The sequence below is a fragment of the Oncorhynchus masou genome, chromosome 2 (assembly GCF_036934945.1).
Source record: "Oncorhynchus masou masou isolate Uvic2021 chromosome 2, UVic_Omas_1.1, whole genome shotgun sequence".
Classification (NCBI taxonomy): domain Eukaryota; kingdom Metazoa; phylum Chordata; class Actinopteri; order Salmoniformes; family Salmonidae; genus Oncorhynchus; species Oncorhynchus masou.
This window is the reverse complement of record NC_088213.1, coordinates 43,596,566-43,703,803: the sequence shown is the minus strand read 5'-3', so window position 1 is coordinate 43,703,803 and position 107,238 is coordinate 43,596,566. Positions and strand designations below refer to the sequence as shown.

General features: G+C 41.2%; 3 protein-coding genes across 28 annotated transcripts; 1 reads left to right on the top strand and 2 right to left on the bottom strand.

The window, feature by feature from the left end:
- Nucleotides 1-1,286: 1,286 nt before the first annotated feature.
- On the bottom strand, nucleotides 1,287-51,191 carry LOC135505424 (CUGBP Elav-like family member 1). 26 transcript variants are annotated; one of them, XM_064924571.1, is made up of 16 exons: nucleotides 50,348-51,191; nucleotides 48,808-48,852; nucleotides 30,993-31,115; nucleotides 24,890-25,077; nucleotides 22,452-22,534; nucleotides 20,461-20,509; nucleotides 20,162-20,296; nucleotides 19,563-19,642; nucleotides 18,075-18,236; nucleotides 10,205-10,283; nucleotides 9,216-9,386; nucleotides 8,847-8,960; nucleotides 8,535-8,735; nucleotides 7,241-7,384; nucleotides 6,967-7,140; nucleotides 1,287-3,619 (listed from the first exon to the last, which is right to left on the bottom strand). In XM_064924571.1, the coding sequence occupies exons 3-15, from the start codon at nucleotides 31,094-31,096 to the stop codon at nucleotides 7,013-7,015; spliced, it is 1,638 nt and encodes a 545-aa protein (XP_064780643.1). In that variant the 5' UTR covers nucleotides 31,097-31,115; nucleotides 48,808-48,852; nucleotides 50,348-51,191; the 3' UTR covers nucleotides 1,287-3,619; nucleotides 6,967-7,012. The 26 variants fall into 26 exon arrangements, with proteins under 26 accessions (XP_064780643.1, XP_064780645.1, XP_064780673.1 ...); XM_064924573.1 differs by having other exon boundaries at nucleotides 8,847-8,963; nucleotides 10,214-10,283; XM_064924601.1 differs by having other exon boundaries at nucleotides 8,847-8,963; nucleotides 9,264-9,386; nucleotides 10,214-10,283.
- Nucleotides 51,192-54,257: 3,066 nt separating this feature from the next.
- Nucleotides 54,258-60,604, top strand: LOC135505408 (NADH dehydrogenase [ubiquinone] iron-sulfur protein 3, mitochondrial-like). Its single transcript, XM_064924569.1, has 7 exons — nucleotides 54,258-54,362; nucleotides 57,868-57,924; nucleotides 58,175-58,272; nucleotides 58,623-58,772; nucleotides 58,988-59,113; nucleotides 59,875-59,994; nucleotides 60,319-60,604. The coding sequence occupies exons 1-7, from the start codon at nucleotides 54,308-54,310 to the stop codon at nucleotides 60,478-60,480; spliced, it is 768 nt and encodes a 255-aa protein (XP_064780641.1). The 5' UTR covers nucleotides 54,258-54,307; the 3' UTR covers nucleotides 60,481-60,604.
- A 1,603-nt stretch (nucleotides 60,605-62,207) lies between these two features.
- LOC135505392 (complement C1q tumor necrosis factor-related protein 4-like) lies at nucleotides 62,208-73,911 on the bottom strand. The gene is made up of 2 exons (XM_064924568.1): nucleotides 73,818-73,911; nucleotides 62,208-64,352 (listed from the first exon to the last, which is right to left on the bottom strand). Exon 2 carries the CDS (start codon nucleotides 64,345-64,347, stop codon nucleotides 63,259-63,261), a length of 1,089 nt encoding a protein of 362 aa, XP_064780640.1. The 5' UTR covers nucleotides 64,348-64,352; nucleotides 73,818-73,911; the 3' UTR covers nucleotides 62,208-63,258.
- Nucleotides 73,912-107,238: the final 33,327 nt, after the last annotated feature.

The window sequence follows — 107,238 nt, the reverse complement described above, 5'->3', positions numbered from 1 at the left end:
GAGATATCAGCTGATGTACGAAGGGCTATATAAATACATTTGATTTGATTTAAAACCCCAAGGTATAACAAGGGTAAGGCCTTCATCCTCACATACCCCTTCAATTCGAACCCTGTTTTTAACCATAAGATATCTCCACAGAAATGTATAGCCTAAGGATTGCATGGTGACAGTGATTGTGCTTGTTAATCCGGTAAACTGGGAAGTGGGGGAAAAACGAGGTCAAATCATGACACTGATTTTCAGGTCAAAGAGATGCCAGAGTTTCTGAAATGGAATTCCGAGTTGGATGACCATTCCAAAAAAAATATCCCAGTCCGAGCTCGTTTTAGTTCAATTTCCCAGTTGTTTTGAACAGACTGAAGTCGGAGATTGCAGAGTTCTGAATTTTATTTAGACCAAGCTACCTCTTATTTCTGAATAGGGCTACCTCCAACAAAGAAGCCCTTGTGTCCGTACTGACTTGTCTACACAGTAATGGTGGCTGGCTGCGATATCAACTACCAAAATAATTTTTGTATTGAGGCGGTATGCCCATTTCAGAAATCATGCACATTTATAAGGCATTTATGGTGAGATCTTTAAACTTAACAGACACTTAAACTAACGTGACGCGTAACACACGTAGACATTACTGCGTTCATGGTAAGATGTGTCAGTTTGCTTTGAACTGTGACGTGTTACACAACGTGAACACGTCTACATGACGTGTCACAACGCGAACACTAAGTCTATATGTTATGTACGTGTCACGTGATGGGAACACGTTGGCAGTTTGCCGCTTTAGAAAATAATCTTGTCTTCTTTGACGTCCATGTTAATTCATGGTGGTATTTTATGGCACTAGGAAGACATTAGGTGACTCCATGAGAGGTGGCAGTAGCTTCACGATACTTAATTTCAGCCCTTATCACCCGCCATAGTCAAGCCTTGCGTGCCAGGCCTCTCTAGGTTGTCCAATGGTAATCATAATGGAGGCTATTCTCATGCCACGTAGGGCCGTCAGACACCCAGCAGGTGAACGGGCCTACCTTAGGCCTAAATTGAAAAGGTTTCCTGCTTTTACAAATTGCAGTAAATAAAGATACCAGCAGGTGTCCCCATCTAAAGAATTTAGCTACACTTGCAGTTGAGGCATGACAGGCTCTCAGAGATGTCAGCTGTGTACCATACCATGAAATGTACTTTGATGCAAGCAAAAATAAATTTACCTTTTCTAGTTGACTCACATATTTCAACACATTATGCCTTAATATTTCCTTTTGAAAAAAAGGGCAAATGGACAATTTTTATATGAATTTTTTAAACATTTTAATTGTACATAAACAAACCAACCAAATAGGGATCACAATTTTGGCTCACAAAACGACTGCTTATTGAGTGTGCACTTAGCTTCACGCCTGTGGAGACAAGTGTTATCCTTAAATCAAAAACATTTCAAAGACAATATCGAACTGAAATTATTTAAAAAAGCAACTGTTTTGGCCATCTAATAAATTCAGCAATGTCTATGTCTCACAGCAAAATCACAACATTGTAAAACAAAACAAAAATATACAGAAAGAAAAGTCAATTGAATTCAACGAAAGGCGACTTCACAGAATTGCATTCTTATCAATATTACAGCTGTACAGACTAAGGTTTGGTCATGTGGCAACTAAGCTCTACATGTTTCAACTTTTGAATTTCAATATCACATTGTGAAATATAATAACTTTGTTCTAGTAGAAAAGGAAACCGTAGAAACCAAAAGTTAAATAGAAAATCAGTCACTTTGTACCAATAATAATGCAAAAAATATCCAACAGGTTTATTTTCTAGGATCACATTTAAACTCAGACCTAGCAGCTGACAAATCTGGAAATACAATCTGTCACATAATATTAAAATTAAATGAGCCCAGTCAATCCAAATGAGTCTGTATTTTCTCTGCAGGTCAATTCATTTAAGGAGATTCCATCCAACACATTTTTTGTTGAACAACAGGAGATCAATAACCCAGAGAAGTGGTTTTAAATGGTGAAAATAAAGGGTAGTTCTTGAGTACAGAACATGTGACAGTTCTATAACGTAGTTAGAGGTTCCATTTCTAAAACCCAATCCTAGTTTGAGTAGAGGGCCCTGATGTTAAACAGGGATGGAGCCATGTTAACTACTGCAAAGACAATGGTTTGTATACATGTGGACCACTGAAATGATGACAGTAGTAGGGATTCATAAGTAAAGCCCAAGAAAAGCAAATTGATGACATTAATGCACAACGACACACATTTAACATGCCTAAAGTTATCCGGCAAACTCAGGTCAGATAAAACATCACTTCACATGCTACACACTGTGCCAATGCAATACAACTATATTAACGACAAATGTATGCTAATAAAAACTGCTCTGTGGGAGTAAAATACAAAGTTTCAGGAACTGTATGAAAAGGTAGTGTTTAGCCTTTATTATGAGACAAACACTCCCAACCCAACATAATTAATCCCAAAGTTGAAACAAATAAGCCTTTAAGGGCACATGCTTTATAACCTGGTTATCTAGTTTAGGGAATACTTGTACTACAGAAAAATCTAAATAATTCCAACACCTAACTTCACCTCAAGTCCTAATATAAAATAGGGGTCTTTAAAAATCAGTCTAAACACACGAAAACCTACGAGGTACAACCCACCACATCAACGTTGAAAAAGAAACCAACCCATACTTTTGTTGCCCAGATCTTAACTTCAAAAGGGCAACGTGTAAGAGATAAATGTGACCACCAGCATCACTTGGCACTAGTTTATTCCTAACTTTTTTTAAATTCTATTAAAGTCAATCACATTTTGCTGAGGATTTCAGTGAAGTTACAAAAAAAAGTGCATGCTAAATATATATAACTGAAAAGAAACTCAATTCTGCTCATTTTGTATATTTTATTATTCAGACTAAGGAGGATTTCCACACAAAAGGAAATGAAAACATTATGTGCCTGTGATGACTTCACACACTGAAAGACAAAAACGGTGATTCAAGTGTATATCGTTGTCACTCATTAGACACTCCCCAAAAATTACCCTCATACCAACTAACCTAACACAAAATTACAAAGTCATCCCCAGAATATGACCAGACATCCTAAAAAAAGCTTAGAACTTACAAGAGAAATAACACCCACACGCAAAAGTAGTTTCTATAAATTGATTGGTTGCTTTCAGACACAAAACAAAAATGTAGTGTGGGGGGCGCTAGGAAGACTGCTCAAAACATATAGGGAAAAATAAACGAGTTTACTATGAAGGCAAAATAAATTACAAAAAAAATAAAGTAAAAAAAAAAAGACCTGGAAAAATCTAGTGGTTATGCCAGTAAGTTCTCGAAAAAATAGATTATCTTTTTTGCTTGTAACAACTAATGTAGCTTTATACATTTATTTTCTTGGCAGTCTTTCTAGCGCACCCTATTGGCAGCACAAAGGACAAAAGAGAAACAGAACAAACAAAAACATTCTCCAATAAACGCCAAAAAGGTGAACATTTCAAGCGCCATAGAAGTGGAGGACAACGAACTGGACGATGAACTTTTGACGTCACATCAACATGCTAGGCAAACGATGAACAAACGGGCACGAAGATATCTAGAATAAAACAAAACAGGGAGACAAACTTAGGTTAAAGCAACAACGGAAAAAGGAGAGGGAAGAAAAAAGAAAATCATAAATGATTATCTTTGCATGGGGAGGGGAAGGGGTCACTACCAGATACAAAATCTAAACACAGAACATTTAATGTGAGACAGAAGATGCGAAAAGGACAGAGGGGGAACACAAGCAACATGTGAACAGAGAATTGAGGTGAGAACTTACAGGACACAACAACACCGAGACACCACACTGACTGCCTACTACTGTACAGTCAACATTTGTGACTTAGTATTACGTTTGAGGACTTTTAATACAGTAGTCAAAAATATAAAGAAAATATATAAACGATCAGTAATACTTTAATTTCAGGATATAATCCTCCCAAGGGGTTTAGCACCATCTGTCCCAATGTGCTTTAAAAAAAAATGTCCTTACTGATTGTACAAATAGCCATTTTTCACTTGTAATGATAGTCACCTGGGTTGTGAGCCAGCAATATTAGATTAATTGTGCTTTGCTATAATGATCTATGAGAGCTGATTGTCAACTAATCTCAGTCAACATTTCTCTTGATTGTGTGCTTAATCTGTTCATAATTCCATCATATGCAATGCAACTAAGTTACATCCACAGCAAATGAGCTTTTCTCGAGGAGCACAATACAAAACTGAGTGAAGTACAGTATCTGTACTTTAAGTGGCAAGGAGGTAACTTTCTTTTTAAATAAAAAGGCAGTTTGTCAATACAATACAGAAAGGTTAAGTAAAGACAGCGCAAACAAACTGAAGACAATTTATAAAACAAATGAGTAAAAAAGTTTACGCTATAAAACTTTAAGACACCATTAGTCTGTTTCACGTTATAAACAAAATAGCTTATCTGTGAGTGTTTGGCATCTTCTCATGTTCTCTCTACCATAATCTGCTGCTGTTCTTAAGAATTCCACTTCTGTACGCTTACGCAAAATGATGCCTTTCATACAAAGCAAAAGTATGAGATGTACAGCAAAGTTTACAGCGATGGTTAAGTTCATGTACAACAACTATGTGCCCCCCCATCAGTTGAGATTCAGTCTTTGGACTTACTTTAAATGGCAGCAAATACCCTGGACTTAACCTTGCAGTAACCCTGCTTAAGCCTATTTTCTCAGTTGGTATTGTTATTCACATGGAAATGATAGTTAAATAGGCACATATCTAGGTTGAACTCAAGTAAAATATTGATTTTCCCTATAATATATTCCATTCTTAAAATGCAAGGGGACAACAGTTTCAAAATCTTTAGCAGCTGGCAAATCCTACTCACTGACCATACAAAATTGTCACTTGTTGCACATTAACAATAAACACTTGAATAGGGCTACACAGGTCAGTAGTTTAACCCTCCCATATTTAAATGTAGTAACCAACGTCACATTAGTATTCTACAAAAAAAAAAAAAAGTTAAATTGAAACAATCATTTCAATTCAGAGAAATAATTTAGGCAATAAATAGTTCCCGACACTTGGGAGAAGTATAAAACCTTTATAAAAATAGAAAAGGGCATAATAGTTTTGTAATATACATCTGGACAATTGCTTCTTTCCATTTCTATAAAAACACTAAGTTAATAGAAGTCTAAGGGATTACTGTGTTTGTTGTAGTGATTAACATTTATTTAACGTCGCCAATCATGAAATGCTAGAGTTTTTAGTTAATAATAAATACATGCACTGGAATAAAAATCTGCAGGGATGTCAGTATTTTGAGGGAGTAGTCTCATCTAACCAGCTCTGAGAGGTAGAGCAGACTACTTGAACTGCGGATGATGAATAATTCCAAAACATTTTGTTTAAAGAGAGAAAAAATAAAATACAAATCAATTATAATATCTAATTAGAGCATTGTTTTGCATCGGTAATTAGTAGAGCTGATTGGATAATGTAGGATGAATCTGACAAATGTTAACTTCGAAAAGTCCCAATGTTGCTCTTTTCCAGGACACTCGATTGCTGCAAGCCCACAATGCCAAGTGATATTCCATTTAGTGTTAGGAGGACTGATGTTCTACTTGAATTGACAGCTAAAAACAGAAAGGAAATAGATTGAATGTAAATATTCTAAATGGGGCGGAAGGCTCTTTTGAAGTTAAAGATCATGGGTGAGTAGAGACTAAGTTATTGCCGCTACTGAAGTCACCGTTCCTCACTTAAAAGAAGACATGTGAAGGGCAGCATTAGACAGAAGGTCAAATTTACACATCTGACAGGTGGGGAATAAAATTACTCAAGCCAGATGACACCTTTAACGGCTGTGTTCATTAAAACTTAAAGTAGGACCCAATTATTCCTCCCTTCACACACATTCAGCACAGTATTTGTTAACGACGCAGGATCCCATACGCTCTCTGATATTCAATTGAAAAAAAGGGTGAAATATTTCAGATAAACTACACGACATCCCTGAAGCAAGGGTGTGGCGTTGTGACATTGTCCTGAGACCAATCAAGAGGTTGGCAAGTTAAATATCTCACAAAACCATTCAAGGCAATACTGCTGACGTCTTACAAATCAATTCATTCAGTTGTAAAAAACTATATTTTGCTCCAAAATATGTTGAGAACAGAAATTCAAGCTTCTTCTAGTTTAATAAATAAACAAACAAACAAAAAAAATGAGTAAAAGCCTACTGTATGCAATGTATTCCTGGTACAGCATCACATAGACTTTTCAGGCAACTTATAAATAAACTTTTTTTTTTTAAATGGCTCATCTGCTGGAGTGAACTCAGATCTTGCGTACATAATTGATAATTGCAGTTGGCAAACAGCTATTGTTCTCTTGCCATTATCCGGTGCATGCTCTGTCCACCCTCATTTCAAAAAGGCAGTTCTCTGGAAAGCTCTGCATGACGCATCAGAGCGTTTAAGAACGCAACCATGGAGATGGTTTCGTTATGATGGGATTAAATTTGGAGTGGGGTCAGGTGGCATGATTAGGTGGTGGTGGGAGCAGGGGTGAAAATCAAGGGGATATTTTGGCAACTGGCTGTCATTGTGCAACATCATTATGACTCAACTTTTACACAGCAAACTAATGACACCTTAACTTAAAATGAACAAATACAATTACGTTTAAAAAAGAAAAATTCAAAAAACAAAACAGAACGCAAGTATCCAGTTTCAGTTGAGCAACATCCTTTTGCATGTTGCTTTTGTTTTCTGCTTGTTTGTTAATACAGAGAATAAAAAGGAGTGAACCCAGCAAAGTGGTAATCTTGTAATGCGCAAAGGGAGAGGGAAGAATGAGGCGAGGGTAGGGGTTTGCAGCAGGGTTTTAGTTTCTTATTCACACTCCACTTACCAGAAGGAAAAAAAAATCCTAACCAAGTCCAATTGAGAGAAAGCATTCAATATGGCTTGCTGTCATTTTTGGATCTCTTCAGCTGCACCTTTAGTCGCTTCATGCCAATTTGGAAACCGTTCATCGACTGAATGGCGGCCTGGGATGAGACTGGATTGTCGTAACTCACAAAGCCTGTAAGAGAATCCAGATAAGTTTTTTTAAATCCTTGCCTTCATAATAAGAACACACTATATAGACCGTGATGTGCTGTTTTCCCCATCCACCAGCATACCAAAACACTTGCTGAGGTTGGTCTGCTTGTCAATGAACACCTTAGCGGAAATAACGTTGCCAAAGGGCATGAACATCTGGAGCAGATCCTGGTCTCCAAACTCCTGGGGGAGGTGGTAGATGAACAAGTTGGCTCCCTCAGGGCCTTAAGAGAGCAGAGCAGGAAATCATGTATTACAAAGTCTGACACAACAAGATGGTAATGAATACAACTAAGCCAGAGGCAACCATTTTGTTTTTGACAGACTAACAGCATTTCAAAATGTTATCTGAGGAGCCTTCTGATACGGATTCATGCTAATTTTAACATGACATTTCCTACAACAAGTACTGTCAGTGGCGGTTCTAGCTTGTATGGCTCCCTGGGCGAACACCCCCCACCCCGCCCCCCATTTATGTTGATTTTGCACTCAAGCATCAATACATTACCCATCCCGGTCAACCAAGAGTCAAGACTAAACCAATTCACCTTGGTGGTGTACAGACTGGTTTAATATTATTCTTAACCATAAAACATTTACTATATATATATATACAGTATTATGAATGAATTGTGGTTTATTTGGTTGCATTTCGTAGTGTGACTGATTTTACTAATTGCATTACTACTGTACAAAGTTAGAGGTGTGCTATTTGATAGATCCCCCCAGCCCCCTACCTCAGGGTTCCAGTGGGGAGCCCTGAGGTCAACCTACCCCCGCCCCATCTCATACTTCTGAGTGAGAGACCTTCCCAGGCAGTAGCCTGCCTAGCTCAGACTAGAATCAGGGCGCCCACTCCAACAAGGTTAATTGACCCACAGCACCACACAGGGACATGATATCATTGTCGTGACGTGCAAATGAGTGATAGAAAACTGATCGCGGAAATGTCACCATTCTGATTTTTTTTTGTGCGGGCGCCCCGTGCCGACCACGGCAAGATGCCTCCCTGGGCGGCTGCCCATGTCGCCTATACCTAAATCCGCCACCGAGTACTGTGAAAACATTTCAGAGTGTTGCAATTAAATCTTACCCGTGCTCCGACTGTCGCTTGCTGTTGCAGCATATTTAAAACAAGACAGAACCCTCAGCAGGTGACAACACATTTTCACCAATCCCACACTAAGGTCACATCAAAAATGATGTAATCTATAACTAAGCTCTTAATATCCCTTGCACTAGTACTACAATCAAACGTCAATCACAGCGTAGCACGTGATCGCTGTATCGCAGTCATTTCAGTTAACACAAATCTCCCCACCCCCACACCCCCAGTCATACCCCTTTATGCCCCATCTCGAACCCCCTACTTGCCTTCCTTCTGGCTTCCTGCAGCACTGACACTCTGTTGGGAGAGCAGGCTCTGGTTGTAGAGGCTGGGGAGGGCAGCAGCAGCGTACTGCTGGATCCCAGAGTAGGCCTGGGTAAGGGCCTCCATGGTGCTACTGGTTCCGTTCGACAGGCCCCCGCTGCCTAGACCGCCGTTCAGGGCTGCCATCCCTAGACACAGGAGCTCTGTTACAAGATTAGGGCTAGAATACTTTGTATATGTATCATGCACTCTTCAAATTTAAGGTAATAGATGTGGTAAATTATCGAATACAAATATGTTTTGAGTCTGCTAACCTGCAAGTGAGCCCATGTTGAGGCCGGCTCCAGCCCCTGCGGCCAAAGACTGCAGCGCCCCTAAGGAGGCCATGGGGTTCATTGAGTTGTTGTTACAGGAGGTAGGTGACGATCCTGCTGTAGAGATGAGTCAACCCCAAAACATTTAATCAAATGGAGGAAAATGCCACCATTTGACTCCGCTAGTAGGACTTAAGTCTTAATTCACAGACCAGGGAACATAAAGCAGAGACTAGGGATGGGAAGGCAACAGGAGGAAAGGTTAATGAAACACAACCAACAGTGTTCACAGAGGCGAGTCAGTGGAATAAGGTTAAAGATACATACAGGTGAGGGGGGGGGGGGTGAGAGATAAAAAGCCAGACCAACCCTTGTAGGCGTCCCATGATGAGTGTGCCTGCTGTCCAGTACTCGTACCTGAGCTGGTGAGCACGTTGAGGGGACTGCTAGAGGTGGTGAGAGCGCTGCTGCCCGTGGGCGTGGCCTGTGTGGCGCTGGCCGCTGCTGCCAGGGCAGCCAGGTTCTGCATGGCATTCAGCCCTGAGACACACGCATAATCTGCACTTAATACGGGCCATGGAACCTAGATCTCGCTTAGGTCAATATATAGGTTACACTGAGTCATGCAATCACTTTTTGCTTTATAACATGTGAAGCTTAAAGCAGAGACTTGCAGGTACCTTTCCAACACAATCTGAAATGTGTGAGATGGGAGGCAAAAGTAGAAACTTAACAGCCCATTCAATAAACACAACTAGGGCACTGGCCAAAAACACACAGAAAGCAGATAAAATGCAGTGATATGTGGGGTAAATCAAGAAGATGGATAATGAGCTGACTTTGGTAACGAGGTAAACAGTTCAAATCAATTCAGATTAAGTTTCAATATGAATTTAAAGCAGGCTTTGTAATATCTTGAACAATTGTAGCTTGCCCCATGACATACCCTGTGGTTATCATATTGGAATGAAAACATTAATTACTCAGTTCTTGCTATGATGAATTCGGTAAGTAGCCACTCGCTGCAGCAGACACACTGCTAGAAACCAGATTTTTTAAAACACCAGTTTGTGTGTTAGTGTTAACGTCTGGAGATTCCTAGTGGCAGCGCGTTTCAGCTCAAAATTCAATTCATAAATGAGGAGCAGGTTTTGAACACGGTCCCTCACCACTGCTTGACAAACACAGCACACTTGGGAGTTCAGGCATGCAGAGAATGACGCACGCAGCAGAATCAATAACGCACATCTTCACCAGGCACACCACAGGTGGCAGTTGGATGGGGGAGGAAAACACATTTAGCGTGCAGGTGTAAGAATGGAAAGGGGGGAAGAGAGGTGGGAAATGTCTGTTTTTACCTGACATACCAGACATGGGATGAAGGTTGTTGAGGGCATTCCCAGAGGTGGCAGACTGCTGGAGGAGCTGTAAATAAAGCTAGACATTACACCAAAACAGAGAACACAAAACGGGTCAGGACTGCATCCGGGACTGTGCTTTCAGGAAAGAAATAGCAGAGAGAGAAAAAAAGGTAATGTGGGTTGAGTAGGACTGAGGAAGGGTAAAAGGACAGGAAAGAATAGAGGTGTAAATGTTGGTGATAAAGAGAGGGGAAGAGTCAGAGAAAATCCAGAAAAAACATGACGCTGGGAAACACAGTGGGATGAAATGAGAGTTAAGAGGATTTAAATGGAAGGCAAGACAACGAAGAAAAGGAAGAAGTTGGAAGATTTTCACAGCGCACCCATGGAGCAGCACTAACATCGTAGAAAGCTCTGCCGTTTATATTGGACTGGCCACATAATTGGAGGTTCAGGAGATCCACTCCCCATTTAGAATTAAAGAAGCCAATTGAAAACTTCAATTGAGACTAGATGGCCATTTCACATAGATAATTGGAAACAATGAAAATATAAATCTCTGACAGCAAACCAAACAGAAGCAAGGTGGGTGGGAGCTGGCTGGATGCAGAAAATGCACAACTCATACTGAAGAAACAGATCATGTGCCTACTCCCTAAGGTCAAGGAGAATACTTACGAGGCAAAACTCAAAATGTTCAATCAAAAGGAAACCTCATGCCAAATCAAGTCTAATAACAAATTGACAATAAGGCAGTCAATGCTCTAGAGCAGGGGTGTCAAATCACGTTATGTCACATGCTTTGTAAATGAATTAAAAGTGGAATGCTAACTCAGTTCACAATAATGGAGGGATAAAAATAGAGATAATAGACAAGCAACACAAGGAATAAATACACAATGAGTAACTATAATTATTTCGCTATATACACGGTGTACAAGTACCGAGTCGATGTGCAGGGGTACGAGGCAGATATGTAAACATTAGGTAGGGATAAAGTGACTAGGCAACAGGATATATAATAAACAGTAGCAGCATGTGAGTCCAAAAGAGTTCATGCAAAAGCGGGTCAACGCAGATAGTTAAACCGGAAGAGTCATTCAAAAGCATAAAGTGATTTGATAAGAGCTTTGATCGAAAATGCAAGCCTGATGGAACCTGAGCCTGATGAGCCATACTTTAAATACATTTTATGAGCCCCACATAAAAAGACACATTTTTTAATCCCAAAACCAAAAAAAGCACAAATGATTGTGACATTAGCCAATACATATTACGCACGACAGAAAAACATAAAAGCCCATAGATGTAGCTAGCTACAATGAATTTGGAATGTATTCAGACTGCTTCCCTTTTTCCTCATTTTGTTACGTTACAGCCTTATTCTAAAATGAATTAAAACAAAATGTTTTTCCTCAATCAATAAATAGCCCATAACGACAAAGCGAAGACAGGTGCATTCATAAGGGCCTTCGTCAGGGAGGTGACCAAGAACCCGATGGTCACTGACAGAGCTCCAGAGTTCCACTGCATTTCCAAATGCATTGCAAGTGTGTATTATTTGTATTTCATAGTTTTGAAGTCTTCACTATTATACAATGTAGAAAATAGTTTTAAAAAATAGCAAAATAAAGAAAAACCCTGGAATGAGTAGGTGTTCCAACTTTTGACAGAGAGAGATCGAACTAGTCAAAAGTTGGAACACCTACTCATTCCAGGGTTTTTCTTTATTTTTGACTATTTTTTAAAACTATTTTCTACATTGTAGAATAGTGAAGACATCAAAACTATGAAACAACACATACGGAATCATGTCGTAACCAAAAGTGTTAAAATCAAAATATATTTTATATTTGAGACTCTTCAAAGTAGCTGCCCTTAGCCTTGACAACTTTGCACACTCCTGGCATTCTCTCAACCAGCTTCATGAGGTAGTCACCGGGAATGCATTTCAATTAACAGGTTTGTCTTAAGTTAATTTGTGGAATTTCTTTCCTTCTTCTGATTGAGCCAATCAGTTGTGTTGTGACAAGGTAGGGGGGGGTGGTACACAGACGATTGCCCTATTCGGTAAAATACCAAGTCCATATTATTGCAAGAACAGCTCAAATAAGCAATGAGAAACAGTCCATCGTTACTTTAAAACATGGTCAGTCAATGTGGAAAATTTCAAGAACTTTCAAAGTTTCTTCAAGTGCATGATGAAACTGGCTCTCATGATGACCACAACACGAAAGAAAGACCCAGAGTTACCTCTGCTGCAGAGGTCATAAGATTTAACTGCACCTCAGACTGGGGCCCAAATAAAAGAGTTCAAGCAATGGACATCAACATCAACTGTTCAGGGGAGAATGTGTGAATCAAGCCTTCATGGTCAAATTGCTGCAAAGAAACCACAACTAAAGGACACCAATAAGAAGAAGAGACTTGTTTGGGCCAAGAAACACGAGCAATGGACATTAGACGGTCGGATGAGTCCAAATGAGATTTTTGGTTCCAACAGCCATGTCTTTGAGACACAGAGTAGGTGAACGGATGATCTCCACATGTGGTTCCCACCGGAAAGCATGGTGAAGGTGTGATGGTGCTTTGCTGGTGACAAAGCACCATCACAAGGCACACTTAACCAGCATGGCTATCACAGCATTCCGCAACGATATGCCATCCCATCTGGTTTGCGCTTAGTGGGACTGTCATTTTTTTTCAACAGGACAATGACCCAACACACCTCCAGGCTGTGTTAGGGCTATTTGACCAAGAAGGAGAGTGATGGAGTGCTACATCAGATGACATGACCTCCACAATCACTCGACCTCAAACCAATTGAGATGTTTTGGACCAGTGAAGGAAAAGCAGCCAACAAGTCATCAGCATATGTGGGAACTCCTTCAAGACTATTGGAAAAGAATTCCAGGTGAAGTTGGTTGAGAGAATGCCAAGAGTGTGCAACGCTGTCATCAAGGCACTACATGATTCCATGTGTGTTATTTCATAGTTTTGATGTCTTCACTATTATTCTACAATGTAGAAAATAGTAAAAATAAAGAAACCCCGGAATGAGTAGGTGTCCAAACTTTTGACTGGTACTGTGTGTGAGATCACATGATTATCTATTTTGAATGGAATTGATAGGCAACAATTGATGAGAGAGGGAAAGACCTCACGCGCATGCTCTAATTCAAGATTGGTCACTATGGCGCCAAAGGACATGGCCACCGTTTTACGATCCCGTAACCAATTGTGCTATTGTATATGTTTTTTCGCGTTACTTGTAACTTCTTTTGTACATAATGTTTCTGCCACCGTGTCTTATGACCAAACATAACTTCTTGATATCAGGGCAGTGATTACTCCCCTCGTACTAGAGGAATTCTTCAACCAGTCGGACGGGAAGGATTCACTCCAGATTCACAATCAATCAAAATAAAATAGACGAACTATGAGCATGTATATCCTACCAACGGGACATTAAAAACTGAGTCGTGGCTGAACGAAGTTATGATTAACATACAGGTGGCGGGTTTTAAGATTTTTCAGCAGGATAGAACAGCGGCCTCTGGTAAGACAAGGGGTGGAGGCCTATGCATATTTGTAAACAACAGCTGGTGCACGAAATCTAAGGAAAGATATTGTCTGTGAGTGTCACAGAACTATTGCTACAGGCGAAACCAAGATGAAATTTCATTCAGGAAATGCCCCAGATATTGAATGCGCTGTGTTCCAATGTCTCCTTATACGGCTGTGAATGCGCCAGGAATGAGCCTACACTGTCGTTTCCCCAAGGTGTCTGCAGCATTGTGACGTATTTGTAGGCATATCATTGGAAGATTGACCATAGACTACCAGGTGTCCGCTTGGTGTCCTCCGTCGAAATTATTGCGCAATCTCCAGCTGCATCCACTTTTACATTTGGTTCAGAGGAGAAAGGCAACTGCCACGAATTATTTATCATCGAATAGATATGTGAAAAACACCTTGAGGATTGATTCTAAACAACATTTGTCATGTTTCTGTCGAGTTTGGCATTGTAATGACTTAATTTGTCTGTTTTTTTCTTAGCCAACGTGAACAAAACGGAGCGATTTCTCCTACACAAAATCTTTTTGGAAAAACTGAACATTTGCTATCTAACTGAGAGTCTCCTCATTGAAAACATCCGAAATTCTTCAAAGGTAAATGATTTGATTGCTTTTCTTGTTTTTGTGAAAATGTTGCCTGCTGAATGCTAGGCTTAATACTATGCTAGCTATCAATACTCTTACACAAATGCTTGTGTAGCTATGTTGAAAAGCATATTCTGAAAATCTGAGATGACAGTGTTGTTAACAAAAGGCTAAGCTTGTGAGCCAATATATTTATTTAATTTGCAATTTTCATGAATAGTTAACGTTGCGTTATGCTAATGAGCTTGAGGCTATGATTACGCTCCCGGATACGGGATTGCTCAACGCTAGAGGTTAAATAGTTCACACACACACAGCGGTCTAAGGCACTGCATCTCAGTGCAAGAGGAGTCACTACAGAACCTGGTTCGAAACCAGGCTGTATCACATCCGGCCGTGATTGGGAGTCCCATAGGGGGCCACACAATTGGCCCAGCGTCGTCCGGGTTTGGCTCTTATTGTAAATAAGAATTTGTTCTTAACTGACTTGCCTAGTTAAACAAAGGTTACACACGCACACCAAAAAGTCATTTGGTTGGCATGTAAGTATGTCCCCACTACCAATAAAACACAATCAAAACATATCTCTTTCACTTACTTGCTGTGCGGTTTCGTTGTTCATTTCTTCAGTCGTTTAATTCTCAACCAATAATGTAATGCATACATTTTTTAGGTAGTTACACATTGATTACACTATCACTCGTATTTCATGTCGCAACGATTCATCGATACATATGCTATGATGCTGGTAAAGTTCTCGCTCACCTAAAATCAAATCAAATTTTATTTGTCACATACACATGGTTAGCAGATGTTAATGCGAGTGTAGCGACTTTATGACTACAGTGCTAGTCATAAAAAAAAGCTAGCTAGCTCATGGATGCAAACAATGTTCTTCCCCAATAACATAGCAAAACGACAATCTGTTTGAGTAGCTATATAGTTAGCTAGCTAACTATATAACTAGGTGTCATCTAAAATACGCCTAATTTATAAGACAGTTCTTATTTGATTAATGGTGGTCGTAACCACCTATGTGAAGCTAGCCACAATAAGGATCCGGCACAAGTGGAATTTGCGGTTAGCCTTCAAAATAAAACTGTCATTGACAGTGATACAAATTAATAAAAAAAGTAGAATGTGATAATTGAATAGATCATGCTAAACGAGGTTGAAATGTTATAAAAATCAAAAGACAAAATGTTAATTTGACCAAGATCTGTAGAAATCACACTGGATGTATTATACTTTAGAATTGCATTGGGGGCATACTTATTCCACTGTACAGCCTTACCTATGGATTGTGGGTCAATGACATGGGGCAACAGTCTACTCAGTGACACCCTGAGAACATTCGTGTCGTAGCTCTTATTGCAGGACTCTGAAACAACTGAATTGAGCCAAATTTGTCAATCTTTGTGTATTGAACACTATTCCGGAGGAAAAACAATACTGCGTGGATGTTTGAGTCTGATAACTCTGAGGACGTTGGTAAAAAAATATATTGGGTATTGAGTAGACTGATACCCCATTTCAATGATCCCCTCCTTAGTTAAAGCTGTACAGTGCGATATGAATGTCAATACACAATAGGCTGACTGGGGAGGTGATTTCACACAGTCATTGACCCGCAATAAGAGTTACAACGCTAATATTTGCACAAACTCTTCAGTTGTGTTCTGTAGGTGTCATCTAGTAGACTAATACCCCATTTCATTGCTTCACATTCCAACCTTGTTTAACATGATCTAGTCTAAATATGGCACGATTCCACCAATTGTAAACTTCTGCATCACTTTCAGAGGTACTTAAAAAAAAAATGTTTACACCCTTTTCTCCCCAATTTCATGGTATCCAATTGTTAGTTGTTACTATCTTGTCTCATCGCTACAATGCTTGGGAGAGACGAACGTTGAAAGCCATGCGTCTTCCGAAACACAACCCAACCAAGCCACACTGCTTCTTTAACAGCGCGCATCCAACCCGGAAGCCAGCCGCACCAATGTGTCGGAGGAAACACTCTGCACCTGGCGACCCAGTTAGCGTGCACTGCGCCCGGCCCGCCACAGGAGTTGCTGGTGTGCGATGAGACAAGGATATCCCTACTGGCCAAGCCCTCCCTAAACCGGACGACGCTGGGCCAATTGTGCGTCGCCCCATGGACCTCCCGGTCGCGGCCGGCTGCGATAGAGCCTGGGCGCGAACCCAGAGTCTCTGGTGGCACAGCAATGCAGTGCCCTAGACCACTGCACCACCCAGGAGGCCCGAGGTACTTTTATTTTGAAGGCAAACCGCAAATTCCACTATTGCGCCGAATCCTTATTGTTTCACAACATAACCCTGTCAAGCCTCACTAGCCAGATGAAGCTCGCTGGCTGCTTATAACGTTAGCTTTGGGCAACAGGGTTAAGTAGCTGGCTAGCCATTTATTTTCATTAACTAAAGTTCAATTTCAATAAGCGAACAACAATACTTACTCAGAAGAATTCCTGAATCATTGCTAAGAATAATGAAAATGACTGCAGTTTCTTATGGTCATTGTTTTCAGGCTGGTTGCATTGGTGCTAGCTAGGTACCAAGCGAAAGCTAGCTACCCCAGAAGTTGGGGTCGAACAACTGATGCTTTATTACGATTGTATTATAATAGTTTGGTCCATAGCATAGTTTGTGAATTGTGTTTACAGACTTATGTACAGCTTTGACAGTGCAACTGATCGTAGTGGTGTTGTGTGCATGTGCAAATTCAGAACACACAACATTCTATAATAGAACAGTGTTATTTGACATGTAAAATTAAAAACGCTTATTTTAATAATATTTTGACACTCAAAGACCCAAACGCTTTTCCATAGTATGTCGTGAAGCTAATAGCAGTGACGCTATTACTGTGTAACTCCAGTAGGGCAACAGGTGTACGTACCGGTGCTCGACCAGTTAGCGAAAGCCAACATCACCCACGACAGAGAACGGTTGATTGTCAAGGGCAATGAATTCCATTATCTTGGCGTTAATGGATTTCGCCTTTGAGTTGTCTCCTGAAATGTTCTTACTCTTTCAAATGACAGCTGGACTTGTTGACTGCTCAATCCACACAGCAGACATTGTGGGCTAGGTTAAGAACGCTGTGTTGCAACTGTAGCGCAACATTTTACGTGGCGTCATTATGTTATGTACCTACGTTATAGAGGTATGCACGTCAGCTTTGACATCGGTTTTGCACAGGCGTTAAACTAGACGTTGGGCCGATTCCGATATGTTCACCAATATATCGTGCATCCCTACTTTTAAATCATTAAAACCAAATCGAAACTGTGTGGAAATTATAATGGACCTACATTCAATTTTGACGCCGTTTAAATATTTAAATCCCTCCGGACCTGTATTTAGACCGAATGCGGCTCCCAGGGCAAAATTTGTTTGACACCCCTGATATAGAGACTAAATCAGTCTGCCAAACAGCAGTGCATTTTAATGTGTCCCAGTAACCCTCATCTTTCGACAACAAACCTGAGATTGTAACCAATTGCAACCCAAACCTTAATTTGCTTGCAAACACAAACAAGCTAAGCTTTGTCCTGAATACCTACCTCCGAAAATATGAACCTAAAAATGTCTAAACTGGAACATTAACAAGGGCTTGAAGCCAAGCCACTGGCCATTCCAAAGCTCTGCTGGGGATGACGCCGGAGGTGGTGGTCACTTACTGCCAGATACTGTGGTCCAAGAGAGTTGAGCCCGGTCAGATTCCCCCACATTGAGGCAGTGTTGAGCTGTTGCATCTGCTGCTGAAGCTGCTGGGTGATGCGCTTTTGCTCCTTGTCCTTCTGCGTGTCAGCAAACTTCACTACGATGGGAGACGAGCAGCCCTAAAAAGTCAGGAAAGACAGCAAATAGTGTCATTTCATATAGATATTCCTCTAGCACAATAACAGCCATTTCAAAATGGCATTAATTGAGTAATGGGCCAGACAATCATATAAGGCAGAGGGAAAAAAAGCAGGTTATCATGTTATACTGAACAAAAATATAAAAAATATCAACATGCAACAATTTCAAAGATTTGACTGAGTTACAGCTCATATTAGGAAATCAGACAATTGAAATAAATAAATTAGGCCCTAATCTGTGGATTTCACATGACTTGGAATACAGACATGCATCTGTTGGTCACAGATACCTAAAAAAAAAAAAAAATATAAAGTAGGGGCGTCGATCAGAAATCCAATAAATCCAATAAGTATCTGGGATTTGCCTCATGTAGCGCGACACATCTCCTTTGCATATACTTGATCAGGCTGTTGATTGTGGCCTGTGGAATGTTGTTATATATTGGATATTGGTGGGAAGACGCTGTTGTACACGTCGATCCAGAGCATCCGAAACATACTCAATGTGTAGGACATGTTTCATGAGTATGAGGCCATGGAAGAACTGGGACATTTTCAGCTTCCAGGAAATGTGTCCAAATCCTTGTGACACGGGGCCGTGCATTATTATTCTGAAACATGAGGCGATGGCAGCGGATGAATGGCACGACAATGGGCATCAGGATCTCGTCACGGTATCTCTGTGCATTCAAATTGCCATTGATAAAATGCAATTGTGTTTATGGTCCATAGCTAATGCCTGCACATACCATCACCCCACCTCCACCATGGGGCAATCTGGTCACAACGTTGACATCAGCAAACCGCTTGCCCACACTACACCGTACACGTGGTTTGCGGTTGTGAGGCCGGTTGGCCGTACTGTCAGATTCTCTAAAACTATGTTGGAGGAGGTTTATGGTAGAGAAATGAACATTCAATTATCTGGCAACAGATGTTGGACATTCCTGCAGTCAGCATGCCAATTTCACACTCCCTCAAAACTAAAAGACATCTGTGGAATTGTGTTGTGTGACAAAATTGCACATTTTAGAGTGGCCTTTATTGTCCCTAGTACAAGGAGCACCTGTGTAATGATCATGATGTTTAATCAGCTTCTTGATAACCATCCACCGGACAGGTGTGGCATATCTTGGCAAAGGAGAAATGCCAACTTTTGAGAAATAAGCTTTATGTGCATATGGAACGTTCCTGGAATCTTTTAATTCAGCTCATGAAACATGTGACCAACATGTTCCATTTATATTTTTGTTCAGTGTAGATTCTGTTTCTGAAGAACGGGAGATGTGCAGGTTCAACGCTTACCTCCATAGTTTGTGATTGGTGCATGGATTTGATTGTTGACTGTGCCATCTGTCTTGCTGTAAAAGTTATAAACGCACAACCTGCAGAAGGGGAACAACTCGTAAATGGTTGACATACACGGTCCTGACTCCTGACAGCATTTAGAAACAGATAATGGAAAGCATACAGCGCAGATTGCAGCATGCTATGGAGTCTGGTAAGTTCTTGTTTTAGTTAAAAAGCCCTCCAAACAACACACTTGGAACAGTGTCTAACAGATATTTGGATCATAAATAACTAGAATTTAAGTCAATATGCTACATCTAGAAGTGATGACCTTGAGATTGGTACATTTTCTGTGAGAGGATTTGTATGGAAGATATGTGGGATTTGTACACAAGAGGACAAATGAGAGTAATGACTTTTCACCCATCTGTATGCAACTATTTTAGAGTGAGTGTGTGGGAGTGTACGTACCGCATGTAGAGAGATTAATGTCAAAACAATGACTAGTCCTCATAGTATAACTGGTAGAGTAAATGTGTATGTGTGTTTGGGTGCATCTTGTTGAAGGTGTGTGTGTGACGGTGAGGATGAAAGGTGAACTGAATCTGCCTCACCACGGCTCAGTCCATCCGGCCCACGTAGTATTCTACATTCCTCGATCTGTCCGTACGGTGAGAACATAAGTCTGATGTCATTCTCATTACACTTTTTTGATATCATTCCTATGAACAACTTCCTGTCTTCAACCGCTGAAAGAGAATGAAGACAAGGTTGTTTAAACAAACATTGAGTAACTGCATTAGAGACTACATACAACAACATCAGCTTCTAAGAGGTAAGGCTTCAATATGAAAACAAAATGACCATACCATCCACCAGGCTCCACTGCTTGCAGAGATGTAGCTATACTCACCATTATTCTTCTCACTGTCAGCTGGCTTCATCTGAATGGGGTGATGCATCTGTTGAGGAAAGACATTGAATTTAAAGGAAGAAGCGCTGACGGATATTGCCCTGATAGGTATAAATTAGAGGTCGACCGATTAAATCGGAATAGCCGATTAATTAGGGCTGATTTCAGGTTTTCATAACATTCGGAAATCGGTATTTTTGGGCGCGGATTTGACGTTTTTTATACCTTTATTTAACTAGGCAAGTCAGCTAAGAACACATTCATACTTTCAATGACGGCCTCATCACTAGTTAACTACACATGGTTGATGATATTACTAGATATTATCTACCGTGTCCTGCGATGCACATAATCTGACTGAGCATACAAGTATCTAAGTATCTGACTGAGCAGTGGTAGGCAGAAGCAGGCACGTAAACATTCATTCAAACAGCACTTTCATGCGTTTTGCCAGCAGCTCTTCGTTGTGCGTCAAGCATTGCGCTGTTTATGGCTTCAAGCCTATCAACTCCCGAGATGAGGCTGGTGTAACCGAAGTGAAATAGCTAGCTAGTTAGCGCGCGCTAATAGCGTTTCAAACATCACTCGCTCTGAGCCTTCTAGTAGTTGTTCCCCTTGCTCTGCATGGGTAACGCTGCTTCGATGGTGGCTGTTGTCGTTGTGTTGCTGGTTCGAGCCTAGGGAGGAGCGAGGAGAGGGACGGAAGCTATACTGTTACACTGGCAATACTAGAGTGCCTATAAGAACATCCGATAGTCAAAGGTTAATGAAATACAAATGGTATAGAGGGAAATAGTCCTATAATTCTTTTAATAACTACAACCTAAAACTTCTTACCTGGGAATATTGAGGACTTATGTTAAAAACCACCAGCTTTCATGTGTTCTCATGTTCTGAGCAAGGAACTGAAACGTTAACTTTCTTACATAGCACATATTGCAATTATACTTCAACACTTTTTTACATTATTTAAACCAAATTGAACATGTTTCATTATTTACTTGAGGCTAAATTGATTTTATTGATGTATTATATTAAGTTAAAATAAGTGTTCATTCAGTATTGTTGCAATTGTCATTATTACACAATAAAAAAAAATCACCCCAAAAAACAAAAATTTGTCCGGTTAATCGGTATCGGCGTCGAAAAATCATAAATCGGTCGACCTCTAGTATAAATGGATGTGCGTTTGGCATCCCTAGGGCCCTATAAAATCTGCGATGTGGAGAATACAGAAGGAATCAATACATTAAAACGGAATTCAACAACATTTAAATGTATTAAACTTCGTAGGGAATAAACTAAATGTATGGAACATTATTTCAATTTGCCCAGGTTTATCTTAAGACATGAACAGAATGCATCAGTGATGGGTATTTCCTGCAACTTTAAGAGGCAAAGAGAATTCCCCCTGACTGCATGTCTGGTGCACGCGTCTACAACTTTGTGTAGCCGTTAATTATTTTCTTTAGCATCATTGTTATGGTAGATGGAAAGGCTTTCCAAAAACCTTCTCAATTAACAGTTTATTACAAAAATAGCCTATGCTTACCTGGCAGAATGAGATCATTATTGGCATCAATCCAGTATTTGTTTTGCAAACTATCAAACTATGTGCTCTACAAAAAAACCTCTTGCTTGGTGCCACTGAAATTAAAGGGTAAGTATCTAAATCTAAATAAAATGTTTTTAAAAAATCAAGCTCAAAAGCAGTCTTTTGATGTGGTTTAACCATTGTTGTGGACTTAAAGCATCCCATTTAGTTGTTTCCTATTTAAACAAGTGTGATAAAAGAAACGGAAACCTGGAAAAACAAAACGGAGAAATCGGAATTTGGGGAAAAACTACTAAACAGGAAAAATATACAGATTTTAATAGGGTCCTATAGGGTCCTACATATCTAGAGATAAAAGCTGTTGTTCTATTACAACCTGGCAAGCTTCCCAATATGATTTATGGAGGAAGTAAACATTTCTACCAAACCTACTCACCCCTGGGAGAATTTTCATGTTGTGAAGAGCATTTTGTGCTTCCAATGCAGATTTGCGAGTGTAATATGTTATGAAACAACAACCTGTTTGGGGATATAGACAGTTGTTAGACAAAGTAAATGTTACTCTAAAGAACATGTTCTGTACATGTGCTAGTTCACGCACACATCTCTTCACGTTACTCTCCCTCTTCTGAACCATTCCTATCAACCGATTTTATTGACATGATGCAGGCAAGACTACATCCGAGTCTCATATTTCTGAACAGCTGATATAAAAACTTGCAATTTGAACCAACATTCCAAAAATATATATTTTGTAGGCCAATTTAAGATGTAGGCTACAACCTTCTCGGTCGGTTGTAACTAAGGATATTGCAGTAGCACAAGTAGGGTGCAGTCTACACATTGCATTGGAGAAAAAACAAATCAAATCTGTGTTTTAAACACAAATAACCTGCTTTAATCTGTTAACTGAAAAAGAAAAACACTATTTTGACTGCCCATCCTCCTGCAACTCAGTCAATGTTTTCAATGATGATGAAAAAAAATACCATTACATCGCTTGTGATTCCTGCTACTCTGCGGCAGCGGAGGGAGTAGTACAGTAGAGAATCCTGCAAATACGCAGAAGCTTCCGTTGTTTAGCTATCGGGAACAGGATCCCAGAGAATTCAGCAACACAGCATATAGTGCCTTGCGAAAGTATTCGGCCCCCTTGAAATTTGCGGCCTTTTGCCGCATTTCAGGCTTCAAACAAAGATATAAAACTGTATTTTTTTGTGAAGAATCAACAACAAGTGGGACACAATCATGAAGTGGAACGACATTTATTGGATATTTCAAACTTTTTTAACAAATCAAAAACTGAAAAATTGGGCGTGCAAAATTATTCAGCCCCCTTAAGTTAATACTTTGTAGCGCCACCTTTTGCTGCGATTACAGCTGTAAGTCGCTTGGGGTATGTCTCTATCAGTTTTGCACATCGAGAGACTGAAATTTTTTCCCATTCCTCCTTGCAAAACAGCTCGAGCTCAGTGAGGTTGGATGGAGAGCATTTGTGAACAGCAGTTTTCAGTTCTTTCCACAGATTCTCGATTGGATTCAGGTCTGGACTTTGACTTGGCCATTCTAACACCTGGATATGTTTATTTTTGAACCATTCCATTGTAGATTTTGCTTTATGTTTTGGATCATTGCCTTGTTGGAAGACAAATCTCCGTCCCAGTCTCAGGTCTTTTGCAGACTCCATCAGGTTCTCTTCCAGAATGGTCCTGTATTTGGCTCCATCCATCTTCCCATCAATTTTAACCATCTTCCCTGTCCCTGCTGAAGAAAAGCAGGCCCAAACCATGATGCTGCCACCACCATGTTTGACAGTGGGTATGGTGTGTTCTTGGTGATAAGCTGTGTTGCTTTTACACCAAACATAACGTTTTGCATTGTTGCCAAAAAGTTCAATTTTGGTTTCATCTGACCAGAGCACTTTCTTCCACATGTTTGGTGTGTCTCCCAGGTGGCTTGTGGCAAACTTTAAACAACACTTTTTATGGATATCTTTAAGAAATGGATATCTTTAAGAAATGGCTTTCTTCTTGCCACTCTTCCATAAAGGCCAGATTTGTGCAATATAGGACTGATTGTTGTCCTATGGACAGTCTCCCACCTCAGCTGTAGATCTCTGCAGTTCCTCCAGAGTGATCATGGGCCTCTTGGCTGCATCTCTGATCAGTCTTCTCCTTGTATAAGCTGAAAGTTTAGAGGGACGGCCAGGTCTTGGTAGATTTGCGGTGGTCTGATACTCCTTCCATTTCAATATTATCGCTTGCACAGTGCTCCTTGGGATGTTTAAAGCTTGGGAAATCTTTTTGTATCCAAATCCGGCTTTAAACTTCTTCACAACAGTATCTCGGACCTGCCTGGTGTGTTCCTTGTTCTTCATGATGCGCTCTGCGCTTTTAACGGACCTCTGAGACTATCACAGTGCAAGTGCATTTATACGGAGACTTGATTACACACAGGTGGATTGTATTTATCATCATTAGTCATTTAGGTCAACATTGGATTATTCAAAGATCCTCACTTAACTTCTGGAGAGAGTTTGCTGCACTGAAAGTAAAGGGGCTGAATAATTTTGCACGCCCATTTTTTCAGTTTTTGATTTGTTAAAAAAGTTTGAAATATCCAATAAATGTCGTTCCACTTCATGATTGTGTCCCACTTGTTGTTGATTCTTCACAAAAAAATACAGTTTTATATCTTTATGTTTGAAGCCTGAAATGCGGCAAAAGGTCGCAAAGTTCAAGGGGGCCGAATACTTTCGCAAGGCACTAATATATATATATATATATAAATAAATAAAAGGCAGGGAACTCTGTATAGGGTGAGGGGAGAGTGTAATGGACACCTCTGGTGAAGAACTCAAGACAGCACTGTCACCTTTGCTTTGGGGGGGGTTTTGACTCCTGTCACGCAAGACATTGATTTCGTAGACGGCGCCGTAAGGCTCAAAAAGCTCCCGCAGCTGTTCCTCTGCCCAGGACCGTGGGATCTGGCCAACGAACATCTTGATAGCATCGATGTCGGGCTGGTCCGGGTGGTCCAGGGTCCCGTTCATCTTCTTCGCCCTGAGAGTGAAAGGTAACAGTTGCTATAATATGGCTACATGATGTTAACTTGGGCAAAGAAGCAACATTTATGAGCAGTCTTCCCCAGTGACACATTAAATATGTCCCTGCTAGAAATAACATATTTGCATAATCGACTAAGCAGCTGGAAGCTTCACAAAATTACATATTCAGAGCAAAGGCTGTTTTGCAGAAATGTACAATCAAGTCTAGACTATTTCAGTAGCACTGCATAACTTGTAGTCAAGTAATGTTGTTATTAAGTGTCAGTTGAAAGAGGTGCCATCTGAGGAAACGTTCTAACATGCATACAAAAACATAGAGCACCAAATGCATACTGCCAGCAGAGAATTGACCTATGCAACTAAGACCAATAGCTCTAAAGAGAATGATCTTGAAAGTGAAGTTTGTTTTGGGAGATCTGATCATTCATAACCAAAAAATTATTCATCTCATGCAATATTGAAGAACGCACAGAACAAAACAAGAAAATACTAGTCTATATCAAGTCCATTCTTGTCAAATTCAAAATGTGTATGAATTAATATAAAACGCCATTTAAATATCATTTGAATGTGCAAGCACAAAACTAGGTTTTCGATTGACAAACACCTATTGTACCTCCATATCGTCAGAGTAGTCCAATCAAGACTGTCTTAACATGCTGACCAGATCGCACGCGAGCATGCAGTATCGTATGCATGTTGATTTCATCCCCACAAACAAGACGCGATCAGGACACGCAGGTTGAAATATCAAAAACTCTGAACCAACTATATGAATTTGGAGACAGGTCAAAAAGCATTAAACATTTATGCCAATTTAAATAACTAGCTTGCTGTTGCTAGCTCATTTGTCCTGGGATATAAACATTGGGTTGTTATTTTAACTGAAATGCACAAGGTCCTCTACTCCGACAATTAATCATTTCTAACTTGTTAATAATTTATTCTAGTTAGTTTTTGCTACCATGTGTGTTTTAGCTTGCGTGAGCCTGCTAAGTGTTAACTCAACTGTTTCCGTACATGTTTCATATTAAAACATTTATCTGACAAAGGAGTTGTTTAATCTAACTGCTTAAGTGTCTTTTTTTCACAATTAAAAATAATAATATTTACAGGAAATTGCCACGGGCACTATCTGATGTGTGGAGACATTTCACTGCAGCTAATATAGAAGGACAAAATGTGTACATTTGCAAATACAGTGCCAAACCATGTGTGAAGAATGCAACAAAGATGCAGAATCATCTGGCCAAGTGCATAAAGTTTCCTCAGTGCTCACAACAAGCAACCTCTGACAAAAGTCCCTCTACTTCTATCCAAGGTGAAAATGCTACATCAGACACCTTATCGATAGCAACAGCTCATGGTCCTCCTGGAATCATTAGTTGTTTTTTACTCAATGGAGGAACGTAGTCAGAGAAATGCTGATGAATGTCTTGCTCGAGCTGTGTATGTAACTCGTTCACCTCTGATGCTCACAAGGCAATTTGTATTGGAAGAGATTTCTGAATGTTCTTTGCCCAACATACACCCCTCCAACCAGACATGCTTTATCTACTCATTTGTAGGATGCAGAGTTCAACAGACTTCAAGTGAAGGTCAAGCAAATCCCAGAGAAAGCAGACCTTCGTGCAATCATCTCTGATGGGTGGTTGAATGTTCATGGGCAAGGAATAATTAACATCTCCACCCCTCAAACACACCGTTAATTCCCATGGAGAGTTTCCACCTCTGAATATTCCCCAAAATGTGCAACCCTATATAGCAACATACAAAAGCTTTTTCAGATTACTGGTTAAATCGATAATTTGATGTGAAAACTAAATTGGATGAGTGGAACATTTCTTTTGATCTTTTTGGTGGCATAACTATAGATTAATGGGAAAAAGAGATGGCAATAATACCCAGGCATGCAGATTTGGAGGACTCTGTCACCAAGGAAGAGTTTAACATCCTTCTCCGACAGTTTTAAGGAAATGCACGAAATGGGAAGGAGGGAGCAGTACAGCATAAGTAGTGGGTTTAACAGGTTTCTAAAACACCCACCCATCAGTCGCAGCTGGTGCCTTATGAAGGATACTGATTTTACCACCTCGAATCATGTATTTATTTGGGCAAGATCAAACAGTTCAGGCGGCATGGAAAATATATCACAAACAGCCACCCTTCCATCACCGATAAGGACATTGCCCAGCTCCAAAACTCCCAGGCTCTGAAACACGGTACACCAAGGGGTCTGGTTTAGAAAGTGTGGTTCAACCTCCAGTTACATCTGGGTCGAAGAGGAAGAGAGGGGAACAGACAACTAAAGCCCAAAACTAAAGCCCATAAAAACAGACGAGAACGGTCTAAGCCAAGGTATGTTGTTTATAGCCCGTTTGTAATATTTCTAAGTTGCACTCGTTATTAGGCTACTGGAAAACAATATTATAACATATTCTGTCAGATACACCACTCTCGCATAGAACGATGTCACAAAGAATCATCTGGGCTCAAAAGGAGACACCCGTGCCAATAAATCTACAAACACCGGCTTCTCGGGCATTAATCAAAATAATGTTTTTAATTAAATTATGTCTATCATTATTTGAACGTTGGTAACACGTTGTATAAAAGTGATAACGCCCTCGAAGCCAGTGTTTGTTGGATATAGTGTCACGGTTTGCCGGCCAAAATATATTGTCTCGGGCCTAACACCCATGCCAATATAGCCAACAAACATGGGCTTCTCGGGCATTATCACTTAAATGGGTACAGCCCAACCTTAAGCTCTAACCCTTAGCTCAAACCTGCTTTAGTTTCAAACATATGACAACAACTGTTAGTAGCCTATTAATTCACATTAACCCACTCTAAAGCACTAATGTGTACATTACATCTAAGCTAAAATGTTTATATCTTTAAGTAAAAACAAGATCAACAAATAATAAGCAGCAACCTTCCCTAACGATTTCCCTGTAGAGAAATTGACAGATTGCCATGGTTATGACATAGGTTAGACCACAAAATACACAGTCTACAGCATGCATAAACTTCAGTCAAGCATACTTGTTTTAAAGCCTCTGACATGTACAATAACTACTGATTGTAAGTCTATCTGGATAAAAGCGGCCGCAAAATTATAAAAATGTAACTGCACTGCATACGGAATACAGATTATGAACCATTACGGGGGGAGGGCACTTGGGGGAGTATGCACCTGTTGAAAACTCGCTGCTCTTCTACCGTTTTCGCCTCCAACACCTACATATCAAATTTAAAAGCACCAAGTTTTGGACTGGAACATTATGGCAAGCACAACAAAAAAAAGTCACATGCCGGGACCAAACTACTGATCAAGAAATTGAGTATCAGTCTATACAGCTGAAAATACACGGCTGAATACGAGGTTTAAGAAACTACACCTCGAATCCATTTCTGAAAAGCACTTTAAAAACATATTCTGTACAAGCCATAAGCTTATTAACTCATTGCTAAAGTAAATAAGAAACTACTCACACAGGACTAGAATTCAAAGAGCAATGGTCCACCATCATCTCAGGCAAAAAATCCAGCTTAAAAGAGCCCATGTTTTTGGCTATGTTCCCTTTGCCAAAGAAAAAGAAAAACAAACTTGATCACACTTTTTCAAGTCGATACACTGCAAACCACTAGAGCCTTCTCAAACTTTTCAGCCGGAGGCTGCTGTGGAAAAACTATGGCGAAACCACAGAGGCTGATTAAAAACTAAGAGAAGTAACAAAATGGTAAAGAACCAACAACTTCAATTAAATCGCACAATGGTGAAACGTTGAACCAGAGTATAACACAAAACAAATCCTCACTGTCCAACAATCTGGGTCTAGAATAACAGAAGAGTAGGCAGGCCACTAAAAGCTGTGGCCCCAGGTCCCACAAATAAAGTGCTGATGGGCTAGGGCTTTTTGTGAGCATTTCTCTTAGACAAGCAGAACTGGGTGCAGCGTCAGATAAATAGAGCGTCAGATTGAGGCTGATAAGGGTGAGTGACTGTCCACAATGAATGGGGAACTGGAGTGAGCTGGTAATCCCTGCACTAATATGAGGCTGGGGAGACAATCAGGTTCCGGCACTGGGACACGGTCACCCTGTTGTTCTGCGTAGTTGGGGGGTGGGGGCTGGGCCATATGACATTGGTCGCATTAACTCCCACCCTAACCACCTGACCTTAGAAAAGCTACAGGTATGGCAGCGAACACAAACAAGGAGGGGGACCTGTGTAAACAACCTGGCCAGTGGATGGCTCAATAAACTTTCTTTTGTTGCGCAATCACACCAACCGGAGTGGTTTCAAAACCACTATTACGATTTATTACGCCCTACTTAAATTATAGCAAACACTGCTTTCAAGCTTTCGTGACCATTTCTATACAATGTCAAGTTACATGCTGGGTCAATTAGGAATACAAAATGCCAGCCAGTACAAAATGCTGGGTACTCCACCGAAATTCACAGTGGGTCCGAGACACTGTGGCTTGTGGGCCTCTGCAGGTCTCGCACCCACTGTGAAATCTGGTGGATAATCTAGTGGTGCTTCAGCAAGGCTAGAAAAGGGCAGATGTGTCTTTGTGAAGGACACATGGATAAAGCCATGTACAAGGTTGTCCTGGAAGAAAACTTGCTTCCTTCTGCTCTGACAACGTTCCCCAACTCTGAGGATTGGTTTTCCCAGCAGGACAATGCTCCATGCCACAGAGCCAGGTCAATCAAGGTGTGGATGGAGGACCACCAGATCAAGATCCTGTCATAGCCAGCCCAATCTCCAGACCTGAACCCCATTGAAAACCTCTGGAATGTGATCAAGAGGAAGATGGTCACAAACCATCAAACAATGTGCTTGAACAATCTGCTTGAATTTATGCATCAGGTGTGGCATAAAGCCACCCAACATCAATGTGAAAGACTGGTGGAAGAGCATGCCAAGACGCATGAAAGCTGTGTTTGAAAATCAGGGTTATTCCACCAAATATTGATATTGATCTGAACTCTCCATAAGTTAAAACATTAGTATTATGTTGCTTAAAAAGGAATATGAACTAATTTTCTTTGCATTATTCGAGGTCTGACAACACTGCATCTTTTGTTATTTTGACCAGTTGTCATTTTATGCAAATAAATGCTCTAAATTACTCTTTTTATTTGGAATTTGGGAGAAATGTTGTCAGTAATTTATAGTATAAAAACAAACATTTTCATTTTACCAAAACGCATACCTATAAATAGTACAGAGCTGCGTTATACAGTTGAAGTCGGAAGTTTACATACTTACAAAGCTCCCAGTATCTTCTCGCATTATAAAGTGTTCTAGCCTTTATGGACGTTGTTTTGCCAACTGTAATTAACAGTTTCAACATGCAGTGTCACATTATTCAAGTGTATTAACTTCTGTGCAGCATGAGTTTGGAGCTAACATGATGCAGTCCAGATCCCAGTACAGGCTAACAATCAGTAAGTGGAGCAGGCACAGTGCGGTGCCTCGTACTATAAGGGGGACATTGACTGTGCCGATAGAATTGATCCGAGAGACATTTGACAAGTACCAAAACAAACATTTCAGTACCAAACAGTTTCATTTTCTAGTATTGAACATTTTCAACATCCCGTGCAACACTACTGTCTACATTATAGAATAACAGATGCAGGAGTCATTTTCCAAAATGTCGAAACATCCTAAGGCTTTTAACCTTTAGAATCTTGATACACTACCATGCTTCACATGCACCTCTTAACCACTACTTGTAGGCCCAACTAGTATCTACTACTGTAGTTCCTGTCCTCTACTGCATTTCAGCACCAGAATTAGCCCTTGTGTGGCATGTCGACCCAAAGCATACAAGTGTAGGCAGAAGGTCCACTGATGGGGAAAAAGCAAGGGAGAGAAAGAGTTCTTACCCCCCCATGGTGGGCACCTCCAGGGCAGTTTGGGGAAGCTCACATTGTGGCTGCCCATGCTGCTCCGTGGACAGGTACAAGCCCTCAGCGTCGATACTATCCATCCAGTGCCTTTCACAACCACTACAGAAACACACCAAACAGGACAGGACAAACATGACACCCATGTAGTCAAAAGAAAAACAGACAGTGGATGGAAATGACTTACAGTGGGCGGAGACCAAGACATCCAGAGTTTGGCCGAGGAAAAAGTGTAACATGCACGTGGAAGACATGAGAGAAATCGAAATGTACATGACAAATTAGACACACAAGAATGATATAACAAATAAATTACAAGCACTGCACATTGTCGTTCTTTCTGGATGCAAACAAGGGTAGGGAACCTAGAGAACGTTACATGGAGTGCACAGCTACTAGAGCAGAGTGATTTGCCTTATTGCGTTGAGGATATGAAATGAGTGGACCTAAAAATACTGCCAGCTCCTTGGCCTACATAAAAAAAATACTTCTGAATTATTTGCACAACTCACTCAAGGGATGTGAGAAGCTAGGTCAATGTGTTGTTATCTAAGAACAAGGCATTTGGTTTGATTAAAACTACCCTAGGGTGTTAAGGTGAAAACTGCTTTCTGACAAGAAATACACTGACATTTACACTTATACAATTGGCTAGCTGTGTTGAACGGCCCCAAGATTCGAGACTGTTTACATGGTAGATGTCCATAGCTACTCCATCATGCCAAAGAGTGTTTAAAGACAATTGTAACAGTATTGCTTCTGTTCTTCTCCTCGCCAGTCACCCTCGAAGCATTGTTACCCATCACGGCACAAAAGCCGCAGCCCTTGCTGAGCAAGGGAAACAACTACTTCAAGGTCTCAGAGCAAGTGAGATCACCAATTGAAACGTTATTAGCGAGCATCCCGCTAACTAGCGAGACATTTCACATCGGTTACACATACTCCAGTAATTTGGCGATCAGTATTATTTTTTTAAACCTCCCGCTTCAGGCTGGATGTGTCAATGTGTTTATACATGTATAAACTATGAGCAGAATTACTGTCATACCTCAATTAGCCACAAATTCCCTCGTTTGAAAGCAAATATTTTCTGGAAGCTGTGCAGTGCCATTTTCTCTACATTTCCTCCCACGTGTGCCAGCCCCCTAGCAATTAGAGTTCAGGCCAATGAGCTTCAACCCCGTGACTGGGAGACCCATGAGGCGGTGCACAATCGGCCCAGCATGGTCCGGGTTAGGGCAGGGTTTGGCCGCCCTGGATTTCCTTGTCCCATCGCGCTCTAGTGGCTCAGGCATCTGCAAGCTGACTTCGGTCACCAGCTGGAAGGTGTTTCATCTGACACATTGGTGCGGCTGGCTTCCGGGTTAAGCGAGCAGTGTCAAGAAGCACTGCGGACTGGCAGGGTATTTTTCGGAGGATGCATGGCTCTCGAACTTCGCCTCTCAAGTCTGTAGGGTAATTGCAGCGACGGGACAAAACCTTAACTACCAATTGGATATCACAAAATTGGGGAAGAAAATGGGTAAAAGTACAACAAACAAGTTCATTTCACTTCATTACAGTACAACGGTTTGATTTGTTTGATCGTAGCTAGCCAGCTACATAGCCGTCTTTGTATCTAAGACAATTGTGTAGTCTAGAGCGATTTTCTAGGTTAGCTGGCCAGCTATTGTCGTTCTTCTAACGTAGCTAGCCAGCTAGCCCCCGAATAGCAGCACTGTAGTAACTATTACAGTACAACGGTTTGTTTTGTTTGATCGTAGCTAGCTAGCTACATAGCCGTCTTTGTATCTAAGTCAATTGTTTAGCCTAGAGCGATTTTCTAGGTTAGCTACATCGCAGCCACTACCAGCTAGCCTACTCCAGCAGTACTGTATCATTTCAATCATTTTAGTCAATAAGATTCTTGCTACGTAGCTTAACTTTCTGAACATTCGAGACGTGTAGTCCACTTGTCATTCCAATCTCCTTTGCATTAGCGTAGCCTCTTCTGTACCCTGTCAACTATGTGTCTATCTATCCCTGTTCTCTCCTCTCTGCACAGACCATACAAACGCTCCACACCGCGTGGCCGCGGCCACCCTAATCTGGTGGTCCCAGCGCGCACGACCCACGTGGAGTTCCTGGTCTCCGGTAGCCTCTGGAACTGCCGATCTGCGGCCAACAAGGCAGAGTTCATCTCAGCCTATGCCTCCCTCCAGTCCCTCGACTTCCTGGCACTGACGGAAACATGGATCACCACAGATAACACTGCTACTCCTACTGCTCTCTCTTCGTCCGCCCACGTGTTCTCGCACACCCCGAGAGCTTCTGGTCAGCGGGGTGGTGGCACCGGGATCCTCATCTCTTCCAAGTGGTCATTCTCTCTCTCTCCCCTTACCCATCTATCTATCGCCTCCTTTGAATTCCATGCTGTCACAGTTACCAGCCCTTTCAAGCTTAACATCCTTATCATTTATCGCCCTCCAGGTTCCCTCGGAGAGTTCATCAATGAGCTTGATGCCTTGATAAGCTCCTTTCCTGAGGACGGCTCACCTCTCACAGTCCTGGGCGACTTTAACCTCCCCACGTCTACCTTTGACTCATTCCTCTCTGCCTCCTTCTTTCCACTCCTCTCCTCTTTTGACCTCACCCTCTCACCTTCCCCCTACTCACAAGGCAGGCAATATGCTCGACCTCATCTTTACTAGATGCTGTTCTTCCACTAACCTCATTGCAACTCCCCTCCAAGTCTCCGACCACTACCTTGTATCCTTTTCCCTCTCGCTCTCATCCAACACTTCCCACACTGCCCCTACTCGGATGGTATCGCGCCGTCCCAACCTTCGCTCTCTCTCCCCCGCTACTCTCTCCTCTTCCATCCTATCATCTCTTCCCTCTGCTCATACCTTCTCCAACCTTTCTCCTGAGTCTGCCTCCTCAACCCTCCTCTCTTCCCTTTCTGCATCCTTTGACTCTCTATGTCCCCTATCCTCCAGGCCGGCTCGGTCCTCCCCTCCCGCTCCGTGGCTCGATGACTCATTGCGAGCTCACAGAACAGAGCTCCGGGCAGCCGAGCGGAAATGGAGGAAAACTCGCCTCCCTGCGGACCTGGCATCCTTTCACTCCCTCCTCTCTACACTTTCCTCCTCTGTCTCTGCTGCTAAAGCCACTTTCTACCACTCTAAATTCCAAGCATCTGCCTCTAACCCTAGGAAGCTCTTTGCCACCTTCTCCTCCCTCCTGAATCCTCCTCCCCCTCCCCCCTCCTCCCTCTCTGCAGATGACTTCGTCAACCATTTTGAAAAGAAGGTCGACGACATCCGATCCTCGTTTGCTAAGTCAAACGACACCGCTGGTTCTGCTCACACTGCCCTACCCTGTGCTCTGACCTCTTTCTCCCCTCTCTCTCCAGATGAAATCTCGCTTCTTGTGACGGCCGGCCGCCCAACAACCTGCCCGCTTGACCCTATCCCCTCCTCTCTTCTCCAGACCATTTCCGGGGACCTTCTCCCTTACCTCACCTCGCTCATCAACTCATCCCTGACCGCTGGCTACGTCCCTTCCGTCTTCAAGAGAGCGAGAGTTGCACCCCTTCTGAAAAAACCTACACTCGATCCCTCCGATGTCAACAACTACAGACCAGTATCCCTTCTTTCTTTTCTCTCCAAAACTCTTGAACGTGCCGTCCTTGGCCAGCTCTCCCACTATCTCTCTCAGAATGACCTTCTTGATCCAAATCAGTCAGGTTTCAAGACTAGTCATTCAACTGAGACTGCTCTTCTCTGTATCACGGAGGCGCTCCGCACTGCTAAAGCTAACTCTCCTCTGCTCTCATCCTTCTAGACCTATCGGCTGCCTTCGATACTGTGAACCATCAGATCCTCCTCTCCACCCTCTCCGAGTTGGGCATCTCCGGCGCGGCCCACGCTTGGATTGCGTCCTACCTGACAGGTCGCTCCTACCAGGTGGCGTGGCGAGAATCTGTCTCCTCGCCACGCGCTCTCACCGCTGGTGTCCCCCAGGGCTCTGTTCTAGGCCCTCTCCTATTCTCGCTATACACCAAGTCACTTGGCTCTGTCATAACCTCACATGGTCTCTCCTATCATTGCTATGCAGACGACACACAATTAATCTTCTCCTTTCCCCCTTCTGATGACCAGGTGGCGAATCGCATCTCTGGCAGACATATCAGTGTGGATGACGGATCACCACCTCAAGCTGAACCTCGGCAAGACGGAGATGCTCTTCCTCCCGGGGAAGGACTGCCCGTTCCATGATCTCGCCATCACGGTTGACAACTCCATTGTGTCCTCCTCCCAGAGCGCTAAGAACCTTGGCGTGATCCTGGACAACACCCTGTCGTTCTCAACCAACATCATGGCGGTGGCCCGTTCCTGTAGGTTCATGCTCTACAACATCCGCAGAGTACGACCCTGCCTCACACAGGAAGCGGCGCAGGTCCTAATCCAGGCACTTGTCATCTCCCGTCTGGATTACTGCAACTCGCTGTTGGCTGGGCTCCCTGCCTGTGCCATTAAACCCCTACAACTCATCCAGAACGCCGCAGCCCGTCTGGTGTTCAACCTTCCCAAGTTCTCTCACGTCACCCCGCTCCTCCGCTCTCTCCACTGGCTTCCAGTTGAAGCTCGCATCCGCTACAAGACCATGGTGCTTGCCTACGGAGCTGTGAGGGGAACGGCACCGCAGTACCTCCAGGCTCTGATCAGGCCCTACACCCAAGCAAGGGCACTGCGTTCATCCACCTCTGGCCTGCTCACCTCCCTACCATTGAGGAAGTACAGTTCCCGCTCAGCCCAGTCAAAACTGTTCGCTGCTCTGGCCCCCCAATGGTGGAACAAACTCCCTCACGACGCCAGGACAGCGGAGTCAATCACCACCTTCCGGAGACACCTGAAACCCCACCTCTTCAAGGAATACCTAGGATAAGATAAGTAATCCTTCTCACCACCCCCCCTTAATGATTTAGATGCACTATTGTAAAGTGGCTGTTCCACTGGATGTCAGAAGGTGAATTCACCAATTTGTAAGTCGCTCTGGATAAGAGCGTCTGCTAAATGACTTAAATGTAAATGTAAATGTAATACCTTTAAAGGTTAGGATTACTTTTCATAAATAAATAATGAATACTAGGATAGTCTTTTTTTATTATAAACATAAATAGGAGAGAAAACAACTCCACTACAAATTGTGCAGATCTTCAATGACTCAAGTGAAAATGACATTTGATAACAGGGAAACAATCATAGGCCTCTAATCTCAGACAAGCATGTGTTCACTTTGCTGTCAACTGTTGTACCCCAGCAACACACATAATTGGCGAGAAATGCCTTATCCTTTCACATGGCCAATTAATTTTCTGAACCAAGCAATGCACCAATCCTGAGCTAGGGTAGATTTGTTCACTGAGTACTATTAATTATTGATCGGTTCTCAGTACAGCCATGCAATGAGTCCTAACTGTAAAATCTCTACTGCCTGGCTTGATTGGTGTTAGTGGACAAAGCACCCAAAGGGTTTACAGCAGGAGTCTTCAACTAGATTCAGCCACAGGTTGGGGAAAATTATAAATAATTTGTACTCTGCAAATTGATGCAAGAAGCCTGAACAGATATTGCGCACAAGACAAAAACAATTTCAAACCTTGATTACATTGGTACATGATCATGTCCCCGAGTGGGAATAGATTTCCTAAATGAAAATAATTTTGAGGTGAATTCCTAGTGAGTTTAGTCTCATTTCCAAAAACTATAATAACATTTTTAAATGTGGTCCGCAGTCCCCCAGTTGATGATCCCTGGTTAACAGGTACACATGTTAGCAAGCCTGGCATTTATCCAGTAGTGCTGAGCGAATAGTGTTTATTTAAAAAAAGAAAATCTTTAAAATCGGATCATTTCAGTTTGATTTTTTACTTTAAAAAAATAAATAAATATCAAGGTTTCTAATTTTGGTTTCGCACATTTTTTTGGGGACATTAAATGCATCAAAACAATTAAGAAAAAGACCCATGTTGGTAGTGACTGCCCATTATTCCTTATCACTTATTTACCATCATTTATTCACGTTACTTTAATAAAATGTTTCAGTTGTGTATAAACAAAAACATAACGCAACATGCAAGAATTTCTATGATTTTACTGAGGTAGAGTTCATAACGAATTCAGTCAATTGAAATTAATCTATGAATTTCACATGACTGGGCAGGGGCGCAGCCATGGGTGGGCCTGGGAGGACACAGGCCCACCCACTTGGAAGACTTGCCCAATCACTGGAGAGCAAGGCCCAGCCAAACAGAATGAGTTTGTCCACAAAAGGGCTTAATTACAGACAGAAATACTCAGTTTCATCAGCTGTCTGGGTGGCTGGTCTCAGATGATCCCGTAGGTAAAGAAGGGTGTGTAGGTCCTGGGCTGGCGTGGTTACACGTGGTCTACGTTTATGAGGTCGGTTGGACCTACTGCCAAATTATCTAAAACGATGTTGGAAGTGTCTTATGGTAGAGAAATGAACATGACATTATCTGACAACAGCTCTGGTGGACATTCCTGCAGTCAGCATGCCAACTGCACACTCCCTCAAAACTTGATACATCTGTGGCATTGTGTTGTGTGACAAAACTGCCTTTTATTGTCCCCAGTACAAGGTGCACCAGTGTAATGATCATGTGTAATCAGCTTCTTGACATGCCACTCCTGTCAGGTGGATGGATTTTCTTGGCAAAGGAGAAATGCTCACTAACGAGGCAGTAAACAAACTTGTGCACAAATTGAGAAAAATAAGCTAAACATGGTACCAACACTTCACATGCTGCGTTTATATTTTTGTTCAGCATACATGTTTATTTGATGACTTGGAATGAAATAATAAAGACATCTTCTCTATTTTTATTTTATTTATTTCACCTTTATTTAACCAGGTAGGCTAGTTGAGAACAAGTTCTCATTTGCAACTGCGACCTGGCCAAGATAAAGCATTTACCAATAGACAGCTGTAGCGATCGGTTAGCTGCTCAGATAGAACATGTTTGAAGTTGGTGAGGGAGATAAAAGTCTCCAACTTCAGGGATTTTTGCAATTTGTTCCAGTCACAGGCAGCAGAGTACTGGAACGAAAGGCGGCCAAATGAGGTATTGGCTTTAGGGATGATCAGTGAGATACACCTGCTGGAGCGCGTGCTACGGATGGGTGTTGCCACCGTGACCAGTGAACTGAGATAAGGCGGAGCTTTACCTAGCATGGACTTGTAGATGACCTGGAGCCAGTGGGTCTGGCGACGAATATGTAGCGAGGGCCAGCCGACTATTGAGCTAAGGCTTATGCTGTCTGACAAAAATCACTATTTTAGTAGTTCTAAAAATTAAAGTCATACTTTAATGACTGCTGAATAACAACTATCAATCACTTAGATCGGTACCCCCTGTATAAACCTCGTTATTGTCATTTTATTGTGTCTTAATTTTTACTTTATTTTGTAAATATTGTCTTAACTTTTATTTTTTCTTAAAACAGCATTGTTGGTTAAGGGCTTGAAAGTAAACATTTCACGGTAAGGTCTGCACCTGTATTTGGTGCACGTGACAAATAACATTTGATTTTGTATTTCCAGGTAGAGATGTGACAGGTTAAAGGAAATATTCATAGCCTGTTGTACATTAAAAAGTATTAGTAAATTCATAGTATGTGAGGATCTTAAAACATCTAAGGTTAAAAAGATGCATTCAGTATTAGTTGATAGAGATTGATAACATTCATATAATTGTGTTAAAGTTCAAATCTGTCAAAGTGTACGAATTGTGAGAGTGATGTGTAAACGTTATATTGATTACTTTATTTTGTAGTGCCTAAAAGTGTTAACCTGTGATCTACGAAATGCTCTTAATCTATGAGCCAGAAATCGATTGCTCTGGTCTCCACCCATATTCCTGGGGAAAATCGCGGTCTTTTCTCATTACACTAAACGTTGAATTGAGAATACAACACCGTATCACTCTCGTGATTATTTCTCCCCTGTTTTCAGGTACTTTATTGATGATAAAAATAGTAATTTAAATGTTATAACTCGCTAACATGTCAAGAGTGTTTAAGGTGTGTCTTAGTAACGTCTTGAGGAAGTTAGAGTTCAGTTTGAAGAGAGTAATATTAGCCCTGCTCGGTTGAAGTGAAGAATAGCATCGTACTGAGAGTAGCTGTCATCTTATGTCGATTGTGAATGAACATGTGCGTTGTTAAGATATTTTACATTTAACATTTACATTTAAGTCATTTAGCAGACGCTCTTATCCAGAGCGACTTACAAATTGGTGAATTCACCTTCTAACATCCAGTGGAACAGCCACTTTACAATAGTGCATCTAAATCATTTAAGGGGGGGGGTGAGAAGGATCACTTATCCTATCCTAGGTATTCCTTGAAGAGGTGGGGTTTCAGGTGTCTCCTGAAGGTGGAGATTGACTCCGCTGTCCTGGCGTCGTGAGGGAGTTTGTTCCACCATTGGGGGGCCAGAGCAGCGAACAGTTTTGACTGGGCTGAGCGGGAACTGTACTTCCTCAGTGGTAGGGAGGCGAGCAGGCCAGAGGTGGATGAACGCAGTGCCCTTGTTTGGGTGTAGGGCCTGATCAGAGCCTGGAGGTACTGCGGTGCCGTTCCCCTCACAGCTCCGTAGGCAACCACCATGGTCTTGTAGCGGATGCGAGCTTCAACTGGAAGCCAGTGGAGAGAGCGGAGGAGCGGGGTGACGTGAGAGAACTTGGGAAGGTTGAACACCAGACGGGCTGCGGCGTTCTGGATGAGTTGTAGGGGTTTAATGGCACAGGCAGGGAGCCCAGCCAACAGCGAGTTGCAGTAATCCAGACGGGAGATGACAAGTGCCTGGATTAGGACCTGCGCCGCTTCCTGTGTGAGGCAGGGTCGTACTCTGCGGATGTTGTAGAGCATGAACCTACAGGAACGGGCCACCGCCATGATGTTGGTTGAGAACGACAGGGTGTTGTCCAGGATCATTTTGCTGTGTTATTTGTATAATGGGTTTTCTGTTGTTTTGTAATGTGTTACTTTTGTGAAATGATTACACAAAACGTTGAATTGAGAATACAACACCGTATCACTCTGGTGATTGTTTCTCCCGTTTTCAGGGGTGTAACAGAGATACCTCGCGAAGCAACTGCCCTCTAGAATGTGAGATCTTCCCTCTGTCTCCATGCACACACTGACTGGACAATTATACATGGAATGGATTATGGTCATTGTAGTTCATTATAAAGTCTTCTGCGCTAAACTATGAAGAATATTGGCCTGTTGGAAACTACAACCACCGACTGCATTGCACAGTTTGGGCTTGATCTGATTGATCTCTAGAGAAACTACGCATTGAGCTCAGAAAAAAAAACTAAATGGAATTCAAATAACAGACCTGACCTCGGTCAATTAGTTGATAGAAAAAATAAAAGGAAAAATACAATTTTTTCCCCCCCCACACTATTGTCCAGATAAGACAGTTTAGAATCAGGTAGATATTTTTTTATAGATATTTTCATGAGGTAAAATTGTTTCTATCTGTAGACAAGATTAATATGTTGATGTTTCTACACTAGTGATCAGTGTCTGGTGGGTAAGGCCGGTCATGGCTAGAGGCAGTTCTTCAGAAAAAAATGCACCTGGTTCTGTTAAAACCTCATTTGTCTTTCAGCGCTCCACCTGCTAAATACTTCCATTAAAGAAGAAATAAAAAAAGGCAGATACTTATTACCAGTGGCAGACCCCTCACCTACTTGGCTGCAATCAAACGGAAACGGCTATTATGGAGGGCAATATGAGTCTTTAAAAACAGCTCTGCCGTCAAAAAATTTAATCGTCGGCTCTGCTGGGAGCAGTAAAGCTGGACAAAACAATAAGCACACCAAAGATTGACAGGGGTGGCGATAGTAGGGGATGGGACCAGAAAATTCAAATGACCAAACAAGGAACCTGGGAGTTGCCATAAAAATACATTACCTTTAAAAAAAAACAGCTGCTAAAGAGTCTTGCATGGTTACAACAAACACGCATTCTAGGGACAAGAAACACCACTCACAAGTTTGCCATTGCCATGAATAACCAAATGAAATAGCGTCACAATAATGCATTAAACGCTCATTACAAGGTGTGAAACCAATCAGTGAGTACAGTTGATATGATTATTAACAAAAAAAAAATACTGTTTACAAGGACACATCTGAACTCAGGCTACCTGATAGGACTTATATAAATGCATAAAATATTATTTATTTTTTAAGTTCTACCACAGGGACCATGTTCTATTTGACTACGTTCGAACAAAGTTTGCACTTTACTCACATATAAGAGGGAGGTTTGCGTAACCGTTTTTCCCCCCTGCGCAGATCAAATATGCCAATTTAAGCAGCTTACACATCCTAACAACTTGAAAGATGATTCAAACATGTTGTTTTCTGAACAAGTGTATGCTTACTTCGATTTTGACCTTACGTTGATTAAGACTAGCAAAGTGTTTTCGTCTCCCAAATGGATGGAAAGGAGGATGAAGGTGGCAACTGATACCGGATTAAATTGTGTGCACTCAAAGTGGGAGAACCTTCCAGAAGGACAACAATCTCCACCAATCAAGCCTTTATGGGAGAGTGGCCAGACGGACACCACTCCTCAGTCAAAGGCACTTGACAGCCGACTTGAGTTTGCCAAAAGGCATCTAAAAGACTCTCAGACGATGAGAAACAAAATTCTCTGGTCTGACAAAACCAAGATCGAACTCTTTGGCCTGAATGCCAAGCGTCACATCTAGAGAAAACCAGGCCCCGCTCATCACCTGGCCAATAAAATTCCTATGGTGAAGCATGGTGGTGGCAGCATCATGCTGTACAGAGAGATCCTTGATGAAAATCTGCTCCAGAGCGCTCAGGACCTCAGACTGGGGCTGTAGCAGTCCTGAAATTGTGTCAGCCGGTGATTGTCAAGCAAATAGCTGCCGGTCTCACGGTAATGGACCGTTAATGAACATAAAAACATTTAGCATTTCCTGGCTTCCAAGCATAGCCTATAAGCCACTGCTGTAGACCTTTGGAACATTTAAATAAATAAAAAAATAGACGGGACTGAAGCAACATGATATATTGAAGATATTGGAAGAATTGTCCACATTTACTTTCTCAGCCAACAAGATGAGTAGGCCTAACGAACAGAAAAAGCACTAGTCTTGGTCAATCTACTATCCCCCATAGTACAAAAGTTGATCTATTTGATTCCATGCGAGAAATACATTTTCCAAACATAGTCTGGGACAGTTGTGGGATGCGATAGATCCCAAATTACTAACATCAAAAAAAGTTAAGCAATGAGCCTGACAACAGATGAGAACGTTTAGCTTAAAATGTTGATAAACTATTAGGCTATTTCTTCACATTATAAGCGCAGCAATGCGCACATGGCAGTAGAGTATACGTGTGAAAACACCACTCTCAAAAGTGACCACAAATGCGATTATTCATGTAATGATTTTATTATAAAAGGGTGAATTTTTATGGTGAAATGTATCTTCCCCAAACGTGTGTACAGTATGCCAGTTGGGCTCTACACCAGTTGTAAAGCAGATTAATGTGTTTCATTTTGAGTAGTTATTTGGCCACTTTGTGATACAAAGCTTAACGAAATATATAGGCCTATGGGCTAAGCTACATGAGATGTGCGACTATGATTGGTAAAAGTCACAAAAAAAGCATGCGCTGTTTCTTGCCTTAAGCTGGGAATCATTCACAAATGATAATATTAGAGATGCACAATATAAAATTGGTGAACATATCAGAATCGGACGATATGAGCTAAAAATGCCAACATCGGTATTGGCCCAATGTCTAGTTTAACACAGATGTAAAAAAATAAATAAAATAAAAAACTATGTCAAAGCTACCGTGCATACCTATAGAGTGTGGGTACATGATGTAATAACACCATGTAAAATGTTGCGCTACACATGCAACACAGCATTCCTAACATAGCCCTCACAATGTCTGCTGTGTAGATCAACCAGTCAACAAGTTGAGCAGTCATTTGAAAAATAATATTTCAGCGGCAAAAAGCAAAATCCATTAAAGTCAAGATAATGGAATTCATTGCCCTTGACAATCAACCTCTCTCTGTTGTGGGTAATGTTGGATTTTCGCCGACTGGCCGAGCACCGGTACACACTACCGAGTGCGCTATTTTTCAGATGTTGCCCTACTGGAGTTACACAGTAATAACGTCACTGCTATTAGCTTCACGACATACATACTATGGAACGCCGTTTGGGTCTTTGCGTGTCAAAAAAGATACAATAGCACTGTCAAATATGTACTAAAAAGTCTGCAAACAAGCAAACATCGGCCACGAACGATGTGTCTACAATACCACGATGGCATTAAGGCAGAATTTATTTTGACCGCATCTTCTGGGGTTGCTAGCTTTAGCTTGGTACTGTCATGACGTTGGCCTGGGGGGGGGGGTTTATGACAGTCATAAATACCTCTCCCCCCCTTTTTTCTCTCTCTACTCTACTGAGGTCACATTTGCAAAACCCTTGGTTAACAGAGATTCTGGGAACATCAGTAGGTGGGGGGAAATAAACTATATTCTGGTCATCCAAACAATTGAACATATGGTGTGGTACTTAATAATGAATATGATGTCAGTTCGGTTGTCATCTGAGACATTCTCATCAATGATAAGATGACAAAATCTACAGTGGAAAGTCTACACAGAGTTATCAGATTCACATGGAATTGTTGTCAATTTAAATGTCTGAATATGAAATTATTCGTGATGGGATGAAATGTGATTTTAGCTTCTAAAATGTGAGATTTGGGTTTTCATAAGATTGAGCAGAGACCTATCAATGGCCCGCCCCTGTGAAGGGACATGGGCTATAAAACTTTTCAAACACACCGTCCTCTTCCTTCCTATATAAGCCCTTGACGACAATAGAACTCTGTTCCGGGGAGGTAGGACGACGGTTTTATGTCAGAATGGTTCAGATAATAACTACAGAACGAAGCCAACATCAGCGTGAGCTTTGGTTGCGAATGGTATCAACTTTGAACTCTTATTCACTACAGAAGTGATACCTCCTAGCCGTTGAGTTAGCGACCGCAGCTGCAAACGCAGGTTAGGAAGGAACAGAGAGAGTATCCCATCCACCACACAACAACGTTACTACAACGTATCCAATTGACAACCAAAGACATTCTTCAAAGGACTCAGTTGGGCAACATAGCCTTCCATCTACCACCAACCTACTGAAGCGCAGCTCAGAGTAAATATTTATTGCATTTTCCTTTTCCAAATGGGCAGTAATTTAGAATGCATAAAAATAAATACATACTGTATTTACAATAGCACAGCTTCGCCCTTCGTTCCTAAGTCTTCCCGCTCTTTCACTCAACCCAGCCCCTTTTCCTTTGTGTAACAAGCTGTCATATCTGTTCCGCCCGCTATGGACGTTTTCCTTTATGATGTAATTTGTAATCAAGTTATGATTAATTGTGTGTGTGTAAATCTGTTTGATTAGTTAGGTATTTAGTAAATAAATAATTAAACCCAATTTTGTATTGCTGATTCAAATTGTTAGCCAGGGTTCGTGCAGATAACCAAGAATTTACAACTTTCAGATGAGACAGAATTAAGGTGACAATTGATATTGACTGCTATTGATGTAAAATACTACTAGGTCTTTAAGAGTTTATTCGGAAGATAACAGCTCTATAAATATTATTTTGTGGTGCCCGACTGAGCTAATCGTGTAAATGTAATTAACTAATCAGGTGATAGAGAAATTATTTTATAGAATAGCATATCACTTAATTCGGCATAGACAAAGACACGACAGTACCTAGCTAGCACCAATGCAACCAGCCTGAAAACAATGACCAGTAGAAACTGCAGTCATTTTCATTATTCTTAGCAATGATTTAGGAATCCTTGTGAGTAAGTATTAGCTAGGTTGCCACTTGTTGTTCCCCTATTGAAATTGAACTTTAGATCATGAAAATAAATAGCTAGTCAGCTACTTAACCCTGTTGCCCAAAGCTAACGTTATAAGCAGCCAGCTAGCTTCATCTGGCTAGTGAGTCTCGACCGGACCAGGTTATTGTTGTGAAGCTAGCCACAATAAGGATTACGCACAACAGTGGAATTTGCGGTTTGCCTTCAAAATAAAAGTGTAATTGACAGTGATGGAAATGAATAAAGAATTATGCCATACTTTTATTTTGAAGGCTAACCACAATGTCCACTATTGTGGCTAATCTTTATTGTGGCTAGCTTCACATAGATGGGGCCGACCACCATTAATCAAATAAGAACAGTCTTATAAATTAGGGTTATTTTAGATGACACCTAGCTATATAGTTAGCTAACTATAGCTACTGAAACTGATGTCGTAATTTGACGTGCATCTTTGACACGCAAAGACCCAAACGGGGTTCCATAGAAATCCTGGTTGAGAATGAAACTGAACAAAAACAACGAAACAGCACAGCACGTAAGTAAAAGAAATAGGTTTTGATTATGTTTTACTGGTAATGGGGACATACTTAAATGCCAACAAAAAATATGTATTTTTAAACCATCGACCAATAGGTGCCCTTCTTTGTGAGGAATTGGAAAACCTCCCTAGTTTTGTGGGGTGAATCCGTGTTTGAAATTTACTTCGACTGGGGTACAGTGCTAAGGTAGTCATTCAAAAATAATGTTAAACACTATTATTGCACAGAGTCCATGCAACATATTACGTGCATTGTTAAGCACATTTTTACTCCTAAACTTATTTAGGCTTGGCATAAAAATGGGGTTGCATACTTATTGAATCAAGACATTTCAGTTTTAATTCATTTGTAAAGATTTCAAAAAACATAATCCCACTTTGAAATTATGGGGTTTATTGTGTGTAGGCCAGTGACATGTCTATTTAATCCATTTTAAATTCAGGCTGTAACACAACAAAATATGGAAAAAGTCAAGGGGTGTGAATACTTTCTGAAGGCACTGTATTTTCTCTGAGACTGGTCAGTGAGAAACAAAATATTAAGTATTTTCTTGTATTTTTGCATTCCCCCTGCCATAATACGAGGGGGAGTCTGTCACACCTATGCTAAAATTCAGCTAAAAGCAGTCATCTACTCTCACTCAGCTGTTAAATTACTCCATTCTATTCCATAACACCTTTGTGTCTCTCTTTCAAAATGGCTCCTAAAAGCCTGTTGACAAATCATGATGCAAAAGGAAATACAGCACTCAGAGGCCAAATCCAAGGCCTCATACACAACCATTTCTTGCAACGACACTCAAGGCTATTGTTATAGTTCATAACATTATCATCATTACCATTATAAATGTGGACACCACAGTTACAGGAACAAAGGATTTATAAAAACAATATAAGCACAAGTGTGTAAAATCTATATCAGTGTGACAGATGATATTGGACAGTTTCCATATATGTTGCTGGCTAATTGCCTCCCAAATAACTGGCACAACAACACCTCTGCAACTTGTCACCACAAGACCTCATGGCAACAAAAAAAAGTTGACTGATTAAATCAACAATCAGTTCAGCTGTTTAACTTAAGTGATAGTGCTAACTGTATAAAAATATATATATAAAAAATGAAAGCGCATTCAAGTACGTGTCCTGCGGAGAATTATTTTTTGTGGTTTGTATCCCAGCCTTATGGTGCAACTTAATGCAGGTACGTTAACAATAAGGCTGGGATACAAACTACCCACCCAAAAATTGGCTGCAGAACACACTTGAACGCACTTTTTTTAACCAACTTTTTACTTGCTTTGTCTTTTTTTGTGGGGGTACGTATGATATTCATATATATTCACACAGTCTATACCACAGGCTGCCACGCTAAAGCAAAACAATTAAAAAGTATGAATACAAATCATATTGATAACATGATTTTGCAATAATAAAGTTGGTATGTAAAGAAAGAAAAAAACCTTCCCACCCAGCAACAGGTTGGTTTGCAGTCCCCGCCACCCGTATATCTACCAACGCCCACCACCCATTAACCCGTTTTGCACATTTTAACTTTCAATCGAACAGTAACTCAATGCCCGTCTGCCTGCTTTATATAGCAAGCACGGCCACGTGACTCACTGTCTGTAAGAGCGAACCTAATAAACTGGCCACAGTGTTAATTTGGTTTGTATGTCCAGGCCTCAATTATTCCTAGACTAGCACCCGTCATTCTTACCGCCAATAATTCTAATGTTATAACTTCTAACAGTAACTGTGTCCACTGGCGATTTGAGAGTGGGCTATTTGCCATCGAAGAGCCAACATATTTTTTTTGTGACAGTGCTGCCTGCCAACAATAATAGTCTCTGAAAGAAATTGAAGGAGCTGTCATTGTTATGTAACATGGAAGATGCAACGCATTTCATATTTACATTCATGCACTTCCTCCCAGAAGCTTAACTGCATGGCACTCCTACATCATATGAAGGAATGTGCTTACTGGATTTAGGGGACACAGTGAACAGTTGGGCGTTTGGGCCAATTACATCATACGTTTTCCTTGGTGTTAAATACAGTCTGAACAAACTTTAAAATGTATACAATTGATGGTTTGATTTGTCCATATTCTGTTCCAGTTAAAGGGTTCAGATTCACTTAGATCTGTGGACCATACATTTTTAATGGCTAGCTCAGAAAATGATGGTACGGATTCCACATTTGGACCATTGGGGGGGATGCAAAGTATTATTGTGAAATAATGGAGTATGGGCATGCCATTTTTATTCCCAGGTACAAGCACTTGAATGCACACATGACTCAATTATATAAGCACCAAAATTACAATCTGAAGTGCCTTGTGAAAGCCGAACAAAGTAAGATCGTATTTTAAAGCTTAGCAAAACAATTTGGCAATAGAATGCGTTTTCAAATGATTCCCACCTGACTAAGATTGGGATTTATAAAAGAAAGTTTTTGGAATGTGGAAAGAATATTAATTGTGTGATGGGTGTTCCAAACAAAAAACTACAAGTGTGCATGTTTCAGTACATCAATCGTAAAGCTAGGAGGGCTAAAAAATAAAGTGCCTTAAAGCCGAAGGCTCTTTCCTTGAGTCATGAAAGTGCATTGAAATTACTTATGAACAGTTTAGCAAGGTGTGTGGCCACTTGGAGACACCAGTTAAACCTCTCACTCAAACCCTTATAACGTTTGTTTTTTTGTTGCACCTACCCCAACATTTCAATGAATATATTCAGCAACAAATCAAGAATATTCTGAGTATTTTCAGATTTCATTATTGGCAAATGCTGTGAAGAGTATAGTAAATGTAAAATGCACATACAATCAAAAGTGTAATGTTTGGATTCGGTCTTGTATCAGATGAACTGTTGTGTCCTCGCCTTTGGTCTGATAATGTCCCCATGATCTCCAAAGTTCTCTCATGTATTTGCTTTTTATATTTATTCTGTTAGAAACATTTAAATTTGGCCATAAGAAGGCTACGACGGGTAATCATGTTTAGAACCGCTCGTGCCTTTTCTGCCCATATGATGAAAATGAATCTCTGGCCATGACTTAAATAGCCTACTTGCCCTGCATTAGGGCATTGAAATAGCCATATTGTTTCAGTGACCCAATAGGCTCGTACTACAACTCTCTGAAAACCATTTTAAGCCAGCTGAGACCATTACTTAAAATATATTTATGAGGATGTAGTATGCCTCTAAGTAGTAGATGACAGAGAGAAGATTGGCTGAGAATGACTAGCCTGATGACTTACCCTGGGTTTGCTTGTCACGTAGGTAATGGTTCTTCCCCCTTTATCCTGTTAACAAATAGACATAATGACCAAATCTGTGTGACTGACATAACAGCCATTGATTCTCACTTTTGGCATTTTAAGCATTAAGACAAGTCAGAGGTGATTATTTGCCTCAGGTCTAAACCTGCTAACATAAATAGTCACGTTCTCCAGTTTGGAGGACTCCATGACAACTCAACTGCATTGAATAATGAACACAAGCCACCTTCAACTTCTCATGCATCTGCCACCACCCACATCCAGTGCAGCACATTACCAGTGCTGTATGTCACATTGCAATGCACCAGACAGTGACATGAAGACTGAATTATTTGTATGCAATCTATTTATGTAAATGGCAATACTTCAAACATTACTTACGTTGCATATTGCATGCATAATGAAAATGTAATGTGAGGTTATGACCACTGGTCTGTTTGACCAAACTCCATCTCATAAAATGAGTCATTACTACAAACGAACTTGTAGAGAACCAGTTATCATCCATTATAAATTCTTTAGACACATAACATTGCGATAGATAGCTCCATTCGTATGTATGAAAACAGCGAACATTGCATATGGACACCGCGTACTGTAGGCGTGACTCACGAGTGCACTACAGAGAGAATCATCGAAGTCACACTTATGAAGACACCAGTCAGAATAATTTGTTTTGGGTTGTCGTGGTATCTAACAATAATAATTACTACACATTGGAAACGTACATAGTTGCTCTGAAGAACACGTAGCACACAAGCCTCAAACACTGTTTTTGAACTGCCACTGTTGCAACTCACTCGTATGTGGCCTGAGAACAGACGTTCGAGAGAAGTAGACTGACCTCACCCCTCATTTAGCTAGTTAACGAACGTTATTAGCTATTCTAGTAATTGATGCAAGGGTTGTACAAATTTAAAATGTTCAACAGTTACTTCAGAATATCGTCTCGATTCAACATTTAAAAATTAATTGTGAAACGGTTAGCCAGCCTATTTATTAAGCCATTTTTGTTCTAACGTTAGGCGAGCAGAAATAAATGCTTTGCTTGTTTACTTCAAGTGCATTGAGCATCAAATCCAATATATTACCAGATTTGGTAGCTAACAGTAGCTGTTATGTGAAACAGCAAGTGCTGTAGTGTGTGAGGCTAACTTAACGTTAGCTGTTTAGAACCAGGCTCGGTGGTACTAGTAACGTTAGCTTGTTGATAAGCACACTGACAGGCTATTTCAGTATTATATTAGCTAAATGCAAACATTATCAAGAAGAACCATGCGTGTTTGGAAAGTATTCGCTAGCAGTTGGTATTTATTGTTGGGTAAGAATGGTTCCATTTAGCAAATAGACTAACTTTCTGGAAAACAGTTTAATGACGCATGTTGTTTGTGACCCTCTTTGCTAAGCCAGCTGACAGATCCATAAACAAGCCAAATGTGCGCCGCTATCTTGCATTGGATAACACATTTGATAGCTAGATAAACTATCTGGCAAATAATTTTACTTCAACCCTACTTACCTGTGTGATGTCTTAACTTTAAATGCGACTACCTATGTGTTCAGCCAACACAGTGTGTTATCTGTATTTGCTAAGTGTATGTTTGGTGGCTTATTATTTCGATTATTTTCTTCACCAGCTCACTTTTAGACTTGTACTTCTAGCTTGCAAAATGGCGGTCTTTCCTGCATTTACCATCAGACTCTCAGAAACAGGGGATTGGGGGTGTGGCCGTTGATTGTTTTTTTTTAATTGAAGTGAATGTTGGACCAAACAACGTTAGCAAAATATTTGTTGAAAGCTTTTTCTAAATGTGCGTTATATTTAACAACTTTCCTTGCGTTTTCGAGTCGCTTTTAGACCCATTGTGACATTTAGAATAACAAGTGTCCCCTCTGTCACAACATGGTACGTTCTAGATTCTTTCACTTGGGAGGATGTAATGTAGTCATTCTGTTATTTTATAGCTCAATGGTCAGCTGCAAAGTTTTTGCGTTGCCGTTCAACTTATGTTGATCAATTTGTTTTGATGTAAGTTGCCTCTTCTCCAGGTGCAAGGGGAATGTTGAGCAGCATTTTAAACTAATTCTGAGAAGTCGGTTGTACAACACTGTCTGCATCTGAAGCAATTACACAGATGTTCATGTTTCTCAGCTGATAAGTTCGCAGGTTTTGACAGCTGGCTGATCCTGCCCCAGTATATGCTTTTAAAGATGTTGATGATGGGTATGCCATGTCTCCTCTCCAAGGCTCTGGAAGCTCCGATGCATACTAGACAGCTCTGCAAGCGTTGTAATGTCAAAATACGTTCGTTACTCACAAAATAAAAATGTACACGCAATCGAAAGAGTTCCTATTCACTCACATCCCAAGGATCCCAGATAGCACTAATCTTATTGCTATGCGCAAGTCGGAAGTCTACGACAGCTCAATACATTGGAGGAGTCCAAGAGTGTTTTTTCCCCGTTGCTTGTAAAATATTTGTGTATCCTTTTTTGGAAGTACATACCGGGGGTCACGGGAGTAAATTAAGCTAGTTGCTCAGCGAAACCCCACATTTGTTAAATACCGAACGTATTTTTACATTAACTTGCAGAGCAGTCTAATGAGTTTGAATAGGAGCTTCGTGTTAGAGAGGAGACACTCGTCGCTGACATCTCTAAAGCACATATACAGGACAATTAGCCTGTTCGGTTGAATAGTAACCTCTGGAATAACACGTTTTCCTACCAGTCATTTAGATGTTATTGGTTTGGGCTATGCATCTCTCAGATTTGGAATTTGCTTCAACACTGGTGCTGACTTCGCTGTAAGTGTGAGAAAGTATAACGTTAGAAAGTATAACGTTACTGTTTTAAATTATTTAACCAGGCAAGTAAGTTACGACTTACTTATTTACAATGACGGCATAGCCCGGACGAGGCTGGGCCAGTTGTGCGCTGCCCAATGGGACTTCCAATCACGGCCAGATGTGATACAGCCTGAATTCGAACCAGGGACTGTAGTGACGCCTCTTGCACGAATGCGTGCCTTAGACCGCTGTGCCACTCGGGTACCCTGTAGACCCGAAGCATAAAGAGAAGCCCTGCCTTTCAAATCAATGACTAAGGAAGCAGTGATGCCATTTTAGCAATTGTGTTGCTAGATTTAGCTACTTTTCAGACTACCCTGGCAACTTTCTTTTTCAAACAGTACCTAGCAACAAATTTAGCTAATTTAAAAAATGTATTTGGAACTTTTAGCAACTTTTGAAAAGTGACTCAAACGCTAAAATGCACGCATTTTCCCTCTCAATGACAAAACAAATAAAATAATTGTCCCACACTCAGTCCAACACACGTGCCTGGCTGCAAATGTGCATTGTGAGTGACGTCAGCAGCAGGCCAGCAGCAATTTCAGTAAATTGCAAATCATTGTTGGCTGACTGCAGCAGCAGCAGTAGTACGGGTTCGACGAGCCAAACCCAACGAATATAGTTGGTAACGAATGTTTGATCTTGAACAGAACTTACAACATCAATCAACATGTCTCAATCAAAATTGTACAGAAAATAGTGGGAGTATGTACCTGTACAAATGTAAAATCACGTTTTTTTTGCCGAGTTGGCCAGTCAATTTAAGTAACGTTATTGTGTATTCTACGTAATGACGCAATTTAGCAACATTCCATCCTACCGCTAGCAATTTAACCTGCAAATTAAGTGGCAACACTGTAAGGAAGTAACTAGCCGATTAATTTCGGTTATGTGAGCTCCAGTCTAGTCTACTACTTTTAGCTGGTATGCACTCGATACTGATTTTCTAATGGAACAAAAGAAATTGACATAAACATTATTTTCTACTTCCAGCTGGTGCAGATTTCAGTTGTTCAATTCCCGCATAAAATGGGTATTATTCCACCTCCTGGTTGATTATTGTGTTTACATTGTCTAATACACTTTGTAATAAAGGTATGGGAGTATGGGTGGTACAGAGCTCTATGGAGAGTTGCTGTGGGTGAGTTGAAAGGTACCGGTAGAAATTACATCGTCACATCATAAAATCCACCTTTTACATCAGCAATGTATGGTATTAGTAACAACTGTTGGTGTGGCGTGTGTTAGGGTTGTGTCAATTCGAATATGGTAGCGGGTTTAAAATGCATTAATCCTAAATCCTTACACGTGAAATAAGACACTCTTTATGTAATTTGCCGAATCTTAGTTTGCCATGTAGGTTTTTTGCTAACAGTTAGCTAAAGTTCCCTCGGAAGTTGGTAGCTAACTTGAAAATGCATATTCTTTAGGAGTGCTATTTGTATCCCGTCGACTACTCATCATGCAGACATACTGTGTGTGTACCATGAGTGCAAGTAATTTATGACAAATGTATAAAGAATGTTTTGTAAATTTATGAGCACCAGCTAGCAGCGTTTTTGCCTGGTTTTGTTAGTTTACGAAAATATGGTACATTCTAGGTGTATTGTATTTCTTCGCCACGAGTGTGACGCTGAGTGATTTTTCGGGTTCATTTGAAAAATGTTGAATACTTAAGTGGATGATAGTTTGTTTTGATGTGAATAAGAGATTATTAACATATAAAGTGTCGGTCCCATTTTTCATGAGCTGAAATTAAAGATCACAGAAATGTTCCATATACACAGCTTATTTCTCTACAATTGTGTGCACAAATTTGTTTTCATCCTTGTCAGTGAGCATTTCTCCTTTGCCAAGATAATTCTTCCACCTGACAGTTGTGGCATATGAAGAAACTGACGAAACAGTGTGTGATCATTACACAGGTGCACCTTATGCTGGGGACAAATAACACTATAAAATGTGCAGTTTTGTCACAACACAATGCCACAGATGTCTCAAATTGAGAGAGTATACAATTGGCATGCTGACTCCAGGAATGTCCAACAGTTGTGGCAAGATAATTTTATGTTAATTTCTCTACCATAAAACACCTCCATTTTAGAGAATTCGGCAGTACCCGCTACTGGCCTCACAACAGCAGACCACGTGTAACCACGCCAGCCCTGGATATCAGTCTCTTAACATTCCACAAGGAGTTGAATGTACCTGAACAGAGACCAGGCTAGTATATATTTTGGATACAAATTAGTATAGCAACAGATAGCTCTTGGTGAGGTCTATCCCATGTGAAATTACCTTTCCGAAATTTGTATTAAAAGTAAATGGTAAAACAAAGACCATCAACCGTTGATTCTACCGTATCACTTCATCGCTAAATGTCGGTTATGCAAAAACTTTTAACAAAGATTTATATAACTAAACCAAGATAGACCACAGCCTGTCGTTTACAACGTGAACAAATGAGTCATAGTGGGCAGAAAAAGCAATGACGGCAGAGCCCAGCGAGATCCTATTGGCGTGAACTAGCACGCATCTACATATTTCCTCCAGGGAACACCTACTCTAAAATGCGGATGTGCAATAAAAAAAAAACAGAAGAAAATTGAATACGTCATTGAAAAAACATGGCGGCATCGTTAGTGCGTTTTGTTCGCGGAGGTTTTAGCAGGACTTTGAATCGTAAGTACATTTCGAGTGTTAACTGTGCACTAACATGCTGTCATAATGTTTAGGTCATCTGCGTGATAGCGCGATCTTAACAACAATATAAGTACGTTATCTGTCGACCGATTCTCACTTGACCTTCCATCAAATTGGCTAGCAGGTCAGTGGTTATGTTCCAGGTCGGCATTTTAGTTGTCACACTGCGCATCTAGAAGCTTGCTAAACGCAAGTCAGATTTTAGTTATCTGCTCAGTACGATTGAAACAGACGACGCCTGGAACGCACATTGTAATGTCAGTTATAATCTGACAATAACAGGCATGTATTCCTTTTATACGCTATATATACAAAGGTATGTGGACACCCCTTCAAATTTGTGGATTCGACAAATTCGGCCAGACCCTTTGCTGACAGGTGTATGAAATCGAGCACATAGCCATGAAATCTCCATAGGAAAACATTGGCAGTAGAATGGCCGTACTGAAGAGCTCAGTGACTTAACGTGGCACCATTGTCAGTTCTTCAAATGTCTGCACTGCTAGAGCTGACAGTCAGTGCTGTTATTGTGAAGTGGAAACGTCTAGGAGCAACAACGGCTCAGCCGGGAAGTGGCAGGCCACACAAGCTCACAGAACTGGACCACCGAGTGTTTTGGTGCGTAAAACCGTCTGTCCTCGGTTGCAACGCTCACTACCGAGTTCTAAACTGCCACTGGAGGCAATGTCAGCACAATAACTGAGCTTCATGAAATGGGTTTTCCATGGTCGAGCAGCCACACACAAGCCTAACGTCACAATGTGCAACGCCAAGCGTTGGCTGAAGTGGTGTAAAGTTCACTGCCATTGGACTCTGGAGCTGTGGAAACATGTTTTCTGGAGTGATGAATCACGTTTTACCATCTGGCAGTCTAACAGATGAATCTGGGTTTGGCGGATACAAGGAGAATACTACCTCCCCGAATGCATATTGCCAACTGTAAAGGTCGGTGGAGGAGGAATAATGGTCTGGGGCTGTTCTTCTTGGTTTGGGCTAGGACCCTTCGTTCCAGTGAAGGGAAATCTTAACGCTACAGCATACAATGACATTCTAGATGATTCGGTGCTTCCAACCTTGTGGCAACAGATTGGGGAAGGCCCTTTCCTATTTCAGGATGACAATGCCCCTGTGCACAAAGTGAGGTCTATACAGAAATAGTTTGTCGAGATTGGTGTGGAAGAACTTGACTGGCCTGCACAGAGCCTTGACCTCAACCCTATTGAACACCTTTGGGATGAATTGGAACGCCGACTGCAACATCAGTGCCCGACCTCACTAAGGCTCTTGTGGCTGAATGGAAGCATGTCCTCGTAGCAATGTTCCAACATCTAGTATAATGCCTTCCCAGAAGAGTGGAGGCTGTTATAGCAGCAAAGGGGGGACCAACTCCATATTAATGCCCATGATTTTGGAATGAAGTGTTCGATGAGCAGGTGTCCACATACTTTTGGTTACGTGGACATGACCAAAAGTATGCAGATGTTCTGAAAGAGCTGCAAAACCTGGACCCGTACAAATCAGCTGGTCTTGACAATCTGGACTCTCTATTTGTGAAACTATCCGCCGCCATTGTCGCAACCCCTATTACCAGCATGTTAAACCTCTATTTCATATCGTCTGAGATCCCCAAGGATTGGAAAGCTGCCGCAGTCATCCCCCTCTTCAAAGGGGGAGACACCCTGGACCCAAACTGTTACAGACCTATATCCATCCTGCCCTGCCTATCTAAGGTCTTCGAAAGCCTAGTCAACAAACAGATCACTGACCATCTCGAATCCCACCGTACCTTCTCCGCTGTGCAATCTGGTTTCCGAGCCGGTCACGGGTGCACCTCAGCCACGCTCAAGGTACTAAACGATATCATAACTGCCATCGATAAAAGACAGTACTGTGCAGCCGTCTTCATTGACCTGGCCAAGGCTTTAAACTCTGTCAATCACCGTATTCTTATCGGCAGACTCGTAGCCTCGGTTTTTCTAATGACTGCCTTGCCTGGTTCACCAACTACTTTGCAGACAGAGTTCAGTGTGTCACAGGGTTCAATTCTCTTGCCGACTCTTTTCTCTGTATATATCAATGATGTTGCTCTTGCTGCGGGCAATTCCCTGATCCACCTCTACGCAGACGACACCATTCTGTATACTTCTGGCCCTTCCTTGGACACTGTGCTATCTAACCTCCAAACGAGCTTCAATGGCATACAACACTCCTTCCGTGGCCTCCAACTGCTCTTAAACGCTAGTAAAACCAAATGCATGCTTTTCAACTGTTCGCTGCCTGCACCCGCATGTCCGACTAGCATCACCACCCTGGATGGTTCTGACCTAGAATATGTGGACATCTATAAGTACTTAGGTGTCCGGCTAGACTGTAAACTCTCCTTCCAGACTCATATCAAATATCTCCAATCTAAAATCAATTCTTGAGTTGGCTTTCTATTCCGTAACAAAGCCAACTTCACTCACACTGCCAAACTTACCCTAGTAAAACTGACTATCCTACCGATCCTCGACTTTGGCGATGTCATCTACAAAATAGCTTCCAACACTCTACTCAGCAAACTGGATGCAGTTTCACAGTGCCATCCGTTTTGTTACTAAAGCACCCACCACTGCGACCTGTATGCTCTCGTCGGCTGGTCCTCGCTACATATTCGTCGCTATACCCACTGGCTCCAGGTCATCTACAAGTCAATGCTAGGTAAAGCTCCGCCTTATCTCAGTTCACTGGTCAGGATGGCAACACCCACCCGTAGCACGCGCTCCAGCAAGTGTATCTCACTGACCATCCCTAAAGCCAACACCTCATTTGGCCGCCTTTCCTTCCAGTTCTCTGCTGCCTGTGACTGGAACGAATTGCAAAAATCGCTGAAGTTGGAGACTTTTATCTCCCTCACCAACTTCAAACATCTGCTATCTGAGCAGTTAACCGATCGCTGCAGCTGTACATAGTCCATCGGTAAATAGCCCACCCAATTTACCTACCTCTTCCCCATACTGTTTTTATTTATTTACTTTTCTGCTCTTTTGCACACCAGTATCTCTACCTGCACATGTCCATTTGATCATTTATCACTCCAGTGTTAATCTGCTAAATTGTAATTATTCGCCTACCTCCTCATGCCTTTTGCACACAATGTATATAGACTTTTTTTTCACTGTGTTATTGACTTGTTAATTGTTTACTCCATGTGACTTTGTTGTTGTCTGTTCACACTGCTATGCTTTATCTTGGCCAGGTCGCAGTTGTAAATGAGAACTTGTTCTCAACTAGCCTACCTGGTGAAATAAATAAATAAATGTCATTAGCTAGCTATATCCTTGTTATGTGGCCATAACTGAGTCAAGTAACGTAAAAGTGTTAGTCACTTAGCCGCTAGTTAGCGAGCAGTCAACTAGCTCAAAGGAGAGGACCATGCTGGTAATCCAACCTGTTTTAACATTAGCTAGCCATATGTAATGTTATTTTATGTAATATGTTACAGTTGCCAATCAAAGCCCATGTCTCTTGCAAGCGAGATCCGAGGCTACTGAAACAAAACGTGAGTATACCAGTGTCTAATAGAATTCACCCAGGCCGTGGCATTTGTCTTTATGGTGTACATTGCAGATAATCATCATCATCATCATCATCAGTATGTTGAACCCGCAAAGTCCTAGTCCATCCCCAATGTAGTATAATTATCTAACCATTTTAGTTTGATCTTTGCGACACTGAATACAATAGATGATTGCAACAATAAATGTATTGCCTCTTCCTTTATTTGAATCTATGTGCCCATCTCTATGTAGCCACTGTCAGACCCAAGGATGCGGTCACCCATAACCAACTTGCAGCTTTTGGAGAATATGTGGCTGAAATGCTTCCTAAGTATGTGCAGCAAGTCCAGGTAAGATAATGTAATTGCAGCAACTGTAATGAACACGGTCAGCTTTAAGACGAAGACATCCACACAATCATACAATGTTGCGCAACCATCAAGGGAAACTATACTGTAAATGCATATGGTGCATCTAAAACATAGGGAACATAAACATAGGGTTACAAAGGAGCCCGCACTTGGGAATTAAGCTGGCAACCGGTAGGTTGCTGGTATCAAATCCTAGATGCCATTGTTCCCTTGAGCAAGGCACTTAACCCGCCACAACAACAGGTCCCCGGGCACTCAGTGTGGCAGCCCCCCGCACCTCACCTTTTGAAGCCATATGAACGTCACAAGGATGCATGTTATATCTTCAGGTGACGTGTTACAATGAGTTGGAGGTGATGATCCATCCTGACGGGGTCATCCCTGTGTTGACCTTTCTGAGAGACCACAGCAACGCTCAGTTCCGAAACATGATTGACCTTACCGCAGTGGACATTCCGACCCGCCAGAATCGCTTTGAGGTACTATTCCATCCATACCCCCAGCCTATTGTTCCAATAGTATACCTCTCTCTTCACGACAGTCCTATTTTTGCGGTTATAAACATGTGTTCTGACACAAACATATCCATAGCTGACATAAGTAAGAATTTAACCAAGTTGTTTAGATAAACTGAATAGATCAGAGTTTATTTTACATTGTTATGCCTAATTCTGTTTTCTTTGATGGTGAATAGATTGTGTACAACCTGCTCTCCCTGCGCTACAACTCCCGGATCCGTTTGAAGACCTACACCGACGAGCTCACCCCAGTAGACTCCTCTGTGTCTGTCCACAACGCAGCCAACTGGTACGAGAGGGAGGTAAGTCTGACAGCTACATCGTAAGAATGCTTTGCTTGAAGGGTTCAAAGATTTTAATGTACAATATTTTTGTGTTGGCAGCTCAGGGTTTATATTTTGCCTGCCAAAGGCAAATGCTCATGAAAGGATAGGTAATCTATGGCAATCTATTGTAACTTTGGTCAGTTATACTATACTTCTTTTTTCATATAGTGTACCTTTTTTTATCTGTTCATATTCTCCATGAGTTTTTAGTGGAGGCCATATGGTTCAAGAGAAAATATTTTTAATTATTGAAAAAGAGCATCGAATCAAACAATGGCATTATTTCAATTAACTCTGCAACTTTTTTAACAATTGACATTTTTCACAACTGCCAGCAGTTTGGCGCCAATATATTTATAACAAATACATATAGTAAAATAAGTGTGTGGGGGGGAAATATAATGGATATTTCATACTGAAACCCATATATTAAACAACAATGATATTCACTAAGTCGATGGTTTATATTTAGGATAATGTTTTACAGCTTTGTCATTCAATTTTCTATTTTAACATATACCATGTAAAATAATCAAAACATAAGGCCACACATAGGGCCAGATATAACTACAGACACCTGGATTATCTGAAGTACCCAAAAAGGCCACTAGATGTCATTAAAAACAACTTGAATGTTACCAAAATTCTGGTAGTTTAATGGGAAACTTAGAAAGTTTTCATAAATATACCCTCCCTTTCCAACACTATGAAAGGATATGTTTTGTGCTTGTCATTAGGTGTGGGACATGTATGGAGTTTTCTTCGCCAACCACCCTGACCTGAGGCGTATTCTGACAGATTATGGGTTTGAGGGGCATCCATTTAGGAAGGACTTTCCACTGTCTGGATTTGTGGAGGTAAGGTCAGATGTGAATGCTGAGAAATGTCCCATGTATTTTACATGCATTAAAGGACGAATTATAACCAAATCCTATCCTAAGATCGGTACATGTGACTTCACATTACCATAGGAGGTTAGTGGCACCTTAATTGGGGAGGACGTGCTCGTTGTAATGGCGGAATGAGTAGAATGGTATAAAATGCATCAAATATATGGTTTCCATGTGTTTGATGCCATTTCCATTTGCTCTGTTCCAGCCATTATTATGAGCTGTCCTCTCATCATCAACCTCCACTGGTATCTACCATATTATTCATTTTGTCCATCTGGTACATCTCAGGTGCGTTATGACGATGAGGTGAAGCGTGTGGTGGCAGAGCCTGTGGAGCTCTCACAGGAGTTTCGGAAGTTTGACCTGAACAGCCCATGGGAGGTGTTCCCAGCCCACCGTGAGGACAAGGCACCTGAGCTGCCAGCTGGGGATAAGCCAGCTGACAAGTAACCATCTACCCCAGAGATAAAATGCCCACACCTATATATATAACGACTGTACTGTTGATGGACCCATGTCCCGCTTGAGCCCACTATAAAGTATTTATGTAAATAAAAACAAAAGGTAAACATTTTATTTGTTTGTCTTTATTTATTCATTAGTTGGATGTGCTGTGTAGAGATTACATTTTGACTGTATGTTTAAACTCTAGTAGACTGTAGCACTAGTAGAAACAGACCTTACCTGCTATACCATAGCAGACCAAAAGAGGGCACTGTGTGCATGTTAAAGCAGTTTGAATATTGTTGAGGTTTAATGTCTCACGAGTCGATTAGCATTATGTTGATATAAGCTCTCCCTATGGGCATGTTCAAGTTCACTGACATGGATGTGCCTTCTACCAATAAGAATACAGAAAAATATACATTAACTTTTATTTATTCTGCTTCACATTTTCCAAAGCATCCATTGTATAAGAAGTATTTTTAACATCTCAAGGAGCCAACAAGAAGCAGATGACTAACACATGGGTTGAATGGACCCAGGGCAAAATTTTATGCAGTTCACAATCATTCCTTTGCAAGGACAAAGATATAAGCACAGGTCACCAATGTACCACTTACAATAAAGTTATTTCCAACAAAGTTATGGATAGAATTAGTCTCATTACAAAGAAGCTCTTCAAAGCTGTTAGATGATTATTCTCCATGACCGCATGCATGAAATTATTAGTCATATTCTCCAAGACTCCATTCCTAATATCATAATGCCTGTTAGCTCTCTGGAAATTGATCTCACCGCCTCAGGAGTCGCTGGTGCGCGATGAGACAAGGACATCCCTACTGGCCAAGCCCTCCCTAACCCGGACGACGATAGGCCAATTGTGCGTCGCCCCACGGACCTCCCGGTTGCGGCTGGTTACGACAGAGCCTGGGCACGAACCCAGAGTCTCTGATGGCTTGCTAGTGGTTAAATATAATTAAAGCTGTTATCCAAATTTGGTCCACTCAATGACTATTTTCTATTGCAGTCCATGCACATAATGATTGAAAATAGAGCTACAAAGCAAATGCTAAACTACAATTTTCCCATACAAATTGAAAAATTATACATCCTTTTCATATTTTTAAATTCGCTGTATTGAAAAAGTCATTCCACCCTCAGGGTACAAAAGTTGCCACGATTAGTGACACTTGGGCATTAGGGAGTCGAGTGTGACGAAGGATGTGCTCCAAAAGTAGGTTGTGTGAGGGCAGCACCGCAGGAGTGAGTATATGCCTGACACCGCAATCACAGGCAGGTAAGTATTTTTCTCCATGAATCTTGTTCTGGAGGCAGCTCTGCTGAGTGGTCACTAGCTGGCACAGCCACAAAGTCATAAAATCTGATTTTAAACACAACCCTAACTACATTGCTAACCCTAATGCCTAACCTTAAATTAAGACCATAAATGATATTTTGACTGCAGCTAGCGGAAATGGCTCAGTTCTGCCTCCAGGGCAAGATTCATGACAAACATCAACCTGCTATTCGCATAGTAGATGACCATTAATAGGAAGACTAACTATTACTGAAATAGTCTCTCATTATTCAGTAAGCGTCACATTGTGTTTATTCCTTTTGATAAGATGCTAATTCAAACTAAAAAAGGAACACTACCCGGAGATGGTGTACATAACCCAATAGTCCCACACAACTCAGGATATGACCCAGATGCAGACACAGGAGGCGGATAGTACAGTTCTCATAAAATTTATTATACAAGGGGGCAGGTAGAGGTCAGTAATCCAGGGCAGAGTCAATGAGGTACAGAACGGCAGGCAGGGTCAGAGCAGTCAGAACCGGGAAGACTAGAAAACAGCGACTCAAACAGGGAAAAAACACGCTGACAAGACTAACTGGCAACAGACAAACAGAGAACACTTGTATAAATACACAGGGGATAATGGGGACAAATGGGAGAGACCTGGTGGGGGGATGGAGACAAGCATAAAACAGGTGAAACAGATCAGGGTGTGACGTGGAGAATCAAAATACAGTATTTGCTGGTGAGTAAAATTAACATTATAATTGGACTATATGCTATTTTTTATATGTTGTTTAAATGACCTCTCAAACAGACTGTAATTTGCTGAAGTCTGGCACAATTTTAACAGCATTTTTCTCTCTCGGGGTGTGTGAATTAAACCGGCACGATTATCATAAGGGATGATATAGACAATTCCATTTTCTCCACAGCGGTCACCAGCTGAGGAAATAAATTAAACTCTGCTAAGTTAGAAATCAAATTATGAGCCTGGTGCCCCGAGGTCCAAAACTAGCAGATTTCAAGCTACAACAAGGATGCGTATGGTGTCTGTATTGGTCCAATGGACAGCCCTGCACTGTAAGAGGACATTTATTCTAAGTGTTGGTCATGCTTTTTGGTTCAAAATGCCATTTTATTTCATTGTGATCTGACACTGGCCTTATCAGAAACTCACTCTAAAATTAAGGAAAAATACTAAATTTGGCACAAAACAAGTGTCCCCATTATTTGACAATGCCTTTCAAGACATTGATAAAGGTATGTTAAAAAATCCAGATAAGTATTAACTAAGACATCATATCCTGAAAATAGCAAAAATACTAGCACGTAGTAACATCTTCATTAATTCAAGACTGCAAGTTGAAGTTTGACAAAGTAAACCCATTGAAAGAATTAGCTGGACATAGAATAATTGAGTGTAGTAGGTCCACAGCCAACTGTGTTCTTGACACTGTCCCTTATGGCTTCCGGCTCTGCTGTTACTGCTGATTGGTGGCTAGTTTTTGTATTTCTGGATAGACCAGGAAGCCAGTGAATGTTATATACTTGGCATGGTTGCTGTATGCTCCAAAGCCATCGCGCTGGTGGCTATAAAGCCAGACGATATCACCACGGCGCAGAGACAGCATCAGACTTTGGCTCTGCAGAGCCTTCTCAGTGTCACTGTCATCGTAGATCATGGCCTGCACCTCCAGGTGGTTCTTCATCAGCTTGATTGACAGGGTTTTGTGGGGAAGCTTGCCAGCATTGAAGGAGAAGAAGTAGGCTCCTGGAATACGGCAGGTGAATACACCTTCGGTGACATTAAAGTCAGCGCCAATGTTGACAAAGTCTGTGTCAAAGGAGATAGGACGGTGCTCTGTGAAGCCCTGGTCCACCCCTACGATGCTCTGAGTGCGGCCAACGGAGAAGGCTGACCTCTGGTCCTCCTCTTTATCCTCTACCTCCTCTCTCTTCTCTACGTTGTCCCTTTCTCCCAGCCCATCCTGGTCTGTTAGGGTGTGGTCATTGGCATTCGCTTCATTTCCATACATGGGAGTTGGGTCCTCGTGCTTGCGGTCTTGGAAGGTGTAGGTGTCAGGGTAGATTAGGTAGCCGCTAAAGGTGGTGTAGTGACCTGTGTTGCTGTAGATGGCATAGCGGGGATCACCGTGAAGCCGGAGCCAGACTGTGTCACCAAAGTCCAGCTGCAGCATGGCGCTTTGGCTCTGCACCTTACGCTCCTCTCCCGCATTCTCATCATACACAATGGCCTGCACTTCATTCCTGTTCTTCATTAGCATGACTGACAGGTCACGACTGGGGAACTTCCCCACTGTGAAGGAGAAGTAGTATGCTCCGGGGATGCGGCAGCGGAACATGCCTGCCTTTGGATCAAAGTCCCCACCGATGTTAACATACTCCTTGTCAAAGGTCACCACCATCTTTGGTCCACCCTCCATGCTGCTGGTGCGTGCCACTGAAAAGGCAGAACGCAGTTCTGCATCCTCGGGCAGGCGAGCGAAGGCCCACGTGCAGGTTACCTGACACATCAGGCCAATCAGGAGACTGCTAGCTGGTGTAGTCATCTTTCCTGTTGGGAAAAAGGTTGGCCTAGTTAATTAGACAACAAAGTCAGGTGCTTAATCTCAATATAATACACAACAGAGATACCATAGCAGACCAAAAGAGAGCACTGTGTGGATGTTAAAAAGCAGTTCCGTAGCAGTGTGATACCATGGTGCAGGTTATATATGAATTGACTGTAACTCAACAATCGAATAGCTCAAGGCTTTGCCAGCTCAATTGAGAAGTAAAATCAGAAACAAGTGTGATTGTTATTAGTGATTCAATACCGCCTGGATCCATAGAGGATTGAATCTTCTCTGAGACACTTGCTTTGAAAATATGTTTATCCCAAAACGGAAGCAGCATTAATATGTTCCTAATTAGCATTTAATTTTACCTGGCTAATGAAGGAACAAAAAGAGAGACAATAATATTTGCCCCCGCTGGCCGAAGTGCCAAACCAACTGGAGAAAACACACCTTCATCTTCACCCAAAGTCATACGTTTACTCAACATCAATTATATCATGACTTAATTCTCTCCTGTCTCATCACTACAGTATATTGATTCCAATATCTTTGTAAATGTGATAGTGAAACACGCCAGCGATCAACATCATTGAAAGGAATTAAGCTGCTGTCCCAAACTTTCTTTTATAATTGCATCTTTATACATGTTTTAACATTCTTTATGTGCAAGTTATTATAGCCAGTGAGCATTAAAAAAAGCTTGATCCAAAATACAAAGTCACGCTAATCGGACTGCTTCTTTTTTATTGAGGGTAAAAACAAAACGTCTGGTCTACTAGGTCCTGACATCTGTCAAATGTCTGTGAGTGTTGCAGTAAATATTGATTTTAGGATCAATGCAGGCAGATTTCGATATCATACAGTAATTTCCTAGTCCGGCTACTAAAGTTCAAAACATCTATTTGTCTAATGAGATCTTCTCTTCCTGCCTGTGTAGAGTCATCACTAAAGCTGTAACAGAAGTGGTCCTGTCAGAAGGAGTTTCAGACAATGTCTTAAATGTACTTTATCGACATACAGTAGGTTATTCCATGGGGAGTCTTGTAATTTCAAACAGAAAAGAAGGAATTAATCAGAAAAACATGAGATCCCATGGGATTGATATGACTATAAACAGCACTTGGACTGACATGAACACAATACACATAGTTATCTTCGTTTCCTCTGTCATTGAAGGGGTTGGTGAACGAGATTTGCGTCTTGGCGGTGTGATTCGACGTGGGTGTTATGTTTGCTATATCGTACTCTAGCAGGTATTGCTGCTTGTCCTTCTCGAGTCACGGTCGAAAGAGTTCGCCCTCAAAAATAGCCCGAATTAATCTAAAATAAATCTCTAATTAATTTGGACGTTTTTTTTTTTTCAACTTTCTCACTGTCTATTACCGGAGTGTCCGTCTGGCCGAGTTTCAGAGCAAATCATGTTATACAACAGGTCGCGGCAGAACACAAGATGCTTGCGAATTGGTATGAATTTTGGAATATTGACAAGTAGTCGGGATGTGTGCGCAACGTATCAATTCTTATTGTGACCGAAACAGTGGTAGACTCAATGAACACTCTCAAACACATTAGCAAGTGGCCACTCGATAAAGATCTTATCAGCCAATTGTGTTCTTTCAACATAACATTGGTGACGTGTTATCTTATGTAAACAAATTGGGGCGCTGAGTGATGTTGGCAGGTCTGTCTCACTGTCTGTAGGTTCTGCCGTGCAATTGGATCGAGCACAATCACTGCAGCTGTTTCTCCGTGCTTGACAATTCTCCCTAAGCGTTACTGGGCATGATCGAAATCACCCCTGAAGTATCCAATGGAACTCGGAATGCGGTACAAAGGCAATCCTCCCGGTTTGTTCTGGAGAAGTTCCCAACGCTGTGTAATTAGACGCGGTGGCGAACCACAATATCCATTCCTCCAATTACATGCGTTAACCCTTTCCTGACTAGAGACGAGTCTCCAGCTCACAGTGATAATTATGGTCAGGCCATGTGAATCAAACCTTTTTCATTATAACAGCTGTTGCAAATCTCAGTTTTAGAACATACTGACTTTCTGATAAAAACGTATATTATTTACACATTGTAGTACATTTGTACACTGACTAAAATCGATACAACGAGATACATATTTTTTTTGGGGGGGGGGGGTTCAGCTGCTCTTTACATTTACATTTAAGTCATTTGGCAGACGCTCTTATCCAGAGCGACTTACAAATTGGAGTGAGGCTTTAGGTGCTGTGAGGCTATCGGTGAACGACAGTTCTGGTATTGTATGACAGCAGCCTCAAGGATTTGCTGCATTCTGCATTTGACTAGCATGCTGCAAAGAGGTTGCTCATTTCTTCATGGTTGATGCAGACTGACATGTTGAAACCTGCTCCATGAACGCAGCATCCCTGTTTCCATCCAAAGATGAATCAATTGCTTGTGAATAAATGTAAATGGCAAGCTGACTGAGGGCTGAGTCTTGCCCTTACAGTGAATGTGACATTCTCTGTGTAGATATTCATCACATCTTCAATTACATTGGAGGCATTTACAATAATGTTTTTCTATTCAACAGAATACATAATCACTTCTATTTTGAATGTTGATAGCTTTGTAATTATTTCATATTTTGAAATCTATTTTGAGTGTTTGCATGTCTTTTTAGGGACACTGTGCAATAGCCAGGGGCTATGAGAGTCCAAAATAAGCTAGAATGAGCAGCATTTCCTCACTTTAATTCTGTTGGTGAAAAGCATTCCACCACGCTGAGCCATCTGCTAGAGGTGATAACAAACAAATGCTCAGAAATAAATAAGTCCCATTGGTGGCTAAATAGTCTCATCCCTGGAGTGTCGATGGATCCACAAGTGGGCCTAGGTTGTAGAATTTTAATTTGGATAAGTGCAATAGTAGACACTCAGTTAAGGGATATTACTTAAATGTAAATATTATGTTTGCAATGATATTAATCAATTTCTGGAAGTATATTCTCGTAGTATACTCAAGTGAAATGTCACATAATATATAACAAATATAATATGTTATATGTGCAACATACAGGGCATTCGCAAGTATTCACCCTTTAGCCCTTTACTTATTCCACATTTTGTTACATTAAAACCTTATTCTAAAATGTATTCAATTATTGTTTTTGTCCTCATTAATCTACACACAATACCCCATAATGACAAAGCAAAAACAGGTTTTTAGAATTTTTTGCAAATGTATTAATAATAAACACATACCTTATTTACATTAGTATTCAGACTCTTTGATATGAGACTCAATGTTGAGTTCAGGTGCATCCTGTTTCCATTAATCATCCTTGAGACGTTTCTACAACTTGATTGGAGTCCACCTGGGGTAAATTCAATTGATTGGACATGATTTGGAAAGGCACACACCTGTCTATATAAGGTCCCACAGTTAAACAGTGCACGTCAGAGCAAGAACCAAGTCATGAGGTTGAAGGAATTGTCCGTAGAGCTCCGAGATAGGATTGTGTTGAGGCACAGATCTGGGGAATGGTACGAAAACATTTCTGCAGCATTAAAGGTTCCCAAGAACACAGTGGCCTCAATCATTCTTAAATGGAATAAATTTGGATCACCAAGGCTCTTCCAAGAGCTGGCTGCCCATATTAACTGAGCAAATGGGGGAGAAGGGCCTTGGTCAGGGAGATGACCAAGAACCCGATGGTCGCTCTGACAGAGCTCCAGAGTTTCTCTGTGGAGATGGGAGAAACTTCCAGAAGGACACCAATCTTTGCAGCATTCCACCAATTAGGCCTTTATGGTAGACTGGCCAGACGGAAGCCACTCCCCATTAAAAGGTACATGACAACCCACTTGGAGTTCGCCAAAAGGCACCTAATGACTCTTAAACCATGATAAACAATATACTCTGATTCTCAAGATTCTCTTCACTGACATTTTCAACCTCTCCCAGTCCGAGTCTGTAATACCAAAATGTTTTAAACAGACCACCATAGTGCCTGTGTCCAAGAACACTAAGGTAACCTTCCTAAATGACTACCGACCTGTAGCACTCACGTCTGTAGCTATGAAGTGCTTTGAAAGGCTGGTCATGGCTCACATCAACACCATTATCCCAGAAACCCTAGACCCACTCCAATTTGTATACCGCCCCAACAGATCCACAGATGATTCATCTCTATTGCACTCCACCCTGCCCTTTCCCACCTGGACAGAAGGAACACCTATGTGAGAATGCTATTCACTGACTACAGCGTTCAAAGCTCATCAATAAGCTAAGGACCCTGGGACTAAACACCTCCATCTGCAACTGGATCCAGGTGGTAAGGGTAGGGAACAACACATCCGCCACACTGATCCTCAACACATGGGCCCCTCATGGGTGTGTGCTCAGTCCCCTCCTGTACTCCCTGTTCACTCATGACTACATGGCCAAGCACAACTTCAACACCATCATTAAGTTTGCCGATGACACAACAGTGGTAGGCCTGATCACCGACAACGACAAGGCAGCCTATAGGGAGGTCAGAGACCTGGCCGTGTGATGCCAGGACAACAACCTCTCCCTCAATGTGATCAAGACAAAGGAGATGATTGTGGACTACAGGAAAAAGAGGACCGAGCACACCCCCATTCTCATCGACTGGGCTGCAGTGGAGCAGGTGGAGCAGGTTGAGAGCTTGAAGTTCCTTGGTGTTCAAATCACCAACAAATTAACATGGTCCAAGCACACTAAGACAGTCGTGAAGATGGCACGACAAAACCTATTCCACCTCAGGAGACTGAAAAGATTTTTCCTCAGATCCTCAAAACGTTCTACAACTACATCGTTGTGGTTACATCACTGTCTGGTATGGCAACTGCTCAGGCCTCCGACCGCAAGGCACTCCGACCGCAAGGCACTCCGACCGCAAGGCACTCCGACCGCAAGGCACTCCGACCGCAAGGCACTCCAGCATAGTATGCATAGTCACTTTAATTACTCTACCAACATGTACATATTACCTCAACTAACCGGTGCCCCAACACATTGACTCTGTACCAGTACCCCCTGTATATAGTCTCGCTATTGTTATTTTACTGCTGCTCTTTAATTACTTGTTACTTTTATTTATTATTCTTGTCGGTATTTATTTATATATTTTTTAAACTGCATTGTTGGTTAGGGGCTGGTAAGTAAGAATTTCACTGTAAGGTCTACCTGTTGTATTCAGGGAATGTGACTAATACAATTTGATTTGATGAAACCAAGACTAAACACTTTGGCCTGAATGCCAAGCATCACGTCTGGAGGAAACCTGGCACCATCCTTATTCTAATACTAAATCAGGATCGAGGGATAGATGAATGAAGCAAAGTACAAAGAAATCCTTGATGAAGTCCTGAGCGCTCTGGAGCAGGTTCTCAGACTGGGGGGCGAAGGTTCACCTTCCAACAGGATAATGAGACTAAGCACACAGCCAAGATAACGCAGGAGTAGCTTCGGGAGAACGCTTTGTCTGCTGAATCTTTTAAGCAGGAAGACAGGATCACAAAAATTCGACATTTGGCATTGACCCACAAAAACATGTAATCAAGCACAAACTCATTTTCGCAAGCACATGACCGTGGCAATAGCACCGCTGTCAAGGGTAAACATCAACAGTGTTTATCATTATGCCCTGCATAACCACCTCTTAAAAATAACCTAAAAGTAACAGCCAACCAGGAGTTGTTTATGTAGGATTATGTTAATCAGACATCATGTTGCTACAGCATATTTCAGGTTCATGTTATATGATACACAAGGTTCAAATGAAATAGGCACACAGAAACACAGTGGAATCATATCCATATTCAAACTTTGACCAAAATCTATATTTGTTTATTGCGTTCTCATTTTTTTGTTGGTCTTTTTTCAAATATGAGAAGTGGCTTCTCTTATTTATTCCTATTTTTATTGTATGCTTCTTAATATATTTCCACTTACAGGATACACTACACAGAGGATAATACTGTATACATTTTCATAGTAACTAAAACTAGACTTACGTGTGAAATGTGTTTTTACGCGTTCAAAGAACATCATTGCCACATCATTGCTCAAGGTGATGAGAGGCAATCTCAATGAGCGAGCCACTCAATCTCTCTCATAGGCATAAATTGGTGAAATAGCCCCCTCTCTCCCATATGATCAGCCTCTGAATATAACCTGCTCAATCCTAATTCCAGCATAATAGCATCCCTCTGTCAGCTTTCAGTGGTAATTCATGTAAATCATACATGACAATGAGGTGTACCGCCACTATGCCATAGTTACAACCCTGTAGGCACCAGACATATTTCTGAAACCATAACTTTTGTCATCCTATCATTGATCTATGAACAACAGTTAATTTGCTTAGTTGGTGCATTTATCAATGGAAGATGTGCGTACATTTCATGTTATTGTAAATTTCAGCTAAGGTTAAGTGTTGACTGTAGTTTTTCCTCTCAATAAACTCACCACCCTTCTCTGCATTTACAAAATGTACATTTCTGCTTAGCATCACCTACTTCTGCTGTCACGCCCAGATCTGTTTCACCTGTTCCTGTGATGGTCTCCACCCCCTCCAGGTGTCGCTTATTTTCCCCAGCGTATTTATCCCTGTGTTTCCGGTCTCTCTGTGCCGGTTTGTCTTGTATGTTCGTCAAGTCAACCAGTGTTTTTTTCCCGTACCCCTTTTTCCTATTCTCTTTTTGATAGTCTTCCCGGTTTAGAACCCTGTCTGACTCTGGACTGCTTTCCCGCCTGCCTGATCATCCTGTCTGCCCTGACCTTGATTCTGCCTCCCCTTCGATACCTTTTGGACTCTTTTGCCTGTTCACGACCATTCTCTTGCCTTATTGGATTAATAAATATTGTAAAACTCCAGCCATCTGCCTCCTGTCTGCATCCGGGTCTCGCCTTGTGTCATGATATCTGCTTTGAATACGGATGGTTTTTATCATCTTTGCACCACTGACATTGGGGATCAGATGGATATGTTCTTTGACAGCGCAGGGCGACTGACCAATGGTTAAAGCCAATTTTAGTACATCGACCCCGGAGTGTGGATGGATATTAAAATGCAGACTTCAGTCTGAGGACCCTGGTATCTGAGATCACACGACGGGTCCCTGCCGCTTCTGTCCCTCTTATTAGTCACATCCTTGCCAGATGTCATCTCACTGCTCAAGTGGAGCCTTTTAACACGAGGCATGGATCTGTCATCATCTGGGGTCATTGGCTCAAACGAGAGAAAAGGGGGAGGAGAGAGAGAACCAGCAACAGGGGGAAATGAGAGCAAAGAGCTTTATAAAATGTCAGGCTTGAGAATGAATCTGTATCTGTGAAACTATTTGACGTTTTGCGCATACCACCATGATTAAAAAACAGAGAGGAAAAGCTCTCCCTGGACTGGCCCTTGATGCACAGTTCCATCATTTATAATGCGACAGCAGTAATGACTCAGGAGTACACAGACACAGTCCATTAACAGCGAAGCACGGTTTGTGTTCGATCTACACCCTACCAACAGTAGCAAGACACCTGGTGAGAATCTCACATATTGATTGTGTGAAGAGATGAGGCTCACTGAGCAGTTGACTTGACAGCTCCCCAAACGGGTCCATAGTTGGACTGGATTCAAATGGGTCTCAAGATTTAAAGGGCTGAGGAAGACTCGCAGCAAAGAGTATCAAACACAGACACTGTTTGGGGACTGAAGGGACCTCTACACAACAACCACTGCCCATGGGACGTATGTTCAGTGGTTGGTGGAAAAAGTACCCAATTGTCATACTTGAGTAAAAGTAAAGATATCTTGAATATTAAAATGACTCAAGTAAAAGTGAAAGTCACCCAGTAAAATCATACTTGAGTAAAAGTCTAAAAGTATTTGGTTTTAAATATACTTAAGTATCAAAAGTATAAATAATTTCACATTCCTTATATTAAGCAAACCAGACGGTGCCATTTTCTTGTTTTGTTTTTATTCACAGCTAGCCAGGGGCACACTAACACGCAGACATAATTTACAAACTTTAGGATGTGTTTAGTGAGTCCGCCAGATCAGAGGCAGTAGGGATGACCAGGGATTATTGATAAGTGTGTGAATTAGACCATTTTCCTGCCCTGCTAAGCATTCAAAATGTAACGAGTACTTTTGGGGGTCAGGGAAAATGTATTGAGTAAAAAGTACATTTATTTTCTTTTGGAATGCAGTGAAGCAAAAGTTGTCAAAAATATAAATACTAAAAAAAATGACTTAAGTAGTACTTTAAAGTATTTTTTACTTAAGTACTTTACACCATTTGATGAAACTGTCTGGCCCACTTCTCTCTTTCCTTGATGAACATGGTATGGGTACTCATTATACATGATACTCCCATCAGTATTATCATAAAATGAAATTTGATTGGTCGCGTACACAGTTTAGCAGGTGTTCTAGTGTGTGCAGGGAAATGCTTATGTTCCTAGTACCTATCAATCAATGCAGTAAATGATGCACAATTATCATTCCAGATCCCTCTGTCCTACAGTATCATAAACCTCGGCAGTGTTGCGCTGGAACATTTAAAAATTAGGAAGATTTAATATTAGCAACAAAAAATAAAATACCATAATGACATTGATATTACCTCTGTGTGAAATATCAAACACTTTGATGTTTAACAGTCTTGTTTTGTATTGTAAACTTATGTGGTTAAAACCAGAGATCTAGATACTTAGCTACTACATGCGTAGTGACAACTCTGCCGAATGTGTGTACGACTGAGCCTCCCACTCACATTTTGAAGAAAGGAAATCAAAACATCAACTCCCTCTGACTAGGACACCTGCCTGACCGAGTTTGCGTTTGTCTCTATGTTTCTTTCTGCTTTTATGTACAAATTGGATTTGGATAAGATTAAAGCCCCTTCTGTGTTTAATCATCTCCTTTCTTCTCTATACCTCCCACTGCTGTTGACAGATCAACCTGAACCTGGGATTGGGTGGGAGATGATAGGAGGTGCTCTTTCTTTGTTAGCATTCTCCATGTGCTGTAGATGAATATTCTATATGCCATGCCCACGCATACGCCTATGAGATGTTATTACCTTCTTCTGGTCTATGCATTGGAAACACTCAAATATGAACAAAGGAAGAGACATTGAGAACACAGCAGGAGATGTACATCGGCAGAGAGCATTGTTGCTGGAGTCAACGAATAAACCACAATCAAGGCTACAGAAATCCTCTCACCTCCCTGAGATGAAGAGGGGTACATGATAGATAAAATGATACATTCTTATATATTCAGCAGTGTTTGGCACCCCGTCCAGATTCCGTATTGATGTTGCTGTAGATCAGTGCGGACAAATAATGCATGTTGCTTGGACGCAACAAGATTCTAAAATGCACAACGTCTACTTCATGCAAGAGAGAAAAAGTAACCCCCTCTATACTGCAGTAATCCTTCATTCGAGGTGTCCTTACCTCTGTGTAGTAGACTGTGCTGTAGGAGAGAAATGCTCAAAGTTCTCCAAAAGAGCTTCTGCACCAGGAACTGTCTTTGTGTGTATCAACCTGCTGCTGCTGTCTGGGAGGCTGTGTAAGCAGCACACCCACATATATATACACACTCACTGGAGGATATGAGAGTGATAAAGGGGCTCCTCATCTGATCAGGGAGACTCTGGAAGTGCAGAGCGCTCCTCCACTAAGGCATTTTCGGAAGTGGGGGGACACAAGGGGGGGATTGGAAAAGGTGGGGGGGATTTTTGATGTGATATCTTGGCATGGTCTTCCATGTATCTCAAACAGATCATGTGTTTACAGAATGTGCCTATATTTTCTAATTGGATGTTTGTGAATGTTTGTTTGCATGTGTGCATAATGGTTGTGTGTGTGTGTGTGTTAACATGAAAGAGAAGGAGAGAGCCTGTCAGGGTTTAATCACTGAAGGGCTTTGTTATATTGCAACAATGTTGCCAATTTCACACTCATCCACATTGTTATGGTCATTATCCTCATTCTGAGTGGGGAAGATGGTGGAAGAAGGATAGCATGTAATGCCTTCAATTTGAAATGTATCTAACAATACTTATTTTATATTCTCATTCAAATGTCACATTCTGTTCCTACTGCACATATTTAAATGAGCCATCCTTCAATGTGTAACTGTTCCAGGATTTGGCACACACAGTGTCCAAGCAGCAGGTGCTGCTAACTCAGCACCACGTAGACCTCCATTCAGTTCATGTTTGCAACAAATGACCCATTTTGGCTCAGAACAAACAAGGGGAGAGATGATGCCACCAAAGTTGTCATTCTCTCACCCTTTGTGATCAGTAGCCCTCCATTCTTCCTCCACTTTCCCGGGTAATCAATAAGACCGGAGTCAATGTAAATGCTGCATGCCTGGTAATGGATGGCACATCGAGGTTCAGGTTGACATTTGATGGCCGTTTAATAGTCTCTAGTGTGGATTGGTATGTGTTCTGGTTTAAACAGAATCTCATTGAAATATCGTAAAATGCTAAAGAGATAAGTAATCTCAACAACAGCAAAAGCTTGGTTATTATTATTATTATTATGATTGGGAAATTACATTGACAAGTGGTAGTTCAGGGCAACGTTGACAGTTGACAGTAATGAGCAATCAAGTCGGAGAACAAAATATGGTTATTACAATGTAAAGTGAAGTCAAATCAAAAGTTATTGTTCACATACACATGGTTAGCAGATGTTATTGCGAGTGTAGTGAAATGCTTGTGCTTCTAGTTCCGACAGTGCAACAATATCTAACAAGTAATCTAACAATTCCGCAATAACTAACTAATACACACAAATCTAAGTAAAGGAATGGAATTTATATATAAATATAAATATATGGATGAACAATGAGAGAGGCATTGGCAAGGTGCAATAGATGGTATGAAATACAGTGTATACATATGAGATGAGTAACGCAAGATATGTCAACTTTATTAAAGTAGCATTATTAAAGTGACTAGTGATCCATTTATTAAAGTGGCCAATGATTTCAAGTCTGTATGTAGGCAGCAGACTCCCTGTATTAGTGATGGCTGTTTAACAGTCTGATGGCCTTGAGGTAAAACCTGTGTTTCAGTCTCTCTACTGACCTCGCCTTCTGGACGGTAGCGGTTTGAACAGGCAGTGGCTCGGGTGGTTGTTGTCTTTGATAATCTTTTTGGCCTTCCTGTGACATCAGGTGCTGTAGGTGTCCTGGAAGGCAAGTAGTTTTCCTCCGGTGATGCGTTGTGCAGACCGCACCACTCTCTGGAGAGCCCGGCAGTTGTGGGCGGTGCAGTTGCTGTACCAGGCGGTGATGCAGCCCAACAGGATGCTCGCAATTGGGCATCAGTAAAAGTTTGAGGGTTTTAGGTGACAAGACAAATTTCTTCAGCCTCCTGAGGTTGAAGAGGTGCTTTCTTCACCACACTGTCTGTGTGGGTGGACCATTTCAGTTTGTCCGTGATGTGTACACTGAGGAACTTAAAACGTTCCACCTTCTCCACTGCTGTCCCGTCGATGTGGATAGGGAGGTGCTCCCTCTGTTGTTTCCTGAAGTTCACGATCATCTCTTTTGCTTTATTGATGTTGAGTGAGAGGTTGTTTTCCTGATATCACACTCCAAGTATCCTCACCTCCTCCCTGTAGGAGTAGGAGGGAACTATGGTGTTGAATGCTGAGCTATAGTCAATGAACAGCATTCTTACATTCCTCTTGTCCAGATGAGATAGGGAAGTGTGCAGTGTGATGGCAATTGCATCGTCTGTGGACCTATTGGGGCGGTAAGCAAATTGAAGTGGGTCTAGGGTGACAGGTAAGGTGGAGGTGATATGATCCTTGACTAGTCTCTCAAAGCACTGCATGATGACAGAAGTGAGTGCTACGGAGCAGTAGTAATTCAGTTCAGTTACCTTTGCATTTTTGGTTACAGGAACAATGGTGGCCAACTTGAAGCATGTGGGGTCAGCAGACTGGGATAGGGAGCGATTGATATATGTCCGTAAACACACCGGCCAGCTGGTCTGCGCATGCTCGGAGGACACGGCTAGGGACGCTGAGCCTTTTCTATCATAGCATTTGTCATCCTCCTTTCCTCCTTGATGTAACAAGTCCCACATGACTTTGACATCATGACTATGGAAGGTAGGGGAGACAGTTGGAGGGAATGTTTATGAGGAAAAAGCCGACATGTTTATTGCTTTAATATAACTCTTCTGGTTTCAAATCAGGGCCTATTGAGTGAACACTTATTCAAGGATGCCAAGCATAAAAATGTAATGCAGAAGGATCTATTTGTTATTTTGGTATTTTATTAGGATCACCATCTATGGAAGGTATCTGCTGGAAGCGTGTGGATAATTGTTCACTTTAAAAAAAAATGATTTCACCTTTGTTTAACCAGGTAAACAAGTTAACAAGTTCTCATTTACAATTGCGACCTGGCCAAGATAAAGCAAAGCGGTGCGACTAAAACAACAGAGTTACACATGGGATAAACAAACGTACAGTCAATAACACAATAGAAAAATCGATATACAGTGTGTGCAAATGTAGTAAGATTAGGGAGGTAAGGCAATAAATAGGCCGTGGTGGTGAAATAATGACAATTTAGCAATTAAACAGTGGAGTGATAGATGTGCAGGAGATGATGTGCAAGTAGATGAGATGAGGAAAGGAAGGATCAGGTTTGATCAGCAGAAGAGGATGGAATATTCCCATAGGACAGTGATGTAACAAGTGATTACCATTAAAGCGATCACAATTTCCCCCTGGTTAATAATTCAGGACAGCAATCTGAAAATGGTTACTCAATGTTGCACTAAGGACCTCAATACTTTCTGCATTCTTGATTCATAATAAGAACGCAGTCACAGTGCACAGTCAAAAGCCAGTGCTTTTTCGCCTACTGTTCACATCTCTCCTAAATGTGCACTGTATCTATGTGTGTCATAAAATGACGCTACTCATAAATGTTTTTTAATCTCAACAATTAACATGAAGTAGATGAAAGGAGCATCCGTTCTACCTTCAGGTCTCGCAATGCTGCGCGCCGAAAGCATTGTTCTACAAATTCACGTGCCCCTTTGAAATGTACGCACTGCTGGAGGTGGCATGGGGACCCTTTGAGACCGTACACCTAAGACCATAGACTGTTTGAGAGTTGGGCTGGCCTACTTTCCTCATTAGCTGTTTTTTTTGTAGAACATTCTGAGGAACTGAAAATAGTAGCACGCGGATCATGTACTTAAATCAGGCCGTACAATTGGAACACAATTTGTTATTGGCAATGGATCTTACTGAGATTCGAGATAATCCTTTTGAAATGAAGACAGATTAGCCACAGCAAGAGGCAACAATGGAATACAGAAATCACATTGGTCATGAGTGTGATGTTGGAATCTGCACACCTTCAACCGAGGTGAGTATCATCCCTGGAAAGAGAATCCACAACCCCATGTCCACGTCATTCTTGTCCTATGATTCTGATTTATTTCATTCTCACCAGACAAATGGTGACCTTCAGGCTTCACATTTTGAAGAATCATTTCCTGACTCCAGTCTGTAATCTTGTTACATACGGAAGTGCCTTCACCCAAAACCAAAGGGATTTCGCACGCCTGTCCTATCTCATCCCCCCATCTCCAAAGTAAGCTAACATTCCAGGCATAATTATTCCACCTTGTAATCTGACCCATGTAATCTAATTGAGCATGATCTGCATTGATTTAATTAGGATATATTACAGCAAGGAATGTACACTGAATTTCTAAGGATGAATATATCGACAAAGTGAGGAGACATACTATAACACAGAGATCTATTGGACTGACAGACACACAGTTCTTTCTCAATGGAGAAGAAGAGACTGTACAGGCTTGGTGGCATTAACAAGGTGCCCTTGCAGGTGTAAGCAGTCCACTGTCTAAACCTCAAGAGCACAGCCATCATCAATCTATGCCTCACTTCAGCTTGGCTGTGACATAGCCTTGCCCTACAGAGGAGAGAAGGGTTTTGTGACAAAGGGAGTCTGATTTTTCGCCACTTTACTCTATTCTATTCGCAAGAATGAAAACAGCATGATGAATCAGTTATTGGAAGAGATGTTTCATACCCTCAATTTATTCCCTATTTTATTTAACTTCTTTTACATACTGCTTTCTGCTTTAATATTCTGGCACAGGGAGGGAAGTTATGAATCTCTGTTCCCATAACTCCTGCGGGCTCCTGAGTGGCACAGTGATCCAAGGCTCTGCATCTCAGCGCTAGAGGCGTCACTACAGACACCTTGGTTCAAATCCAGGCTGCATCTCAACTAGCCGTGATTGGGAGTCCCCAGGGGCGGTGCACAATTGGCCCAGTGTCATCTGGGTTTGGCTGGTGTAGGCCGTCATTGTAAATAAGAATTTGTTCTGAATTGACTTGTCTAGTTAAATTTAACCCCCCCCAAAAAATTAAAAAAATAAATATCTGCTCCTTTCAAAAGTCTCTCAGTTTGACTTCCCCACAGCCTATCAGTAGTGGGGAGATGGCCTATTGGTTGTAAGCTGTGCAGGTGAGGTGAGGTGCCTTGTTGCGAACAGGCAGGCATGCAGACAGGTCATAAGGTTACAGATGAGGAATGTGTTTTTCTTTTGGTATATAGAGTAAAATACATTGATGATTGACTGATTAGACATGGGTTTAGTTCTTAGTAAGACATTCACATCACGGTCGTAAAATCCAAGTCTTTGGAACATCATCCCGACATGTAAGATTACTGAAGGTCTCACGTGGAGAGGGCTGAAGAGATCATATTCCAATCAATGAGAGCTCGGAGACGTTTTAAAGCCGTGCAGTGAGGTATTTCAGAATCCAGTAGGGTCGGGACAAGGTCTACAGTGGTCTGCAGTGAAGCCAATGTGATTTGCAGCAGTGGCGGAACATGATGTATATTAAGAACACACACATGTAGCATCCACCTATTTAGAATTGAATGCAGGAAAAGACAGGGAGCAATTTATTCATTGCTCAATCGATCCCTTTACACACGAGCAATACTTTGAAATTGATGGGAGTCATCTGCTTCCTAAAGGGATATCAATGGATATATTGTCATAGATAGAAGCATTCAAAGGATACAAAGTCTCAAATACAGTTTCAATTAAGAGAGAAGGCTGTTACTGTGAAAACTACCACATTAGATAATTACCTAGATAATTACACACTCCGGATGATGTCAGTTTATGTGGTAAGTGTTTGGACAAGAAAGGCCATATCATTACCATCAAGAGATAATGAATATCTTGCTAAAACTGCAACAGAAAAAAATGGGTGGCAAGAGGGGAGACCTGAATGGGAGTGAAGGGGAGGATAGAGAGCTAGTAGTCATACAATATTTAAAAATTCATGCCTTTCTCAAGGTCAACCATGTGTGCAGTTTCCCGATGCTATTGGTTCCTCGCATGACTCACACGTAGCTCTCCTGTGGCTTTCCAATAGGCTGGCATGTCTCCTCGATCTGTTCTGCTCTATCTCGCTAATAGGATCTGACAACTCTAGTCTATAAGCTGCAGTGGTTACACACTTTGGTGGGCATGGCCATTGGAGATACACTATAGCATTCACATTTTCATTTCAATTATATATATTTTTTCCAGCGATTTCTCAAGAGTCAAATATGCATGATATATGAAGGGTTTGCTCAAATTGTGTCAGTTTCCCATGCACTCAAATAACTAATTGTCTATACACCTGCCACATCAGATAATTCAAAAGTATGGCTACACTGGAATCACAGTCCTGTACACTGAGACCAGAGGGCTGGAAGAATCCAAATATTTTAAAGCAATTCAAAAATGTCTCATCTCAAGTTAGTCATACAGGGTTTGGCTTGGTTAATGATTCTGCTGCTGCAAACCAACCTTGCCCACTTAATGAGCATGAATGAATTATGCAAAGGAATGGTGCAGCACTTTACATTGTATAATGAGCATCAATGCTGAGTGCAAATACTCATACAGCACCATTCACGCTCAAACAAGCAAAAACAATTGCTGGACAAAATTCAAATGTGATGCTGTGCATATTGTTTCCACATCAAAGACATAGCCATGTGCATATTTAATCATTGTCAAAGCTCACACGTTGTGTATTTATTGATTCATTTGTCTAGAACTGTTCATGCTAGTTCTCAGGACAACTAAGGCTGGCTGAGTATCCCTTAAACAGTAGCGATTGAAATACAGAAGTTTGCAGTAGCTTTTTCTTGTTTCGTCTGCTCATCTCTTCACCCAAACCCCCCCAACCCCGACCTAAACAGTCATTTCTGCAGCTAATTTCCTCATCTAGGCTAGAGTGTCCTGCCTCTGTGCCTGATAACATCTTCAGAACAACCCAAGATTATAATTGACTTTCCTTTCTCTACATTCAATTCCCGGACCAATGAAATTCAACAGACACCGGGTCAAGTTGGTAGCACGTGGTACCAAAACACTGTATCCACATTTCTTTTAGCGTTTGTCTTTTTTTTCATCAGAAATGATTGCTTATGTTTGTAAAACCTTTCTGCTCTCAGATTTTTTATTAATAGATTTTCGATGTGTATTCAAAATGTGTTATTTTGCTAAATGATACATATCCGTTGTTTAGCTGGAATGGAACGTTCTATCATGTATATTTGACTGTAATATGTGGATTTCTCCGCTTTCTTAAGATGAATGCAAACATTTTACGTCGCTCTGGATATGAGCATCCGCTAAATAAATTAAATGTCAGATGTAAATGTTTTACATACAGATCCCATATTATTGTATTTATATATTTTGTTTTTAAAATATTGATGTCACAAATGTATAATTTGTACAGTTCCTTACTAAAAATGTAGTTACTTGTTACATTGTAAAACCTAGCAGTTATACTAATTCCTCAGAGTGAGGCGGATATATAGATTTTAGCAACAAAAAAAAGATTAGTCACTCTGAAATGATAGATTTCAAACAAATACATGTCTGTCACTGAAAAACCTCATGCCGTGAATATAGCGAAAAAACACACCAAGTTCTTTCAAAAGTTCTTAAAACAATTAAATGCTCATTTACCAGCATGTTTGAAAAGGGATATATAGTGTTTTGGAATTAAACTCTTCATTTGCAGGTAAATTACGTTTGATGATTTCCTCTATTTTCATGCTAGTTCCCTAACGCTCTTGAATCCCACCATGACGCAGAAGCGTTTAGGACTTCTAACCTCTAAAGGCTTCTACACTGTTTACGTGCATAGATCTATGCACGTGAATGTTCTGGAGATGTTTTTTTTGGGCCAGTGTAGCGGTCTTAAACACCCTAGAGTTGATGTCCGCCGCCCTGCAAAAGTAGCATAATAAAAACATCCACGTCACAATCCGGCTGTTTAAGCGTGATATATATTTTTGGATTGAGATGCAGCATGGGTTGCATTTCAATCCAACACATCCGCCAATGGTGGCCTTCCACCAATGGTAGACATCTGCATCTGAGGTGGAAGGTGGCCAAGCCACAGCAGTGTTTGTCAGGCCTTAAGACCAGTTGCTATTTTAGCATGTCAACCTTAGATGGGCAAACTCAACCAATTATTTCAGATGCATGCCAGCAAAGCCACTACACAACACTAAACTATACAGTTGAAGTCAAAAGTTTACATACATTTAAACTCAGCTTTACACAATTCCTGACATTTAAACATAGTAAAAATTCCATCTCTTAGGTCAGTTCGGGTCACCAGTTTATTTTAAGAATGTGAAATGTCAGAATAATAGTAGAGAGAATGATTTATTTCAGCTTTTATTTCTTTCATCACATTCCCAGTGGGTCAGAAGTTTACATACACTCAATTAGTATTTCGAAGCATTGCCTTTAAATTGGTTAACTTGGGTCAAACGTTTCCGGTAGCCTTCCACAAGCTTCCCACAATACGTTGGGTGAATTTTGGCCCATTCCTCCTGACAGAGCTGGTGTAACTGAGTCAGGTTTGTAGGCCTCCTTGTTCGCATATGCTTTTTCAGTTCTACCCACAAATATCTATAGGATTGAGGTCAGGGCTTTGTGATGGCCACTCCAATACCTTGACTTTGTTGTCCTTAAGCCATTTTGCCACAACTATGGAAGTATGGGTCATTGTCCATTTGGAAGACCCAATTGCGACCAAGATTTAACTTCCTGACTGATGTCTTGAGATGTTGCTTCAATATATCCACATACTTTTCCTGCCTCATGCTGCCATCTATTTTGCAAAGTGCACCAGTCCCTCCTGCAGCAAAGCACCCAAACAGCATGATGCTGCCACACCCGTGCTTCACGGTTGGGATGGTGTTCTTCGGCTTGCAAGCCTCGCCCTTTTCCTCCAAACATAATGGTGGTTATCAGACCAGAGGACATTTCTCCAAAAAGTACAATCTTTGTCCCCATGTGCAGCTGCAAACCGAAGTCTGGCTTTTATATGGAGGTTTTGGAGCACTGGCTTCTTCCTAGGACCATGGACCATGCCTCAGGACAACCTGACATGATGACTCCTTGCTGTCCCCAGTCCACCTGGCCATGCTGCTGCTCCAGTTTCAACTGTTCTGCCTTACTATTATTGGACCATGCTGGTCATTTATGAACATTTGAACATCTTGGCCATGTTCTGTTATAATCTCCACCCAGCACAGCCAGAAGAGGACTGGCCACCCCACATAGCCTGGTTCCTCTTAAGGTTTCTTCCTTGGTTTTGGCCTTTCTAGGGAGTTTTTCCTAGCCACCGTGCTTCTACACCTGCATTGCTTGCTGTTTGGGGTTTTAGGCTGGGTTTCTGTACAGCACTTTGAGATATCACCTGATGTACGAAGGGCTATACAAATAAATTTGATTTGATTTTGATTTGATTCCTTGCTGAGCGATCTTTCAGGTTATGTCGATATAGGACTCGTTTTACTGTGGATATAGATACTTTTGTACCTGTTTACTCAAGCATCTTCACAAGGTCTGGGATTGATTTGCACTTTCTGCACCAAAGTGCATTCATCTCTAGGGGACAGAACGCATCTCCTTCCTGAGCGGTATGACAGCTGCGTGTTCTCATGGTGTTTATACTTACGTACTATTGTTTGTACAGATGAACGTGGTACCTTCAGTTGTTTTGAAATTGCTCCCAAGGATGAACCAGACTTGTGGAGGTCTACATTTTTTTTCTGAGGTCTTGGCCGATTTCTTCTGATTTTCCCATGATGTCAAGCAGAGGCACAGAGTTTGAAGGTAGGCCTTGAAATACATCCACAGGTACACCTCCAATTGACTCAAATTATGTCAATTAGCCTATCAGAAGCTTCTAAAGCCATGACATCATTTTCTAGAATTTTCCTAGCTATTTAAAGGCACAGTCAACTTAGTGTATGTAAACTTCTGACCCACTGGAAATGTGATACAGTGAATTATAAGTGAAATAATCTGTATATAAGCAATTGTTGGAAAAATTACTTGTGTCATGCACAAAGTAGATGTCCTAACCCACTTGCCAAAACTATAGAAATTTGTGGAGTGGTTGAAAAACGAGTTTTAATGACTCCAACCTAAGTGTATGTAAACTTCCGACATTAATTGCACTATAACGATGACAAACGGTGCCCACAAACTGTTAGGGCCTACATAAAGCTGTCCTGACAGCGGAGTTTTCCTTTGAGTACCATGGAGTGAATGCTTACCACCGCTACATCTGGCTATCAGCAGAGCCTTGTCTGGCAGCGAAACAGTTCATTCAGCCTCATTTACCACCTTTAAAAAACACAGCTGATATGGCTGACTTGCTTAAATACTATAAATATGGTTTCTACTGACTCCTTGTGGATTTCTGTAACTCGATAAGAACCGCATTCTACTTCAATAATAAAGAATGCCGACATGAGTTTTGACATTTGAACCATACAAAAACATTATTACATTTATGTTTACTAAATTCATGTTTTCCCTTATACAGTCCATTCGGAAAGGATTCAGACCCCTTTATTTTTTCCACATTTTGTTACATTACAGCCTAGTTCTAAAATTGCTTAAATTACGTTTTCCCCCTCATCAATCTACACACAATACCCCATAATGACAAAGAAAAAACAAGTTTTTAGACATTTTTGCAAATGTATTAAATATAAAATACAGATACCTTATTTACATTAGAATTCAGACCCTTTACTATGAGACTCGAAATTGAGTTCAGCTGCATGCTAATTCCATTGATCGTCCTTGAGATGTTTCTACAACTTGATTGGAGTCCACCTGTGGTAAATTCAATTGTTTGGACATGATTTGGAAAGGCACACACCTGTCTATATAAGGTCCCACAGTTAACAGTGCATGTCAGAGCAAAAACCAAGCCATAAGCTCAAAGGAATTGTCCGTAGAGCTCCGAGACAGGATTGTGTCGAGGCACAGATCTGGAGAAGGGTACCAAAACATTTCTTCAGCATTGAATGGTCTCAAGAACACAGTGGCCTCCATCATTCTTAAATTGAAGAAGATTGGAACCAACAAGACTCTTCCTAGAGTTGACTACCTGGCCAAACTGAGCAATCGGGGAAGAAGGGCCTTGGTCAGGGAGGTGACCAAGAACCCGATGGGAGAACCTTCCAGCAGGACAACCATCTCTGCAGCACTCCACCAATCAGGCCTAAAAGGCACATGACAGCCTGCCTAGGGTATGCCAAAAGGCACCTAAAGACTCTCAGACCATGAGAAACAAGATTCTCTGGTCTGATGAAACCAAGATTGAACTCTTTGGCCTGAATGCCAAGCGTCACGTCTGGAGGAAACCTGGCACCATCGCTACGGTGAAGCATGGTGGTGGCAGCATCGTACTGTAGGGATGTTATTCAGCGGCAGGGACTGTGAGACTAGTCAGTATTGATGGAAAGATGATGAAAGCCTGCTCCAGAGCGCTCAGGACCTCAGACTGGGGTGAAGGTTCACCTTCCAATAGACAACGACTCTAAGAGCACAGCCAAGACAATGCAGGAGTGGCTTCAGGACAAGTCTCTGAATGTCCTTGAGTGGCCCAGCCAGAGCCCGGAATCCGATTGAACAACTCTGGAGAGACCTGAAAATAGCTGTGCGGAGACGCTTCCAATCCAACCTGACAGAGCTTGAGAAGATCTGCAGAGAAGAATGGGAGAAACTCCCCAAATGAAGGTGTGCCAAGCTTGTTGTGTCATACCCAAGAACACTCAAGGCTGTAGTTGCTGCCAAAAGTGCTTTTACAAAGTACTGAGTAAAGATTCTGAATACTTATGTAAATGATATATTTAGGTCATTTTTTTATACATTTGCTAAAATATCAAAAAATCTGTTTTTGCTTTGTCATTATGGAGTATTGTGTGTAGATTGATGAGAAAAACAAACAATTTAATACATTTTTGAATATCGCTGTAACGTAACACTTAGCTCTAAGTATAAGCAAGTGCAAGCAAATGAGCTGTGAGGTAGACCTTTGTTCAGCACTTTCAGAATGGGCCCTGACAGACAACTTTACTCTTCCTTGAGAGCGAGAGAGAAAGACGGTTGGTTAGCCTACCATTTGAAGTATTTTGTTAGGCCTATGTGGTCTAAAAAGGAAGGAAAATACTTTTATAGACAATAGACAGTGCATTGTGCAAACAAAACAATCCTCGTAATTTCAACTGGAATTACATGGGTCTATTACTGAACTTTTAGTTTAAAAAAAATATTTGAATGCGAAAAGACTGTCACTGGAAAACATGGTTACAGACCCAACAACATTACATAGTATCCCCTCCTCAAGGAGAAGAGCATGAGCTAATTATAACGCACAAAGTGAGCAAAACAATGAAATACATCTTTCCAACATTGCTTAAAATGATTAATACGATACTAATGAGATATATTAGCAATATAACAATTGAGGTGTACAAACTATGGCATGAGGGAACAATGAGTTGATAAGAGCAAGGCCATAATTTCGATTAAGGCATTAATGAGCGCGAGCTAAGACGGATGTAGTTGATATGCCTATTTCTTCAGAACTTTTGAAATGGACCGCAACAGAATTCAGAACATGGGGCGTTCTTAAAGTATTCTCCCTGTACGCCAAGTCAGAACTGTAGGATAAAGAACGGGGGCATATAGGCAGAAAATGAAAGCTCTTATAATATTCCATGATGACATTTCTCTAAAACAGGATATAGGCTTCATGTGCACCACCAAGTCAGAACAGTAGGTCAAGTTCTGAGGGGGAGAGGGACCAAATTCTTAGCGTAAGACATGGGCTACTAATAGCCTACTTAAGCAATAAGGCAATGAGGGGGTGTGGTATATGGCCATTATACCACGGCTAAGGGCTGTTCTTAGGCACAACACATCACGCATCAAGGAGTGCCTGGACACAGCCCTTAGCCGTGGTATATTAGCCATATACCACAAATCCCAGAGGTGCCTTATTGCTATTATTAACTGGTTACCAACGTAATTAGAGCAGTACAAATACATGTTTTATCATACCCGGTCTGATATACCACTGCTGTGTGGGCTGGAACCACACAGTTTATAATACACATTATACAACGGGTGGGTCTAATCCCGAATGCTGATTGGTTAAAACCGCATTCCAGCCGGTGTCTATTTCAAAAGTTCCCTCAGGCATTTCAACATCATAGATTTAGACAATTTACTCAGTTCCATTTTACTGCGCAATTCACTGTTTCATCAACCCTGTTAGGAAATGGATAAACTTGATATCCACTATAAAAAGCATCTAGATATTTTCTCCCATTTCTTTTAAACTAGCATTTAGTTTTCAACAGCAGAGATGTGTATAAACCTTGCTGTCTGTCTCTCCGACCTCTTCAATTTTGTTTCAATATTGAATTGCGATCCCATATACTGAAAGTGACAGACAGTAAATTGAGCTGGTTCATAGCAACACAAAACATTTTTTTTCAGTTGACTGACTAAATCGGTCATTTGTGGCTAGCAGAAAATACAAAAGTTGTTGACGTCAAAACTGTCACTAAGGAAGAGTTTTAACATCCTTCTCCGACAGTTTTAAGGAAATGTACGAAATGGGAAGGAGGGAGCAGTACAGCCTAAGTAGATGCCTGGCACTACGTAATGGGCTCAACAGGTTTCTAAAACCCCCACCCATTGTTCGCAGCTGGTGCCTTATGAAGGACACTGAATTTAACACCTCAAATCATGTATTTCTGGGCAACATCAAACAGTTAAGAAGGCAAGGAAAATATATCACAAACAGCCACCCTCCCATCACCGATAAGGACATTGCCCAGCTCCAAAACTCCCAGGCTCTGCATCCCAGTACACCAAGGGGTCTGGTCCAGAAAGTGTGGTTCGACCTCCAGTTACATCTGGGTCGAAGAGGAAAAGAGGGGAACGGACAACTAAAGCCCAGTTCATTCCTCGTAAAAACAGACGAGAACGGTCTAAGCCAAGGTATGTTGTTCATAGTCTATTTATGTTATTTCTAAGTTACACTCGTAATTAGGCTACTGGAAAACAACATTATAACAATGCATTCTCTCAGAAACGCCACTCGCTTATAACGAGGCCACAAAGAATCATCGGGACCCAAGGGAGACACCAGTGTGTCACGCCCTGGCCATAGAGAGGCTTTTTGTTCTCTATTTTGGTTAGGCCAGGGTGTGACTAGGGTGGGCATTCTATGTCCTTTTTTCTATATTTTGTATTTCTATGTCTTGGCCTGGTATGGTTCTCAATCAGGGACAGCTGTCTATTGTTGTCTCTGATTGAGAACCATACTTAGGTACCCTTTTCCCCCACCTGTTTTGTGGGAAGTTAACTTTGACTTTGTTCAGGGCACATGGCCCAAAGCGTCACGGTTTGGTTTGGTTCTGTTCTTTGTTTTGTCGGTGTAATTTTTAATAAAGAGAAAATGTTCGCTTACCATGCTGCACCTTGGTCCAGTCCTTCAGCCAGCCGTGACACCGTGCCAATATATCTAACAAACACTGTCTTCTCGGGCATTATCACTTAAGTCAGCTGTGGTGGTTAACAAAGAGAATGTATAGTTTCATTTATTAAAATCAGATCAAATTATTATCATGGATTGCCTTTCTTTTAACTGAACAGTGTACTGACAAGAGAGCATATTTTTTTCTGCCAGACAAAGTCACTCATCATAAGCTCATTGTTATGGATGTGTCCAAATACATCTTAACTAGAAAAAAGCTTAAACAACTGACGTGACTGTAAATTAGCCGTAGTTGGCTAGCTAGCAAGCAAGGGTTAATAACGTTGCCAGTCAGTATGGCAATGGAACATTTAGAACGAACGACTGGGTCGCGTTCATAGACACAGAACAAAAAGAACAAACGACTGGGTCACGTCTCTAGTGTCGGGACTATATCTTGTGGAAGGATGAAATAGTACGAATCAATTTTTTATGAAAATATGTCAATCATTATTTGAATATGTTGGTAACCCGTTATATAAAAGTGATAATGCCCGAGAAGCTGGTGTTTGTTGGATATATTGGCACAGTTTGCCGGCCCGAGACAAGACCCGTACCAATATATCCAACAAACACCGGCTTCTCGGGCATTATCACTTAAACATACACTTAGCATTACTTTCCTAGCTACAGTTTACATACAGTATCCTGGCACATTACACAATTTATGCAATAGCATACAAGACATATTTTGGGACTCCCTGTTTTTGTGCTCACTTGAACAGGAAGGGTGGCACAGCGGTCCATCTTGTGAGCAAACTTTGTCATCTGGATTTATGGTGCTTTCAAGATAAGTAGGAAGAAAAAAAATCCCAGTTGTCTTGAATGGACTGAAGTCGGAGATTTCCCAGTTGCAAGTTGTTTTGAATGCTGGCTTGACAGCATGGCCAATGTATTCAACCATTTCTGGCTCATGGTGTTGTGTGGGAATGTTTTATTTACATTACATTTACATTTAAGTCATTTGGCAGACGCTCTTATCCAGAGCGACTTACAAATTGGTGAATTCACCTTATGACATCCATTTAAGCTTGGAAAAGAAAATTTTGCACACCCAATTTTTCAGTTTTTGATTTGTTAAAAAAGTTTGAAATATCCAATAAATGTCGTTCCACTTCATGATTGTGTCCCACTTGTTGTTGATTCTTCACAAAAAAATACAGTTTTATATCTTTATGTTTGAAGCCTGAAATGTGGCAAAAGGTCGCAAAGTTAAAGGGGGCCGAATACTTTCGCAAGGCACTGTATACATACTGCCAATAGAAACCCATTGAATAACAGATTCATACATGGAAAAACAAAGTAAAAAATAAACCAAAAGAAAGTTTATTTTAAAGTGTCTGTCCTATGCCTGAGAGGTACTGTATAAGAAAGATCAGGGAATTATAATTCCTTTTTTTTACCCATATTTAACCTATTGGCAGTATATAAAAATGTTATATACTAAAGGGGTCCTAAAATTCTAAATCAAATAGCTATGTGATCCTTGGTACGACCATCTTAAAATGATTTGGTAAAGACTGTTGGGCTGTTACACTGGACTCATCTACTTATTCTACATCCTCCGATACCAACCATTAGTCGTGTGATTATCAGGCGCTGAGCTAGACAAGGGTGGATCCCGAAAATGGTCTTCTCACATAAATGTGAGTGGTTTGAGCTACAATTATAATTATAATGACCCATCTATGAAAAGCTGAGACTCTCACGAACACACACCTCTTATGACGATCAACAACCATTTCTGTACTTACAGCATTCTTATAAATGCATGTATTTATTTTTTATGTTGCCATTTGTCCATAAAACTCATAAATGCAGCTGTTAATGTCAAATTGGTTTGTGCTCTACTTGTAGCCCTTGATTGTCCTCAAAAGAAAATGGTACAACACTTCAATGTGAGGCTAAATATGAGGACAGAGCAGGCTGTCTTGCATTATAAGTAGAACACTAAAATATTCTGTGTGATTTTATCTGCCTTAATCAGGAGTCTGACTTATTCAGAAAGAAAAAGACCGAAATGACAGCAATCTCAATTGGATTGGCACAAACCAGGAAATAAAGTGACCTTACCAGCTAAGTGTCTCCCTCCTAGGATTATCCCCAAGACCAGTGTGATTGATTCTCTCTGCTTATCTACAGGCTACTGAGTTTTGTGGGAGGGAGAAATGTGGGGTGTCAAATTTCTCTCAGTCCCCCGAGGAATCAGTTATTGTTTCACAAAAGGGTATTTATAGAAAAGGATCTTTGGTAGACAATCCTATTTTACTTAATAGAAAGCCTGCAATATGCCATTGCTTACTGTATCTTACTGTATACAGTATCGACAGAGGATGTGGTTTCACTTGAACGTTATCTTACAGCACACTTATGACTACAGTATTTTAAAGGTTACCAAGGAATATTAAGGTGGCAATATTTTCTGACTGCATAATCTTAAAAATGTAAGCACTGCAGACAACTCCCTTCTCCTTGGTGCCCAATTATAGATTCTCTCTGTACTGTGGCAGACAGCTGCCAACCCATCGACAGCCACATTTATTCCTTCTCATCCTTGTGTAACTCAATAGAGATATGCTGAGGTTCAGTTTTCATTTCATTTAGGGTTTTATTTTTTTTTGCACTAATAATCTGTGCTGAGCTTGTTTGCACTGCGTCCAGAACATAGTGCATAAATATAAAGTACCCAATGAAAAGAATTCAGCAAATTATCAAGGGTCCTTTGAAACAAAACTAGAAAATATTCAATTAAATGTTGAAATAGGGTCAAAAGATATTTGGTAAATCATAATACCACTCCTAATAAATTATAATAATTTGTAATATCACACTCAAGGGCCTTGCATGGGATAAATACTCCCAGTGGATTTTTTTTTAGAGAGACAGTACAGCTGAGGTTCTAATACACGAACCACTTCTCTTCCACCACCCCTGCCTCCTCTTATCCTTTGTGTAAAAAGCCAGTCGACTGGCAAGACTGACCCAATACTTGGGAGATTTTTTCCAGACCATTTTCACCCCGGTGTTAGAGGGACATAATGTGATACAGAAATAGAGAAAGGTATTGGAACTGGAACTACTACTACTATGGTGAAATTGGGCTACAGAGAGAATACAGGGAGTGGAGGGAGAGAAAATAGTCCTCAGCGGCTGTTCCAAATACATTTCATTCAAAACAATAGTTTGTTGTGGTCATTAAGTACAATATATAGCTTACTGGGGGTAGAAAACAGAACGAAAACAATGATTGGTGAGACATTCTGGAATTGTAGTTACACTTCAACCCATGGCAAATACACTCAGTACTGTGTCGGACCCCCCTTTGTCATGAAGGGATGCACCTGATCAGCAACCATGTTCAGATAAGCTGTTGGTATCAAGGGACCTAATGTGTGCCAGGAAATAATTCCCCACACTAGTACACCTGCCTGTACCGTTGACACCAGGCAGGAAGGGTCCATGGACTCTTGCTACTTACGCCCAATCATGACTCTGCCATCAGCAGGACACAACAGGAACCGAGATTCGTCCAACCAGGCAATGTTTTTCCACTCCTCAAATGTCCAGTGTTGGTGATCATGTGCATTTAATTGCATAGCTGATAGGATTGGAACCTGGTGTGGTCGTCTACTGCATGAGCCCATCTGTGACAAGGATCGACGAATTGTGCGTTCCAAGATGCCTTTCTGCACACCGCTGTTGTACTGCGCCGTTATTTTTCTGTTTGTGGCCTGCCCGTCAGCATGCACGATTCTTGTACTTCTCCTTTGACCTCTGTCATCAATGAGCTGTTTTCGCCATCAGGAATGCCGCTGACTGGATTTTTTTGTTTGTCTTAGCATTCTGGGTAAACCCTACACACTGTCGCGTTTGAAACGCCCAGAATTTCCTGAGATACTGGATCTGGCGCCGACAATCATATCACACTCAAAGCCGCTTAGGTCACTCGTTTTGCCCATTCTAATGTTCAATCGAACAGAAACTGAATGCCTCGATGCCTGTCTGCCTGCTTCATATTGCAAGCCATGGCTACGTGACTCTCTGAGAGCGATTCATTTTTGTGAATGGTGTGGTGTACCTAATAAACATGCCAGCAAGCCATCAAAGAACATTTAGGACAAATATGGGTAGTAAAGTATCATGTAGGCAATTGCTTTCAAAAGCAGCCTACTTTACTGATTCTCAAGGGATGAGAAATAAATAGCTTTTTCTATTTACTGCAGTAAGCTATCATTCCATGGATATCCACCTTTCATAAAATGTACTATGTGGAAGCTCGCTAAAGCACTCTGGAGCATTGTTTTCCTCTGCATTCTCTCTTCTCTGTTAACGTGCTGTTGCTAAGAGACCAACCAGCCATCCTCCTTCTCCCTCCCCACTCCCACACACTCTGAGAGTGAGCATGTTCCCTGTCACAGACCCCTCCTCATCTGATGTTCCACACTGTAAACTCATGAAGTGTGGAGAAAAGGGGGTTGGGGTAGAAGGGGTCCCTACACAACCTCATTGTGCTCTTCATCACAACCCCCCATTCCTATCTGGTGCACTTTGTAAAAAAAAACACTTCTCCATACAGGATTTCATAAGAAAGGGTTTTTTTTGGTGGGAGAGAAATCTGGCATTTTCTATAACATTATTTATTCAAAGAGTGATTTGCATTGTTTTCTCTAAAGAAAATTCAGGAAGCAAAAGAGAACAATTAGTAATGGCGTCTTTTTGTAGAAACAAACTCCGCCACAGCTCGTTGGACAAAGCCAATAGGGAAATTGAGTTTTTGAAAATAAGATCTGTGGTAAACACAGGCTTAGGAGATCTTACACGTTGTGTTCTAATAGATCATCTTCATCAGCTAATGTAATTTTTTCTGAATTATAAAGCATTAATGTAATTTTTTAAAAGCACATAAAGGCTTCATTATTCATAAAAGTATAAGATCTCCTAAGCCTGTGTTAACCTCAGATATTTATTCAGCATTAATTCCACAACCTTATTCTCTCCCCCATTGGAATGGCTGAATGAACCAGTGACTAATTTCTGTTTTTTTAGGGCTACAAGCTGGCAAGCTTTATTGTCACTAAGAAAGCCATCTCTAGTTGGCCTAGCATACGGTACACATTCGACATCCAATATCGTCAAAGACCAAAAAAATACATCTTCTGAATTATTCATGTGTACTTGTGTTGTGCCATTGGCTCTCCATGAGGTTTTGACACTCATGCACGTCAGTGGCACATAGGGAGGATCCAAGGCTATTCCGGTGCACATGGAGTTAGGTCAACAGCTTTTGTAAAACCTGATGGCTGTAATTTAAATGGCAAATAACTAGAAAGAATACCTAATTGTAATAAATAAATTAACTGGATAATTTGTACAGACCAAAAAAATGTACTGAATGTTAAATATGTATGCCACTTGACAAATGAAAGTGATTTAGGCATTTTATTTTAATGTCATTTGAAACTGCTATTTGGTTCAGTGTCTTTCTCTTCCATTGCCCATCTGTAACCATCACACAACCTAAGTCCTCATGGTTAGATAATGGATTTAATTGCATATTTATGACTGGCATAGGCAAACTTATGCTGCCATTGATCACATGGGAAGTGAGTACATGAATCATTTATCATGAGACCTATCGGGGTTTCAAAATACTCTTAATGTTGGGAGTCCGCAGTCTGCCATCATAAATAATATAAATTCAACCAGTTTCCGTATACAGTTAATAATTAGAGGAAAAATACAGGCCAGTTTATTAGACCCTTGAGGCCATTTGGTGTGTGTACTAAGTAGTGTTTACTGTTAAGTTACAGCATGTTTGCAAGAGTTGAGAAGCTAACATGCGCCTCCAAAATATAATCTCCAGCTCTGCAGGGGAGTTTTTGTTGATGTTTGTACATGACTGTACCTCAAATGAATTCAAGGCCTTGAAAAAAAATGGCAGAGTGTGAAAGGCTCATATAAAATGTATTTGCTAGTATGTTGAGTCATTTAACTCAAGTAAAACAAGAGCAGCAGGAGAGAAAGGAGAGAGAAAGAGAAAGAGAGAGAGATGGAGCAAGGGAGGGATGATCAAAGTTATTTTATCCGTTCAATGGACGAGCATTCTGCTGTGCTTTGAACCACTTTTTCAATCCCTGTGCCAGACACCCCTCCTCTCCAGCTCACAGTCAGAGCCGAGCAGGAGATGTTGAGGCTGAAAGTAAATTGGGACTGTGCGCTGTCTAACTCCTCCGGGCTTGCTAAGCTCAGCACTCACTCCAAAGCATCCTGCCACGGCTTACAGCAGTAACACAACCACATTTAGTTTGTCATCATTTTACAATATCGTCACATTTTGTGTCCAATCTATGAAGCGTTCACATTCCTTTCTCTAAAAATAGCTCAAGTGGAGGAACATAAGGTAGTTAGTTATACAAGCCCATTTAACTTGTAGATGCTGCAAAAAGGGACAATTGTATTTGGTGCAATGTTTTCTTTTTACTGTCCGTTCTTCTAGGTCTAAATAGTTCTGTATGGGTACAGTACTTGACTTGTTTCCCCTTTTGTTTTTGCTGCCTCCCCCATAACCCATCACCGAATGTGAGACCAATTATCAGGTTGACGATCCCAACAGTGCGACTTACCTGGAAACCTACGGAAAGGTTTCAAAATTTGGAAGATGAGGCAGACATTTTTCAGTATATTTCTGGATGCTTGGATGTATGGACTTTTTTTTTGTATGTTTGGTTTATTCATGTCTGACACCCATTTGTGTGTGTGTGGTATGCATTCACTATATTACCTTACTTATTGTGCTTATCTTTTAGTAGAAAAGTCACTAGTTTGATTGGAGGTGTAGGGGAAGCCGCAAAATCTGTCCAAATGGTAAGGAATTCTATACGGTAAAGGAAACAGTTGGTTTTAAGACATTAAATAAATAATATATATACTGTACATGAGATTCAGATGCCCCCTAGTGGAAGGAACATATATATCGTATATAAAGTGAGCTTTTATTGAGCAAATATGAATGCAGCTAGATACAGTACAGTAATAGTAAAGATTCCGAATTCTAATAAATAGGGGAAACATGGGATATGAAATCACATTAACATTAGCCATACAACCAACCCCAAAAAACAATGAGTACTGAATGTCTTACAATCACCCAAAATAATATCTACAATAACAGTGTCAACATGACACAAAAACAAACTGGGTGGTGAAGCATCCACAACACAATATAAGGCAATGACTGGGATGAGATTTGTGTGAAGTGAATTTGAATCATCCAGAAGCTAATTGATCAGCTGGTATTTGATTTTGTTTCGAATAGTTGTTGGTTGAAATCTCTGATGTAGTCTTCTAAATTAATTTATTCAAGTGCCCTCCTTGGGGCACACACCATCATCAGCAGTGTTGACAAAGTTGACAAAAGCAATAATTTATTCTCAAATTATGAAATGCATGATTGAAAGTAGTGATGCACTGATATTACATTTTGGCCGCTACCGATATCCAATATTTTCCTTTGCCCCCCAAAAATGATGCCGATAACCTATATTTAAAATTTTCGCTGCCTTTTAAGCATTCTCGTACAGTAACACACACACACATCTCAGTGCAAGAGGCGTCACTACAGTCCCTGGTTCAAATCCAGGCTGTATCACATCCGGCCGTGATTGGGAGTCCCATAGGGTGGTGCACAATTGGCCCAGCGTCATCTGGGCCGTCATTTTAAATAAGAATTTGTTCTTAACTGACTTGCCTAGATAAATCAAGGTTACACCCACACACACCACACTGACCAAAAGGTTATTTTGTTGGCATTTACATATGTCCCCATTACCAGTAAAACATCAACAAAATATATTTATTTCACTTACTTGCTGTGCTGTTTCATTGTTAATTTGTTCAGTCGTTTCATTCTCAACCAGGATTTCTATGGAACGCTGTTTGGGTCTTTGAGTGTCAAATAACACTATTTGATGTGTCAAATAAGCTTGTTGACTAATCAGGACCTGAATATGACTTCATGTCACATAATAATTTTACGCATTCATAATTTTTTTACATAGTTATTACACATTGATTACACTATCACTCGTTTTTCATATGTCAACTATTCATTGATATGTATGCTATGATGCTGGTAAGATTGTCTCGCGCATCTACAGTTCTGGTCATAAAAAAGCTAGCTCATGGATGCAAACAATGTTCTTCCCCAAAAACATAGCAAAACGACATAATCTGTTTCAGTAGCTATAGTTAGCTATCTATATATCTAGGTGTCATCTAAAATAACCCTAATTTATAAAACAGTTCTTTGACTAATGTTAGTCTGACCCATCTATGTGAAGCTAGCCACAATAAGGATTAGCAACAATAGTGGATTTTGCAGTTAGGCCTTCAAAATAAAAGTATGGCATAGTTTATTTAAGTTTATTAATGCAACCATTTTAAAAAAACATACAACTTAAAAGCTATACATGCACATGAATAAAATCATTGAGGATAACACACAATAAAGTCTGGGACTTATTTCCATTGTGGTCCTCTTGACACAAGATGGGTTGACAAGATCGAACAGTGTGGCAGTGAAATAATAAAACAAAAACATAGAAGAAGAACATCTATCTCATCATTCCAGTTACATCATAGGGGTTATTCATATGGGCACAGAAGACATCAAACATATTTGTACTTTATTCTTAAAGCTGTCCAGAGAGGACGTTGTTTTTATTGGCAGAGGCAACTCATTCCATTGTGAGGCACCAGTATACAAGAAAGTACCTTTCCCAGCATTACTCCTGAACCTGTATAAGCACATATCAGAAACACCTGATCTGGTGCTGTGATTGTGTGCATCCCTAACACGAGGAAAGTAATCTCTTAGATATCTGGGCGCAGGACCATAAATACTCCTGTAAACCAAACCTAGTCTAATCTGGGACACCCTAACCTCAACAGGCAGCCAGTTTAGTTCCTGAAAGCAGCTCCTGCCTATGTGAGTGCGTGATCAGCTTATTCTGGTCTATCTGGAGCTTCCCCTTCATACATTTAGATAAGCCCCCAAACCAGGGAGTAACAACATAGTCTAAATGGCATTGAATGAGAGCAGTAGCAAGCACTTTCATGGAGTCCTTATCAAGCAGCTTGGACTTTCTAGCCAAAAATGTAGTCCTGGCATTAACCTTCCCTAGCACCTTATTGGCCATGCTCACACATCCAAAAATAATTGCTTCAGTTTTCCCTAAGTGCAGAGATAGCTTACTATCTCCAAGCTATTTGCTAATGTTAGTAAGCTCTGTGCTAAGCATGCTCTCCAACACAGTTTTACTTTTGTGAGACACCAGAAGTGTAGAGTCATCTGCATAAAGAAAAAAACGGCAAGAACAAGCATCTTTCATATCGTTAATATACAATCAAAACAGCAGAGGCCCAAGCACGCTCCCCTGCGGAACGCCACAACTCATTGGTTTTGCCTGAGACAGTGAACCATTAACCTCTACTACTTGCTCCCTTCCTGATAAATAGGACTTTACCCAGCCTAGAGGGATACTGCTTAACCCCAGTGCCCCCAGTTTGGAGATTAGGAGACAGTGGTTAACTGTATCAAAGGCCTTCTGTAGGTCAAGCAGAACCATTCAACACAGATTTCCCTCATCAATCTTTTTCCTGATGAAGTCAGTCAAGTAAAGCAGACATGAATCAGTGGAGTATGTTTTTCTAAAACACAACTGGAAATCATACATTAGACCCTGTTTGTTAACATATTCATACATTTGCTCATGTACAATTCTTTCCAGGATCTTTGATGTTACACAGAGGATAGATACAGGCCTATAATTCCCAGGGTCAGACTTTATCCCCTTCTTATACAGAATTATAACTTTAGCTTGTTTCATGTCCCTGGGAAAGGTGCTTTCTTCAAGAGCGAGTTTAACGATATGCGTAATACAAGGACCACTTTGCTCAGCAGAATCAATTAGAAACCTTGCAGGAATATTATCCAGGCATGTAGCTTTGGAGCATTTAAGCTCTGCCAGCATACTGACTATTTTGGCTGTTGCTACCGCTACAAAATAAAGAGTTTGGCTGAACTCTCAACTCTATATAATACTTCTTGACTTGGTTGCTTCCAAACAAACCAGAACTGGTGGGCAGCTTGCTAACCAGTTTGCTGGCAACAGAAGTAAAAAAAGAGTTGAATTCATTGGCAATCTCTGCTTTTTCATATATCATCTCCCCTTTGATGTTCAGTCAAATACTGTTTAGTTTATTTTTGGTAGTACTACTACAGCCTAGTTCCTTAAATAATTTCCAAAGCTTTTTAGGCTCATTTTTGTTTTCAATTATTTTCTCAGCAAAGTAACCCCTCTTAGCTTCTACCATCCTCCTCTGTGCTACATTTCTGTGACATTTATATAGGACAAAATCAGGCTGCTCTTGAGAGTTCTTGCATTTTTTAAAGGCCTTATACCTTGCTTGGTTAGATTCTAGAATCTCATGATTAAACCAAGGGCTAGATCTCTGCTTTACCCTGACCCATCAAAATGGGAGCCATCACATTCACCACATCAAGGAATCTACATTTAAATACTTCCCAGGCACTACCCCTACACTATCTAGCACAGGTGACCAGTCAATTTTACCCACTTCCCCCCTAACCTTTTCTACTGAGTATTTGAGTTCCTCTTATTCTAACAGTTTTGTGACCCTTAAATATATCTTTAAAAATCCTCCTTGTGACGGGAGCACGTGATTCTGTGGAGCTGAGCAGACGTTGACAAACCGAGCTCTTCAAAGTTATTATATTATTGTTGAAATAATATTCTAACATCAGCCGATAAATTTTGAAGTACCTACCTTCCCAAAGAGCCATGGACCTCCGACCGGGAAGCAAGAAGGACGACCAAAACGTTGTTGATTCCCAGGATAACGATAAAGCTACAGCTAGCAAGATTAGCATTAGCCCTCATAACTCAGACAACAGTTCCAGACTGTTGCTCTCGGCAGGCTCACAATGCTGGCTACTCTCCTCCGGAAGATTTAGGATGGGAACAAAGGTCTTTCCCTGAAAATTCACAAGAAATCGGCTTCACTCCATTCTTCCATTGACGACCTGAAATGCTCCATGAATGATTTCCCTTTGAGAACGACTGAGGCCGAGTTGCGCATTAGCACAGTTGACCATTGCTCGACATGACCAGGTTCTGATACAACTGTAGAAGGACAATGCCTACCTCAAAAACAAGGTAGACCAGATGGAGAACCAGATCAGACGTAGCAATATCAGCGTGGTGGGATTGAAAGAGGACAGCGAGGGCCGTGACCTGGTCCATTTCTTCACTCAATGGATCCCGGATGTCCTAGGCATAATCAACTTCACCAAGCCGCTGGAAATCGAACGCGCCCACAGAACATCAGCGCCGAAACCCGGGCAAGATGAGCCCCCACTGGCCATCCTGATCAGGTTCCTCCGTTTCCAGGACAGAGAGAAGATACTGCAACTCACAAGAGCCAAAGGGGACATCACCATCAATTACAAGAGGGTCAGCCTTTTCTCGGATATGAGCGAGGATCTTGCCAGAGGTCGCAAGCAGTTCAGACCTGCCGCCAAAGCACTAAAGGAGAAGAACATCACCGGCTACCTCATCCACCCTGCGCGGATGAAAGTTCAGTACAAAGGCCGAAACCATCTCTTCAACACACCGGGAGAAGTGTTCACTTTCCTCAAAGAACTGAACCGCGTCTGGTATCTCTGGGGGATAAGATGCAGTTTGTTTGTTCTCTCTTATCTGGGCTGTCCTGTGACTTAACTGCTGATATCTTCCTGGAATTTGGATCAGTTTACCCCGCTATCCCCGCTATAATTGATTTGTACATTTTCAACTAACCGTTTTTTCCCCGAGGTGAGTTCTATTACAATTACAGGAGAGTATATTTTAGTTTAGTCAATATCCACTGGGCAAAGCAAATTAGTGGGCTTAGGCCCACTGCTTTCCCCCTATTTATGTTTCTCCTCTCCTGAAAAGAGACTCAAGCAGCCCTTTACCGTGGGCAGTCAATATTCAGCCATAAATGTCTATTCACAATGTTCGTTTTCATCTTAGAGAGCTCGCAGGTTTTAGTTTACACCAAGGTTTAGCCAGTAAGAGCAAGATGAAAAGCGAGCAGCAACGTATCTCTACAAGTGCATTCATGTTTGATTGTTGGTATTGTTGTTTTAGTCTGACAATCGGGGTGGGTGGGATTTCTTTTTTTTCTATGTTTGTGGTTTCCTTACTAAAGAGACACATAGGTCCTCTGATAAACTCTCACTTCTTACCAAAGCCGGCAAGATCACCATGTCATTCATGAAAAATCTCAATTTACTAGACATCTGGAGACAGTTGCACCCACAGGATAGGGACTACTCTTTTTATTCTCACCCACACAACACACACACGCATAGATAACTTTTTACTATTGACCCAACTGTTTCATAGAGTGTTAGATAGAGTATCTCCCCAGATTGCTTAGTGACCATTCTCCTCTAGTATTATCAACCTCCATTCTTACCAAGGTAAATGGAGCATATAGATGGAGACTAAATTCTACACTCCTAAAGCAACCTGAATTTTGTGCATTCATCAAAGAGCAGATCAATATTTTTTACTTTGACAAACAATCCCTTCGCTCCTGACAGTTTCATTCTTTGGGACACATTGAAGGCCTATCTGAGGGGACATATAATTTTCTATACTAAAGGGTTGAAGAGAAAACACGGTGCGGAACTGAATGCCCTTGAATCTGAAATCTCTGAGCCAGAGAAAACCTACCAGAGGCCCGACTAAAGATCTATACAGGCTTTTGGTAAATAAAAAACCTAAATATAATATTCTGAACACATTTCAAGCTGAGAGGGCCATCTCTAAATCAAAACAGCCTTATTACGAGCTTGGAGAGAAAGCTCACAAAGTATTGGCATGGCAACTGAAAGCAGAGGATAGTAAGGGGATAATTAATGCTATAGAAACTCTTACTAATGAGATATCTTTTGACACTACTGAAATGTATAATACTTTTAAGAAATACCATAAAGACCTCTACACTTCCCAATCAAGCGGTGATCTATCAGAGATCGACTCCTTTCTCTCCTCTCTCAACCTCCCATGCCTGTTAGAGGAAGACAGAGTGCCTGAGTGAACATTTCTCAGTTTCTGAATTGTTGGAGGCCATTAAATCCCTACCTTCTAATAAATCTCATGGGGAGGATGGCTTCCCTCCAGAGTTCTATAAAAAATTTAGGGAGCTGTTGGTCACCTACCAGGGGAAGACAACTGCTTTCCAGAGTCTTTCTCTCAAGCAGTGATTACTGTAATCCACAAGAAAGGGAAAAACCTGCTAAAGTGTGCCTCCAATAGACCAATCTCTCTCCTTAACACGGATTGTAAACTGGTCACCAAGATGCTATCTAAGAGACTGGAGTCATGTCTTCCCCTGTTGGTCAACCCAGATCAGACTGGCTTCATAATTAATAGATTGTCCTCCAATAATCTTAGAAGGTCCTTTGATATAATTCACCTTGCTAACAAAAACAAAATACCTAGTGTCGCAGTCTCCCTCGACGCTGAAGAAGCCTTTGATAGAGTTGAACGGCCATACCTCTTTCGCATCTTGGAAAAGTTTGGTTTAGGTACCGTGTTTGTAAATTTGATAAAATCCCTCTACAAATCTCCTAAAGCTAGGATTGCTAACAATGGGATTACTTCCTCCTCTTTCCTCTCTATAGGGGGAACAGACAAGGTTGCCCAATTAGCCCCCACCTCTTTGCCCTCGCCATTGAACCGTTGGCTGAGGCTATTATAACGTGCTCTGACATACATGGCTTTGAGGTGGGCCCCCATACCCATAAGTTATCACTCTTTGCGGACGACCTTATCTTATTTCTAACAAACCCAGAACACTCCCTCTCTCACTTGCAGATCCTACTACAGTGTTATAGTTCTTTCTCTGGATATAAGGTCAATTTTGATAAAAGTGAAATCTTACCGTTGTCATCATACCATCAAGCTTAAGTTTCCTTTTAGATGTTCGCCTATGGGCTTCACATATTTGGGCAAAATGGTGGATAGTAATCTGAACAACCTCTATATTGCAAAAGGTGGAGGGTGACCTTTGTAAATGGATGGACTTGCCTCCCACTCTACTGGGTAGAATAAATGTAATTTAAATGAATGTCCTGCCCAGATTTCTATATTTGTTTCAATCTCTCCCCATCCCTGTTCCCGTAGCATTCTTTTCCTCGCTCGACAAGCTGACCAGACGGTTTATCTGGCATGGCAAAACCCCTAGGGTTGGCCTGGATAAACTGACCCTTGATTACGGTCAAGGGGGCTTAAACCTCCCCAATTTTAGAATGTACTACTGGGCTGCACAGTCTAGGTTTCTGGCTCAGAGGTTTGACAATGGTCCCTCTCCCTCATGGTTGAACATTGAAAAGCTTGAGGTAAATGATGGGTCAGAATTGTTTCACAAATGGGACAGAAAATCTGTAAAAACCACCACAGACAACCCTTTAATCATACATTCTGTCCTGGCATGGTGCAAACTGCCTGAGCTGTTCAGACGAGGGGGATTCCTTTCCCCTAAAACCCCTTTATGGAACAATAGATTGATCCCTATGTTTTTCCAGAATAGTAACTTTAGACCATGGTCTGATAAGGGGATCACTCTTCTGAAACATTGTTATGAGGAGGGAGTTCTTACGTCTTTTGATCAGCTGAAACAGAAATATCACTTGCCTAACAGGGACTTCTTTAGCTACCTACAACTACGAAACTTTATTAGGGTGACTCAAAGGAAAATGGAACCTACCTAAGATGTCACCTATTGAACAATTGCCGACCAACCACTGTTCAAGACCATTTCCCGTGTTTACGATGCTCTTATGTCAGGACTAACACTGCCGGAGCTAGATAAACCCTGATTTAGATGGGGAAAAGATCTGGGTATTGATCTTGATGAGGATCTATGGAGTGACCTATGCAGGGATGGTGTTACATCCACATTGAACTCCAGATACAGACTGATCCAGTTTAATTTCCTCCATCAGCTCTATATCACCCCATCTAGACTGCACAACCCTGATATCTCCTCCCTATGTTTTAGATGTGGCTCAGATGAAGGAACATTCCTCCATTCCACTTGGCAGTGTTCAAAACTACACGGTTTCTGGCAGGGGGTATGCGATACCATATCCTCAATTCACGGAGGTCTGTCTACTGGGTACCCGGAGGTCTGTCTACTGGGTAACTTTGCTAACTCCAATCTTAGGCAAAGCCATACTATAAAGCTAACAGAAATATTTATAGCGATTGCCAAGAAATGTATTGCCTTGAAATGGAAATCGTAATCCTCCCTGCCCGTTGCAATGTGGCTATCGGAAGTTAATAGTTGTATCCCACTGGAGAAAATCACTTACTGCTTGAGGAATAAGTTAAAGACATTTTACAGAATTTGGCCACCTTTTGACTATATGGAGAATCTCCCCCACATCACATTGATTGAATCTCTATATAATCCTTATATGTTTCACACGTAATGTAGCTTATGGCAGGTGACCATATGATCCAATGTCTCATTTTTATTTTCCTCTTTATTATTACTTATTTATTGTATGTTTAAATATAAAAAAATGTTTAAAAAAATTGTTACGCTCGTCTGTTAGTCACTTTGTCCTATTGTTGTCTAATATCTTTTCACTTTAGTTTTGAATGTTAATTGGAAAATGCCAAAATAAAATATTTGAAAAAGAAATCCTCCTTGTGCAAAATGATCACTGATTCCAGAGACTATTACTCCACTCTGCGACACCAATAAAGTAAATTGTATTATTTGCATAATTCTATTATTTGTATTCATTTGCATCACTGTCAATGACATACTTTTATTTTGAAACCAAATGCAAATTCCACCATTGTGCCTAATACTTATTGTGGCTAGCTTCACAACACATAGCCCGGTCTGGTCGAGCCTCACGAGCCAGATGAAGCTAGATGGCTGCTTATAACGTTAGCTTTGGACAACAGGGTTAAGTAGCTGGTTAGCTATTTATTTTCATGAACTGAAGTTCAATTTCAATAGTAGCGATGGGTAACAATGCTTCGTGGGAGGCAGTTGTAGATGTGTGCAGAGGGTCCCTGGTTCGAGCCCAGGTAGTGGCGAGAAGAGGGAGGGAAGTCTGAGGTGCTAAAGGAGCTCCTGAATCTTGACCCCCAAAAAACATCTGGGTCAGATGGTTTAGACCTTTTCTTCTTTAAGGCTGCTGCACCTATCATCGCTAAGCCTATCTCTGACCTTTTTAACCCGTCTCTCCTTTCTGGTGTGTTTCCCATTGCTTGGAAGGCAGCCGGAATGCAGCCATCCTTTATTTAAAGGGGGAGATCAAGCTGATCCTAACTGTTTATCAAAAGTGTTGGGGAAAAACTTGTCAATAATCAACTGACTGGCTTTCTTGATGTCTATGATGTCTATAGTATTCTCAATGGCAGGGCCTCGAGTGTCACAGGGCTCTAAGGCACTGCATCGCAGTGCTAGCTGTGTCACTAGAGATCCTGGTTCGAGTCCAGGCTCTGTCGCAACCGGCCATGACCAGGAGACCCATGGGGCGGTGCACAATTGGCCCAGCATAGTCCGGGTTAGGGGAGGGTTTGACCGGCAGAGATGTTCTTGTCCCATTGCGCACTAGCAACTCCTGTGGTGGGCTGGGCGCAATCCACGCTGACATGGTTGGCAGGTGTAGTGTTTTCTCCGACACATTGGTGCGGCTGGCTTCCGGGTTAAGCAGGCGTTGTGTCAAGACGCAGTGCAGCTTGGCTGGGTTGTGCTTCGGAGGACGCATGGCTCTCAACCTTCGCCTCGAGTCTGTACGAGAGTTACAGCGATGGGACAAAACTGTAATTACCAATAGGATACCATGAAATTGGAAACTAAAAGGGGTAAAATAATGAATAAAAAAGTAGTCTCTGGTATGCGATCTGGTTTCTGCTCAGGTTACGGACAACCTTAAAGGTCCTCAAGGATGTCATGTTGCCCTTGATTCTAAACAATGTGGTGCTACTATTTTTATTGATTTTGCCAAAGTTTTTGATACAGTGGGCTGGCTAAGAATTATTGGTGTCTCTGAGGGGTCTTTGGCCTGGTTTGCTAACTACCTCTCTCAAAGAGTGCAGTGTATAAAGTCAGAAAATCTGCTGTCTTAGCCACTGCCTGTCACCAAGGGAGAACCCCAAGGCTCGAACCTAGGCCCCACTCTCTTCTTAATTTACATCAACAACATAGCTCAGGCAGTAGGAAGTTCTCTCATCCATTTATATGCAGATTATACTTCTACTCAGCTGTCCCCTCCCCGGATTTTGAGTTAAACGCTCAACAAAGCTTTCTCTACCCTTAACCCTGTTCTGAAAACATCCAAAACAAAAGGTCACGTGGTTTGGTGAGAAGAATGCTCCTCTCCCCACAAATATGATTACTACCTCTGAGGGTTTAGAGCTTGAGGTAGTTACCTCATACAAGTACTTGGGAGTATGGCTAGATGGTACACTGTCTTTCTCTCAGCACATATCAAAGCAGCAGGCTTAAGTCAAATCTAGCATCCTACCAATGCTAGATTACGGACACATAATTTATAGATCGGCAGGTAAGGGTGCTCTCAAGCGGGTAGATGCTCTTTACCATTCGGCCATCAGATTTGCTACTAATGCTCCTTATAGGACACATCACTGCACTCTATACTCCACTGTAAATTGGTCATCTCTGTATACCCGTCGCAAGACCCACTGGTTGATGCTTATAAAACCCTCTCAGACCCCCCCCCAAAAAAAAGTAAATGTACATATCAAATCAGTCCAATGTTGAACAAAAAAATAACATTGTCAGTCAAGTATCATTAAAAGTATAGTGTAGGTACTGAGTACTACCGTAGCATCGTCCTTTGAGAAAGAGCAGTTTAGAGCTTACCTGATATAGGAAAAACCTGCAGGTGAAGTGATGAGCAGGATCTCTTCCTCTGTTATACACGGATACCGCAAAGTAGGAATATATGATCGATTTAAGCTTAATTCGAGATATGGGATCACGTGATACTGAGATGATAAAAAAGTAAAACGTGAGACTGTGATGGTTCCTTGGAATCGAGGTAGATAACCACTCAGCGGTTAAAACATCTGGTAAGGTGCAGGCTACTGTAGCCTCCCAAGACAGGTGATAGCAAACAATTATGGATAGCCAAACCTGGGTCAAATACAATTGTCAAATACTTTAAAATATTGGTCTTTGTCTGAGAATTTGTTTTTGCCCTGAAGAATAGATCCAATGGAATAGAACCAAAATTGCAAACGCCAAGCTAAATTAGATGCACCTCAAATAAATGTCCTTGATCCAGGTCTCTGGAGTTATCACACATTTGTCAACGCCATAATCCAGAGTTAATTTCATATAAATAGTTATTTCACCAAATAAAATAGTCTTTGAATATACCAATGAATGTTTTGGTTGTGGGATAAATGTAGAAAAAACTAATAAATCCTAATTGAGGATTTAGATATCAAAATCAAATTTATTTATATAGCCCTTTGTACATCAGCTGATATCTCAAAGTGCTGTACAGAAACCCAGCCTAAAACCCCAAAACAGCAAGCAATGCAGGTGTAGAAGCACGGTGGCTAGGAAAAATTCCCTAGAAAGGCCAAAGCCTGGTTTCTTCCTAGGTTATGTGGGGTGGCCAGTCCTCTTCTGGCTGTGCCGGGTGGAGATTATAACAGAACATGGCCAAGATGTTCAAATGTTCATAAATTACCAGCATGGTCAAATAATAATAAGTCACTGGCAGAACAGTTGAAACTGGAGCAGCAGCACGGCCAGGTGGACTGGGAAC

What these genes read in the sequence shown, in the direction of transcription:
- LOC135505392 (XM_064924568.1), bottom strand. Translation starts at nt 64,347, where the DNA reads ATGACTACACCAGCTAGCAGTCTCCTGATTGGCCTGATGTGTCAGGTA.
- LOC135505408 (XM_064924569.1), top strand. Translation starts at nt 54,308, where the DNA reads ATGGCGGCATCGTTAGTGCGTTTTGTTCGCGGAGGTTTTAGCAGGACT. An exon ending in CCAACTGGTACGAGAGGGAG is followed by an intron (nt 59,114 to 59,874) that starts GTAAGTCTGACA and finishes GCTTGTCATTAG; the next exon opens with GTGTGGGACATGTATGGAGT. An exon ending in CACTGTCTGGATTTGTGGAG is followed by an intron (nt 59,995 to 60,318) that starts GTAAGGTCAGAT and finishes GGTACATCTCAG; the next exon opens with GTGCGTTATGACGATGAGGT.
- LOC135505424 (XM_064924570.1), bottom strand. Translation starts at nt 31,096, where the DNA reads ATGGATAGTATCGACGCTGAGGGCTTGTACCTGTCCACGGAGCAGCAT. An exon ending in GAGGTGCCCACCATGGGGGG is followed by an intron (nt 25,078 to 30,992) that starts GTAAGAACTCTT and finishes TTTCACTCTCAG; the next exon opens with GGCGAAGAAGATGAACGGGA. An exon ending in ATCATGGGACGCCTACAAGG is followed by an intron (nt 8,964 to 9,215) that starts GTTGGTCTGGCT and finishes TCATCTCTACAG; the next exon opens with CAGGATCGTCACCTACCTCC.